Raw genomic sequence first — 144,179 nt, 5'->3', positions numbered from 1 at the left:
AAGTAGCATTCGACTCTATGTTGTGAAGTTGCAACTTTACTTGTTTATTGGAAAGTTTATTTTGGTCTATTAAATGAATCTGTATGTTTGAATTGTCAGATAATGTCCTTATTTCGTGTTGGCTGTTGGATCTATATTACATGTAGTGCTGTTTTTATCTTGATGCTTATTTTTCCATCTTTGGTATTTCTTTTGCTGCACATGAATTCTCTTCAACTTGTTTCCTTTTCTATTCTAGAGTTTTTGTATCTATACAAGGTCTACTTATGTTAGGAGAACATCATTGTCTGCAGGCATCTTTAGAAGAAGAGAAGGAGTCACTTAGAAATTCAGTTGATAAGCTTCAAAGCAACTTGCGAATGGTATGCAAGTACTTACAGGGACAAAAGAAGAAAGAAAAGTATAATACATTTAGCTACACAATTTCCTTGTTAATCTGGTGCTTTACTTTGGATGTACAGGGACTTGAAATTGAAAATCATTTAAAAAGAAACGTCCGGTCTCTGGAGAAAAAGCTAGTATGCTATCATTGTCTTTCAGATGGAAATAGCACTTTCTTTTTCTATAAAATTTTGATCCTTGATCTTGAATGCAGATTATGTTTGAGGACTACTTTAGGAATGGATTATTTGCACTTCAAAACTTTTGCTGTCATCAGAGACATGAAATCATGAAAATGCTAGAAAAAGAAGAGTCTCATATGAAGGCAGTTATCGCTGAAGTGCAAGACAAGTTGAGTCAAGTTCACATCAGAGCTGAACTAAATATTGAAGGTCTTAGGGAAGAACAGCAAAATGATGACATTGAATGCAGGGATGTTCATGTAAATGTTGATGTTGATTCTAGTGATCTGCATAAGGTATTTTTTTTCTTATGTCCACCTTCTTTATTGATATTTGTTAATCTTGTCTTCTTTTACCTTGTCATTCTTGTCTTCTTTTTCATTTCTACATTGCAATGAGTATATACTGTAGGAAGTGGCAGGGACATATCATTGCCTCAAGAGCTGAACAAATGTCCTTCTCATTTTCTTTCGCCCAAGAACGATCAAAATAATTCTAGTGATACAGAAAAAAGTACCTTCATCAGAGATTCTGCTTTAGTTTTTACCGAATTCCTCAGTATTGTTAAATATCTCAATAGACATTGTTCAAGTAAATTGGGTCTCATAATGTCTTCATTACTTTTTAATAATAATTTAGTTTCCTTTCATTAGAACTTGGTATAAATTCCCTCTTGTAAATGAGTCTGGTTATTTGCTCGATCCATTACCAAATAGTTTTTAGCTGAAGATGTGTTTAATATATTGATTGTGAACAACTTGATCCTCCTTATAATATAGCAGTATTATCATTTAGCAGTTATCTTAAAGAATCTAATTTGCTGGTTGAAGTATGATGAAATTAATGAAAGTTTAAATTATTGAAATGGGTGGAGTTAGGAACCCACAAAGCTTTTTGCTGAAGACACTTTCAATAAATTGCTTTTGAACAGTTTGATCATTCATATTGTCTGGCCGTATTAGCAGTTTTCCTAAAAGCATTTAATGTACTAATTGAAGTGTTATGAAATTTCAGAAAGTTTATATAATTTAAATGGGTGGAAATTGGAATGCATTGATCTAACCGACTGTAAAATAATTGAATAAACAACTACTGCTAATTCGACTTGCTATAGCAGTCAATTAGTAATGTTTTGTGGGCTTACCATTGGAGGGTTTATGCATCATAATGGAAAAGAAACATGTTTGATAAATAAAGTGATTACAAATAGATATTTTAGGTGAGTCCCCATTTGTGTAGGAGAAACTTTTCCCTTGTGAAAAGCTAGTATTATTCTGAAAAATGCTGTCTATGCTGATACAGCATTTGCTGCCCCTTGCCCTCCTTACGTAGGACCAACCAGCTTAGGGACCAGAAGAAATCGGATCTTTATTTTATCATCTTTTAAGACTACATCACCTACTGAACTTGCATAATCGGCCCCTTATATAGAGGAAATGCCTTTTTTTTTCCTTATTTAACATGATATCAGAGCTTGGTTTCTTGAAGTCCCAAGTTCAAACCTCGTCTAACCTCATTTAATCCCTATTTCTTGTGCATTGAAGTGGTTGCAAACTCTATTATCTTTCATCTATCCATGTGTGGTGTAATAAGGGCTATAATTAAGAAAGATGCCTTAAAGAGTTGAAGTTATGCTATATATTGTTAGTTTGTTATCGAACAATTTAAGTTTCTGGGTCAACTAGTTATTTAGCAAATATGAATTGATTTTCAAGCTAAATTACATCTGAGAATCCAAAGAAGAAAAATCTGGTCATCGTTTGAATACAAAATTAAGCAAAGTTTACTAAAACTTATGTCCTAGACAAGTTATATCAGATCTCCCAAGTTTTACGAGTTCTCATGCAAACCAGATACTTGATGTCCACATCAATACATTAAATATAAATATAGTTTTCAGATAAATATGTCTGAGAATCTGAAGGAGAAAAATCTGGTCACATCATGAAGAACTTTTGAAGTCTGTTTGTAGATAACATCATAGCTAGTTCTTTGTGGTTGATATTTGATACAAGTCGCAGATCTAGCAAATGTACATACCGAGAAACTCTTATCTTCCATTATTATCAACATATTTTATTTTTGGGTTCTCTGTTGTCTCTCTGATTAAATGCTTTTATCTCTCAGAATAGTCTCCCCACAAGCATCAGTAATGGAACATTTGGTATGTCAGAAGCCTTTGCACAAGCATTGCAAGAGAAGGTCCTTTTTTTTCCCCCTCTTCCTACATTTATCTTTATTTGTCCTTAGTGTCTAAGTTAAAATGATGATACAAGTCCTAAATGTTGATTTTGTGTAGCTTATACATACTCTGGTTAGTTCACAAAGGAATTTTATATTAACTCTTATTTGATTTTATGGGAGGCCAAGATTTATTAGATTACTGTTCATCTGGTTGATTTGTATGCTGCTGCAGGTAGCAACGCTGTTGCTTCTCTCCCAGCAAGAAGAGAGACAATTACTGGAGAGGGATATGAATGAAGCTCTTCAAAAGAAGATTCAGGAACTTCAAAGGAACTTATTTCAGGTAATATTCTTGCATCCAACATTTTCTACATTCCTCCTCGTAAGACTAAGACTGTAAGATACTCTCTACTTATATTTTGCTTTAACCCAACATTTATTCATGATAATTATATCTTCGAATGTTAATTTTTACAACTTAGAATAGTTTATTGTATCCCGTTTATTCTATCATTTTTCTGTGGAGATCGTTCTGCTCACTAATTACAATTTACCCAACACGGTTATCCACTCCATTGTTTTTTTTAAAGTATTTCAAAGGTAATTACTAGGGTAGGGTTGCTGTAAGTATAATCTTTCTTGAGTTTTGTTGTGCTTTTAACCTTTCTTGTTTCAGCTATTGTCTTATAAAAATATTATCTGCACTTACTGATAAAAGATTTCCGCTACTCAGAATATTCTAGAGGTGACCCACCTTATGTATCACTTGCATTAAACTTTCAATAAACATATTGAGAATTTAGGCATGGCATAAATATTAACAAATTAAATCATGGCATGCACAAGAAAGAAATAGAACATGCGTAATTTCTGGTAACCAAACTTAAGTACAGTAAAAGTAAGTCGAGTGAGTTAACATGGTATCATAGTAGGTCTTTAGTTCAAATCCTGCCATACCTATTTGTCAATTAAATTATAAAATCTCCACCCATATAATTAAAATCCACACCTTGGTCTATCAAAATGTCTCAAGCTGAGATCTGCAGGTGAGTGCTATACTATAAAGTATAAAGGACTTAAATCCACCATTCTCTTATAGCTTAACTTGTTATTTACTAAGGAATTGACGAGCTAACAGTTGTATATTTTATCTTTTATTCCTTGTGTAACTTTTGCTGATGTCTTGGGATTATCTCTGAGATCAATGATCTTCTACTTTGTTTTCTCATTGTCTTCTTCCTTTATCCATTTGATTAGCTCCTTATTAAAGGTGAGATATTACTGAAGCACATACGTTGATGTACTTTGAAAGATAAATTGAGGATCATCTCTGAGTGGAAAAATTGCTTTTCTCTCTTTCTTCTTTGACTGTGTGTAGCATAAAACAGAATGGATGGAATTACAAGTATCAATCACTTAGCTATTATATTTCTACTTGAGGTTCCTGTGACAGATGAAATCTAGTTAGAGGTTGATGGGTACAGTAACTTTTGAGACCAATTTTGTTATGTACTCAGCAAAGTGAACTGCAATGGTAGAGCTGCAATATATTAAGTAATACTGTTGTTATATGAATCTTTCTTTTGGAACACAAATTTGATCCATCGGTCAGTGTGTCTTAAACATGCTAATGCCCAAGTATAGAATGTCTATTATAACAAGCCAAAATTTCAAGAAATAAATAAATAAATGAATAATTAGCGATAATTATTTAGATAATGAGGGATTTACTCTTATCCTTTATATTTTAGGATTTGGATTAAATCAAATTATTATTATTTAGATAGATCTTTAATTAAGAAAAGAGATTAGAATCCTTATATTTTCATTTATAAAGTCGTCAGTACTGTAGCAGTCAAGTCTTATTTGAGAGAGATCCATAGAAAGAAAGAAGAAAAAGAAAAAGAAAAGAAAGAGGAAGACAATGGCGGGATGGTACTGTAGCAGCACCACAGTACTGAGATGAGAGAAGATCCTTATCTCGTCGGAGCTACCATTGTCGGAGTTGGTCATCAGAGAGTCGCCAGATTAAGCGAATAACACCAAACAAATTGTATATGAAGAGTTTTCACTTAGTTATTGAGTTAAGCTATTCCACATGGATCTTAGGTGAGTGAATTTACTCACATAGTTATCATCTTGTATTTCATACTATATTCCTTTGTATTATTATTCGTGTAGTATTATACTTCGTGCATTATCATTTTTTTTATGCTATGTTGTATTTTGTGTCACACTCTACTTCGTACAATATTTTAGTTTATGAAATGTTGATCTTCGTGCAATAAAATATTGGCTTTGGGTTGGTAGAATTTTAAGAACAGACACATGCTAGATATTCTTCGTGTATCTCTTTATAGTTACTCAAGTCTACATTGAAGTCAAAGGATAGGCTTATTTTTGATCAGTACATAATTCGTTTAGATGACTCTGACGCGATTAGGGAACAATTCCAAACTAAATCAAAAATCTTCATGAGGTGACTCTAATCTCTCACTATGTTTATCACATAGTGACATCTCATGGTGGCCATAATCAAATTAATTATGAGAAAAAGACTCGAGTGCATTTTGAGGTGACTTCTAGTTGATATGAACCCATGTGCAAAGTTTAAAACTGAGACAGTTGACATCATTGAGATTGAGAAGGTTTGAATTATGAAATAGAGTATGATAATAACTTGTTAATTGCATCTTTGGGGTTTATACTTATTACATATTATGAGCATATTGGCTATTGTTATTAATTATTAAGCTTTGGTTAATATCTCATATAAGGTAAAGAATGATTCTCTAGCCTTTGCGTGGATTCACTCACTGAGCTAAATTTGTTAGCACATTAAACTCTTTTAATATTCAGATGCTGGTCGTGGCGAATAAACATGGGCATCAGGACTCTACTTCCACCTTAGGATTTCGGCCTTTACACTTTTAGTTATAGTTGTGGTTTTTAGTTCTAGATTAAAAAGTTAAATGTTGCATGAGTAATATTTAGAAGACATTGATTAATTGAACTGTTTTATGTCTTTGGAAGTTTTTGAATTGAAGTTATCAAATAAATTGAGTTTCATTATATTATAGAGTTAGACACTTAGATAATAACTAATAAGGTTTCGTGGATCTCAAATCTATTGGGATACATGACTGGTCATGATTTTTATTTCAGGTCGTGACATCTATTCTGTTATTAATGCAGTTAGGTGACAAATTTTGTCTCTTTAGAAGCTCTTGCTAATGTAGCCAAATTTCTTATGCTTCGGAAAAATTTGGTCATGATCTTATAAAGGGAGCTTTTAACGACCTTGTATATTGCACTAGAATATCTTGTGTGGAGATACTTAGGTAGTTCACCTGTTCTCTTCTCTGCTTAGAAGTATTGGTATTCATGGAGTTAGATAATAACTGATAAGGCTTCATGTATCTCAAACTTATTGGGATACATGATCGGTCATGATTCCTATTTTAGGTCATGACATCTATTCTGATATTAATGCAGTTTGGTGACTAATTTTATCTCTTTAGAAGCTCTTGCACATGTACCCAAATTTCTTATGCTTCGGAAAAATGTGGTCATGATCTTGTAAAAGGAGCTTTTAATGACCTTGTATATTGCACTAAAATATCTTGTTTGGAGATAATTAGGTAGTTCACCTGTTCTCTTCTCTGCTTAGAAGTATTGGTATTCACGGTTCCTATTCTCTGGATAAAATTTATGCTGTCTCTTTTTCCCAGCATTGTGGAGGTTCTTCCCTTGGGTGCTTAACACATGGTTGCAGTTACTTTTGGGTATCTATTCTAATATGTCTGGAAGAAGCTCTTTAGTTACTTTGAGATATAACTGTAAACTACTTGCAGTTGTATCTGGACATGAATTCTTGATAAACTATGACAAATTTCTTCCTCAGTTACTGTTTAGTATATGTTGACTTATTTAGAGATTGTACAATTTATGGCTTTATGCTATTAATGAGAAAGAGTAGAGATTTTTTTCCCATAATAAATGCTGAGAACATATAAATAGGAGGGAATTTGCAAAGAAATTAAGAAACAAGCATTTGGACACCAAAGTATTGAGGTAAGGGTCCTACAAATAATTAATTATTGTCCCACTAGCTCTGATTCTGTACGGGTAGAGTATTGCAATACGTTCTTGTCTCCGCCCATGCCAACACTTTTTACTAGGTATTGTACATATCTTACCTAAAAAGGACATGATTTGGGGTCTATTTCATTTCTTCTAATACTCTTTTTGTCTTTAGGTGCTTGACCTATACAAATTGCACTTTAAATATCAAAATAGAAGCAAGAATTCAGTTTTTTTGTTAAGTTATTTGCCACAGTTTGAAAAATAAATAAATAAAAGGAATTAGGGAAAATCATCAAATTACAATTTAACTGGTGTGTTGTTTATCAACCACATTTTATGAAAAATTGTAATTATATGAAATTGGCAAGTGTTACGGCAATATCCAGTGCTAAAAGCCTAGAAGACTTCAATTTATCCTGCAAACCTATTTTTAGGCGCTAAAACAAATTTAAAGATAGCTTTCCAATCATATTGGGACCATCCAATGTGCTGATGACACATAGGCTCGACACAGCACGACACCTGTCACATATATATCATGCCAACCCGTGGCTGGCATGTCCTATGATAAACACAATAATAGCAACTTGACCGAAATTGTCATAATGGCTATAGTAACTTGAGACCGTAAATAAGTATATGTATCAGATATTCTTCTTTTTTCAGGTCCAATGTTATATACTTAGTGAATCTGACACCTTAATGTCAACTATAATAAGTAGTCAAAGAGGACAATTTCCTTATTTTTCGTGATGTTGAATCTTAAATTAGATAGAATCATGCCTAGGATAATCAATTGAGCAAAAATCTCATATCATGTAATACTTGAATATGAGTTACTAACTGGAACCAAGATGCTCAATATGGCATTTGTTGATTTATCTACTAGTTTTGATCCTTCTCTCACTGGGGCTTGTTTCTTTTGTTTTTTTTACATGTACTCTCTTGGTTATAATACTATTTTGTAGTAGTTTGTTGTGATTCTATTGTCACTTTTAAGTTATATATCTGAAATCTGAAACCTTTGCTTTTGACTGTTTTGGTAAAATTACATATTTCTTTTGCTTAATAGTCAATATGCTTGCTTACTGCTCTCAAACGTTTCAACTAATTCCAGTTTTTATATATTAGGTTACTGATGAAAAGGTAAAAGCTCTTACTGAATTGGCAAACCTAAAGCAAGAATATCAACTGTTGCAAGAGTATGATTTTTTTTAATCCCATTTTTTTTTTTGAAGAAAAACATATTAGACATTGTTTTTCTTTGGTATTCCCTCTAGCACTATAACATAAAATTCATGTGTCCTAATTAATTGTATTCCCTCTGGCACTATAATATAAAATTCATGTGTACTATTTAATTGTATTCCCTCTGGCACTATAACATAAAATTCATGTGTATTAATTAATCTCTTTTACTAGTGTTATAAGAAATTGGACATAAGGGTATGTCACGATCCGAAATAGGAATCATGACCGGCTATGCATCTCAATATGCTTGAGATATATGAAGCCTTATTAATACTTTCTAGGTGTATGATGGCAAAATAAAAAAAAATAAAATAAAAATCTGTTTTATTAAATTTAAAACTAATTGCAATAAACATAAAATAAATATTATTATTTTTGAGTCTCTAAACTAAATAAATAAAACTTCTAATTTATAGCATAAAATCTAAAAGAGCGAAAAAGTAAATAGGTGAATCCTAAGTGGAGATAGAGTCCGGGTACATCTCGCTCAGTCGCCTCGCTGACTATTACCTGAGATAGATAAATAAATACAAAAATAGAATCCATGAGCCAACAATTATAGCTCAGTGAGTGGAATCCACTCGAAAACCAAATAAATTCTATATTATTTTAATGCTGAAAAAGATTAAACTAGAAGCAACAATATTCATAACAATATGCAATAGACATGCTATTTAAATAATAACAATGATAACAATAGAGAGTCACAACTTGTAACCTTGCATGGTTTCAACATATTAACATCTTTTCAATATTTATACTGTCATATGTCTCAATGGGTCTAAACCCTGTGGATCCATATCAACTAGAAGTAACCTCAAGATGATGTTCGAGACTTTTCTTCATAACTGATCCGGTTAGGATCATCAGATGGTATCACCCTGTGATCAACATACTGTCTTTTTCTCTAACCGTTGAGAAAAATTAGTCACTTAGGAAATTTTCTCATTCATCCTAGGACTTTTTTCTAACCCCGCCAGAGTCACCTAAGAAAGTCACCGCAGTGATCTGATTTAGGATTTTCCTTTGGACTTCCAGATAGACTTGTCACCATGGAAAATCGCAAGCGATTTATACCGGGAGTGTTCTCTAAGTCGTACCAATACTAGTCTCGTTTTTCTTTTCACTAATTTCAATATTTATACAAAGTATAGTGATGCACTGAGTGTAATGATTAAATGCACATAGAAAATATAACAATTAAATTTTGCACGTATGGATAAAATAAATAATTTGCACACAGAAAATTTACATGGTCCGATGAAGGTACGAAATATAATAAAATAAATATGTGAGTAAACCCACTCACCTGAGTCTAAGCAAGACAACTAAATCTCAAATCTCTAGCTCACGTGCTAAAAACCACCACCTTTAATAATAAATAACAATAACATTTTTAATTAAAAAATATATTAAAATTTTTCTACAATTTAACTCAATAATTATTAATTTGAGCCAAAATAAGCCCAAATCAGTTGGGTTGGGCTGCAGTTAGCCCGCAGCCTACCCAACTAACACCTAAATGGATTGGGCCCAAGGCCCAATCCAATTAACTAATGGAACCGGGTCGGATTCCTTGAATTCGGATCCAACCCGACCCGAATCCAAAAATAAAAAGGGAGAAGACTAGACTCAGTTGCCCGAGTCTGTCTTCGCCAAGCCGAAGAGAGAGGGAGAGAGAAAAAAAGAGAAAGGAAAAGAGAGAGAGGAAAAGAGAGAGAAAGGGAGATGCCGGCGGCCATCGCAGCGACGGTTCGCCGGCCGACGCACACCCTTAGCTCCCAACACCCACACGGTGCCGTTGTCCTCGCGAGGTAGAGAACTCACCACTGACAACCGACGTCGAGGCCGACTTCGATTGGGGTCACGAGGGCTCCCTAGAAGACATCACCGACACTGGCTTGGAGCACGAAGCTTTCGGTGACGATGCGGTTGCGACCCGAAGCCGCTGGCCAACCTGATTTGCTGACGAAGCCGAATTCCACGAATTAGGTATTTCTAATTTACCTCTTTAAATTTAAACTAAACTAGAGAGATGAGAGAGGGCTCACCGGGGAGGAGTGTGGTGGTCCCAATTTCCTCCGACGATGCTCCGACGGGCTGAACCCTCATCGCAATTCTGACGGTGAGAAAAGATAAGAAAACGAAGGAGGGGAAGAAGAAGAGAGAGAAAGGGGGGGTTGAGATGGTTAAGCAGAGAGAGAGGGGATTAGAGTTTTTAATTTATAGATTAGAAGAGGATCAAATCTAATCCGATTCGGATTAGATGAAATTTTTTGTTTTTTCGTTCTGCGCTTCGTCGCGTGCCGGAGAGGAAGAAGGGAGGGGCTGCACGTGCACCCTCCTCTCTCAACCTCCAATTATTATTATTATTATTATTATTATTATTTATTTATTTTTTTCTAGTTTTGACAGGGTATCTGTTATATAAGTGGTATAATTGTGAAAGGACCTTATGCATTATCTATTCTTTGCTGCTTTTGATGTATGTCCATTATTAGGGTCGCATATAAGATGTGGATGAGAGAATTAACTTTTGTTCTGCTCTTCTGTAACCAGTTATTGACTAGACATCAATTAATTAAATAATAAGGATATTAACCCACTAAGAAAGCTTGTCAAGCATAGTGCCCAAATATGAGCAAACTTGGAAATGCAATCTGAAGAAAGAAGTAGATGACACATATGTAGTGCCAAAAAATTCAGAAAAACTTTTATTCTAACAAATAAAGAAAAGAAGTACAATGACCATAGTTTCAAGTTTTGACCGATCTCAAGTGGGATTGGCTGAAACGGATCAAGATTGGCCATAGGGCTCGGTCTGGTATCGGTCGATACCCGGCTCGTTTCAGGTTAGGATTGGCCATATTGGTTGAAACCGATCGAAATCGGGAGAGAGAAAGGGAAAAAGAGAGGGAGGAGAGTAAGAAAAAAAAGAGAGAAAGAGAGAGGAGAGTAAGAGATAAAGAAAGCTCGTTGGAGGGAGTGAGAGAGAAAAAGAGAAAATATATTGTCGAAGCTTGTCAAAAAAGCATCGCCGAAGAAGAATCGAAGAGGGAGAGATCGAGAGATCAAGAGAGAGAGAGAGAGGGGAATCGCAGAGGGAGAGACCGAGAGAAAAAGAGAGTCGATGAGGGAGAAGGAGAGTTAGTGGGGGAGAGAGAGAGGAGAGTGAATTGGAGAGAGAGAGAGATCGAGAGAAGGGAGTCAGTGAGGGAGAGAGAGAGGTAGTGGGAGAGAGAGAGGCAATGGGAGAGTTAATAAGAGAGAGAGTTAGTGGGAGAGAGAGCGAGTTACTAGAAGAGAAAATTAATAAGAGAGTGAGAGAGTGAGAGAGAGTTAGTGAGGAAGAGATTTTTTTTATTTATATGAGAGGGAGAGAAAGTGTGAGCAGTAGAAAAAGAGATAGAGATTGAGAAAATAATATTTATTTTTTGGTTTTTAGATTTTATATATGAATAATTTATATTTATATCTTATTTTTATTATTTAAAATTTTAGAAATTTTCTATATTTAAAAATTATTTTAAAATATAAATTGATACAGACGGCCGATACGGCCAATATGTGTCGTTTTTGGATGGCCGATCCCAATCCTGATTCTGATACTTGGAATCTCGGTGATGACACCGGTTATCACTTTTGCAATTAAAATATTCTAACTGATCACCATGACAGATTAATCTTAGAATAGCTTGAAGCATTAGAGAGTCTAAGAAGCACCGGAATGAGGACCTAAAACATAATGGAAAAAAATTAGAGGAAAGGTAGGAGCTAAACATGGACTTAGATAATTTTTACTCTACATATGTTGTGTTATATTACCCTTTTGGGTGGCCACTCATACATTGGCTCGGGTGAGGATCAAGGAGACCATATTTACCCGAGTTCGCTCCTTGCCTAAACCCTAAACCCTAAACCTTAAGACCCTAATCCTAAATACTAAACCGTCAAGCTTTCTGGATCTGTTTTTTTCCCCTTTAATTTGGTTCTCCTGAAAAGGAGAATCTAGATTGAAGAGTAGAACTCATTTTAAGGCTCTTTTGAAGTATAGAATAAAAGGAAGAAGATGAGGCTCATCTAATTATCAATTCCCTCAATTAATACCTCTTTGACACATTACTTTTATTTTCACAAGAACTCTACATGATATTACTGATCAACACTAATAAACATCAGACTAACCATAATTTGTAAAGAATGCTATGATGCCATACATTGCTGGTTTAGTAAATTGGGAAATGATCTGTAAAATGCCTAAGATTGCTAAATGGACACGGTATTAGGAACCTTGGGTCCATGAAAATCAGAACTTCTAAAAGGTTAAAGTATCTGATGTCTGTCACAATGATTGAGGATAATTAGCAAAAGCAGTAAGCATCGAAAGGAATACTGGAGATTCGATGACTACTGACCAATTTTAGACTGTTAGCAAATTCTTCAGTTTCCATCATGTATGTTTGCTTCTTCTGGTTTTACATGTTCTACACTTCTACTTGTCTGATATCTATGCTTTAGGGGCAGTTGCTTCTCTCAGGATTTTATTTGCTTGTATGCATAACTAATGCTGCTTGAATAGGCATAAGAATTAGATTAACCTTTGGCAAACTTCTAGGAAATATGGCAATTACAATGCTGTTGAGCCTGTCCGAAGCATTGGTGCCCATGAGCAAGAAGGGAAACTGAAGAGTCTTTTCAAAAAGACGTACTTAAACCGGTGGATAAGAAAGGATCTTAGCCAGTATGAGACGGATGTGCAGGAAAGCTCTGAAAGGAATAGACCCACCATTAGAACGGATGAATATTCTGTAGATCTCGCAAGGTTAGTAGTGATATGTTGTATTAATTGCTACCATATATGGCACTGAAATCTTTTCCTCTATTTGTTTTATATTCGCTCAAGATTCATTTGATGACATAGGATGATGAATACTAATAAATCTGATACATTATAAAGTGGAGAAGCTTTGGGAGTGATGCAAGTATGCAACAATATGAGAGAGAGGGAGGAAGATATGCTAATTATTTGCTAAAAATATATCTAGCCATATTCTGACTTGGAGAGAGAGAGAGAGATAATGAGGGGGAGACAGAGATACAAGATGTTAATTTTTTGGTAAAAGATTTCTAGCCACAATCCCCTCGAGATTGGAAAATCCACATTTTGAGGTGGACAAATGTTAAATCTTTTACAAAAGAGATACTGTTTTCCAGATCCCAAGAAGGAACCTTTGGCAATTGCACACTGCCTTTAAATTTCATTTATTAGGAGACCCACTTTTGAAATTGAACATACGTGTAAGACCAAGAAGCGTCTGAGATCTAGTAATTAGTAATTAGTAATTTTGACAATTTGTTTGTATATTTTAAAGTTGTAATTATATAATTCAGAAAATTTTGCATTTAATACTCTACCTTTTAACGTATTTGTGATTTACACACTACATTTTTATATTTGTAAATCATACCTTACATTTTATAAATATTTGTAGAACATACCCTATTGTTAGATCCATTAATTGAACTCAACTAGACTCACAGTTTAGCTATCTAAGGATATTACCAAAATACCCTTAACCTAAATCCACCTCCTTATTTTGATTTTAGCCTTTGGGTTTTCTATTCTTTCTTGAATACTGGAGAAGAGAGGGGGATTCAAACCAATAGTGAGGCAAAGATTTTGGTAGCGACTAGTGAGCATCTTGGTTACATTTTTGATGTGCCATTCTTTTGGCTAAAGAAGAAGAAGAAGATTAGGACATTTTAGTAGACAACATATTGATCTTGATTGATCATTCCTTTTATACGCCATTTGCCTAGACCATCTTAGTTTAAAGCTAGCCCAAGGTGTGTTATGCAAATATTTTGTAAGACGTACCGGGTGATTTACAAATATTCAAAACATATTGGGTGAACAACAAATATTTGAAAATGTAGGGTGTTAAATACAAATTTCTTTGTAATTTTGTATTCCTGCATAGAAAAATCCTAGCTACTATTCCAGCATGTACTATTGAGGTAAATTCTGACTCCAATTTATGATAATGCTGAGATGTGGAGATGATTTTGCTCATTGTTTTACTCTATTAAAGGTTAAAAATTGAGAATGCCGCCCTTCAAGAAAGCATAGCAAACATGGAACACCTCACTTCTTCAGTTCATAGACTACATATTCTACTTTTGAAGGTTAGTTCTTCACTTTTGTTTTCGTTTCTTGGAAAATTTGAATATGTCACTGCTACCATATGCATATAATTTAGTACAGTAGTCTGACATCCATGCTGTACTTGTCAGACATAAGGGAAACCATTTGCTTTATTTTCATTATATCATGGTTCAGTCCTTAATCATGTTATGGAGGCATTCTTGTTGAGATGCTGCAAACTCTCTCTCAAATGTTTTGTTGGTTTCACGAGGAAATGCATGTCTTAGCCCTACAGGTTGGTATAATTATGAGTCAATTTACTTCACTAACTACAAAGACATCATGTTAGTGATCTATATTTTTTAGTGAATAAGGTTTGATTTGGAATAAGCTTAAATCTACTTATCAAGCAGCTCGAAATAGGCTTGGGCTCAGCTCACGCTTGAAATAGGCTTGATCTGAATCTAATCAATTTAAGCTTGATATTTTGGGTTAGGCTCAAACTGATTTCAATTCAAACTTGAACAAAGCTCGGCTGAATTACACCCCTAGCTGTAAGCAATACAAATAGTTTGGGAGAGGTCTTTCTTTTGCTAATTATATTCAGGTCTTTCTTTTTCTGTGTCGAGAAACAAAGTTTTAGACCGTGTTTGACTGTTTAAGAGCTCCTTGAACAAAATATTGAAGTAGTTCTACCATTCAAGTCAAGCACCTTCTGAGTTCTGATATTGCACAATCTTTTCTGAAGGGAAAGCTGTACATATGATGACACTTGCCTAACCTAGCTTGCAATTGATTCTTGTTCAGCAAGTTTAGTTAGGGAAGGTTTCTTTCAATTCTTGCTTCTGAAAAAATCTTCTGTCTTCTCTTAAAGTTTTAAGTCTATCATCTATGCATATGCAGATCTTTCCTTATTTTTAAATGGATGATAATGAATTATTCAATATAATTACTCTTAGCCTGTCTCTTTTTGGCCATTATTGTTGCTTCATGTATTTGTTCGAATAACATAGAACTGCTCTAGCATCTACAACCATAAGCATCTTCATATTTGTTTTAATTCTTATTGGTTTCACTTATATTTTTCCTTTTAACAACATGACCTATTAAGTAGTTGTTGTTGACTTCTTGTAAAGCATTTCATATGCATTACAGGCACATGATGATGTCAAATCAGCTCATTCAATGGAGAGTGTATATGAAGCATTGAACAGTATAATTACTGAAGCAAGCCTTGTGAAGACAGCTCTTGGCGGTGTGCTTCCTGTCAGTTGGTCTGGCGATGCATCTGATGTTATTACTTATGAGAGTCTATATGAACCGACTGATTTGTCATCCAAATCCGACAAAGTAGATGCTCTCTCTGCTGCAGGACTGGAGATGGTGGAGCTCCTGATATTAGCTTCAGGGCTTCTAAAAGAGAGCTTCATAATGAAGCATGCTGGTCCAGCTATCTGATAATCTATTTTGCTATCAGGTACTTTAGTTGGGTGTTAGCACTGTTTACGAAAAAACATGCATCTTCCAGCATCTCTTTATAGTCATACTTTTCATTGTACAACTATTTCAATGCAATTCCATATCTGTATCTCCTCTATATATTATTTAAGTCAATATATGTTGATGTAAATAGATATGCCTTGTTATAAATGAACATGCATCTTCCTTTGCATATTGTTGGAAGTAGTAGACACATCTCATCTATGCTTTCATCCAATAGTCTATGATCCCCCTGGAAAAAAATAAATAAATGTAAAAAAAACACTTGTCTCCCAGCCCTCGGTCGCTCTATGTAAGTTCTTCTAAGTTCCAAGAAGTGAGCATTTAGGAAACTAGGAACATCCAATAACATTTCCAAGGTAGTCTAACATGGAAGTAAGATACTCCCCACTCAATGCTCTACTCATGCAGTCTCAAATATACTATTTTCTTGATCTCAGTGCATTTCCCTATATTTCTTAGGGAAAAGAAGACCATTAAAAGATCTCTACAAATCTCCTGGCCTATCTGTTATCAGTAAAAGTGTTTTTTAGGCATTGTATTGTTCTACTTTCGTTTGCTTTCCCAATTATCTAGAAATAACTTTGTTAGTGTGGTAACAAGATGGTTTACAATTTTCAGGAAAAGAGAAGTCCGATGAAGATTTTTAGTAGTAATTATATTTATTGAATTTTCTGGAATCATGGAACAAGTAAAAAAGTAACAAAACCCAAAAAGGAAAACAGCAAAGCATGACAACTGACTTATCATGCTACAAATCTGATATCAAAAGCAAAACAGAAATGAAAAAGATGTGATGCCAAGGGTAGCATCCTAAAAGCTTGAGTAATCAAATAATTTGAGATTGTTTGGACAAGTTTAATGAGACAAGTGTGGAGAAATAATCTTTTGGGTTAAATATGTTTTACTTTTATGTACTTATGCTCAAAATTAATTTTATCCTGTACTAAAAAAAGTTTCAAACGAGTCACTATATTTATAATTAAACTGAGATTGTTAAATTTTCATCCAACTTAGGCTGTGTTCATTTGTGAAATAAGGCTAGAATAGGTATTACTATTTTATTTTTTATTACCAGAATAAGAGAGCTAATACTAATATAAGCTATTCTAATATTTAGTTCAATACTAGTATAATGAGTAATAATTATATTTGATGTGACAAAGTTAATATTAAAATATTAAAGAAAAAATGAATTGGAAATTTGTGATGTTTTAAACTAAATGATAAAAATACCCTTGTATGTTAAAATAGTAGCAGTAAATAGTACTTTTTAAAATAATATTATTTTTTATTATAATTGTAGACTTAAGATACTCTATATACCTGCACTATGAAAAAATAACCATGCACTGTAGGGTAATGCGGATTATAAGTCCACATTGTAGGGTAATGCGGGGTTATAAGCTCGCACTGCAGATAAATAACTCAACACTCTATGTAAAATAACTATGCACTAGTGGAAATAAAAAAGCACTACGATGTAATGTGGGGAAATAAGCCTGTATTCTATGTAAAGAGATACTGTGGGGTAATACGAGATTATAAGCTTGTACTGTGGGAAAATAATTCAGCACTCTATATAAAATAACCATGCATTACGAGAAATTAAGAACACTACAGGGTAATACGGGGTTATAAGCTTGCATTGTGGGAAAAAGTGCAGGCTTAATTTTTTTAATTTAATTTTTGCAGAATTTACTAGTAAAAAAAAGATGGAATCTAGCTTAGATGACCAATACTTAAAAGAAAAGATAGAAGAGAGAGAAAATCTAAACCATAGCTGAGATGACTAGTATTTAAGAGGAGATAAAGGAGAGAGGGAATCTTAACTGTAGCTGAGGTGATGTGTAATTACGTATTGTCTAATCTAGGAGTAAAATAGTAATTATGAATTATTATCAAATTATTTTTTAAAAGTTGTATAGAATAAGATGAGAGAGAATGATGAATTATTGTATCAGAATGAGATAAGTTGTTTAGTTATTATATCAGAATAAGAAGGTTTATTCTAAAATAAGCCTATTCCTATTCCATAAGTGAATGAGGGTTTAATTGAACCTACCCAAATGGTTTCCATAATTAATTTTTCCTTTAATTTTTTATATTTTATGGACCAAAATATTCTCATTTTCTTTCTTACCCTAAAAACAACAATAAAAAAAACCTCTCTTCTTTCTCACCTCCCTCTATTCTCCTCATCACCACTTTCCTCCTTTCTTCCACTAAGGAGAAGAGTATGGTGGAGGAGGAGAGAGAGTGGTCGGGTGGTTTCCACGGCGAGTAAGGTGATGGTTTAGAGAATAAAGGAGCTGAAGTGAGGTGAGCTAGAAGTCTTATGGTAATTTTTTTACGTTTAATTAAGTTGGATGAAAATTTTAATGGTCTCATTTTAGTCATAAGTATAGAGACCGGTTTGTAAGGCTTTCTAGTATAAGAGGATAAAATAATTTTAGGTATAAGTCTAATGGGGTAAAATATATTTCTGCAGCATGACTTGATAAAAAGTGGAAATTTAACACTTACAAAGTTGCACATAGAAGTCAAAATGGAGCTAAATGGAAGAAAAAGATCCCTATAGCTAATAAAATAGTAGCTACCAAAGGCTTACCTCAGTTGTAGTAAGCTCTTAATTAAATGGAAGACATACCTTTATTGTATAGGACTAGGTCTAGAAGTAACTTTAAGGAAGAAAAGAGAAGAGGAAATAAAGTTGCTAAATTTCGACCTATATTAAGGTCTATTTGATCTATTTTCTTCTATGCCTTTTGTCTTTATTGTTGGTAAGTAAGGGCAGATTACATGAATGTTAAGATATGCCTTCTTTTTTTTTTTTTTTTTGAAGACTATAGATACAATTATATAGTGATAGTTTTACAATTGTAGATATTATAGTTTTCAAAATACTGAAAATAGAATAGGAAATAATATATAGACTTAAGATGTTAATACTCAATAATGTAGATATCATATTACTTAGCATATAGTTAAATATGTATATAACACATATAAGGTGCAATACAATTTTTTCTATTTGATTAGTTATATACTGATGTATAATATTATGCTTAATATTAGTTTGTTTATCTTTGAAACATTAAATGTAGTATTAATGCCATATTGCCATCTATAGATTATTATTTATAATTAGGAAGTTTATTTAGAAAAAATAAAGTTTGATTTGATAAATTCTGTGATATGTTATGAGTTCCTATGATTTGCCCAAACTGAGCAAAGGGTCAATGAATCAACATCATCTGATACAATCTAACCAGCTGAAAATATTGCATCACTGGATATGGACTCAATCGATGCATGTATAAGCCGACGTCATTGAATTGGCCAGCCAATGGGTGGTTTCAAATTCACCCCTTAGTGAAGCTATACTAAAAGGATCACAATGATAATGTATGCACAAAAAGACAAACAAAGATACTACTGACACGGGACATTTAATGTGTGCTTCAGAACTCCATGGTCATTGTTTGTCAACTTCAAGTGTGACACTTATTATAAGAGCAAATTGAAACATAATATGTGACACCATTGTTACTAATCTTTTGATTGTGAATCAGGCAGATAAATCCGTCTTCGGTGTATCTGAAATTGTTTTTGACGGCCTTGCATCTGTAAGCATTGGTTGGGAGGTGTCACGTCTGGTGGTCCAAAGATAGGGAACAATGCTAAGATACTAAATTGGTTATTTTTGGATTATGAAGGTAGGTTCAGAGAATCAGAGTGTATCAAAACCTGTATGAAAGGTCAGTAGTGCTACTTAAGGAGAAATACAATGAGTATGGTGACTGCAATTTCATACAAATTTATATAGACACATCATTAGTTAGAGGTACTATATTCTGGCTCTAACTAGGATAAAAAGAGATTTACTTCATCAGAATCCCACCATTCTGAATAAATTATAACCTTTTAGAGAAATCATTGAGTTCACATGTTAGGAATGCAGGAGCTCCCAAGGGCGAATACCATCAAACCAGTCTGTCCCTTGAACAGAAAATTTCCGCCATCTACTTCAAAACAATATCTTGGACTTCGTTAAAATACTTGAGAACAGATGTGTGGTGGATTAAAAGTCTAGAATGCTAACATCTGTGTGCAAACGCAAGGGGAGTGTTAGAATACTAAAGATTAAATTGATCATTCATATAAGATTAATTGCTTGTAACTTGTAAATGCAACTTCATTCCGTCATTATACTTCTTAATCCACTATTAGCTTGAGATGCACCTAGCCACATATAACAGTCATCCCCTACTTCAAGAAGATGCATAGGAGTAGTTGTTTGCTCTCTCTTGATGTTTCCATAGGTTAGTTGTGGATGGCCTATGCAGTCAGATCTGGAAAATGCAGTGGGTATTATTTCTAAAGATATCTGCAAGATTTTATACTGTATGCATTAACTTGAAGAGGACATGTTCTTTAACCATGCCCTACATCTAGGGATGAAAATGGGTCGAATTAACTCCAACTTGACCCACTATCTGACCCAATTTGGGTAAAAAATTTCTATTCAACGCAGATACGGATAGAATTTTTGAAGAAAAACTTAGATATTGATTCAATATGAATAATAAGCTCGGATACGGATATCGGATATCCGTTTACCTGAATATTTTTTGAATGATTTACAATTTTTAGTTTGCTTGTTTAAATAAATATTGATATTGTTACTAATAATGTATTCTATATTATTTGTAGAGATTGATTTTATTAATTATATATGTATTTGACATGCAACAGATTTATTTTTTTAACTCTAAATATTTTGTGTTAATTGTCTCAAATAATTCGTTTAAAATTTGAACTGCATTATTTAAGATACGACCCTTTAGCCGAAAATTATTTGTATCCGTTTAGTTTAGAATATTATTTTAGATTTTGTTATCTGTCTAATATTCGTTATCGAATCCGTATCCGGACTCAAAATATAGATCCTACTATCCATCTGTTTTCACTTCTATTGCATCTTATGTTCTTTTTTCAAAATTTTCCCTTAAATGTCTTCATTCCCCTTGTTTCCTCTCCTTAAAGCTCACAGAAAACTAATGAAAAACTGTTCTCAGTGTGGCAGATGGTTACCTGCAGTTCACATCTTGTTGCCTTGTTTTATTCTCCAGTCATCTGTAGTTCACTAGATTCAATCCCTTTTCATTCATGGTGACCTGTTTTCATTTTCTACCTTATGCTTGACCTGACAATCAACTGTTAGGTAGACATTAATCATATGCAATTTAACACGACTATGGTATAGCAGACTACATAAGTTAGGTTTAGGATTTCCCAGTTCTCTTTCCACACAAACACACAAACATATATATAGTTAGGTAGATATATATAGATAGGTAGGCAGATAGGAAAATACACATCAGCACATCTCACAAGATGCTCCACGAGTGAAATTTTACATGCTGTGACTAGAATTTGTCCATCAGAGTGAACTTTTTATTTCCCATATTCAGATATTACCATTTGTGAGGAGATAAGTGGGAAACATGCATATGCCATCTAAACATAAATTAAGCCTCTGATGCTTCTGCACTTGCTGCTGCCTCACTCTCAAGTTGGCTGTAGTTCCCTTTCTCTTTGAATAGTTGGATGTGGTGGTGCTTGCAGTATAACTTTCCCTCATGTGCAATATAGTTTGAAGGGCTGATGACACATCCTCCATGAGTGCATTTGAAGCAGGCTTTATGATATGGAGTCCCATTTACTGTCACCTGTAGAGGATATAGATGTTGGAATTGGCATAATCTTCAATAGTATGTTATACCTAAAATTAAAATTATAGGAGACCAAGTTGTACTAAGGTATAGTGTTTAAAGGCCTTTCAAGAATTACAATGAAGGTGTTTCAGTTAGGGGTTTGCATCACTACAACCAAGTTGCTTTTTCTAATTCATTACTACAACCATTTCGAAGCATTCAGCCCAGTTAATTTGGTTTTATATCATTCCAGTTGCATATAGTGAATGGCAGAATAGGTTCTTAATTAAAGATCAACCATAACACATTTTGGCACCCTTACTTTGACCTAAATGTATGTGTTTGCACTTTGCATTTGTTGAACCATGAAGCATGGAAGAGTTAAAGTTAGATGAGAATAAATAGCAACTACAATTATAATATTGAACTGTACCCTTTCTGTTGGATACGCCGTCTTCTTGCATACTAAACATTTCTCTTTGGTGCCAGCAAATGCGCTCAAGACTTTGTTAGCATTCTGCCAAGTCTCAAATCAGCGTCATGCATAAAATAATAGTATGCTATTATATTTCTCACTGAAGAGGTGACATGAGTTAATCTAAGCTATAGAAAGAGATCTAGAACCATAGCCAAGTGATGAGAGAATGTCGAGCAGAAGTTGTACCTCATTATCGACAATTTTCCCCTGTTTGACAACCTTTGGGGTACCTAAACCAAGGAAGAAACTTATACGACACCTGGAAGGAATGGTGTATCATAAGGTAAGCATGAATATAGTTACCCTCGAAGCTTTTATCCAAACTTCCAGTCATTTTGAAGAGCTGATCAAAGTGAGGCCTGCAGTACAGAACTCCCTCGAAAGAATTATAATTTCCAAGCTGCAAAAGAAAATTGTCAAGGATACATATAAAATCTCATTCATAGTCTGACAGATTGTTACAGATTTCCTTTCTTTTTCAATTCTGTATCTGCTAATGATGCTTGAGGTTATATGATTCTCTTCACTTTTAAGTTGAAATGATACTATCATACTAATCTCTTCATAAGGATAATACACAAGTATTTATCGATGAACTTTTTATCACAATTTTATGAATTAAAGGGCCTAAGCTACCATGACAGATTAATAGTTACTATAGATAGAGTCAGAAGCCAGTTTTTAACATGGCTCGTTTGATTACATTATATATAGAACCAGATAATTCTGATAGGAAGTGTTTCCCAATAAGCTTACTTCTGTACTCAAATTAAACAGCAGGACATCTGAATGAAAGAGAGGAAATACATCACCAAACTTCCGCAAGTGAAGGTAACTATCCAGATTAAAGTCTCAGGGAAAGAGATTACATGGTGAGGGATTGAGGGATCTTAACAGAGGAAGAAGAAACGATGAGGCTTGTACCTTCAAGGTCCCTTTGCAATGGTGGCATCTGAAGCAGGCCTTGTGGTAGACTCGGTTATCAGCTGTGAGCTTATCAACCAAGTAGACAGTCTTCACGCACGCAGTGCATTTCGTTGTGGTTCCCTGGAATGCCATTACCTCCACTGTCTCTCTCCAGAAATGAATCAACTAACAGTATGAGAGGAAAAGAGACTTAGAGAGAAGACTCTTGCTTGCTCCTACTCACCTACTCTCTCCCCCCCACAATTCTCTATATCTGTCTGTTTCCAGTGCTTTATAACGGCTATGGCCAAGTCTTCCTCATGCTCTCACTGGGCCCAGAGGACAGGCTAGCTATAATTGGGAGACAAGGAGATGGGAAGACAGGGAGGCAGAGAAAAGAGGATGGGGTCCAATTGGAGGTAGTTGTAGATAATTGCGGAAGGAAGAAGCAACTGGAAGAGAGAGAGAGAGAGAGAGAGGCAATGATGATTGATAGAGAGAGAATAGATAATAATGCATGAGAGAGGAGAATTTGATTCCTACTACTATACCAGCTGCATGAGTCATAGGAAACTTTGATCCAAGTACGACGCCATTTATAGACTGAGTTATTAACAATTTCTTTCCAGTAGAGAGTAGCAAGGAGGGAAGGGCACTTCGCTATAGACTATCTAGTTCTAGTTCTCTTTTACCAAACGAGGCATCATGCGTAACTTGAAGACTACGAGGTACCCAATAATACTCATATAAATTACTTTGCATTTTATATACAAACTAAATCGTCAAGATGGATAGTGGTTCAAATATATATATATATATATAAAATATATGTTTGGATGTTTGTAAAAGCACGTAATCAACCTTTACATACCCAAATATTGTTGATTATTGTACATAAGGAGGGCGATTAAGATCTAACTCCAAATTATGGTTGGTACTCAATTTTATTTAGCTGATCTCACACCAATAGTTTACAGCCCTACTGGCTGCCAAAGAGTTATTATTTTTATTTTTATTTTTTATTCAACCGATGAATTATTTTAGCTTCCAGGAAGTGGGCAGGACACCAACTGCAGTATATTTCTGCAGTTCGAGGTCTGACCACCGACAGTAGTAGCTATTGCATTGCGAGCATTCTCTAATGCTACGATGAGGTTGGAAAGTGGATTCTTATCGTAAGAATAACTGCAGCTGGAAGCTGTAAACGAATCTAATGCTACGATCAAATTAATTTAAGGTATGGAGGAAACTAATCCGTAGACGAGAGGGGATACCAAATATACATCAGAAGAATCCAATGCATTTTCGTTTATCCTTTTTGACTTTCTATTTCTTTTCCGACTGTAACCAAAAAGGAATCCAATGGGAATAGAATCCTTCAGTCCGTTGATTTCCTTAGTCGCCAGTCCTGACGCCCCTGTTTGTTGGCCACTACAAAAGATTGCTGTCTCTTACGAAACTTTCCTTTTGACTTCACACCTAAAAAGGCACGAGGTAATGCAGGTGATATTAAGCCTACCCAACTTTAAGCTGGATTAACCCAGATCTATCAGTTCTCATCTAATGCTTACAAATTTTATTGAGTACTAGTAAGTGTGACTATATTTTCGGAACTTATTTCTCAATAAAGTTTCATTAGTAAAAATCATCTTCGCCTCCGAACAACCTTGCAGTTTACTGGGCATTGAGGAGGATTTTTCGACTGTAGATGTCTTCAATCACCCTTTCCTAAGCAAGACTATATTTGGAGTCAATCAATGAATTGATCAAGAAAGGTGGTTTTATAACTGAAAATGTCTTTGAAATTATCTATTAATGTCGACCATGGCCGACATTTTGGCTTGGCTCGTACTAAAACAATGAAAAATTAATCTCACAAAGAAAACAATGAAATCTTCTTCTTTGTTTTTTTGTTGGAGTTTTGGATGGAAGTGGGTTTGGTTGCCTATCATATCATGAATTCCACTCTTTTCATGAGAAGAGGCTTTATCCTGGGATTTGGACATCATGCTCCATATAAATAAACAACTTCATGTGCTCAGTAGATGGAGTAATTTGTGATGCATCTTACCCTCCAACCACTTTCACAATAAAGTTCTCACACCTTTATTCACTTTGATTATGAAGATACTCCAGACCCTAGCTATCATAAAAGTTTGTTTGGTTTGGTAAGGGTCCAATTCCTAGAGCCATAAATCACTATAATTGAATTGAAGTGACTAGGCCAAGACATCTTGGGTCAGAGTAATAGACCCAGAAGAAAATAGGGGTATCTTGCAAAGCTAATGAGATTAACAAAAGTGTCTCTTGCTCTTTGCTCCCAAGCTCCTGGATTGGGTGGACTCCCTTGACTAAACATAGGCCTCCAAATGAAAGCATCAATTTTTGGTGTAGCCTAAAACACAGACATATGTAGCAGCTCTTTGGTAGAAAGTATACTCCATAAGAGAACCTCGAATTCATATTCGATAAACTCGAAGCTCCTCAACTTCTCTATAGATAGATCCTCCATCTAACCTCTGGTCCAACCATTTTAAAGTTCTACAAGATGTATCTAATGTTTGACAAGCACTTAAACTAATGATGATCATATAATGATAGAATGAAACTCCTTTACGTGAGGGATCCTTGGAATGGATGGATCCTTTCTTCTTCCTCTAGATCCAAGTGTGGTAGAATATCTTTGGTTCGTAGTAGGGAATTCACGATAGAAAAAACCAAGTTTGAATAGGTTTTTAAATTTTTCTTTGTTGCACTTGTGGTGTTGGAGAAGAACGAGGAAGGAAATAATGTGTCCCCATCATGGATAAATTATTCCATAAATTTGCTAATATTGTAACATATGAGGAGATTCCATCTGGATTACCACCCACCAAAGACATGCAACATTGCATTGATCTCACACAAGGATGTAGTCTTCCAAATATACTGGCCTACAGATTTGAATCCAAAGAACAAGTTGAGTTACAAAGACAGGTAGAAGAGCTAATTGCAAAACTATAAGTCAAGGAAAGTATGAGTCCATGTGATGTTCAGGACATATATGTATGGATAGTAGAGGTATGAACAATATTACTATCGAAAATATATTTCCTATTCTACATCTTAATGATCTTTTTGACCAGTTGCATAGTGCTACTATATTTTTCAAAATTGATCTTCACAGTGGTCACCATCAAATTAGAATAAAGCCGGGAGATGAATGGAATACAACCTTTCAAAACTCATGATGGATTATATGAGTAGATGGTTATGCATTTTGGTCTTTCTAATGCTCTTAGTACTTTTATGAGGCTTATGATTTATGTTTGTAAACCTTTCATTGAATTATTTGTTGTAGTTTACTTTGATGATATTTTAATCTACATCAAATATATGGATCAATATCTATTGCACATTCGACAAATTTTGAGAATTTATAGGACATGAAAGAAGTCTCACTGCACTGACAACATGGTATTCCTAAGGTTCATTATAATATCTTCGTAAAGTATCAAGATGGATAGAAGCAAGGTGAAGGCAATTTTGACATGGCCAGTCCTCGCTTTCACACATGACGTTCAGAGTTTCTATGGATTAGTATCATTCTACCACTGCTTCATCAAAAATTTCAGCATCATTATTGCTCCTATCATTGATTGCTTTAATGGAGGAACTTTTAAGTGGATGGAAGTGGCTCAAAATAGCTTTGAAGTGTTGAAAAGAAAAGTAATAGAAGCTTCAATACTTACATTACTACATTTTGAAGCTGTGTTCGAAGTGGATTGTGATGCATCTGGAGTAAGAATTGGGACTGCTCTAAGTGAAGAAGGTAACCCTATTGCCTACTTTACTAAAAAGTTAAACGATTCTCATAGGCAATTTAGTACTTATGAAAAAAAAATGTATGTTATTTTGTGTGCATTAGAATGTTGGAGTCATTATTTGCAACCAAAGGAATTTGTTAGAAATAATATTATCGGTTAAAAACTTAAGTTGCAGATCTAGATTTCTCTCAATCTCTCTTCCTCCTCCCTCAGGCTAGGGCACCTGACTGAGATCAGGTGATGACGACGGCAATGGCAAGCGGCAATTATACTAGAACTTGTAAGAACTAGGATCTAAATGTCCTCCAAAAATGATTACTCAAAGCTTTCCAAACAGCTTTCCAAACGTGGCCATTCACAATCTTACAAAATGGCTCCAATAGTTTTTATAATCTATCCGCTTAAGAATTCCTTTAAATCTTATTATGAATAAAATTGTAGAGAATTGAATAAATTTTCTAGTGCATCTAAAATAATATAAATCAAAATTTAATAATAAAGATATAATATTTATTATATTTTTATTATTTGAAATCTAATTGATATTATTTGAATCTGTTTGAAAGCTTATTTAATCTTCAATAATTTTATCAATGATAAAATTCTATTTGATTAAATATAATAAAAAATAATAGTTACCGAACATAACGTGTTTTAAGTGCTCAGGTTAGAAGTACAATTTTTCATATTAAAAATAATAATAATCTATTTAATACAACGTAAACAGCCTTGAAGAAACACTTACGTTGTTGCTTTGATGTGTTCTGTACGAACTTTCCAACATCTTGATTGGACTAGTGACATGATTTACTTTGCCATCGACCTAAGATACATTCATTATGATTCCTTTGGTCACGGATTGCCTATCACAACTAAAATAACCTAACAAACTTATTCTAAGATCATCCATGTCAAATCATTTCATTGTTCCCGTAAGCCAATAATAAGAGAATATTGGGCCTAAAGTAGTGATACTTTGCTGTCTTGCTTCTTCTTACTTCACTTAAATATAAGTGATAATGCTCAAGCTAATCAACAGCATGGTAGAGAGATTACCGACCAAATCCCAACAGATTAAGCCCTAAACCATTCATCTAGATTACACTTTATTCTCAATTATTTTATTAAGCAGCTTTTAAGGCTTGCATTTAGCTTGCCAGATAAGGCTGCTCAGATCGAATCTGTGGTAAGGAGATTCTTACATTGTAAATTGCTCCTCCAGCTAATTTAGGAATCAAATCTGTGATAATTTGATTGCTTTAGTGCTTGTATGAGAAAGATTTGTATGACAGTTGAGCTTGTTGTCTAGGGTGGTCAATACGGTGCATTTGCTTCTTCTATGAAGATTGGACTTAGGAGATGGAAATTAGGAGTAGATTAGAGAAACAAAAAAAACTTCAGCCATTTATTAGTGTTCTTTTAAATACTATCAATATATCCCTGTAAATACTATCAATATATAGGATGCCATATGTGGCAGATTTATAACTTATTATTTTAGATAATAACTAAGAACTTTTTTACAACAATTACGCTAAGTTATCCAACTCAATTATGTGGCAGATTTATAACCTATTGTTCAACCTATAACCTCAGATAGATACTCTTGAATTATTGAAAAAGTAAAAAAGTAAATAAATAATAACCTTTTATCTTCCCATTTATTGCACTCCTAACCCTACTAATACCAATCACCTTGCAATGTATCACATTACTTGAACAAATTCAATGACTTCCACCTACAGTGCGGAAGAAGCTGTCCACCGTTACATATTTGATGAATGATTAATTAATAAGGGAAAACGAAAGGGATAAAGAATGTTTACCAACTCCCAGATAAAGATTAAGAGGAACTTTAACTTCCCAGATAAAGATAGATCATCCATTAAATGAGGAACTTTAACTTCCCAAAGGAGCAAAAGGGTTGGTAAACATCTCGAACTTGATGAAGAACATCAACAAACTAATGAAAATGGAAACAAAATTAAGAGGAAGTAGTTCAAATGAACTTCCAAGAACTCCCTATATAAGAAGAGCCAACAAAATATATACAATGTATAAGGTACCTAACTAAAGAAACTTCTAAAGAGAAAGCAATTTAATGTCAAATGCAAGTGCAATAGAATTAAATATTGGAAGTTTACCTATACATCTTGTATAAGACTCAAAAAAGAAAAGAAGAATATTTCATTACATACCTCAGAACTAATAACATTAGGGAACTGTATCTAAAGAAACAAGCAACAGAGAAACTGCCTCAAGTGCCAAAGGCAGTGATGTGAGATACAACAACAGTGATATCATCAAGCTTGCCACCATAATACCGATATCCAGCATCTTGGGCAGCGCTAGAAAATGGTGTCTGCCTATTTTTATCTAATGCTCGCTGGCGAGCAAGTGCAGCTATCTTCTGAGCTGTCACCTGAGGTTCTAATCCAGCCCTGACAGCATGAACAACCACAGCTGTAATCTCATTGTTGTACAAATTATCGAACAGACCATCCGTTCCCGCAATAATAACATCACCAGATGCGACAGGAAAGGTGAATACCTGTAGAGAACAAAATGATGAATAATATACATTTTTGTAACATTAACATCTTACCAGATTCATACTTCTCCATGTAGACTTTTACAGAATTGGATATTTTTGGGTACTGAGGTAACCCACTCACTACACAGCAATGTCAATAATATACGGTTTCAAACTCCAAGAAGGGGATGATATACAGTTTCAAATATAATGATATAACTCGAAGATGGCCAGTCTCACAATCAAATCGAAAAATGCAAAAGGTAATCCTCAGCAAAGTTCCAAATTCTTATCTTCTCTCAATATGGATCCCTAAGATAAGTGGAGTTACGTTGAAACTGGAAGGAGCCAACTAAGTGACCCCAGAGATAAGAGCCACAATGACAATATATAGAAAGAGATGACAGCATACAAAATAAATTAGCAGCTAATAAAAGCCAAAAAGTTAAGACTCACCTGAGCAGAACTAGGTAGATCACTTGAATTGTCACTCTCAAGTTGGTATGTAAAATTAAAATCATGTTGTTGTACAGGTGATCTAAAGATTGTGTGCCCATCTCTAACAACCATGAAGCCGCTGTCCCCAAGGTTGACAGCACGAATGCCCTAAAATCAAAAGTTCAATATATAGTGGTTATACCAGCAAATACTATGGCATGTACATCTGGCATGAACAGAAATCTTTAAGACATTCAAGTTCGAACATGCAGGAAAATGATGTTACTCCAGTGATCATTACTTTCAGTCATAATTGTAATGGCTTGGAAAAAAGAGAACCTCGTTGAAATAGTGATGGTCCCCTGTGACACTAAAACCTTAATCAATATAACAACTTAACAGTGAACCTAAAAAGTAAAAATATGTATTCATTTGATTTCTTGATAGGCAAAGGATCTAAAGAAGCACCTTTATTATGAAAACATTTGAAAGATGTTCAAAGAACCAACTAAATCCCATAAACTAAAAAATTACTACTTACAGTTATGAGCTGTCAAAATAATCAAGCTTGGCTCGATAAGGCTTGATCAAGCTTGGCTCGAAAATGAGTTAAACAAAGCTTGATCTTCAAAATTGGCCGGAAATTAATTAAGCCAAGCTTGATCTTCAAAATAGGCTCGATAAGACTCAAAATAATTCTAATATATATATATATATATATATATATATATAATATAATATGACTAATATTTTGTATACTATATTATTCTTTTGTTATATTTTAGAATTTACTTAAGTGGATTGTTATGTACTCTGATCTTATAGAATTTTAGCTTTGAATTTTAAACATATTATATCCTTTACTAAATACATGGATATTTTTATTAGTTTATATTTTTGAATTATGCCTTATTTTAAGGTTGATTCAAGCCTAAATCAAGTTTAATTTAATTCAAGCTTGATCATGCTCGAAATTTAGCTTGAATTGATAAAAGCTTAAAATTGCTTCTTGATCGGATCGTTTAGGCTTGAACTCGAGCAATTAGCTCAAAATTGGCTCGAATTGAAATGATCTTAATACAAAATTGATAAAAAATCTAGGCTCAAAATTATTTTCAATTCAAGCTTGATTAGAGCTAGAGCACGATCAAGCTCAGCTCAGATTACACCCCTACTTACAATTGTAAAATTAGATGTAGAACAAACTCAAATACAGGTCAATGAACACTAGAAATATTTGAACCCTAACTTTTGTGACTAGAATTGATGGCCCTTGATTATTTACGATCAACTAGAAGTTAGAAATAAAGGTACCTGTAAAGGCAAAAAAAAAAACTTATTGTTCTTCCTCTAGTCAATATAACATGCTTCACATGATAACACATGATTTTAAGATACTAATAAGCTAGAGCCATCAAAATTTCTAGTGTAATAGTCTTAAGCTAACTCCATTGTTATTCAATTATGGACTAGTGTTTGCCCCCCTAATACACATGAAATCGCGCTAATAAATATCTTGAGTTAGAGATAAAACAAGCTCCATACCAAGGATTACCATGCCTGTGGCATAGCCTAGGTCGGCCATCATCATGGCATGACGTGACACGTGCTACGACACTTGTTAACCATGTTGTAAGAATATAAACTCTATCCCATGCAAGAGAGGGAGAGAGAAGAGGAGAAAAGGAGAGAGACTATCTGTCGTGCCGCCCTATGCCCCTTGATCATCTGTCTGTGCCCTAGGTGACCGAAGAAGACGATGGAAATGATGACAGATGATTTAATTCTCAACCCATTTCAATAAATTCTCCATTTCCATCATCTTCTCCAATCACCTAGGGCAAATACATATGAGGAGAGAGACAAGAGCAATGGCGATGGCGATGGCAAGGGTGATCATCAGCGAGGGAAGCAAAGTAAGTAATCTTACTTGCTTGCAAGTCGTCTTCCCCATGTCACATCGATGCGTTTTGCTAGGTGGTGTGCGGCATCTCTCATGCCACATGCCACTTATATTAAGAAATTTAAAAACTAATATGATACCAGTTTATTAAGAAATTTGAAAGGGATAAATTTGATTGTATTCTGATATATGTGATAGGTGAACTACAAAATATAAAAATATACTTAATTTCTCAGTGTTCAAGCATGGTGATAATATTCTTAAAGTCTATATGATACGACTCAATTTAAAAATACAAATTACACTTTTAGGTCGATAGATTTAGTAGAAGATATTCGTGAGAAGGGTTGCCCAAGTGGTCACAAATAATAGAGTAAATTATAAGTTTGTTAGATAATTACTTATCTAGAAAAGACATCCTTATTAGATAGCTTGTGCTACACATTAGCTTGATCTCATGTTAAAGAATTGCCAAGGATGCTGAAATTGAAAAAGTGATACATGAAGGTTAGAAAATGACAAATTTTATAAATAATTATAGTTTGGTTCATCAATTCAAGCAAATGACTAGTGATAAGAAGATTATGAAACCCTGCATCGCTATGTTTGCGACACACTTTCTAGCATTGGAAAGAGATTTCCACTTACGAATAATGGACAATGATAACAAGTCCGAGATAAATTTCCTATATCAAGCGTTAGATAAAACGAAAGAAAAAAAAATGTTGAAAGAGGTTATAGGAAATAGTGAAAGTTGGTTGTTTCTAAATGAATCAAACAATGATAACAAGTCCCACTTACAAATAGTGGACAATGATAACAAGTCCGAGATAGACTTCCTCTATCAGGCTTTAGATAAAACAAAAGGAAAAAAAAATGTGGGAAGAGGTTATAGGAAATGGTGGAAATTGATTGTTTCTAGATAAATCAAACAACAACATCGAGATACGCATGCTTCTAATAGGCATGGTTGCAATCTACTTTCATCTTCTAACTACTTTAAGTTTTAATGCTTACAAATTAAAATATCTACAGAGTAATTTCTTAATCCAAAATTTTATTTTTCTAGAAATGCTACTAATAATAATGAGGTCTTCATGAGAGTTATGAATGTAATCAGCAAGCAACCCGAGATTCACAAGCAAATTCTTTGACAAAGAAATGAGTTATCTTTCAATTAAAATAATTTTATTACTATTTATTTCAACTTAATTAGAAAATTATGTTATAAAATATGTGAATGACATATTTCACGTGAAGAGATGTAAACTAAGAGCCAGACAATTCAATCCTACTAAAATTGTTGCAGTTATTTCTAGTAACACTCCAACTAGATGGTGGCACATTTATAAATGGGAAGAGGCACCTAGTTATAACAAATAACTAAGAAGATCTTAAGTCAAATTATGTCTTCATCACAATATGAAAGAAATTAGACTACTTCCTTTTTGATACACATTAAGATGCAAAGTAAATTGACAATAAAGAGATCAGAGAAGTTAGAGTGTGCTTGGTAACAACGCTGGATAATGAGTGATAAATTACTGGTAGACTTATCTAAAGAGATGGCATGCCCTCTAGGATTACTAATCCTATATTCCAATTTTAATCGAGTGTTTGTTTTATATAGGACTATGAATCGGATAAGTAAATGAAATGGCATGATTATTGCCAATAAAGAAATTAATAATGATGATTAATATTTTAAATTGATGTTGATTATCTCAAAGTTCTATGATATACGTAAATAAATTATATTTATTTTAACAATTAATCATCAAAATCAAATGCTATAGTAAAATATTCATATAAAAATAACTAGAACCAAGACTAAAATTTATACAAGTAATAAAATAAAGTAAATATAAAAATGTCAAAGCATAATAATAAAGTAATAAATACAAAAAGTTTTTTAATATAGCAATACTTCACTAAAAGTGAGATCGAAATAAAATAAAATATAAATAAAAAGTTCAAAAACATAAACATAAAATTTTAAGTAATTAGTTGTTTTACTTATATAACAAATCTTCACCGTATCATATTTCCGTATACTAAAAGAAAACTTGAGAGCAATATTAATAATAAATACGGTTATTCCTTCCCTCAGATTTACCATCTCACCCTCTATATAGGATGCTCCATCCTCTCCTCTAGAGATATGACATCCAATTCGAACTCCTAGCTCAGTCCATTATTTTCATACTAAATGTGGAAATATGAAATCCACGAAATAGCAAATTCAGTCCCCTTACTATATCCCCAAAACAAACACATTCTTAGCATTTTGTCATTGTAATATAAGTTTACGGGAGATAAATTTAAAGAAGACAAAGATTGATCATATGATTAATTGGACCGTGTTTTTACTAAAGATAACCCTTTGAATCCATAAATTAGAGAAGTATAGATTATTGAATAATAATGATAATTCTTCATTGAATGAGTGTTATAAGAAGAGAGTGAGATAGGGGCAGAGAGGTTGGGACGATTCATTCGCGGCAAATAATAGCAATAGCAGTACTAGCGATAACCTTGGCTTTGATGATACCACTAGTGATGACATTGTCCTTTCCACATTTGATCCATTGTTACAAACTAGATCTAGACCGATTTGGATGTAAGAAAATTCTTAGGGTTTTTTTTACTAGTACTAAAATCTAGTAAGAAAGTAATCCATACTCAAATGAGGGAGTTTAGGAACAGAAGTCATCTGATTTAGTACCCAACCAAGTACAAGAGTTGCTAATAATCTCATTGCAGGAAGTTCGTGCACCAAGGCTACAGGGAATCCAATTCCCTGCAACCAGAGTGCAGAGAATCTAAACCCTAGTTTAAGAAGGTGCCCATGTCATCCTAACCAAATCCCACTCGCAACTAATCCTCCCCCTCTTCGTAAAAATTTGGGTGGTGGTAGTCTCGTGAGTTAGGGTAATGGTTCTGATTTCACCTAAACTGGAGGTTTGGATGAAAAGATATAAATAAAATAGTAGAGAGAGGTCAAAATAGAGCAGAACAATAAATATCTAACGTTGCGGCGATCGTCGGAGGGTGGCGGACAACCAAGGGTGGTGGTGGATAGCCATACAGTAGGGTGACTGTTGGAGGAAGCTGATGGCTAAGGTTTGGATGCTTGAAAGGGTTTTACAGTTACTATCTACTCCTATAAAGATAAAAACGATTTAACGGTTACGATAAAAACATTAAATGTAATAATAATAAAATAACTAAACTCAATTAATTCTCAATGTTTAGATACTTGGATGAATAAATAAATAAGCCTAGCCCCTCTATATATAGAAGTCGGGTATAATGAGTCATACTCAAACTTAGCCCTAAAGGCTTATACGACTCGAACTAAGACTTGTCTTAAAGACTTAAATGACTTAATTGAACTTGTTTTAGTAATTTACAGAACTTAATTGAACTTGCTTTAGTGACTTACAGATCTTAATTGAACTTGTTTTAGTAGCTTATATAACTTAACTAGACTTGTCTTAAAGGCTTACATAAATATGAATTAATTAAAAGATAAATAGACTCGACTTAATCCACATGGTCGAATTGTAACATCTACATACTACAATAGAGAGATTAAAGACAGAGAAACAAAAAATATCCATAGACCATAGTTATCACCGATGATGTCATTAGATTATTACTTCCTATGACTATGGTTCATCTAGTATCCATCATTTCAAAGGCTCATAAGACGAATAGACTGGTTATGCTAATTCCCAGTGGCAAACACAACAAGACCAACAATCCTTTAATGTGACTAGTAGAGTAAAATCACTCTTTGAAATGCCCGAAGGTCTTGAACAACAATATTTCTATCCATGTGACGATGATGACAAAAGCAAAAAAAATTTGTGATCCAACTCAGAATTTGATGTTGCTTTGAATGAATGCTTTCACTTTTAAAACTTCATATAACTTCGTATGAGTAATTTATATTTTCTTACTTTCTTAGTTTTAGAATTTCATGCAATTTATAACAATTTTTAGAATTTTTCTAATTAAAAAATAGTCTGATATAAAAACAATCGAAATACAACCAATACAGTCAATCAAATTATTCTTTTCAAGCAGTTGATCACGATCAAATAGATACCTTAATTTGGTCATTCAGTAACTTGCTTATGACAACATATTAGCACTAATGAACCACATTGATCTTAGCATTTATAAGATTGTATTGTTAGTTTTGAACGAAAATCTGGTGATTAAAAGTTGACACTTAGTGGGGACAACATGGGCATTGATTACTTAAGTTTAAAATACGGGGTGTAAGTCGAAACCCGATCAAACCACAAGGGATAAACTGTAATTTGCCTTTCCTTTTTTCTTTTTTCTTTTTGAGGAAAAGCCTGGAGTAAGTTGAAATCTAGTGAAAGTAAGCCTTGTCAAGTAGAACTTATCGCCTGCCTTCCACCTTGGTGCTAGGCAGTGAGGTGACTGCCCATCCATGGCCGTCTTTCAAAACATTGGAGCCTCTCAAGAATGACCACATTAGTTTAATGGACAAAAGGAGAATAAATCGATAAATCCTAGACCCCTAATTAGTTCGGCCAACTTGGGGAAAAAGAGAAAAGGAAGAAAAGTACTTTAAGTACTCGCCAAACAGAAGTAAAAGAGCCTATAAATAGTCTCCCAATCGGACTAAATACTTAACAAAAAAACAAACCCTAATCCTAACAAACTCCTTAAAAATTAATTAATTTAAATAGCAATCTAATAGTCAAGTGTTCAAATGGCTAGGATGGCGTTTAAATGCATCGGCAAAAGATACTCTTTGTCTTATATGTTTTGAAACTCTTTCAAATGAAGTGGTGAACACAGTAGGGCATTTGAATGGCTAGCCACGACTCTCCTCCTCCGCTAGCTGCCTGATGTCGCATCCTCTGATAAGCAAACTAGAGCAATTAGACTTCGATTCAATCATCACATATTTTTTCCCATCCTTTCCCATACTGCACACTATTATCGAATTTTGGCAAAAGTTCATTCTCAGAAACTTTATTACTCAACTCACGTAAACTTTATCTTTTCAGTCTTATGGGTGACCTTTAGGAGTTTAATCTTCCTCACATTGTGATGTGGGCATTATCTTCAGTTTGAGCAAAATAAAGTTGCTTGAGTCCAATTTTAGTCTAATTGATCTAATTAAACTCAACTTATTTTCACACTTAATTTGTTGAGTTGTTTTTAAATTCAAATGATCAATTGAATTTGTCAATTAATAGTATGATAAGCCTATATGCCGAGGATGTCCGCATTGAGTTATTACTTAAATTGGGTTAGTCAATTTAGATAAGACCTAATCAATTAGGATCCTATTAGGAAATGAATTTTTATTAGAATCTTAATTGATAGTTATGGTAAACTTATATATGGAGGATGTCCACATTGATTTATTACCTAAATTAGGTTAGTCAATTTAGATAAAATGATCAATTAGTAAGGTTTCCAGTTTCGATGATCCCGATCCCAGCTAAATGCTGGTTTTGGCTAGGGTTTCGGCTGAAACCCAATCCGTTTTTCGACCAAAACAGGTGGGAACGAGTCGGATCTAACCCGGGGGACATCAATAATTGATGCCCACCTACCTCTCTCTCTTTTCTCTCTTTTCTTTCTTTCTCTCTCTCTTTTCTCTCTTTTTTCTCTTTTTTCTTTCTCATGGGACTCTTTCTCACCAGCGCCTAAGTAGATCTCCAGTGACCTCGACCTCCAACGACATTTTCCGACGAAGATTCGACGACCTCAATCTCTGGCGACTTTGGGTGAGTTTTTTTTTCAATTTCTAATTCTTTTTTTTCATTGTGCACATTGCACCTGCAGCAGGTGCTGCTGCTTATGCAGCTCAGCACCTACAGCAACAACACTATTGGGCATGGTGTTCCGCCTCATGAATTTTAAATTATTTTATATTTTATTTTAATTTTTGTTTATGTTTTTTAGTTGTAGAGTTAAAATATCAATGGCTCCAAAAGAGAAGTCATAATACCGACATTGGGTGGCAACATTGCAGCACTATTGGGCAAGATAAAAAACGTGTTAAATACAACTGGTGGGAAAAGGAAATAAGTAGTGGTGTCAGCCGTTTGAAAGAACATTTAATTGGAAGATAAGGAAATATAGCAGCTTGCACTCAAGTATCCTTAGAAGTTAAAAAGTAGATGTTGGCTTTTTAATTGTCAAAAAGAAGGATAAACAATCTGCACAACAAAGAGAGTTAATGGTTCGTGAAGAATTGATGCATAATCATGTACACATTAATGATGATAGCAGTGAGCAAAGTGATGAGGATGAAGAGGAGAGACAGATGAGGGCAATGAAAGAGCAGAAATATGTATAGAAAAAAGAAAGAGATGAAAAGAAGCACTAGTGGTAAATTTCAGAGATCTAGATCAATTAATATACGAGAGAGAATATGGAGGCAGCAGTTCTACCCATAGGATTCCTAGTGTTACAGCAGAGTCTAAAAATATTAGACCAATAAATACATATATTCATAAAAAAAAGGGGTCATACACAGACTTCCATCAAAATAGCTCTCAAAAGAATTAAAAATACAAAGAAACACATTGGTAGAGCTATCTCTCAATTTTTCTTCTACAATCATATTCCTTTCAATGTAGCTGATAGTCCTTACTATCACACTACGGTGAATGCTATACAATTAGTAGAGCCTGGTGTTTCGCCTTCTAGTTCAAATGATATTGCTACTAAATATCTTAACTCAGACGTAAATTAACTTCGTACTTACATTGAGACATTTAAACGGTATTGGGATGAATTTGGTTGTATGGTTGTACACTGATGTGTGATGGGTGGAGTACACAAAATAGAAGAAATATAATTAATTTCTTAGTGTACTCTGACATGGGGATAATATTTTGAAGTCTGTGGATGCTACTGCTCATTTCAAAAATGTAGATTATATTTGTCAGTTGATGGATGAGGTGATACAAAAAATCGGTGAAAAAATAGTCCAAGTGGTTACTGATAATAGGACAAATTATAAAGCTACTGGAAATTTACTTATGATAAAAAGACCTTATTTATATTGGATACCATGTGCTGCACATTGTATTGATCTAATGTTAGAGGATATTGCAAAAGAGTCTGAAATTGACATAGTTATACATGAAGGTCAGAGATTAACAAATTTTATATATAATCATGGTTGGATTCTTAATTTACCTAAGCAGATGACTGGTGGTACTGAGATCATCAAACCTAGCGTCACTAGATTTGCCACTCACTTTTTAGCCTTGGAGAACATCATGCGCTATAAGGATAATATTATGCGGATGTTTATATCACAGAGTCGTCTATAAAAATTAATAATATAAAACTTAAAGATAAATCTTTATATGAAACTTTGAAAAATATGACTCTTAAAAATACATTTTAAGATAATATTACAATTGCCACCGTAGTATTTGAGTCTCTTGTCAAAGTATTAAGACTTGTAGACAGTGATGATAAGTCTGAGATGGGTTTCTTATATGAGGCAATGGACATAGCAAAAAAATCAATAAAAAAATATGGGCCGAAGTTATAGGAAGTGGTGGAAGACAATTGATTCTAGATGGAATAAACAACTATATAAAGATATACACGCTGCTGATAGGCATGCTTTTAAGTTTTAAGTTTTAATTTACTAATTTACTTTTATTTATGAATATTTAAAAACTTTAATGTTTACAAATTTTAAATTTCTACAGGGTATTTTCTTAATCTAATATTTCAATTCTCTACAAATGTTAATAATGATAGTGAAGTCTTATTGGGGGTTAGAAAAGTAATTAGCAAGCTTAAACCTAATATTCATAAACAAATCCTATGCGATAAAGAAGTAAGTTATGATTCAATTATATAATTTTATTATTATTTGTTTCAAGTTTTAACTTTCAATATAATCAATATGCAATAATATATTTCTGATTTCAAATTGAGAGATATAGATTGAGCTGGGCAATTCAGTACTATTAAAGTTGCTGCAGCTATATCTCATAACACTCCAACTGAATGGTAGTCTATCTATGGATAGGAGGAGGCACCAAATTTAACGCCAATAATAAAGAAGATTTTAAGTCAAACTGTGTCTTCATTACAGTGTGAAAGAAATTGGACTACTTTCTCCTTAATCCACACAAAAACACACAATCGATTAACAATGAAAAGATTGGAGAAGTTAATTTTTTGTCATTATAATATGAGATTGAGGGAGATAAATTTAAGAAGAAAACTAGAAAAATAAACAGCTGATTGATTTAAATCATGTTTTTGATGACGAAGACCCCTTGACTCCATGGATCAAAAAAATAAAAGACAGATTATTAGATGACAGAGATAACCTATGGTTAGATGAGATATTGGGAGAGACCACGACGAGGGCAGAGGTTGGTACGAGTTGTTCAGCAGCGAGAGATAGGTATACTAGTACTAGTCATAGTCCTGATGATATATATGGTGGTGAGATCGTCCTATTTACATTTGTTGAGGAAAGTTAAGGAGGCATAACGATTGAAGTCAAAAACTGAAGATGTATATACATATCAGCGACGTCGTCATGAGAATATTGCTTCCTAAAATTATGGTACATCGAGTATTTATTATTTGGAGTCATCACAAAATCCATATGCTAGTTATTATCCTCAGTATCCTCAGTATTCTCAGGCATAAGATTCAAATACTAGTTACTATCCTCCTCAGACGCAAGTCACACAACAAGATCCATACAATGATTAGTATGATAGAATCACTTTTTGGAGCATCAGGTTATAGACATCAATATTTACAAACTTATGGTGATTATGATGATGAAGACTATAGAAATTTACGAGAACCAGCTCGGTATTCATCAAAATTTTAAATTTTGAATAAGTTAATACATTTTTAAGTTTTTAGACTTCATATATGAGTAATTTTTATTTTCTTATTTTTCTGTCATTTTTTCTAAATTTTTCTATATTTTTAAATAATATTTAGAATTTTATATAATTAAAAAATAGTTCGATCCGATACGGACGACCGATACGTATCGTTTTTCTAGACGGCCGATACCGATCCTGATCCCGATACTGGGAACCTTGTCAATTAGAGTCCTATTAGGAAATAAGTTCCTATTAGAATTAGTTAAAATTAAAGTTGTTAACCTATTTCAGGGCTATTGCATGAGAAACAATGAACGATTGAATACTATTTATTTGAAATCTCTTATTTCCTTCCCTGCGGTCTTCTCTCTCTCCCCTTTTCTCCTACCCCCATCTTAAGATTCTTTTCTAATCTCCTCCACTTCCTCTCTAAACCTCTCTCCTTCAATCTCTATTTTTTATTGGTTGTTGATGATGTCCAGAAGATTCCAGTAGTGAAAAAAAATCTTTGGGTGCCCAGACGTGAAGAGAAAGACGTGGTTTCAAAGTAAAAGCACTACTATTCTATTTATCGGTAAATCTAAACTGTAAACTCTTTCTTTATACCATATTTTAGGCCTTTCTATTGTCAACATACCTACTTGAAAGTTGAGGAAGTTACTGCATTATCTGAGTGGTTTTCTCTCCTTCTATCTAGTAGTGATCCTTTTAATCGATTAACTTATTGTAAGTTATTGTTTACTATGTTTTATTTTAGTTGATTGTTTGGGTCAATTGTTTTCCAAAACATTGCATTCATACTAGATTTGCATCACATTGTCTTTCAGTTTATATTCAGATACTTCCAGCTTTGGTCTGTAAATAAAGGGATACATTGCTTTCTTCAATCCCTAATGTGCGTATTTCCTAAATTATTCTTTCTTCACATCATAGGAACCGAATAGTTCTGCATTAGAATATTGAGAATTTAATTGACATTTATGGTAAGGCAAGACCCTTGATAAGGTCTCTAATCCACTTCTTGCACCAGCCAAAAGGTCATTTCTTAGGCTAAATTTCATAGCATATTTACTTTACGAGGCGAAAGTTAGGATATCTGGTCTAGATCTTAGATCCTTGACCCAAGATGATCAAAAGATCACCAAGTATTAAGACAGCATTAGGCATTAATAATTATGAAATACTAATTTATGAGCAAAAACATGCTAAAAAGATCTCCACTAGCTTGATATCCATAATAAGAAATTCGTGGGAGATAGATGGTAAAAGAATGATTGCATATATGCCCTTCCAAGGAGATACCTTAATTATATGTACACCCCTCTTAATTATTATGTGCATATATCTAGGATTTCCATTTCTGGTGCACAATGTGTTGCTTGATAATTATTGTGCGAATGCAAGACTCACACCAATATTGACTAGTTCTCAATACTATCCCATGTGGATATGTGTCGACCTACGTCACCCTATGGAATATCGATCAACTCATACCAATCATGTGCCTAGCAAAGTGAACCATCACAAATACCTTGAACAAGGGCGCACTAAGTTGTGCCAATGACTAGGATTAGCTGATGCCCCTCATGCCACAAGCAAAAATGTTTGGCATGTGTACTCTTTGAAACTCTCTTTTTTTGCATTCATTACACTTTGAATGAGGAACTCTAGATGGGAATGCAAAGCTAGCCCCGTAAGATATTAAAATCAAATAAGAGAACTAATGTCATGGCACGAGGGAATGTCAGTTGATGCCTGCATGCCTCGCATTGCTGATGGCATAGTGCAATCTATGCTAGCATACTAAAGCTCTCTTCTTTTTTTTCCATTCTTCCTAGATCTAAAATATCAAGGTTTGAAAAATTGGGATCGGAATCAGGATCGGCTTTTCGAAAAAACGATACTTATCGGCCATATCAGCCATATCGGCCGTATCAGTCACCTATCATATTGGACTTTTTAATCACATAAAATTCTAAATATTATTTAAAAATGCAGGAAAACTTTTAAAAATTTAGAAAAAAACTTACCAAAAATAAGAAAAGAAAAAAGAAAAACTATGGTGCAATAAAATTGAAAAAAAAAAAGAGATTAGAAAAAGCGTGAGTGGAAGAAAATCAAATAAAAAAATCATGATATAGTGAAGAAGAAGAAAAGGAAGAAAAAGAAGAAAAGAGAAGAAAAATGGTAAGAGTGAAAGAAATAAAAAAATTAATTAAAAGATTATATATCGGAGTTTGTCGGAGTTCACAGAAGTTCGTCGAAGTTCACCAAATCTAGATCTCTCTGTGAGAGAAACAATGATTATATGTAAGAAAAGAAAAAAAAAAGAGAAAGAACAAGTAAGAGAGTGAAAAGAAAAGAGTGAAAGAGAGAAAGAGTTTGGATGAGGCCTAGATCGAGATCGAATTCGACCGATCCGGATCGGGATCGGCTGATCCGTATGGCGAACCATGTAAAATATCAACACAAAGCTAAATTAAAAGATTTCTACAATAGAAAAATACTTCAAAATGATATTGTTCCTTGGATTTTATCTCTTGTTCCGTTGCTATCTATTAATTATGGACAACCCAATTACCATGTTTTGTCCATGTACATCTGTCCAACACTAGCATGCATCAAACACACATAATCCAAATGTTAGATACTCGATAATGTATCAGGTATTTGACAAAATTAAAACAAATTATAGATACGCAACGTATATGTCAAGAGACGTGAGTGACACACCAACACATGCTATGGACACAATAGTTGTGGGTTATAGAATGGGACGTTAGCCCATTAAGCTAAAGCTTTTCCTATCCTAACAAAAAGAATTGATGACCCTTCCCTAACTAGCAAACAATGACGAGAGAAGGCAGTGGTATACGATGATAGAAGACAGCTGTGAAGCATAGATACGAATACGGATATGAGGATAGGGAGATACGAATACGAGGATACAATAAATTCTTAAAAGTAAAATACGGATATGGCATGGGTATGCCAATAAATAAATAAATAATATATTTTTAATTTGTTGTCAACCAATATAACATATGGTAAAAAATGATTATCCCATAATGACAAGATAAAATGAAAGAAAGCTTCATATTTAATATCTACATGCCTAAAACTTTAGGATAATATTGTAATATAAATTGATATGAAACTTAAAATGTTAGTGAAACATTAAAACCTAATTCAACTATTAGTTTACAACTAATTTGGTTCTTTAGAAAAATTTCAAGTTATATGTTTAATTCATTATCAAATAAATAAAGCTTTAAAGTATCATGAAGGATTAGACAATTGCATATACATATAAAGTATATGTTTTATATCATCTTTCATCACACAAAGGAAAAAAAAGGATTGGATGATCAAGAAATGTATCAGAGCCGTATCTCACTGTATCAAAGCCGTATCTTGTTGTATCGAAAAATTAAAATTAATTTTTTTAAATTTGGATACTCCTCCGGCCGTATTGGTATCCGATACATATTAAATATTGATACGGAGGGATAATCAAAGTATTTGTGCTTCATAGGAAGACAGTGATAAGAAAAGGCAGCAGTAGATAAGTCACATTTTGTTTCTTATAAGTTTCTAATTTGAATTGTTGGAGGTAGGAAGTCTGCATACAATGCCAGAGGAAAGGCATAACATGTACAACATGACTCAGTCATAGAGGGGCATTATTGGGTAGGGAATCTACAAATATTGCCTATGACACGACCTAGACATACCTTGCATCCGTGCCTGGGGCACGACAATTCTTGTTGTGAGTTGTAACCAACTATTTTTTTCATAAAGTTGCTCTTTCTTGTGCCCTAATTCCATGAACTGATAAAATAAAGCTAAAAGCACAATACATATATATACACACACATACCCCGTTAAATCGATACTCTAAACACTGATGCTGAAGATGAGAATCACCTTTGTTGTAGATCTTTCGCCAAAAGCTTACATAGATAAGAAAAATTTTGAAGTGACAGGACTTTCTTACAGAAGAAACATAATCACAGGAAACGTGGAATAAAGATCAACTGAATATAAACTGCTGTAAATTACAAGGTAAAAAGACTAATTGATATCATCAGATAGCAATTTTAAAGTTAGACAGGTTAGTCATTTAGAACTTCTGAAATAACCAAACCTTAAGATAGAACATCATAAAAAATCTACCTGACTACTGATGAGATAGAAACAAAAGTTGGATTTCAAACCTGATCTGTGAGGGCAATGATGCATGCTGTGGATGATCCTTTTGCTTTAGTGCTCTTGTAAGCTTTCTCCAGTACCCTTGCTGGATCAATGGATCCTTTCGGCTCTTCTTGTATAGCAGTTATTGAATGCGACATGAGCTCTCTAGCATACTGTCCTGAATCAACACCAAGGTCTGCCCAGCCACCAACACCATCAGCTACTCCTATAGCCTGCTCATCACAAATAAAATGTGCATCTTCCCCGCCAGTTTCTTCCTTTTCTGGGTGTGGCAGGTAACATGATCCAGACAGCAGCTTCAAGGTTCTATCACCCAGCATATTTCTGCAACACAAGTAGTAAAAATGACTAATTGATGTAGCTCAAATTGTTAAAGTTATCATATATCAACCAAATTTACAGGTATCTATTCAAAGGGATTGTTTCCAAATTTACAGGTGTCATATATTAGCAAAAAAAATTTGGATTCCCTTTATAGATTTTTTAATTTATATTTCTTCTAAAAAATTCCAGAAAATAGATGTTGCAAATAAAGTGAAAGGCAATACAGTGCAACAAGCAAGCCACTAGTCCCACGTCTATTAATGCAAGGGATTATGTCAAATTAAATGCTTTCTCTCTCTCCCATGTCAGTATTGATCTTCCCCTCTATCAAGGCTACTACTTGAACAAAATTGATCATCCATACTGATACAGTATGAGGCCTCTATTGTACATTTCTAAACCATCTTACTCAATGATCATATAATATGTCATCTATGGATGTCAACCCCTTATAATCTCAATCATTCACCTCAACATCCTTATCTCAGGACGCTTTTTAAATGTTTGTGACTTTTGTCTCCTGCTTCATCATACAGTGGATTTATGTTCTCAAATTCTCACAATTGTCCTGTGAAGTTCTTCTTTCATCTTAAAGATACAACATGATCAGGCAATACACTAGAGGCACTACCTATTAGCAATTAATATTTAGTTACATGTAAGGTATGGCCATCAACTTCACCTTCTTGTTGCACAATAGATCATCTATTCATCCTACTCCTTGCAATCAAAATTAATCCATTCTCAACTCTAATGCATCAATTGACTAAAATTTCTTCCCACATACTCAGTTCTAGACTTACTCTTAAATGTTAAGATTCTAATCTTTTGCATATACTTTCTAGTAATTAACCATACCTTAGTTTTAGTAACTTAAATGATGCCACAAAAAACATAAACTACACCTCATAGAGAATGATTTTAGCTAGTTTATCTATATCCAATAAAAACAAGTGACTTTATGTTCAAGAAAGTTTTACAAATCACACTCTATATTTTACTTATTTTATAATTCACAACCTATCTTCAATAATTTTATAACCCAACCCTTTCTTTTTGTCTATAATTTTTATTTAACACCTTAGTTAACTCATTTTGTATCTTTAACATTTAGAAAGACAAGAGAGGTATTTCTCAACTAAAAGTTGGAAAGCCAAGCTAATAGCAAAGCAGAAAGGCAGTAAGCTAGCTAGTGTTAGAAGCTATTGGCTGGTCGGTTTTATATGAAACATATGTTTGACTCCAAATAACTTTTTCAACTATGTAAATGTCCTTTCTTCTTGTATATTTGTAGCAAAGTGCTTTTTCTCCACTCATCCAATATTACGTATTCCTTATAATTTTGTTAAATAGACTAGTCAACCAAATTAATACCATGTCTTCTAAGTACCCGCAAATAACAACAAGAACATGAAATAGGCCAGAACAAACTTAAAGATGAGAAGATTTCAAAAGGTCCATAGGATTTTAAGGTTGCGTGTCAACCTGAGATGAACCCACTAGACACTAGTATTGACTTCCAATTAAAACTAAATAAGACAATAGAGATTCATGTTGAAAGCCTCAAATGTTAATTATCTAGAGAAGGTGACCCTCCAATGAAAGATAACACATTTATATATGTTACAAAGATATATCAAAATAAAATACAATATTTATAAATTATAGATTATTATGGTTATATAGAATTGCTCTAATTAGATATACCTAGGTGACATTATATTACACTCACCAAAGTCACACTATGTGGCAACTAGCAACGAGTTAAGACATGAAAACCTCTCCAATAATAAAAGTAAGGCACATATTGACACAGCCCAAGTCTGAATTAAGTCCAAATCCGAGGCTAAGTCCCTGAATTACAGGAATTTATAATTTGTGCGATTTAGGGAGATAATCAACAAACATCCATATGACATCCGAAAAATTTGACCAGAGCAATTGGATCGGTTTTTATCTAGGGTGGAATTACGATCTACGTTTTTCATATTCAGACTTTCTTCATATTTGAATTTTATCTAAGGTGGAATTGAGATCTAATCTGGGGGAGAGATGAAAGCTAGATGGCTAGGATTAATACTTGGTTTGTTTTAATTAGCTTAGGAATCTTTACTTTAAGGTTTCATGGCTTATATTTTAGGTAAGCATGAAAAGATGAATTGAGTTAGATTAGTCTTCTCCCTATCTCTCTCGCCTGTGGCTTCTTCCTCCTCATCCAATCATCCCTCTCAACCCTAGTCGTCCCTTCCCCTTGCACAGCTTTTTTCCTTGCTCTAGCCGTACCGCCCTATTATATCCACTATCGGCCTTTGGCATCTAATACATCTTACCTCTCCAAACCTCACAATAGTAGAAGCCTCAAGCAATAGGATGCATTAGGCTCTAGTCGTGCCAAACTTACATATCCACTGTCGGCCTTTGGCATCGCATACATCTTACCCTCTCCAAACCTCAAAGTAGTAGGAGCCTCATGCAATGGGACTCATTTGTTACAATTACTAAAATGACAATTAACCTTAATAAGCACAATTAATTAAGTGTGCTACTTATTCAATTATCTAATTACTTTGGTCCAATGCAGCTTCCTTATCCAAGTTTATCATATATACATAATTTGCTAGTCTACATTGTCACCTCATTAGCTCACATTAAAATTTGGCGCAACACTTCATAAAGTGAAGCCATTTTCTTACTAGCATGAGTTGAATTCAACTTTTGAAGGCTTGATATTGTTTGCACACATAAGCTGTCAGTATAATTCTTTTTATCATTTAGTTATTATTACAATTGAAGTTTTATTTGGTTGCTTGATCCCAAAATAAGTGTAAAGGCTAATGAATACTAGGATTTGTGATTATTAGACTTCACTTCACTCTTTTCGCATTAAAAGAGAAACTATTATTAGGCTAGCACATCTCCAAATATCTTATGATAATTGGTTATCCTTTGTTCGTAATGATCTTTTAAGTATTATCCTAACTTTGTGTTCTAATTCTTTCATTCTGACCTTTTATCATCATCCTTCTAGCAAAAAGTAACCACTTTTAGTGGGAGAAAATACCAAGAAGTATGTTTAGTATCATATCATCTCCAAATGTCAACAAGTCTAACCACTCTAAATCTCCTGAGCTTAGTCTGGTTAGAGAAAAATGTCAAGAGAACATTATTGGTAGCTTCCAATTTATTAATGTACAATATACTAAGGATAAGGCAGTCATCAAAAGAGAGAACATGAAATATATGCATAATTGCTTTCTTCTTCTACCTCACAAGTCAAGACATAATAATTGACTAATTGCTTATAGTTTTTCTTCTAGGATGGTCTTTAGAGTCAAAAAGTCTCCTATAAATGATCAGCATTATTGTAGTTCTTTCTCATGATAAAACATGATAACAGTAGAATGCAGTGAAGAGTCCAAGCTGCAGGAAAAGAAACTATCATTACATACGAAAGAATATATGCATACAGACTCAATGATTGATACTTCTAAAATAAAAAAGGAAGAAAACAGAATAAAGAAAGCACAGAGATTTAAAAGAATACTGGTCAGAGGAGTGCACTGAGTTCTCAAGCTGCTGATCACATGCTTCAGATGGAGGCCCATTAAAGGAAACATCACGATCTGCTCCTGCAGAATATGAGGCTGACCAAGTCAACAAAAATTCCTTATACAATTGTTCTGTGACAGAATTGGACCTAATATTTTTCCCACTTGCATTGGCCCAGAAACACTTGTAGATCACATTGTTACCCCAGACTTCTCGATTTTTCAAACTGATGCTTATTTTACTATAATTACCAAGATTTGTGCTGCGATAACAAACATTGGCATTTCTTACGGGCTTCACTATCTGCAAATCCTTAAAGTAAGAAAAATCCAGATCGTGGCCCACCGAATGAGTTCCATCAGGTAAAGAAGTGGAAGTAGCATTCCTCTGAAACAACATACAAGGAGACCTTCTGATGCACTCAGAAAAAAGTTTACCATCACCTAAATTTATAGTGGGATGGCTAGCCAGACAAGGGAAACGATTAATAGAGAATGCTCGTGAGAACTTCCTTGCAAGGGATAATGTTGTTTGTTGATCAGATATTTGGAAGAGCGACAAGTTATCGAGGAGGGTGGAGAATGGTTGCGACTGAAAAATTCCATGGCTCCCCAATGAAAAACCACAGCTTCGCCGCCCAAGTACAAAATCTGAAGAAAATTGAAGCGCCTTCTGCCCCAAAAGGTATGGCCACTGCATCTTATACTCGTAAAAGAAAATGGTTCCGTGCCTTAAAAATCAAAGGCCAACTTCCTGAGCAACATATAATGGCTAGTCTCATAACTCTCGATTCATCAAATTTGACAAAGAATCCTGATAAATAGTCATTTGTTAGAGAAGCAGCTAGAATTATTCAACAGTTGCAGCGTCTAAAGCCGATAAAAGAAACGAATAAAAAAAAAGAGAAAAAGAAAAAAGAGTCCCCAATTTACAAACTATGACAACAATTCCATTTTCTCGGAAGCGTGGGAATATCCCTCCAAAAATGGTTTACTTTCTTTTTCAAGAATAGTAGAAAAAACGAACAGACAAGCAGATATTTCTCGCTCCAAATCCTACTTGAAGCCTAGGGAAAGGAACGAGGAGGACTACCTATCAATGAAGTGTAAGAAACCCTAATCCTTGAAATCGAGGAAGATAAGAATGGAAGGATTGCGCGTTTACCTTATAATTGTTGTCTTTCCGTCGGCTTTATTAGTACAGGATTGGAGTGGGAGAGAGGTGACAGAGAAAAGAGGGTTTAGCAAACAGAGGAACGAATTTTTTTCAGGGCTTTCCACAAAGACAAGCATGGAATTTCTTGATGGGCCATAGAAAGGGTTTTGCGTTCCAGATTCTTTATTGGGCAAATCACAAATTGCCCCTGTGATGTTGCATAATATCAAACCAACCCTAAATTTCATTTAAGACTTATGTGAAACTCTCTTTTAACTTTTCCAGAAATACTTAACTGAGAAATACAAAAACAAAAATTATTAGAGGAAATTCTCCACCATAATGAATTATTAAAATATCAGAATTACCCTTATCCTTCTGTTAAATTTACACTTACTGTATGGTATTCTTTAAATTTTAAAATAAAATAGATTTTCAACTACTTCTATAATTATTATCTAACTATCATAATAATAAAACTATAAACTAGTATAACAAGAGAAAGAAGAAGAGCCGATTATATTTATAAATATTTTCTTCGTAAAGTAGATTTACCGTTTCCTAAATTAGTAATTTTTAAGATGTGCAAAATATTTTGCAAGAGGTCTTATAAGTTTGCCTCACGAAGGGAATACTCTGTAAGCACCGCAAAATTAGCAATTTTGAAGGTGTGCATATTTTTATCGGGGTAAAAATCACATATAACATTTGCATATATTACTTTGCACATATTTATCCAATGCGCTACCATTGTCTTATTACGCAAATGTTGGTGGAAGCTTTCTAGTTCACTAAACCTTTGAGAATGTTAATATGCACCAGGAGAATATTTTAATATATAATCACTGCTACTTAGTGAATATTAATATATATACATAGAGCAAGTTAATATATAATCATTTGTATACATAGAGCATGTTAATATATAGTTATTGCATACATAGAAAATCTTAATTCATATATAGAGGTAGATGTATAAATTGTAGATATAAGAATGGTATTGCCTTTATTTATTGTAGGGTGATTTTGGTCTTTGCATTCCCTCAGGCAAAGTTTATGTCAAATTAAAGGGTATTGTTATTACTTTTCTATACTTTTTCCCTAATTCTATATTACATTAAAAGTAATTATTACACCACAATTTTTTTTTTAAAAAGTGAAGGCATAATTATTATACTACTATTTTAGATTAGAACCCAACATTAAAATACCCTACTTTAAATTAAACATATAATCTTAAAAATAAAAAATTAGAATAACTACTTCGATTTTTTTTTCCTTTAATTGCAAACTAATGGAGCCTTAAAGAATATATAAATGAAATTAATTGAACTCCATCTAGAGTTGGTTCCGAACATAGTGCAAAGCTCTTGTTATGCTAAATACCGATTAAACTAGAAATTCAGATTGAAGCCAAGTTTGACCATAAATCTTCGCCTCAAATTTAATTCCTAAGTCAAGCTTGACCAGATCTAAGCTCGATTACAATAAGCAAATGTCACAACTCAAAATTAGAACCATAATCTGTCATGTATCTCGATAAACTTAAGACACACGAAGTCTTAACGAAATATTTTTTCTAAGTCTACAATAACAAGAAATGTAATATAAATATCTAACTCCAATATATATACTTCAATAATATTGAAAATGACTAAATGTCAACAATAATGTGTCTCCAACCATATTAAAATAACATGTAGTTTAGAATATAATATCTAATATAATTAAAAAATAAAATAGTAAATCCTAAGTGGAGATAAAGATCTCGGTGCATCTCGCTCAATTGTCATGCTAACCGGTATCATAGCTAAATATAGATTCCGCCAAAAATTAGAAACAAACTGATGATCTCAATCAGACATAATAAATAAAAATGCTCCATAAAGTCGAACAATCTCTCTAATATAAAATTGTGCGAGACAATCTAAGGAGTAAGTCATACGAATAGCCAAAAAATGATCAAACTTAGTCAATGTTTCCATCATCACCCAATTGCATCACGATTTGATCTAGTGCGAGGAGATCCCGAGACGAAGTCTATAGTCACACATTTCCACTTCCACTCAAGCAAAAGCCAAAAACTGTAACCTTCTTGCAGGTTTTTGATGCCCAACCTTGATTTGCTAACAGGTGAGACATCTAACCACAAAGTTAGTTGTCCTTCTTCATTCATGCCATTCCACCAAAAATTCTCTCAAAAATCTCTGTACATTTTCGTGTTGCTTGGGTGAATAATAAATGTGGAACTATAAGTCTCTAACCTGACTTTATTCTTTAACTCTTCACTAGCTGGGATCCAAATATAATTCTGGTACTTGACTAATCCTCCATCTGACCTTGAGTATCCAAGAGCTTATGTAATAACCCAACCTTAAAAAAAATAAAAAAATTAATTATGGGCACAACATGATCGGCCACACATAGGTTTCCACGCAACCCATAGTGTCATTACCACAGCCAACCGGTTGCGGCCAGTTGGTCGTGACAGGCCTCGGCGCCGTCTGATACAATTCGAACTTCACCGATGTCATCTCGAGCACGGATATACTTTAGGGATGTATTTGTTTCTTATTTTAATGTTTAATTTTTAAGAAAATAAGTTTTTTGTAAGTCGCATTCGATCGTCAGTGGAGTGCATTCGAACACAGTTGTGAACGCGATTATGAACACCTGCATCACGTCCAAAGAGTGTGAATTGTGCATTCGAATGCCGCGTTCGAACATGCTGTGAACGCCTGCATCGCGTTCGCAAATTCAGAGATGTGGGAAACAGGTACGTTCGGACGAGCGTTTGAACGCCTGTATCATGTTCACAAATCCAGAGAAGAGCGAACTCGGTGCGTTTGAACACAATCGGGTGCGTTCGAACGTGGTCGGCGAAAATATACTGTTTAGGGTTAATTTTGAATTGTTTGGTTAGCCTCTAAAAGATGTGGATGGCAACCATAGATTGATAATTGATGAATTGAGTTTTTGTCTTGCCTCATTCGCCTTCTTCGCTCTCGTTCTCTCAATTTCCGGCGACGCCGCTTCTAACCTCCCTCAACCGGCTAATCACTCTAGTCCTTTAAGGGTGGCCCTCTCCTCCCCATTCTTTTAATCTATCCAACACTTGCCCTAACCCTTCAATCAACCATAACCCACCACCACTTTTCACCGGTGCCACCCCATTAATGTCGATCCACCCCATTAATGCCGATCCACCTCCAACCACCATCACCCAGGATCTCGTGCTTCCATCCATAGATCATGTTCAGACCACCTTGACGTTCATCCACTAATCGGACGATATCTCGAGATCCTCACATCCGATTTGCTTGAAACTTGATCTGTTGGAAAGCTCTTTTCTGGGGCTACAACGTATCAAAATTTCACATCGATCCGACGGCGGCATCTTTTGAGATCTATTTACAAAGTTCCATGCTAGATCTAGTCCAGATCTGAGAATCGGAAAATATCGAACCTTAGCCAAAAAGGGAGATCGTATCACCGTTGCCAATAGCCGCCCTACCACCCTCTCTCTCTCTCTCTCTAAACCCCTCTCTCTTGGTCTCTCACTCTTCTTTCTCTCTCTCAAGCTCTCTTTCTCTCTCTCTTACTCTTATTGACTCCAGCTTGCAACTGCTGCTGCCTTCACCAATGCTAATGAGCCTCCTCCCTTCTCCTCTATCTTTCTTTCACTCCTCTCTCTCGCACTCTTGGGCTCGGGCTCACCGGAGCTAAGCCGCCAGCGATAGGCCGGCCGCTAACTAGCCACCAGCGACCGGTGTCCTCTCCCCGTCGGCCCAGGTCTATGCTGCTCCTTCCCTTCTTCTCTTCTCTTCTCTTCTTTTTTCTTCTTTTTTCTCTTCTTCTCCTCCTATTTCTAGAATAGTGTTGGGCTCGACCCAGCATTGTAGCAGGCAGTGCTAGGTCGAGCCTAGCACCAGTGGCAATGCTATTTTTATTTATTTATTTATTTATGTTTATTTATTTATTTCGGTATTTCTTTCTTAATTAATGCAAATAGATTATTTAGATATTAATTATTTTAATAGTAATATATATTCTTCAGTATTATTATTAATAATTATAATTAGTATTATTAATGATTAATTAGGTTATAAACTATTACACATAAATATAGGTAATACTTATATTTATTTATTTATATTTCTATTAGATTAATAGATAGATTTGTATAATTATTAGATTATATACTAATATTCTTATGATATACATTTTAAGTAATTCTGATATTATATATTATTATTTTGTAACAAATGAAACACTAGGCTTATTTATTTATTTCTTATTTTATAACGTAAAGACTACATAGTCCCAAATTAATTAATGTAGAGTGAGAACCACAACTTAATTATAATTAGGTTTTTATCTATATTTATATTTATATTTATATTTATATTTATAAATCTAACTAGTTATAAAGATAAATAGAAATTCTAAAACCTAATAAATCGTCATATTTTACATCAACGGATTTTAATTAGATAAAAAGCTAATTTTATGTTACTTAAATATTTTCAAATCCTGAACCCTTTATCTGAGACCCCGTGGACTCGGTTAGTGATGAGTTGACCCTTGGTTGGCGAACATGAGGGATATATCTTTGTATCTTCTGATCAGACGGTGAGTAGTCTTATCTCCTAGACGCATTTCTCAAATTAGGATCTATTATATAATTATGTATATGTATGTTTTGGCTTCTAGCATGATTATATAACCTTTTTTAGATATGATTTCAGTTAGGCATATTTTATCATGCATTTAATTAGACTGATTTGGGATATGAGTATACTAGTGATATATAGAGATAATTGGTGATGACTATACTGCTAGAACTTTACGTCGAGATGATATCTAGCATGAGTATGCATGTGATACATGTATTATTAGAGATTTCATCACATAATATATTTCTTTTGACTTTTCTACCACCTAAATTTCTAATATGCATGACTTGTAATAGTACTAGATAAAATGTATATAATTTGTTATTTAGAAATAAATCATAAATTTTGATTAATATTATAGTTGGTGGAAAGTATGAGGATACTCGAGTGGGCGCAATGGTTAAGGCATGTCTAGAGATGATTAATCGCTAGACATAGTCATGATCCTGTGGCTTTATGTTCGAGGTTAGTAGTTTGTGTGTATAGCAAATATTCGGATACATGCGGCATATGTGGTGAGTTATCCTCATGTAATTTCTATTAGTTAGTTGGGTATCCGGGTCTGGATGATGATGATACCCTTAACGGTGGTAGGGTATGAGTATTTGATTAAGATACCCTTAATGGTTGGTAGAGTATGCTCTGAGCCTTTGAGTTGGATTTAGGACTAGACACCGGATGTTGATTATGCATAGTGGTCTAGTATGATGATGATATTTAGATATGACATTGATGATTGAGATGTTGAGAAATGCATATAATTTTATTATCATCTGATATATCTAATTATTGAGTGGTCAATATGCATTATATGTGATTGTATTTGATATCATAATATAGTCATAGTCGGCATGCATCATATGTGTCATATTTGAGAGAGAAAGAGTTATGATGATGGTATGACATAAAGATTGTTTATACATTGTCTAAAATTATATACTTCAATCAGTTATGGCATGATATCTACAATACATTTATATATTATTGAGAATACCTTCATATACTCATTCATGATATTGTGCTCCTTTTTTATTCATATTATTCAGTACATGATTAATTCTTTGTTTGACATCATTAATTCGGAGTAAAATCTATTCATTGATCCTTTAGCTCATAACTCTCTTTATTTTTTTTCTAACCCCCTTAGATATGTGGTACCTGATAGTGATTTGAGATATCATGAGAAGATATTTTAGAATGATGAGGTAAGCTATAGGTGCGACATGATATAGATGATAATTTATAAAAAAACTGAGTTGTATCATTGTTTGTTATATTTATATTTTATTGTATTAGACGATGATTTGTATAATACATGTTAAATTATGGTGTACTTATATATTAGTAATTTTAGTTGTATTTTAATGGTTTGTCGTGGTCTGTGTGGGCCCTGACAGAATATGTAACTATTTAGTATGGTTGTTGTGGATTTAGATATGGATATGTTATAGGTATATCTTGATAATGATATGATTTAATTTTTTAATTAAGTATGTTAGCACAGGGGTATATTTGTGCGTGACGAGCCTTGCCCGATTTGTTGCGTGCGCTACGCATGCCATGTGGGTGCGTGGGCGTGCACGTGCCCGTGCCGAACAGGGGCATTACAGCTTCTCATTTCTCTAAGTATTCTAAAACTTTCTTGAAACAAGCATCCTCTAATTGAACAGTCTCGATACTATGTAAAAGTGTAGGTCTGACCACCAACTAGCTGCAAATGGCTGCTACCTCCTAGTATAATGTCACATCTATCTTCAAGTGTTTGAAATCATTAATAATGCATTGCTGACAAGTGAGTGTTGTCAAGTGTCTCTCTATGATTTTATTATCTGCTCAAAGCATTTACCACCACATTCGCCTTTTCTAGATGATCATTGATCCTAACATCATAATTCTTTATCAACTTTAGCGACCTACGCTGCCTCAAGTTAAATTTCTTCTGGATGAAGATCTATTTTAGATTTATGTGATTAGTAAAAATCTTACAAAATTCTCCATAATGATAGTGACACCAAATCTTTAGTGCAAAATACATTTCAGCTAACTCAAGATCATGAGTTGAGTAATTTTTCTCATGAACCTTATTATCTAAATGAATAAGATATCACATTCCCTAACTGCATTAAGACAAAACCCAGACCCTAACAGAATGCATCATTGCACACAAAGTTGCTGGCCTTAGTCGCAAATGAAAGGATAGGAGCTTAAATCAATCTTTGCTTGAGCTCTTAGAAACTATTTTCACAATCACCCATCCACTCAATTACCCCTATCTTGGTGAGGTGAGTAAATGGCAAGGCTCGTGAAAATTTTTACACAAATCTTTTTAAGTAGCTTGCCAATTCAAGAAACTGCGCACCTTAGACACTGAAGTAGGCCTTGGCCATTTGCGGATAACCTTGATCTTTTGCTTATCCACCATGACTTCATACTTTCTAATAACATGCCCCAAGAAAGCAACTTCATTCAGCCAAATTAACACCTCTTGAACTTCATATTAAGCTTTTCTCTCAAAGAGTTTGAAGCATTGTCCTCTGATGTTTCTCATGCTCGTTTTTGTTGGAGTAGATTGGTATATTGTTGATGAAGACTACAACAAACTAATCTAAGAAGAGTAAAAACTTAGTTGATCAAATCCATAAATGTTGCAAATGTATTAGTGAGACCGAAAGACATTAGTAAAATTTGATGATGATCATAATGAATCCTAAATGATGTCTTTGTGATATCATCACTTTTGATCTTCAATTGGTGGTAACCAAATCTTAAGTTAATCTTAAAGAAGACTTGAGAGACTTATATCTGATCAAATAAGTCATCAATCTGAGGTAATGGATATCTATTCACTACGAATTTATTCAACTCCTAGTAATCAAATGCAAAGATACATCGATCCGTCTTTCTTATTTACAAGCAAAACTAGTGCTTCCTAAGATGATATACTTGGGTGGATAAAATCCAAATCCAGCAACTACTAAAATTGAGTCTGTAGCTCTCTAAGTTTCGCTAGTATCATTCTATAAGGTGTCTTCAATATTGGTTCAGTACTACGAAGAAAATCAATAGTGAAGTCTCTCTCTATCAAGTGGAAGACTAGGTAGATCATCAGTAAATATATCTAGAAATTCGCCCACCATTTGAAGTTCATGAATCTTCTACTCTGCTCCAACCACAGACGCCAAGAAACCTCGGCATCATTTCTTTAATAGTTGATTTACCTAAAGGGCTATGATAATACTAGTTCTAGAAATCTTTCGGACACCTTAGAAGAACAATTTTGACTTCTCTAGAAAATACGACTATCTTCGTTCTACAATCCACTATAGCATGATGTGTGGATAGCCAATTCATACCTAGTATAACATCAAAGTCATGCATGTCTAAACAAATAAGATCTATTAGGAGTTTTTAGTTAACAATCTCTATTATACAAGATCTACAAATAAGATTTAATAGTATAGTCCTCTCTATTGGTGTGGTTATCGTTAAACACGATTTCATGGTTTTAAGTGTGATATGTAATAGAGAAATACAATTAGGTGAAAAGAAGAGTGTATGACATTTGAGTCTATAAAAAACTTTAGCAAGTATGGATGAAATACGTAATGTACCTTGCACTATAGATGGTGAGTGCTTAGCCTCTTCCTTAGTTAAGGTGTAAACTTTTCCTTTGTTCTTTAGACGTGATCTTTGATTCTCACTATGTGCTGGAGATCTTTTGCTAGCTACTCCAGATTGAGATGGCTGATATTACTGATCCTACTAAGATGCTAAATGTCATCCTTCATGGGGTGCTTTGTAGTCTCTCGCCAAATGGTCAAGTCTTCCACAATTGTAGCAGTTCTTAAGCACTCCATTGCTTCCCATGCTAGACGAATGAGAACATCCATATCTTGAGCAGTTCATGAACTGACTTCCCCTATGACCTCCTCCATAAGGGTTTGGTCCACTCTCGGTCCTCGACGACTGTCTAGATAACTATCCACTTCTATTGCTCTGTCCTTAATAGCTCTTTTGCTTCTTATATGGGTGTTGTTGTTCTTACACCTAAAGAAGCTCCTCAATGTTCCTCTCAACAAAGAGTGTTTTATACACCATTGCATGAAGTGCCTGGCACTGAGTGAATAAGATCATATCTCTAATTGCTAGCCACAACTTTGTCGAAAAGAAGCTGACTTTTCTCTTCTTTATTAGTTACTATATGCAAAACAAATCACAGCAACTCAGTGAACTTTGCCTTAAAATCAACCACGGACATGCCTCCCTATCTTAACTTGAACAACTCATCCCTCATCATGCTTGTTCTTCCTTAGAGCCCGGGGATAGTACTTTCTAAAGAAAATATCTTTAAAGTCATCTTAAGTCAACTCCCTCTCCTGTCCAATATACTGACGCTTGATCATCTACCACCAATGCTCTACCCGGTCCTCAAGCATGTAGGTTGTCAAAGCAATCTTCTAGTCTTTAATGCAATCCAATATTCATAGAATCTTCTCGATTCAAAGCAACCATGCTTTTGCTTCAATTAGATCAATAGTCCCACTAAAGACAGGTGGAGATGTCTTTAGAAATTTCTAGTATCCCTATCGAGACTGTCCTCCAATGGCTTGAATAAAAGTTTTAAGAGCTTAAATCACTATATTAGCAGCATGAATAGGGGTAGGAGCAGGAACATGGGCATGGACAATTTTTGGCTCCGACATCAAAATAGGAGCCAATGCAAGAGCTAGCACTTAAGTAAGAGCTTGCTCTTGCCTATATTCCCATCATATATACTCTAGGCCATAGCTCCTCGTCGACGATGGTCGACGATGACGTGTATACGTAATGCCATTCAAGATTTATAATGAAGATAAGAATAAATTCTACTAAATATAATAAAATAACTTCATAGTGAACTTGAGCTTGTGTAGCTGAACCTCCACTTAGCTCTAAAGAGTGATTCTGGGTGACTATAACCTAACCTCTGATACCAACATTGTCAGGACCCAAAATCAAAACCATGACTAGTCATGTACCTCAATACACTTGAGATATACGAAGCCTTAATAAAATATTTTTTTTAAATTCACAATGACAAGAAATTTAATGTGAATATGACTAGTAAATATACTCCAACAATAATAGATATGATTAAATGTCAACAATAATATGTCTCTAACCAAATTAAAATAAGTAGTTTAGAATATAATGTCTAATACAACTGAAAAATAAAAAAGAAAATCTTAAATGGAGGTAAAGTCCTAGTTTTCTCACTTAGTTGTCACGCTGACCAGAATTTAAAATATTAGAAGAGAGATCTCATAAGCCAACAATTATAGCTCAGAAAGTGGAATCCACTTAAAAGCTAAATAAATTTGAAATTCATAGACATAACTTTAAATAAATCCAAGTCCAGAGATATACAATAATAATTTCACTAAGCATTCTTACAACAACAGTAATAATAACGACACAAATAATAACAATGTAAGTCATATTTCATAACATTCTTAGTGTCAATAAATTAAAATTTTCTTAATATAATAATATCAAATTAAAGTTAAGACTGTTCTCTAAGTCATACCAAATATCAATTATATTTTTCTACTAATATTTATGGTCATTAAAATTACTCCAGTGGTGCTTCGACGCTTTGATTCAATGATGCAACTCTTATAGGCAAGCAAGGAAGAAAAGAGAATGAGAGGAGGGAGGAGGGAGGAGGAGAAAGTGGCTGTAGTTAGAGGAGATTATGAAATTAGGATTTTTGATTTATAGGGTAGGTTCTTTGAATTGGAGTCGAATTCGATATTTCGACGTGAACTCTCGCACCTAGTCTTCCTCTTCACGTAATGGGCGAGAGGATGAGAAGGGGATTGCATGTGCAGTGCACGTATGCCTCCTCCTCCTTTTTTAATTATTACCGCAAATATTCTCTACCAACAAGTTTGGCAAATGAAGAAAATTCACACAAACAACCCTTTTTTGTCATCTCTACGAACTTAGAATACAACAAATATTCTATGAACACTAATCGATCATCCAAATTCGTAATAGACCACTACAAACCTAAAACTTCATGGGAAGAGATAGGATTCCTAGACTGACAAGGTTTAGAGATAAAAAAAATTGAAAGCCCAAGATAAAGTCAAAAATGAAATCCAAGTCTGTTTAGAAAACCAAGTCCTACTAGGTTTAACTTTAAAAACCAAAACCGAGTAAGAATAAAAATGAAAAGCCAAATACGAATAGGAAAAGTAGAAAACTTAAGATGACACGCTCTTTTAACATAGAAAACATCTCTCAAAAGAAAGAAAAAGTTTACAAGCTCGCCCAAAATTGATCAATCTTATTTCACCAAGTAATAAAAACAACACTTACTGACAACCCTTCTTAACACTCATATGTTGTTATGTTTAAGTAATCTCTTGAGCATTAACCATCTAATTAACTACTCGTGAAAAGAATCATCTCCCTTTAGTTAATATTTGAGTGGCAAATCAATCCTCTAAAGCACAAGTGTCTATGTTTAATGTTTACAAATATTTACCTGTGAGAACTGAAAAAAAAATATTGAGAGAGAAGAGGGCGCACGTGCAACCCCCTCTCCTCTCCTTCTCCGGCATCGGACGAGGCAGCCGTAGGTATTTCGTTGAATCCAAATCTAATTTAGATTTAGATTTTTCTCTATAAATTAAACCCTAAATTCTCTCTCTCTTCTTTATCCGAGCCTCCTTTCCCTTTTTCTTCTTCTTCTCCTTCGTCTTCTTCTTTCTTGCTGTCGGAGTCATTACGTGGGTTTGAACCGTTGGAGCATCGCCGGAGTAATAATGGACCACCATGCGACTCGTCGGTAAGCCCTCTCCCACCCCTCAAATTAAATTTAAGTTTAATAGATTAAAATTGAAATACCTACTTTAGAGGATTAGCGGCTTTGTTGGCTAATTGAGCCGACTGACGGCTTTGGGTCGCTGCCGCTTATGTGCTAAAGCCTCGTGTCATTGGCCTCGTGTCACAGGCATGCTTCCTTGGAGTCTTCATGGCTTGATGTGTGGTAGAAGACGATTCCATGGCCAGTCAAGCTGTAGATCGTAATCTACCACTTCTCCTCCACCTCTCATGGTCTACTAGATCACAAGGGTGTCGGGGAGCTTAGTGTGCGGCCGCCAGACTCTTTCTCTCTCTCTCTCTCTCTTCTCTCCCTCGCGTCGAGCGTGGGGAGGGATTTGGTTGGGCTCGAGTTTAACTTGAGCCAACCCTTTTAATAAGTTATGAGCTTGATTCGAGCCTGAATTGGATCCAAAGACCTGACTCGAACCACTTAAATAGTGGGTGGGCTGTGGGTGTCTACGCATCCCAGTCCACTACTTTGGATGGGCATTGGCCCAACCTGATCGAATTGGTGTAGGCTGCGAGCCAGCAACAGCCCAGCCCAATCAAATGGGTTTAACTTAACCCATTTTAGCTTTTTTTTTAGTATTAGATCTTAGAACTAATGATATTAGTTAATTTAATATTTAATTATTGTTTATTATTAAAGATGGTGATTATTGATACATGGACTAGAGATTAGAGATTTCATATTTTGCCTAGACTTAGGTGAGTGGGTTCACTTATATATTTATTTATATTATATTTAGTACCTTTATCAAACCATGTAATTTATTATGTGCAAATCTATTTATTTATTTTTCTTTATGTGCAAATTTATTTATTACATTTTCTATGTGTATTTAATTATTATACTCACTGCATCGCCGTATTTTGTGCAAATTATAAATTTTAGTGGAAAAAAGTAAAACTAGTATTGGTATGACTTAGATAATAGTTTTGGTATAGATCACTTGCGGCTTTCCGTGGTGACTCTGATACATTTAGTTAGGATCTTTTCTTATTGTATTAGTTGTTTATTTTTATTAAAATAAAATTCCTATATGTCGCGTTCGAACGCAAGAGGGGTTGCGTTCGAATACCCTTGTGAAAAATTCGCAAATACAGAGAATGCAAAAAGTGCGTTCAAACATAGTCGAGCAAGTTTAAACGCCGCGTTCAAACGCTTGCATCGCGTTCGCACATATAAAGAATGTCTTTTGTGCATTCGAACACGATTGGCAGGAATCCTTTAGAATTAGGGTTACTTATTATTATTAGGACTTGTTGGCTAGCATCTATAAATATCTGGATGGCAGCCAAATTTATTATGCAATTGAATTATTGATTTCTTACCTCTTATTTTCTCTCTAATCTCTCTCCCTCCTCCCTCTTCACTATCCTTCCACCTCTACTGTTGGCAAGGTCCCTTCTAACTTCTAATCTCATTCGTTTGTCGAGTCCTCCCTCTTCTTTGAGATCTCGACCACTTCTTCTCCTTCCTCTATATCCCTTAAACACATCCACCATCCACCTTCATCAACATTACCCTCCATAACCCTAACATTCACTCCACCCGTCACCACCACCATCACCCGCGTTAATTCATATTTTCGTCCTAGTTGCAATTTGAATCTATGAAGGGTGTAAATACAAAAATTATAGATCAGGGAGTTATGAATCTAATCCACTTAGTTTTGTAATTTTTTGAACAGAATATTTGACAAATATTTTACCATAGTTATACAGACTGATTCCTATAATAAATTCAGATCTTGAAAGAATCGTTATGTAGCCCATCTTTTAGTACCTTAACCCATCAATTTGCTATCAAAGCCAGGCGAACCTCAGACCTCCATTAATGGTTGAAACAAGGAAGATGTCATCGACAAGGAGACTAATGGAGAGCACACCGACAAGGGAAGACTCAACCCATGATAACCCTAATCGTGAAGCCGATTCCTTTGGAGCAACCACGGCAGGACCGAGTCAACCAATGCCCATGGGTGTGAATATAGGCTTGGCGGATGAACTTATGGGTATATTCCAAATATTGCTGCATAGAGTTGACGCAATGCAAAATGATCATAATAATTTAAAGGAATATATCATAAATCGATCGGCTTTGTCATCTCCTCGACTATGATTGGTGCCTCAAGAAGGACCAGCGGTGGGACCTCATCGAACTGATACCCCACAGGTCTAGGTGCGATATGTGAGTGTCAATGATCCCCTCTTATCTATACCTACACATCATCCCCCACCTCCATTACAAAATCCAAGACTGGCGGTGGTGGAACCCGAGAGGTGTGCGGCACCGGTGCGCTTCGTCGATGAGGAGAATTGACACTTTGAGGATGAGGTTGATCCCTTTGGAGATGGTGATGGACGTGCTCGAAGATTTAAAAAAGGTGATCAACATGCACAAAGGTTCAGACCTAAACCAAGGATCTTTTGCGAACTTGACAATGTTATTCGGGGGAGAACCGCACGCTTGGACTTTCCAAAATTCCAAGGTGGTGATCCAATGGATTGGTGTTTCAAGTTGAACAATATTTTGATTGTCAAGGGACAGTGAGGCAAAGGTCCAGATGGCAAGCTTTCACCTCCAAGAAACAGCGTTGCATTGGTATCGATCGGTTATTCGTGGTGGAGGATTTATCGGTTGGGCTAACTTTTATAGAATGATTACACGTAGATTTGGGACAGTGGCATATGAAGATTTTACTGCCACATTAAGCAAGATGGTTCAAAAGACGACCGTATTGGAGTCCCAAGCTGAATTTGAAAGAGTTAGTAGTCGTTGTGAGCCACCTTGGCCCGAACCGACATTGATGAGCACATTTATTTCAGGGCTACGAGAGGAGATACAAGCGGATGTTCGTGCTCTTTATCCTATTACTCTTGAGGAGGCCTTTGAGAAGGCCGTGAGAATGGAGCAAAAATATAAGGCTCGTAAGATAGCAGCAAAAATAAGTTGGGGCAACCGAGATGGGAAGTTTGCGCCTAGAACGCCGGTTGGAAATTCTGCAAGTTCAAAGACAATGGCTGCAAGTACTAGACCACGACCACCTTTGAGACCTTCTTTCGATGTTAGAGGAGGCACAAGACTCCCCATTCAAACTCTCACACTTGCCTAGGTGGAGGAGCGAAGAGCGAAAGGCCTTTTCTTTCGATGCGATGAACGTTTCACTTTCGATTATCGGTGTTCCAAATCGATCGGGAGTGTGATGCTCATCGACGATCTCGAGAAGGATGATGAGGTTGTTGATGATGGTGAGTGTCCATGAGGAGGACGTTGAGGAAGGCACGGAGAAAGATTTCTAAGCTGAAATATCGATGCATGCATATTCGGGTACTTCTGTACCGAGGACGTTACGAGTAGATAGACCGATTAGAAATCATTGTGTGCACATCTTCATCGATTCCGGGAGTACACACAACTTTCTATACGAGAGATTAGTGAGGATGTTGGGTTTGGATGCCGAACTAACCACGGGATTTAACATTGCTATTAGAGACGGCACGAAGCTTAAGACGGAGAGCTTGTGTCGCTTGGTCAATATAAGGGTGCAAGAATACGACATCATTGCAGACTTATATCCGTTGGCACTACGAGAAGCGGACATTGTCCTTGGCACTCAGTGGGTTACAAAGCTTGGGATCCGTCACTTTTGATTTTCAAAGCATGTGGATGAAATTTAAGTAAGTAAATAAGGATGTGTGGTCTGATGGCGTTCGATCTCCGCCGATTCCTACGATGTAGCCGGTGATGAGGTTGCCATGTGCGAGTGACTTGGCATATCTTCTTTAATTAGGACCAGTAGGAGATGAGCCTCAAATGAGTCTAGATACTACTATTGAGTTGTCTTATTTATTAGACAAATGTGATGGACAGTTTGAGGAACTAAATGAGTTGCTACCAAGAAGAACGACGGATCATCGCATAGAGATTGTGACCGAAGCTACACCGGTGAATGTGAGACCATATCGGTATCCACATGTGCAAAAGGAAGTTATCTCCAAGATGGTAGCCAAGATGTTAGAGCAAAGCCTCATACAACCAAGTCATAGCTCATACTCATCCTCCGTGCTATTGGTGCGAAAAAACGATAGGGACATGGTATTTTTGTTGACTATCGGGTACTAAATGCTATTACCGTCAAAGACCAGTATCCCATTCCAGTTATAAAGGAGCTGCTGGACGAGCTTGCAGGGGTGACTATATTCAGCACGCTTGACTTGAGGGCCGGGTATCATCAAATTAGAGTTCACCCGGCGGATGTGCCCAAAACTGTATTTCGAACTCTAGACAAGCATTATGAGTTCCGAGTGATGCCTTTTGGTCTCACCAATACTCCAGCTACTTTCCAATGTCTTATGAATGATATATTTCAGCCTCTATTGCGAAGATATGTTTTGGTATTATTTGATGACATTTTGATATATAGCAAGACTGAATTAGAGCATTAACGGCATTTGGAGGATGTGCTGAATTTGTTAAATAAAAACTAATTGAAAATCAATAAGTCCAAGTGCCTATGGGGAGTACCATAAGTGGAATATTTAGGCCACATCATCTCAGCGGAAGGTGTAGCAGCAGATCCTCAAAAGGTTGCATGCATGACCGCTTGGCCTATTTCTACTATTACCATCGAATTTAGAGGATTTTTGGAGCTAACCGGATATTACCGATTCATCGTCAGGTATGGCAAGTTCATTGCTCTTCTCACTTATTTGTTAAAACGGGACTCTTTTAGATGGACGAATGAAGCCACTACAGTATTTGAAAAACTGAAAACAGTAATGACGATAGTGCCCGTTTTAGCGCTACCAGACTTCACTAAAAAGTTCATTGTGGAATGTGATACGTCAGGAGTTGGCACATGAGCTGTACTAATGCAAAGAGGACGTCCAATTACCTTTCTTAGTAAGGCTTTATCATAAAAATCTCAGCAATTATTGACTTATGAAAGAGAGATGTTCGCAATTCTACATGCGGTGACAAAGTTGAGGCATTATTTGATCGATAGGCGATTCATTATCCGAACCGATCAAAGGAGCCTTCCATACTTTATGGGACGGCGTATACACACTCTGGCACAGCAGAGATGGGTCACAATATTGTTGAGGCATGATTATGAAATCCAATGCAAGAAGGGAAAGGAAAATAGAGCGACGGATGCACTATCCTTCCTTGACGAGCTGAGATATGCATGTACTTCTTACCCAGATGTTTTGAGATTGTTGCAGGAGGTGTTGGATGATCCGGAGCGCCATCTAGAGTTGGAGAATCGAGACGATTTACTGTTGGACCGCGGATGCATTCGGGTGCCCGCAAATGATAGATTGTAGCAGAAATTATTGAAGCACTTCCATCAAACTTCAAAGGCTGGTCATGAGAGTGTTTTGAGGACTTATAGGAGGATATCTCAGAGTTGCATATGGCCAGAATTGAGGCGAGATGTGAGGAGTTTTGTTCGTGCTTGCAAAGTCTATTAAAGGGCTAAAGCAACCACATTGAAACCGGTCGGATTACTACAACCTTTACCTATACCGGACCGTGTTTGGGAAGAAATTTCTGTGGATTTCATAGAGATTCTTCTATTGGTACGTGGTTATTCAATTATCTTTGTGGTCGTTGACAGATTGAGCAAATATGCGAACTTTTCGGCATTATTACATCTATTTTCAGCTAAATCAGTGGCTGAAATTTTTGTGAGAGATGTTGCTCGGTTACATAGCATGCCACACACGATTATCTCGAATCATGATTGTGTATTTATGAGTGACTTTTGGACTAAGTTTTTTAGATTGCAGAGGACTCGATTAAATTTCAGTTCGGCCTACCATCCATAAACAAACGGCCAAACCGCGGTGGTTAATCGTGGCATTGAGTAGTACTTGAGGTGCTTTGTTGGAGAGATACCGAGACGATAGTTGGAGTTCTTACCATGAGCGGAGTGGTCTTACAACACCGCCTACCATATCATCATTGGCATGACTCCATTTGAGGTAGTGTATGAACGCACGGCTCTAACATTACGCACTTATGATCCAATAGCATCTGCAGATTGGACAGAGGTGGACTTAGCGTTGATGGATAGTGATGCCACATTGAGGAGGTTGCGTGCCGATCTTAAATTTACTCAAAATCGCATGAAGCAAGTTTATGATCGCAGCCATAGGGAGCAGGATTTCGACATCGACAGTTGGGTATCTATGAGGGTACAACCGTATCGACAAGTGACCTTGCATCCGATGCGAAATCAGAAGTTAGCACATCGTTACTTTGGACCGTTTCGAGTGTTGGAGCATATTGGTCCGGTTGCATATCGTTTGGAGCTGCTAGAGGGATCGAGAGTGCATCATCCCGTCTTTCATGTTTCATTGCTGAGGGTGCGGATTGGAGATCATGAGATCGTTGGATCAGTTTTACCGGAGCCATTGGAGGAGATAGAGATCGTAGAGCTAATTCGTGTACTTGCTAGGCGCCGACAATAACATGGTACCAGATTAAAGATGAAGATTCTAGTTGAGTGGCTTGACAAGCCATCCGATGAGGCGACATGGGAGTTGGAGACAAACATTTTGGAGCGTTTTCTCGATTTTTTACCTTGAAGGCAAGGTGAGAGAAGCGTGGTGGGCTGATACTAGTCAGGATCTTTTCTTATTGCATTAGTTATTTATTTTCATTAAAATAAAATTTCTGTAGGTCGCGTTCGAATGCAGGAGGGGTCGCGTTCGAACGCCCTTGCGAACGCCTGCATCAGGTTCACAAATACAAAGGACGCGAAAAGTGCGTTCGAATGCAATCGGGCAAGTTCGAATGCCTGCATCGCGTTCGCACATACAGAGAATGTCTTTTGTACATTCGAACGTGATCGGACGCGTTCAAACACGATCAGCGAGAATTCTCTAGAATTATGGTTACTTATTTTTATTAGGACTTATTCACTAGCATCTATAAATATGTGGATAGCAGCCAAATTCATTATGCAATTAGATTATTGATTTCTTGTCTCCTATCTTCTCTCTAATCTCTCTCCCCCCTCCCTCTTCACCATCCTTCCACCTCTACCATTGGCAAGGTCTCTCCTAACTTCTAATCTCCCTTGTCTGTCGAGTCCTCCCTCTTCTTTGAGATCTCAACCATTTATTTCCCTTCGTCTATATCCCTTAGCCATATCAACCATCCACCTTCATCTCCATTACCCTCTATAACCTTAACATCCACTCCACCCGTCACCACCACCATCACCCGCGTTAATTCGTGTTTTCATCCCAGTTGCAGTTTGAATCTGCGAAGGGCGTAAATACGATGTAGATCAGGGAGTTACGAATCTAATCCACTTGGTTTTATAATTTTCTAACAACAAGAGAAATTTGATGAATATTTTTCCACGATTATGCAGACTGATTCTTGTAATAAACCAGATCTTGAAGGAATCGTTCCATAGCCCATCTTTTGGTGCCTTAACCCATCTGACTCAAGTCTAATTAGAAGTCCAAGGAAAAGCTCTATTTTAGATTATTACGGTGACTTTCTTAGGTAACTTTAACGGGCTTAGAAAACAATTCTAGGATAGATTAAAAATTTTCTAAGGTGACTTTAATCTTTCTCAACGGTTTGTGCAAAAGATATAATGCGTTTATCTTATAGTTACACCTCATAATGACCCTAACCGGATTAGCTATAAGGAAAAGACTTGAACGTCATCTCAAGGTGACTTCTAATTGATGTCGATCCACATGGTATATACCCATTAAGACAAATGATAGCATTATTTTTGAGAAAGATGCTAATATATTGAAACTGAACAAGGTTACAAGTTGTGGCTCTTTATTGTTATTATTGTAATTATTTTAAGAGAATGCTTATTGAAAATTATCATTTATATTATTGAACTTAGGTTTTATTTAACACTATAATATTTTAGAATTATTTGGTTTTTGAATGGTATGAAAGTTTAAAATTATTTGGTTTTTAGGTAATTTCCATTCACTTAGCTATAGTTGTTGGCTCGTGGATTCCCTGAGCGAGATACACTGAAACCCTACCTCCACTTAGGACCTACCTATTTATTTTTCTATTATTTTAGTCTTATATTTTAGATTAATTGTTAATTTAATTTCGTTTAGAAATACAGTAATAATGACATTGCTTTATTTTCATTGTAATTAATTTAAATCAAATAAAGCATAGTATTGAAATGCAGATCGGGTTACCGATTCAGATTTGATATCGTGACATTACCTCCTTCCCTTCCAATGCTATCCTCAACTATAGCACAAGCTACGTAGATAACACTCCTCACAAAGGATAACAAGTATAGTACGTCCTTGAACTCATAAATAATTTACTTTAATTCCTCCAAGTATGATGGCTTCCTTTATGCCTCTGAATCATTTATATAAAAGTATGAAACATATTTACTTCGTACTACGAGAGTCTACCAAAAAAAATCCAAATTTGAACAGGACTCTAAATTTCCTAGACAACACTTATTTCGTCTGAACACCACTAAAATTTCTAGTGAAGGCACTTCTGAAACCTGAACGTTTAATCTTTTTTCTGCATAATCTAACTTGATTTCTTATCTTTCATAAGTTATACAATTTAACCATACACGTGAATCTACTTTCTACAACTTAAATGGATATAATTTTGTCCAGAAAGTAGCGATTACAAAAATATTACTCTTACACCACCAAAGTTATTTCTCAGAAAAAGAAAAAGATTTACAAAAGATTTAATAGCTCTCTCCCTCCTTTTTTTTTCTTCAGATAAAACCATTTGCTGTACACAACAGTCTCATTAAAAGAAATTAGGAATCGTACACTTATTACAGGAAGTTACAAAATTATGAATATTCCTGCTCTAATGCTGGAGATGTCATATAAAATAACTTTCAACGAAGCAGAAAAAAGAAAAGGGGAAGAGAAGATCATGACTCAAACAAAACAGCCAAATACAAAAAATATCCCCTACCCTCTGCAGGTGTGATAGATCTCAGCGCGCATCAAGTCGATTGGGCCATGATCAACAGTGTAACGCTCAGGACCAAGATAGACACCGGTCCTCTCAAGAAGAGCCAACCCTTCTTCCCTACCGTATCTTGAAGAGTAAAGTTTCAAGTACTCAATGTCCTGCACCATCAAAATAACCTAAGTAGCAGAAGGAAACTTACAACTTATGCAGGTATCACCCTGTCAGACAATAAGTCGTGCAATCTCACACAGTTCAAATAAATTCAATGTGAAGACGACACAGAGAGAATAAATGGGTTAAATTTTTAAGTTGATTTACATAAAAGACTGATTCATGCTTCAACTCATTAGCATAGCGATCGAAATTGATTTGAATCCAAGCCCATAAACAGGTTTAGAGAAACTAAAAAGAACAACTATAGGCAAAAGGTACACAAGATCTCACCTATGATGGCGAATGAAAGTTGCCTTACTCTAATTACTATTAAAGCTGTTTCTATAATCAGATCATATGCCATCAGGACGTAAGGCCTAATTGTTGCACGGAGTGAGGCCTTCGTGACGTCTCATTAGGAATCAATGCACAGAATGACAATTATTACTTCCAGGAAATTTCAACCAAATGTTTACCGCAGCAAGAATTTCTCTGGAACTCTATCCTATAAGGGCATGGAAACTTACCATGTTGACTTGAAAAGTAGGGGCCTGATAGTTCAGCAAGAGGTTTTAAAGGTAATCAGGATAGACATTCTAAGATATAATAGTGAAAAAGAAAACTGACTGATTAGACATGGTATGAAATCCGAGGAGATTGGCAGGTTTGTGAAGAACCAAAACTGAATAAGCAGAGCGAAAAGCAATAAGATCTTTATTCAATCAATTACGAATATGGTTGGCTGAACCAGGTTGTCATTTAAGGCATATCTGGTCCAAAAGGTGTGCAGAGCCAAAAGTAATAAGATCTTTATTAAATCAATTAAGAATATGGTTGGCTGAATCAGGTTGTCATTTATGGCATATCTGGTCCAAAAGGTGTACATGTAGACTCGACACAAATATCCCTCATACTTTCCTTGTTCATGAACCAAAAAGGTCCTCAAGGATCCACACAAGAAGAAAATGCAACAAATTTAGCATAAAAAAAGCCCACCAAAAATGGCTATAAAAGAATTGCACCGGTTCCTTTTTCCCACAGGCAAAGGCAGCAGATTCTACTTGCAAAGAATTCAATAGACTGGATAAGTCTATCTTAACTACCATGCCCTCTATACATGATATGACTCAAGACCCTAACATAAAACAGTCTCTCAGAAAAGGCATAGTGCTCATTTCTAATAGTTACAGTCTGCTACAAGTGAAGATAATTCATCGTTGATTGATTTCACATTCCTTTGTCATTAAGGTATGCTTATACTCCACAGTAATATAAAAAATGTAGACCTAACAATCAATCAATCAATCAATCAATCAAATAACTACAAAAAGATATACGGAAACACTTCTATCTTGGTCATATTACCTGCATGCCACTGAGAATGCGTTCTAGCCGGGCTGAAGCAACTGGGTCATGTGAGGAAGAAAAAACTTCACCAGGATAGAAGAGAACTCCATCACCCGGGGGAAGACCACGTCGGAATCTTATCTGCATTATAAGTTTTATAACGATCATGTCAGAATATCTACATGTCCGTTTGTTCTGCTAATGGCTAATACTACAGGGTGGAAATATGGAAAGGTTCTCCAGTAGAGTTCATATCACAAAATTTGAGGAAGAAATGATTGGAAGACTAATTAAAGAATACCATGTAATCGTCTGTCACGTGGATAGCACCAGGTGACAGATCACCCCGCCTGTACATACTTGCCATAACAACTAATTGCTATTTTGTTTCAATGCATCTCATTGTAAGGAGACATTTGGATATTATGATGTGGCTCTCATGGTAAAGAATAAGATTAAATTTAGGTTCGTCAATTAAGCCCAAAGATATCTTTGATGCTGACATTCTCTCATATCTGAGGCTCCTTGGTTTTGAAGATGATGCTGATTGTTAAACATGTAAATTGGGGTAAGAAGAAGTCAAGAACTATACATCATGAGAATTCTGAATCGATAATACTAGAATAGAGGTACGTGTGGCTTTATAAAAATAAAATTACTATGCATCAAAAAGCTTTTGCCAAGAATGACATCTTTGAAGAAAATTACAAATTTCACAAAGTCTAAAGGGAGGAAAAAATATTATCTACTATAAATGTATAATGACAAAAATAAATATAGAAGTCATTGAGTTTTCTGACCTCATCCTGTCCGAGAATAGCCAAGTACTTATCATTTTATCTGAAATTAACACATACCTTTTCAGATGAACAATAGTTATCAACTTTTAAGATTCAGATAAAATAGTCAACTAAAGAGTCAACCTCTGATATGGGTAAAATTCCTCAACTCCTTGTGAGAAAGAGAGATTGTCAATACTAATTAAGGAACCACATCTTAAAATTGCCTCTAACCCTCAAGATACATATAGAAATTTTGTAAAGTTTCCTTTTTCACATCCATTAAATGATCCAAATATAAGATGGCTACTAATAAAGTATAAGATTTTAGTGATCTATATAGTATATGAAATGTTCCAAATAAGGTGACTAGGTCAAATTTATAAAGATCAACCATGTAACATGGCTCGTATGCATTTTGATATCTATTTCTCTTAATTTATATTTCTTTACCAAATTACTGTCAATTTAGATGGCTGTCTTAAAGATTGAAGAATCATAAAGCTTCTGCTAGTCCTTCCATTTTCAAGACTCATATAATCTCAATCAGTTTATCCAGTAAGGAGAGTGACGAGACAGTGAGGAACAAAGGAGAAATGAGTTGGCAACCTATGGGAAACACATAATAAATTAATTGAAATGGGAGGGGCAAACCCTAAGAGTTGGAGATATACTAACAATACATTTGGCAAGGAAAATATATGAAGAAAGAAGATTTGGTGCCAGATACCTCAGCACTAGGAACCATAGACTTCTCGTAACAGTTAGCCCCCCAGTAAAGAAAGCCTGTGCCACCTTCCTTCCAGACTCTCCACATTACCGCACGGTGTTGTGTACCACGCATTCCAAGGTGCCAATTTGGGTGGGGATCAGAAGGCCCCATGCAAACATAAGTCCACCATTCCTATATTGGAGAAAATGGTTTTAACAAAACAGAGATCAAAAGCAAGCATTTAATTCTTAGATACACAAGTAAAAATACCGTGGCAATCTATTGCTATAAAAACAGCTTTCACCAATAAAAGAGATTGAAGGAAACTAAAACATAGCAGTTAGGAATAAACTTTACAATATTACTTACATTACGAGGAGTGCATGCACTAGATCAATGTGACTTCAAAGCACAACGTATAATTCAAGAAAGCTTCCCAATATTTATGTTCTAAGAACTGGCAATCCAATATATAAATTAATTTACAAGCGATGGTTCTCAAGGCAACTAGAACATTTATTTTCAAATTTCAGCCATTAATCATGGAACAAAAGAAGATAAGTGCATAATTTTCTCTATATCATAAATCTGATCGAGCATTTGGCATGTTATTCTTGTAAATAAGTGCAGGTGTCAGAACCAGAAAAAAAAATAAAATAAAATAAAATAAAGTAAAATAAAATAAAATAGGGGGTTGAGAGAGGACTCTGCACGTACAGCCCCTCCCCTCTCCCTCTCCGGCACGCGACTAGGCGCAGAGGGAAATCGCACCTAATCCGGATTGGATTAGGTCTGGATTTCCCTTCTAATCTATAAATTAAACCTTAATTCTCTCTCTCTCCTCAAACCCCCCCCCCCCCTCCCAGCCTCCTTCCCCTCCTTCGTTTTTTTTTTATTTGCTCTCATCGTCGGAGTTGTCGCTGTGGAATCGGATCGCCGGAGAAAATTAGGACCACCATACTCCTCCCCGGTGAGCCCTCTCTCATCCCTCTAGTTTAATTTAAATTTAAATAGGTAAATCAGAAATACCTAATTCGCGGAATTCGGCCTCGTCGGTAAATTTGGCCGGCCCGCGGCTTCGAGTCGCAACCGTATCGTCACCGGAAGCTTCGTGCTCCAAGCCCGGTGTCGGAGATGTCTTCTACGGGGCCCTCGTGGCTCCGATCGGCGTTGGCTTCCGCGTCGGCCGTCGGTGGTGAGTTCTCCACCTCGTGAGGACGACAAAGAAAGAGTGAGAGAGAGAGAGGGAGAGGAGAGGTTGAAGGTGGTCGTAAAGGGGTCGCCGACGGTCACCCTCTCCCTTAATCATCTTCTCGCGTCGGTCGCGAGAGGGAAGAAAGGGGTTGGCTGGGCTCGGGTTAAACCCGAGCCAACCCCCTTTTTCCTTTTAAGTCGGGTTCGGTTCGGGTTTGAATTTCGGATCCACAAACCTAACCCGAACCGAACCACTTAAGTTGGTGGGCTACGGGTTAGCCCGTAGCCCAGTCCACTTAGTTTTGGGCTGGGCCTTGGCCCAACCTGATTAATTAAATTTCTTTTTTTTTGAATGGGCTGGGCTAGCAATAGCCCAGCCCAATCCAATGGGTAATTTTAAACCCATTTTTTTAGTTCTTTTGGTTTTTAAAATTTAATAAATACTGTTATTATTCAAATTAAAAACTTGAATATTATTTATTATTTAAGGTGGTGAATTCTAGTACGTGAGCTAGAGATTTGAGATTCCGGTTGTCTTGCCTAGACTCAGGTGAGTGGGTTTAATCACATGTTTATTTTATTTTATTTCATATTTTTGTCAGACCATGTAAATTTTCTGTGTGCAAATTATTTATTTCACCCTTATATGTAAAAATTAAATTGTTTTATTTTCTGTGTGCATTTAATTATCATATTCAGTGCATCACCATACTTCGTGCAAATGTTGAAATTTGTGAAAAGAAAAATGAGATTAGTATTGATACGACTTAGAGAACAGTCCCGGTATAAATCGTTTGTGATTTTCCGTGGTGACTCAAGTCTATCTGGAAGTCCAAGGGAAAATCATAAATTAGATCACTGCGGTAACTTTCTTAAGTGACTCTGGCGGGGTTAGGGAACAGTCCTAGGATGAATGAGAAAATTTTCTAGGTGACTCTAACTTCTCTCAACGGTTAGAGGAAAAGACAGAGTGTGTTAATCACGGGGTGATACCCTATGATGACCCTAACCGGATCAGCTATGAAGAAAAGTCTCGAGCGTCATCTCGAGGTGACTTCTAGTTGATGTGGATCCACAGGGTTTAGACTTATTGAGACATATGACAGTATAAATATCAAAAGATGTTAATATGTTGAAAACGTGCAAGGTCACAAGTTGTGACATCTCTCTATTGTTATCATTGTTATTTTTTTTGAGAGCATGCCTATTGCATATTGTTATGAATATTGTTGCTTTTAGTTTAATTTATTCAGCATTAATATGATTTAAAATTTATTTGGTTTTTGAGTGGATTCCACTCATTGAGCTATAATTGTTGGCTCATGGGTTCTATTGTTTTTTTTTGTATTTGTTTATTTATTTCAGGTAATAGTCAGCGGGGCAACTGAGCGAGATGTACCCGGACTCCACCTCCACTTAGGATTCACCTATTTACCTTTCCGCTCTTTTAGATTTTATGCTTTAGATTAGATGTTTTATTTATTTAGTTTAGAGACTCAAAAACATTAACATTGTTTTATTTTTATTGCAATTAGTTATAAAATTTAATAAAGCATGTTCTCATTTTATTTATTTATTTTGCTATCGTACACGTAGAGAGTATTAATAAGGCTTCGTGCATCTCAAGCATATTGAGATGCATGGCCGGTCATGATTCCTATTTTGGGTTGTGACAGCAGGAACCTATGTTAGTGAATAAATGTCTATCAGAAGAATTTAAACCAGGACAGTAAAACTAGGAGGAGAATCATGGACTTTCATGCCTCTCCTATGTCTGAGGGGAAAAATGTGCATCTGAGAATCTTTAACCAGTAAAACTAGCAGGTGGATCATGGGCATTCATGCCTCATCCATGTTCAAGGGAAAAAATGTGTATCAGCAATGTCATTAGAATATAGCTCCCTATAAGTATGGTACATTGAGTATTTATTATTTGAAATCATCATAAGATTCATATGTTGACTATTATCTTCAGTATCCTCAGACACAAGATCTATATGGTGATTATTACTTTTTTTAGGTACAACAAGATCCATATGATATGACTAGTATAATACAATCATTTTTTGTAGCACCGAACTTTAGACATCAAAATTTACAAATTTATAGTGATTATGTTGATAAAGACCACAAAAATTTATAAGAATCAACTTTGTATTCATCAAAGTTTTAACTTTTGAGTAAGTTAATATTTTTTAAAGTTTTTAGGCTTTTTATAAAGAGTATTCTATTTTCTTATTTTCTTGTGATTTTTTCTAAATTTTTAGAAATTTTATTTATTTTTTATATAATATTTAAAATTTCATGTAATTAAAAAATAGTTTGATCTAATACGAGCAGTCGATATGTATCATTTTTCCAAACGGCTGATTCAGATTTAGATACTGAGTTTTAGAATCTTGAAATTATAATACTCTCCGTCTAATGGTATTCTTTATGTAATTACATTCTTCGTACAATGTTATACTTCATGAAATGTTATTCTTTGTGAATCTAGCAGATCATTTGTAATGTGTAGATAGGACTTTTGAAATAGTTCTAGGCTAGATCGAAAATATCTATAGTAATTAGAGTCTACCTTAAAGTCTAGAGAACAGATCTATTCCTAATCATATAGTGATCCATTTAGGTAATTCTAGAGAATTTAGGGAAAATCTTCGTAAAGTGACTCTAATCTCTATCAACGGCTAGGAAAAAAGTGGATGCGAGTATACCCTGATAATCCTAATAAGATCAGCTATAAGGAAAAGACCTAAGCACCATCTCGAGAGTGATTTACAATTAAAATGGATCCACAAATATAAACCCAAAATAAGAAATATGATATTTATTTGAGATGAGAAGTTTTGCATAATGAGACTTGAGTATATCATCAGTTTATTACTCAAATTATTATTACGAAGTGCTTTATTATTCTTGTAATACACATGTTTGGTATTATCCATTTTAAAAACATGCTTTACAAATTATAGTTTTCAGATTGCTTTTGAGTGGATTCACCTATTGAGCTAAAGTTATTAGCTCATAAAACTCTCTTAACAAATTTTCGATATTGATTTGCATGGTGAATGAATATGATGCATCAAGATCCATTTTACCTCAACTTGGATTTGGTTTCCCTTTAGTCCCATTAACTGTTTTTAGTATTACATTGAAAGTCGTTGGTGTTGTCAAAATTTGAACCTCTTTTATTACCTTAAAACTTTTTATCTAATTGAGTTGTATTAATTTATATTGAGTTCTTCTATATAGTGGATTTTTGAAAGTCAATATTAAAACCTTCATGTATCTAAATTGTATTGGAGTATACAATCGATCATGATTCCGATTTCAAATGTCAATAGCATGGTGAATAGATATGATGTACCAGGACCTTTTTATATCCACCTAGGATTTGGTTTCCCTCTAGCCACATTATTTGTTTTTAGTATTATTTTGAAAGTTATCAGTTGTCTAACTTTGAACCTCTTTATTACCTTAGGAGTTTTTATTTTAATTTATATTGAGATCTTTTATATTGAGTTGTATTAATTTATATTGAGATCTTTTATATTGTGGATTTTGGAAAAATATTAAGACTTTTCGTATATCTCAAGTACATGGGTAGTCATTATTCTAATTTCAGCTCGTGACATATCAAAGAAAACAAATGCATAACTTTCTCTATGACAAAATAGTTTGAAAAAAAAGCGTTTTCTCTGAGATTCACAAAATTCTAAACCAAAAGTAAAAAAACACAAATTGTTGAATCATGGACATGTCCATGCCTCTTCCATGTTCAAGGGAAAAAGTTATGCATGTCTAAGGACAAATTTTATAGGGAAACAGTTATGCCTCTTCCATGTTCAATTTTCACTTTTTGAAAGATAAAAAGATTAGCAAATACATTCTAAAAGTTACATGTGCATAAATGCATATATTCGAGTTTTTGACCAAACTAGCCCTTTTGTAAAATTTATTTACCCAAATAAACCACACCTCAAACTTAATGCCAAAATGGGTCTGTCATTGTAGCCCTATATAAAATGCTGATAAGTTCAACATTTTACTTTTAGATAGAAATGCTAAAAAGTTCATTTTATAAAATGCTAAATTATTTAGTATCTTATATTTTGGAAAACACTGAATAGTTCAACGTTTTATCAAACAAAAAAAAGTGAAAATTTTAAATTTTGGAGGTATCATCTTTTTTTTGGAATTCTAAGTGCATTCAACTGCAGGGAGTAGTTATGAGATTCAAACTCAGAAATCTTTTTCATATCTTTAAAATAACATATTTTATGACCAAAATAGATAACCGAACACAAAGTTACAATACTACAAACTTTTTCTTTATATTTTTATACATATCTTTCTCATTTGAGGTCCGATTAAGATTTGATCAAATTATTACATTCATTTTTCTAGCATATTCATAATGACATATCATATGTTCGGAGTTTTATGTGTATCCTCTCTTCCTAGTAAAGCCTTAAATTTTTCAACAATTTTTCTTTCAATTAAAACGCTGATCATATCAACATTATAAATAAAATGCTTAACAGTTTACCGTTTTACTTTAGGCTATAGTAAAATAGACTCCTTTCGATATAAAGTTTAGGGTGTCATCTATTTCGGTAAATAAAGTTTAAAAGATGGCTACTTTGGTCAAAAACTCTATTCCATTTATTCTCACACACATAACAGTCTCCTTACTTGGTTCAAATCTCTCAAAGTGGAATAAGTGGAAATCAAGCAATAACGAAACCCAGAGAGTATACAGATTGAGAGAGGATTCTGGGAAGGGAATATGGGACATTTATATGAAAGAGGTATGCTTGTTTTATGTCTGCCTTTGCTGCACTAGAATCTTACCTTCAGAAGTTCAGCCGGTGCAAATTCGGTGCTGAGGTTTGAAATTTTGAATCAAGTCTCAACTATTTAACACAGCTTCTTATTTCAAGATAAGCTAATTCAGGAAGTCTCTTACTCATGCATATGTGAACAGAATATCAATACACTAAAGAGATGCATGCCATACTGATCTTCTCCATGGTATAGGAGCATCTAAATGGACCAAATCAGGCAAAAATATTTAGATAGATGTCCTCAGAATCTCAGATATCACCACAAATCACGATCAAAGTTGCATCTCATTTTTGTAGTGTATTGTTCATATGTATCATACTAGTTTTACATATCCATTACTAAAAGATACTTGGAACCAATGTTTGAAGTTTCATCTGAACCTGAAACACTTGATCAAAACCTTTTGCATTTGTTCCTATCCAATCTAAAAATTCCCCCAAAACTAGCATCTAAACAAAACAGCCCTAATAACAATTTTTTTAGAAGTATATTTTAGATTCCAAGTTGGATTTGACTTGAATCCAACTTGTACCTAACCCAATATCAACCTTATTGCTTATATGCTATTTGATGTCATGTAATGCATAAAAAAACAAGATAGAAAAGAATCTTTATGAAAAGATGTCCAAAACCAATACAATGAAATTAGAATCAAAATCAATAGAAATGCTTCATTTTTTAACAGAGCTAAAACCAAAACTTCAAACCATGCCTAGAAGCAATTCAGAGATGCTTGAATTCACCATCATGCGGCGGATTTTAAGTTAAGATGCCCTATGTTTGATTTGAATATAGGTGAATAGAGCTCCAGTCATACCATTTGGGCAATATTTTCTAGTAGGATGAAAACCTCAAACTGTATGTCATTGACGTTAACGGGCTTAAAGTAGAACATATTATAAGGTACTTGTTTGGCACTTAAACCCACTTGAATTGATCTCAAGCTACAAATCAGGTAGGATGCAAGTTAAACAATTGATCATAACAGAATACTTCTGAATCATTGCGAATGATGCATCGGTATTAGGTAACAATATTGCAACACTATTGAACAAGATAAAAAGCGTATTAAATACAATGTTGAAAAAACATTTGAAAAATGAGTATAGAAAGAAAATGAGTGGTGGTATCAATGTTGAAAAAACATTTGACTGGAAGACAAAGAAATATAGCATCTTATACTCAGGCATCCTTGAAAGTTAAAAAACATATACTAGCTCATCTAATTAGCAAATAGAAAAAATAAACAATCTAAACAACAGAGAGAGTCAATGGTTCGTGAAAAATTGATGCATAATCTTGTACACATTGATGATGATAGCAGTGAGTAAAGTAGGGAGGATGGTGAGAAAAGATAGATGAGGAGGGCAATGAAAGAGAGCAGAAATATGCATGAGAGGAGAAAGAGATAAGAAAAACAATGGTAGTAACTTTCAGAGATCTAAATTAGTTCATATACAAAGAAAAAAAGAATATGGGAACAGTAGTTTTACCCCTAAGACTCCTAGTGTTACAGCAGATTTTGGAAGTATTAGACCAATTATAACTACCCAAAAAAAAAAAATCTCATCGAACGCACACACGTACGCACCCTTCACCCTCTCCCTAACTGACACGCAACGGGGTAGCCGCGAGTATCTCGGCCGAATCTAAATCTAATTTAGATTTTAATTTTTCTCTATAAAACAAACTATAAATCCTCTCTTTTTCTTTGACCACAACCCCTTTCTTCCCTCTTTTCATCTCTTTCTTATTCTTCTCACTTACTGTCAGAGTTTTCGTCGTCGAATCGGAGCGCTGGAGCACTACCGAAGTGATCGGAGACCCCTCTACGGCTCACCGATCAGTCCCCTCCGATCCCTCAATTTTAATTAAAGTTTATTAAGGTAGATTGAAAGTACCTAAATTGGGTTTTGCATCTTCTCGGCAAATCAAGCTGATCGACGACTTCGAGTCACCGCCGCTTGTGCTCAAGAGCTCCAAGTTGTTGGCCTCGCACCACGGTTGCCCTCTGGGAGAGCCCTCGTGGCTCACCGCCAACCATGAGTTAAGAGCGTTGGTTGTTGGCGGCAGCTTCTCCTCCACCTCGTGTGGTTGTCGTGACCGCGATCATGGCGGGGAGCTTGGGGTGTGGTTAGTAACTGCAGACGACGACGATCACCAATGGACTCTCTCTCTCTCTTCCTCGTGATGTCTTGCTCGAGGAAGAAGGGGTGGGGATCGGGTTAGACCGAGCGAACCCCTTTCCTTTTGGTTTTTTAAGTTGCGGGTTGAGGTTAGAATTCGGATCCAAGACCCGACCCAAACCAAATTAACAAACGATGGGCTATGTAGCCCATAGCACAGTCCATTTAATCTATTGTTGGGCCTTGCCCCAGCCTATTTAATTGAAATCTTGCGGGCCAGCTGCAACCCAGCCCAATCTACTGCCTTAAATAAACTTATTCTAGCTATTTAGCTTTAAATCTTAGAAATCATGATATTACTTAGTTTAAAATTTTACTATTATCTATTATTAAAGATGGTGATTTTAGCATGTAGACTAAAGATTTGATATTTCATCTGTCTTATCTAGACTCAAGTGAGTGAGTTCGCTTACATATTTATTCATATTATATTTTGTACATTCTATTAGACTACGCATTTCTCTATATGCAAATTTATTTATTATATTTTCTGTGTACAATTTAATCATCGCTATACTTCGTGCAAATTTCAAATTTTAGTGGGGAAGAATATAACTAGTATTGATATAACTTAGATAATAGTCTCGATATATATCGCTTGCGACTTTTTGTGCTGACTCAACTCTAACTGAAAGTCCATAGCAAGTCCTATTTCCGATCACTGCGGTAACTTTCTTAAGTGACTTTAGTGGGGTGAAGGAACGATCCTAAGATAGATCAAAAGACTTCCTAAGGTGACTCTAATTTCTCTCAACGGTTAGTAAAAAAGACAGGGTGTATATTTATCACTTAGTGACGCCTCCTGATGACCATAACCGAATCAACTATAAGGAAAAGACCCGAGCACCATCTCGAGGTGACTTCTAGTTGATGTGGATCCATAGGATATAAACCCATTTAAGACAAATGATACTATTATTTTGAGAAAAATTTTAATATGTTAAAACTGAGTATGGTACAAGTTATGACTTTATATTATTATTATTGTCTTTAATTTAAGAGCATGCTTAGTTGAAATTGTCATTTTATATCGCTAAATTTGAATTTTTTTTAACATTATAAATTTTAGATTTATTTAGTTTTTAAGTGAATTTCACTCACTGAGCTATAGTTGTTAGTTAATGAATTTTTCTCTTGTAATATCTCAGATAATGGTCAGCGTGGCGACCGAGCGAAATACACCGAGACCCTACCTTCAATTAGGACCTACCCATTTACCTTTCCGTTCCTTTAGTCTTATGTTTTAAACTATTTGTTAATTCAATTCATTTAGAGCCACATTAAGCATGGCATTGGTTATTTTCATTACATTCGGTTTAAATTATATAAACAAATTCTTTTCTTTTTATTTATTCTTGTCATTGTATACTTAAGAAGTATTAATAAGGCTTTGTGTATCTCAAGCGTATTAAGGTACATGGTTGATTATAATTCCAACTTCAGGTCGTGATACCAATGGATACATACTTTCAGAAAAAATGGGTCGTACATAAACTTCTATAGAGATAGCTCTCAAAAGAATTAAAAATGCAAAGAAAAACATTCGTAGGGCTATTTCTAAATAATTTTATTATTATTTATTTCAAGTTTTAACTTTCAATATAATCAGTTTCTTATCAAATGTATGTAATAATATATTTCTAATTTTAGATAGAGAGATATAAATTGAGAGCTGGGCAATTCAGTACTGTTAAAGTTGTTGTAGCTATATCTTATAATACTCCAACTAAATGATGATCTATCTATGAATGAAAGACCAAATTTGACACCAATAGTAAAGAAGATTTTAAATCAAACTGTCTTCATCACGGTGTGAAAGAAATTGTACTTTCTCCTTAATCTACACCTTACGTAACCAATTGACAATGAAAATATTGGATAAGTTAATTTTTTATCACTATAATATGAGATTGAGAAAAAAAAATTTTAAGGTAAAAAATGAACAATTGATTGATTTAAATCATGTTTATAATAAAAAAGACCCCTTGACTCCAGAGATCAGAGAAATAAAGGATATGTTATTATATGTCAAGGATACCCCATATTTAGATGAGATATTAGGGGAAACCACAACAAGGACAGAGGCTAATACGAGTTATTCAACAATGAGAGATAGTATATTTACTAGTACTAGTCATAATCCTGATAATACATCTAGTGGTAAGATCGTCCTATTTATATTTGCTGAGGAAAATCAAGACGCATAAGAATTGGAGACAGAAACTAAGGATGTATATACATATCAGCAACGTCGTAATAAGAATATTACTTCCTATGGTTATGGTATGTTGAGTATTTATTATTTAGAGTCATCACAAGATCCATATGCTAGTTATTATCCTTAGTATTTTTAAACACAAGATCCATATGCTGATTATTATCTTCCTCAGACACAAGATCCTTATGCTGACTAATACGATGTGGAGCATCAAGTCCTAGGCTTTATTATTTACAAATTTATAGTAATTATGAGGATAAAGATCATACATATTTACGAAAAGTCAACTCGATATTCATCAAAGTTTTAAATTTTGAGTAAATTAATACATTTTTAAGTTTTTAGGCTTCATATGTGAGTTATTTTTATTTTCTTATTTTCCTGTCATTTTTTCTAAATTTTAAAAAAATTTCTGCATTTTAAATCATATTTAGAACTTTACTTAATTAAAAAATAGTTCGATCCAATACGAACTGCCAATATGGCAGATATGTATCATCTTTTCGAATGGCCCAAACCGATACTGGAAACCTTGGGATAAACTACCTACCAGACGAGTCAAAACTACAAGAGTGTTAAGCTTTACAAATAAAAGTTCAAGGAGCACTTTGAATTTCGACAAAACTATAAGAACTTAAGAAGGTAACTATATTTTTTTATATTAACATATATATAGACATAAATATACACATATATGAGCTACATATCTTAAACGTATAGTATCCTTATTTTAAGGATTGTCGTATCGATGCATCCATATCATATCCGAATGCCATATTCATATCCATGATTTATAGGATGTAAACTGTGGCTAGTAAGGCCTTAGATTGAATAAAGGGATAAGGGAGGCCCTCAAGGGAGAGAGGTTTCCAAGTCATTTTAAAGTTGCACCGGATAAAGAACCTTCCCAAAATCCTTTAAGTTAAGTGATCCAGGTTTGTTTTGACTAAAACCCAACCCAAATATCTTTCTACTTCCTATCCAATCCCTAATGATGCAAATTTAGAGGCCCCATAATCTGCATCTACTGCTACTCTCTCCTCTCCCTCCCTTAGATATGTACCTATTCCATATTAGGGACTAGGGCTGTCAGGCTTGACGAGCAGCTCGGGCTTGACGAGCGGCTCGGGTGAAGCTCGGGTGAAACTCGAGTTCGGCTCGGTCAGAGCTGAGCCGAGCCCAAGCCGTCATAACAGGTTCGAAATTAATATCGAGCCTGAGCTAGAGTTGGCTTGTTTAGCCTGACTAGCTATAACTAAGGACACGTGGCATAAAGAAATATTGCCACGTGTCCCTCACAAACCCATTCTCACCCGTAACCCATTCAATATTCATCACCCTCACCTACCCCACCCTCACCCATCACTTCACCCAGCCCATCGCATCACCTTCCCTATCCTCAATTCTCTCACCCACCCCACCCTCACCTTTACCCTGACTCTCACCCTCACCCTCACCCTCACCCTCATCCACCCGATCACCACTCATAACCTCACCCCACATGCCGCCACCTCCCTCTCCGTCGACCTCCATCGGCAAGCCACCACCACGGCGCCACGCCTTCCTCTCCGTCGGCCTCCTCCTCGTCCACTCCGTCGGCTTCCTCCTCCTCCTTCATTCACCATCTCCTCGTCGTCGCCTCCTCCTCCATCCGTTTCCAACTCCTTCGGCAAGCCGCCGTCTATGCCGCCACCGCCCACGTCGCCACCGCCCCATCCTCTAATCAAGCCCGAGCTTTGCTGGAGCTCAGCTCGGGCTTAGTTAGGCTCAACTCGAGCTTGGCTTGACTTGAGCTGAGCCGAGCTTGAGCAAAATTATGAGGCTCGAAAATAATTTCGAGCCGAGCCTGGCTAGCTCTGGCTCAGGCTCGTTTATACCCCTATTAGGGACCTTTTAACATCAAATGTCTGAAGTATCATCGACTCATTGTCGATAAAATTAGATAGACTTCAATTAAATATAATGTTCAACCCATGGTTCGCCAGATTGGTCGATCTGGATCGAGATCGGCCAAACCGGATCCTAATCTAGGCCCGATCTGAACTCTTCTCTTTATCTCTCGCTCTTTTGTCTCGCTCTCTCTCTCTCTTTCTATTTTACTCTTTTTTCCTCTTTTTCTCCCCTTACTATATAACCATTATTTTTCTTAAGGAGAGATTTAACTCTAGCGAACTCCAACAAACTCCTGTATATAATATTTTTAATTTTATTTCTTTATTTTTCTCTCAGTTTCTTTTATTTCTTCTGTTGTCTCCATTAGAGCATCTCCAAGGGAAGGAAGCTCCAAATATAGAGCCAAAAGCACGGGGCACTCCAATGCACCGGACTCTATATTTATTATTTAATTAATATAATATATATATTATATTAATTAAAAGTGGTTTCAAAGTTTTTATGGACAAAGAGGTCGTTTTCCCCAAAGACCCCCGAACTACTGTAACTGAAAGAAGAGAAGCGGTCGAGAAGAGGTCTGACCATGCTTACCCAACTAACTGTCCAAGCTCAGAATTACTGGTTCCAAGCTCTGGATGACTGGTCAAGTGGATCTTTCATTCGAGATTCCAATCAAGAGATTGATCGCTGGAAGAAAGAGATCGGGAAAGCTTTTTTTAGTCAAGCGGAACCGGCTGGTGGATAGGGTATACACTGTAGCACGTAGATGGGAGATGATTTCGGGGATCCCTGCTCAAATGAAGTAGAGCGTAAGGAATGAAAGATAGTTGGGAGAAAAAACAGCAAAGACCTCTGGAGGATTGTTTGACGACCGGCCATCCGGATCCAGGAGATGACCCGCGATCATCATCGATTTCTGCATTTCTACACTTCCCAGCGTCCAGATCGAAAACAGAGAAATTCTTCGTGCTTGCTTACAAGCCAATCTTCGTCGCTCGTCAACTAGGCTTCGACCAAGGAATTACCGGTAAGAGTCAAGATATTAGCACCGTAAATGCAGCGATCATCATCTTTCCTCGCTTTATGGCAATACTCTATTGCTTATCCCTTCTGGCTTCCGCAATTGGGTCCAAAACGAACTAAATAAGATAATAGATAGAAGAAAGCATGATTCGATGAGTATAGGAGTTTGGTGCAAAATGATCTTGCTGAGTACCTTAGAATAGAGAAAAAATAGAATAAGACAATGGTGAGGAGGCGGGCGAAGCCAGCAAAGGGTGCGGTAGCAGCTCGGGATGTTACAGGGAGGCCATTAGCATTTCCAATTCCTGCCAGGACTAGAGTATGAAGGTCCAAAAGTCATCTATGACGAAGAAGGTGAATTCAAAAAGGAAAGCGGAAAGGGGAAGCGGGGTCGGTCAAAGGGAACAGGACCTGTTGGTATGGGGAATACGCACCGGGCGGCCAACAACAACAGGCCAAGAATCAGCAGTTCTTTAGTGTAATTGATGTTGTTACAGCAGATGACAACCATGATGGACAAGCTTCATACTCAACCACGTCACCTCTACTCTAATCTTGTGCGCGGTTCCCCCGGTGGCCCACTCTCCACCTCTGCTGGTCCTTCTCATCCATCCCCGAATCCTGAGAAAAGAGTACCCTGTTTTTGATGGAAGGATGGACCCTTCAGTAGTGGTGGAAGGTTGGAGTCTGACGTTGCCAGCCATGGCCTATCTGGGACTGGTAAAGGCTCGCTCGACCTTGTCCTGCTGGCATGGCATACAAGGCGGGTCCAAACATACTTCGACATCGTCCATCATCCTTGGCCAATAATACTATGTTCAAACAAGGCCTACGATGCGTTCCTGGGTGACCGGCCCCCTGTAGTAGGTTTTGTGTCGTGGCACTCAAGGAGGAGTGACTTGAAAAAATCTCCAAACTAAGGCACGAAAAGCAAATAAGTTTGGATTTGTGACCAAGAGCCCATCCAAAGTCATCTTATAGACCAAGCCGAGTGATGCATTCCTTAGCTTGGTGCAAAAGGCTGATAGCGGGTCCTTTTCAAGCCCATCTCGAATACGATGCTGTAGGGTACTCGTGACCGTGGCTGCCACTTCCTCACATGAAAATGCCGCCAGCTCTGCCTTCCTACTTAAGGCATCCGCGACCGTTTTGGCATTATTTAGAAGGCCAGGCTTATACTATAGCATCATATCAATCAAACGTAGGAAGTTTGTCTTGCTTGCCATCGTGCCTGTTTTGGCCTGACTTGATGATGGGTCAGGAAGTAACTCGTCGCCACTTTCTCCGTCTTGACCACGAATCGTGACCCCAACAAACAAGGTTTGACTCCATGTGCGAAGGCAATGCACAATTGCCGTCATCTCCTTCTCCTGGACCGTGTAACGCCGCTCGGTGTCGTTGAGCTTACGACTCTCGTAGGCTATGGGATGCCCATATAGCATGAGAGTACTCCTCCAATGGCAAAGTCTGAGGCATCCGTATGCACCGATCATGGCTGGGTGTGGTCTGGCAACCAACACACAGGCTCCTTCATTACTGCCTCATCTGCGTCTTCAAAAGCTTCTTGACACCGATCCCCACCTTCCTTCTTAAGGAGATCCGTCAATGGAGCCGCCCGCCTTGAGTATCCTTGGATGAATCGCCTATAGTAGTGGACAAGTCCTAAGAAGGACCTCAACTCCGCCACTTTGATTGTAGGGGGTTACCACTCCTTGATAGCCCTCACTTTCTCCCCATCCATCCTGATCAAGCCATCACCTATCCAATGCCCCAACGGAATAGGATCTCCGTCTGTCCAAAGTAGTCTTTTTCTTTCTTTACATAGAGGTTCTTCTTCCTTAATACCTTAAGTTAAGGTCCGGAGGTGGCTAACGTGGTCGTTTAACGAATGGCTATAGCCCACGATCAAAGTATACCACCAGTCGTTTAGGGTGGAATAGCTCATTTATGAGGGTGCAGAACGTGGCAGGGGCATTTGTGAGTCCAAAAAAAAGGAAAAAAAAAGGCACCGTACCTTGCTTGTCATAGAGGTCGTCTTTTGCTCCTCTCCTTCTGCGAGACGCACCTGGTAATAGCCCGACCGCCGATCCTACTTCGATAAGTATGAAGCGCTCAGTCGAACAAGTCTGCAATCAAAGTGGATACTTGTTCTTGATGGTTAGGTTACCTGGTTGAGCGCCCGAGTTTCAATGCTAAATGGCTCCCGCTTCTGATGGAAGAAAAGAGGGGCAAAGGAGCCGTCGGAGGCTTAAATATATCTGGCCGATATGACTTCCTTCAATTCTTTCCTGAGCTCAACCAAAAATGGAGGGGCCATCAGCCAATGTTGGGGCTTTGGCTCCAGGCTCAAACTCGAATCCCACCATTTAGCATAATATATATAATATATATATTTATATATTATATTTTAAATCACTTAATAAGTTCTCTTAATGTTAGTACTTTTTAATAAAAAATGTGGTTAAAAAACTCTCATCGATATCTTTATAATAAGACTAATATTCAATAGTTTCATAAATAATTTAAAATTACTATTTTTTTTATTAAAAACATCAAAATTATAATACACAAAATAAAAATAAAACATTTAAAATAACTTAATAATTTAATATTACTCATTTTAAAGATCTCGATGAGATCATTCTAATGGTATTATTTTTGTTAAAAATTAATTAGCAAAACTAATTATATATTCAGTTTAATTAATTAGATTATTTAATAAATGATACAGATGAAATTTAAATTTTCGGATTAAGCTTTTATAAGGCATAAGTGGCATTTCTAAAAGTTAAATAGTATTGGAGCTAGGCTCCAAATTTTTAGATGGGGCTCCAAATTTGGAGCTCTACCGTAGCTAGCTCCAAATTTGGAGTTTCGGAGCTTAGTTGAAGATGCTCTTATTCTTCTCTTTTCTTCTTCTTCGCTGCACTATGATTTTTCTTTCTTTTATTAGTTTACTTCCATTCTCTTTCTAATTTTAATTTTTACTGCACCATGGTTTTTTTTTTATTCTTTATAATTTTTCTAAATTTTTAGAATTTCTCTTACATTTTTAAATAATATTTAAAATTTTATATAATTAAAAAATCCGATTTGATCCAAGCGCACGACACGGCCGATATGGCCCATCCAAACAATAAGTATTGTTTTTCAAAAGGCCAATCCCAATCCCAATTTTTTGAACCTTAGTTCAACCAAAGAATTTGCTATGCGTTGATTGTATGCAGTGGCTAATTTTAACCTATAAGGGTGACAATGATGCTGTAGTAACACCAAAAAGTCAAATCATCATCATATAACAACAAAATCTAATAAGACGTAAAGCTTGAAGAAGGTAAAAATAGTATTCTCAAGAGTACGAGAAAATTCATATGGATGATGCCGGATAATTGAATAAATTTGATTATAAACAACTAAACAATGGAAGATCAAATTTGATGTAACTTACTTCCCCATTCTCTGGCTGTAGTTCTGAAATAATATCTTTCACCAAGTCCTCTCTAGTACCAAGAACCCACTCACTGTAAAAGTATAACAATATAAGGCAATACAACAAACAGTAAATGTGTCAGATGAAATAACTTAAAATTGACATAGATGTGCATATTAAAGTTTAATTGGAAAAACATCTTTTGATATCCTAACGCCATCTTTATAGGTTTTGGAAAGGGTTGTTTGCATGTATATCCCTCAAAATTCTCTTATTTGCTTGTATAACCCTCAAAATTTGGTGTTTGCACATATACCCCTTAAAATCATTAGTTTTTGCATGTACACCCCTCAAAGCTCTTCAATCTTGCATGAATATTCTTCAAACCTAACTACCTAAGTAATAATTAAATATGAGCCATTAAAAGTGAAAAAGACAAAACTCCACCACTTCCTTTCACACTTATAAATCTCAACTACAAACCTTCTGTCTCCACCTTAGGATTAGTTTTTTGCCATGGCACAGACAAATGCTACGAAAGTGTTAAAACTTTTTCCAAAGTTTAAACATACAAATAATTACAGGCTCAGTTAACAATAGCAAGCACAGGTTCAATTAATTTGGAACAAGGTTCCTAGTTTCGGCCGCGAATCGAGATTGCCTACCCCAAAATCAATCAATTGGTTAGTTTCGGTCTAATCAGCGAAAACCAATTGTAACACCCCAATTTATTAATAAATAAAAAATCCCTCTGATGGACGCACGCGCCGACCCTACCACTCTCCCCCCCCCCACATTTCTTCTCCACGTCACTACCTCTTTCCCTCTCATGGGTTGCCGACAAAGATCGCGGTAAGCCTCAACCCCGTTAAAATTCAGTAGTTAATTTCCCTCCATCTCGCCATCATCCTCGGCGGCCGACGACCCCACATCCGGCCGTCGATCCGAGAGCTCCGAGGAAGGGGCTCTCTGGACGGGCTTCGGGCCTTTGGGTTAGGAGGAGGGACCTCCATGGCTGCCGGCCATGGAGCTCACCACACTGCCTCGTCGGCCACCCAGGCCGCGGGGCGAGCTTCTCCCGCTCCCCTGTAGGCGGGGAGGATGGGCGATGGCTCCTCCGCAGCATGGGTTACGCCCGTCGAGCCGAGCCACGCTGTCCTCTTTTCCTCCCCTTTGCTTTTCTTCCCTTCCCTCCCCAACGTAGGTCGTGAGCCGCCGACCTGAGGGCAGGCTACTGGCGGCGTGGGCCACCGACAGCGCCGAGCCTCCGCTTCTCATCCCCTCTGTCTCCCTCCCTCGAAGGAGATAGGGGAGATAGGTGTTGGTGGGCTGCAGGCCGCAGCCCACCCGGACTTGGGTGGGCTGTAGGCTATAGCCCACTAACCCAATGTTCGGTGGGCTGCAGACTACAGCCCACTAATCCAACCTTGGTGGGCTGTGGTTGGGCCCCCAGCCCACCTTAGCCCACTAAGGCCCTCTTGCCTATTGAGTTAGGTTTGAGCCTAACTCAATACCTCTAGCCTAGCCCATTTGGGACCATTTGGATCCTATATTCCCGTTTATCTATTTCCACCTAATTTAATTAGCCTAACCCCCGTAATGACAATTTATTATCATGTGAATTTTAAGATAACATAAGACTCATCCTAGGAGAACATTGACTCATGTATATACCTAAACATAAATTCTCTAATAAGATAATTAATTCGATTAGTTCGCTAATCTTACGTGTGGCTTTACTTGCGTGAGTTAATAAGATTGACACTGCGTGAGGATTTGGGGATTCCGGAGTAGACTAGCTGACGAGATTTAGTATACTGTGGAGACCCCCCAGACGAGTAGAGTTTATACAAGTCTAGAATAATGTAGTTTCAGTCCTTATACCTGTCATGACACTGTAGGAAATATCGGTATTAATACATACATTTAGTGTGCCATGTTATATCTTTACATATGCCGTTATTGATAATTTGTTCATCATGATATTATGAGAATGTTAATGTAGCATAAGCATTAGTGTGATGATGCTCTACATATATCCAGTATGATATACCCTTACATATATATCTGTTGTAAATATAGAATGTAACGATCATGATGACTATGACATGCTTTATACACTCATAAACACTGCACCACTTCCACCTATCATTAGTAGTCGGGTTCTGACTAGACAGTACCTTTACTCACTCAGCCCAAGGTTAAAGGTAGAGTATATCTTATATGATATACATGTTGTGAATATAAAATGTAACGATCATGATGACTATGACATGCTTTATACACTCATAGACACTGCACCACTTCCACCTATCATTAGTAATTGGGTTCTGACTAGGCAGTACCCTTACTCACTCAGCCCAGGGTTAAGGATAGAGTGTATCTTATATGACCATAGTATTAGCGGCCTACACCTGAGGTCGGGAGCCTGTATGACATTCAGGTAGTTATACTACATAGTCTGGACTAGATTATAATGATAGAAGAACATGATTGTGAGGAGGGGATATAACTCTAGCGATTCCCGACGACGTAAGGTTAGGACGTCTGTTGATGAGCCGAGGGCTCCCGGTTCTCACGCTGATGGTGGTGATAATTTAGAGAGAGTGAGATATGGGCTTACGACCGGGGTCCTTAGCCTTATGGCCACAGACAACCGATCACATGTAGTGTCGCCATACACGTGTAGGTGGCATTACCGCTAGATGTGTATATATCCCCCCTCGATGTATGAGATGATGGATGATTGTTTCTTGAGAGTATTTATCCTATGTGGTGAATAGCTCAGTGAGCGATGATAAGTATGATTAATGCTAAATAAATTTTAAATCATATAAATGCTAAATAAATTAAACTAAAAGCAACAATATCTATAACAATATACAATATGCATGATCTCTAAATAATAACAATGATAACAATAGAGAGATGTCACAACTTGTGACCTTGCATGTTTTCAACATATTAACATCTTTTGATATTTATACTGTCATATGTCTCAATGAGTCTAAACCCTGTGGATCCACATCAACTAGAAGTCACCTAAAGATGACGCTCGAGACTTTTCTTCATAGCTGATCCGGTTAGGGTCATCAGAGAGTATCACCCCGTGATTAACACACTCTGTCTTTTCCTCTAACCGTTGAGAGAAGTTAGTCACCTAAGAAATTTTCTCATTCATCCTAGAACTGTTCCCTAACCCCGCCAAAGTCACCTAAGAGAGTCACCGCAGTGATCTAATTTAGGACTTTCCCCTAGACTTCCAGATAGACTTGAGTCACCACGGAAAATCGCCAACGATTTATACCAGGACTGTTCTCTAAGTCGTATCAATACTAGTCTCATTTTTCTTTTCACAAATTTCAATATTTGCACGAAATATGGTGATGCACTTAATATAATAATTAAATGCACACCGAAAATAAAACAATTAAATTCTCGCACGTACGGATGAAATAAATAGATTTGCACATAGAAATTGCAACAATTTAATTTTTACACATAAGGGTGAAATAAATAATTTGCACAGAAAATTTACATAGTCTGACAAAAATACGAAATACAATAAAATAAACATGTGAGTGAACCCACTCACCTGAGTCTAAGCAAGACTACCGAAATCTCAAATCTTTAGCTCACGTACTAAAAATCACCACCGGGGAAGAGTGTGGTGGTCCCAATTTCCTCCGGCGATGCTCCGGCGATCCAATCCCACAACGTGACTCCGACGGTGAGTAAAAGATAAGAAAACGAAGGAGGAGAAGAAGAAGAGAGAGAAGGGGAGGGGCTGAGATGGTTAAAACAGAAAGAGGGGATTAGGGTTTTTAAATTTTTTTTTTTTATTCTGACAGCTACCAACCTTCTTTGCTCTCTCTACATAATCTATTTAAGTAGACTTTGATAAGCAAAACTTCCGACACAAATCTATAGAAGAAAACGCCTGGCAAGCTCCTTTAACGATGGATCTGGTGATTTCTCCTCTATATCTCTTATGACCTTAGTTCATCTCTCTTTTTCTTTCAGTGTCTCTCCCACTCTTTCTTTCGCTATCTGTCGCTCTCTCCCACTCTCTTTCGCTATCTGTCACTCTCTCGGATCAGGTCAGATTCGGGTCATGTCACATTCATCTTAATACAAACACGACCCGATTATCAAACAAATTAAATCCAACATACACGAACATGACCCGATTATTAAAAGGATAACATGACACAACCTGTGTAACGTGTTTAATAAACAAGCCGTGTACACAAGACACATTAACATGACACGATAATAAGATAACATGACATAATTAACCCGATAACACGACACAATTAACTCGATTATATACAACACAAATATTATGCCAAGGATCAACTTCATTGTTTCAACATACAAAATAATGACATACAGAATAACATAATAAGCTCAAACAAAATAATTCTTGATACAAAATAACAAAACAATTTTAAAAATGAGATGGACGCCATTCACCACCGCCGAATCCATCACTAGCATTCACCACCAACGCTTTCCAGTTTCCACCATTATAGACACTTAGAACTCAGTCGTATCCATCACCCAGTGCATCAAATTCTTCTGAGTCCGATGCAATCGATGGAGCACCCTTACCTAAAATTGAAAACAAAATCAACCTCCTACAACCCCCCATCCTCCCATGAATCTTCGACGGCCACCAGAAGGAGGAAGCAGATCTACCCCAACACCGGCAACACAAGATGAGCTCCAGCTTGCTCCAATACAAATCGGCATCAAGCTCGCTCATCAGAGAGCTCTACGACAACTTCCTCCCCGTCAGGACTTCCAGCTCGGAAATTGAGACCATGTTCACCCATTTCAACAACTTGTCGCCGAATCCGACAGCCGCTGCGATAGAGGTGGCAACACAACAGCAATAGCAGCATATGCTCTACCAATCACATTAATAGTAGCAAATCTCGAGCCATAACTCGATGGAGAGCTTGTATCGTACCGCGAGCTCGTTTGCCATGGAGGCAAAGTAGTTAAAGAGCTTCGCTAGCAAAGGCGGCAGCGCTAATCTCATTGGCCAAAGTAGCTCCCATACTTGGTTGATGAAAAAAGGAGTAAGACGCAAGGCTTCATGAAAAAGGGAGGGAGGCGACAGTTGATGAAAAAGGGAGAATAAGAGTGAGTGAGGAGTAAGAGTTAGGATAGGTTAGAATATTAGACATTAGTATATATATTATCAGGTTAGCAGGTCGACGGGTTGACATGACCCAACTCATATATTTAAACGGGTAAATGAAATAAATTTGAACACGACCCTATTATTAAACGGGTTAGGCGAGTTGACCCGTTTATGACCCAAACTCAATTAGACTAAACTCAAACCCTAATTAAAAAACGAGTTGTTATCTTATCGAGTTAATGGGTCGGGTCAATTTTTGCCACCCCTAACTTCGCCGCAAAAGTGGAGTATGGGGAGAGAAGGTATGTGGGATTTCTTTTTCTTTAGGAGACAAAGGCATCATTCATTGAATCCCAAGTCAGTTTTGAGCCGAATCCATTTCACTAACCCATACTAGGTGATTTCAATTGAAACAAGTTCGATACAGTCGATACCTCGCTAAAAGCAGTCTAATGACGTACTTCAAGGTATGGCCAATCGCAATTTGTTTCAGCTAATCTGGATTGGGATCTACCAAAACTAAAGACCTTGGTTTGAACTCATAACCTCTAGAAAAACTAGTTCTAAGTAAGATAAATAGTTGATCCAAGAGCTGACGCTGGTAATATACTAATAATGCATGTCATAGCTTAAAAAAATTCCACTATGACAAGGCAATCTAGAGATACAACAATAATCACGCCTTTGGTCCAACTTTTGGCGCCAACCACATTATCTCGTGTCTTTCCTTACTATTTTTCTTCCATGACAATTTGAATATAGTAACTCTCAAAGGACCTTCTATCTATTAATCCTTGACTCTATTCATATGTCCAACCAAGGTCCCAAGTATATTTGGATTGACTGTCTAAAAATATAATATGTACCGACCTATACTTTAAAATAGATTTTAAAATAAAGAAAAATTCTAAAAATTAAATAATAATAATAATAATAATATATAAAATATAAATTATACACATATGAATTCTAGAAAAATATTAATATTTCAACCTCCATCTCTCTCCTTTTACCCTCTCTCTCTCCTTTCCCACACAAACTAAAAATTATTTTTTCTTTCCCTCTCCCACTCACTCTATCTCCCAATAACTCTCTTCCTCACTCTCTCTCTTGCTAACTCTCTCCCATCTCCTTCTCACCTCTAATCTCTCTCACTTCAAAAGAAGACCCGATGCTTCTCACTCTCCCTCTCTGACTTCCCCATTTCTCCAAATAATATAAGTATTATAGCTTTGGTTTTTATGCATCAACTCAAATATTTATAAGTTATCATATTTATGAGAATAACCTTGAGTCTTCTTTATAGTAAAATAAAATGGCATTGGCAATCTCTCTAGGAAGGTATATGACAAATGTCAATGCATTTCCAACATTTTGCAATGTGAGAAATGTAATATGTAATAACTAAAGTTCATCTTGGAAACTATCAAGTTGCTCTACCAGCCACATAATTATCAACTTTGAAGAAATCACCACATCCCTGTTATTTATCGTCAATTGTTATTAACCCGTTTTTCTCTTTCTTTTTTGTGGGGAGTGGAGATCAGACCCAAGTTATAGTCATTATTACCTATCATTTTGTTACCTAGGCTTCATCTATATTTCATGTGGTGGACCTCATTATGTTATCAACACCTCGTGTTTTATAATCCTTGTGATCACTAGAATATATCATATTACCTAACAAAAGAAAATATCATATAATATTATTAACTATTCCTAGTCATATGATTAAAGAGGATATTTTCTCAAGTCCCAATAAGGAGATGGCATGTAGGGATGGGGCGAGCTTTGAATAGCATAGACTATAAGGTACATAGAAAGAGGAGATTAAAGCATACCTCGTGCAGAATATTTGAGTATGAGGACGTAGAATGTTGGGAACTTCAACAAAGGCCTCAAAAGTGTTAGCCGCTAATTCTGCACCACTTGGACCTACATAAAGATCCATTGCATGCAAACAAACTAATCACGAGTTCTGAAAAAAAGATACACTCTTAGCAAGCTAGCAGATAGTGTATCAGAACTTAGGCATTAAGATACTTTAGTGAAATTTGTGTATGTCTCTGGACATCACATCATAAATTCATAATATCATCAATGGGACGTGAAACTAGCCAACTCTATTTAAGTAGACAGTTCAACTCTAAGGAAGGCTCCTGCTGCCTAAATTGTGCATTATGTACAAATCATACCTAAGATGAGCATCTTTTATTTGATTTAGGAAGCAAGCATCTATTGGAAGCATGTCACTCCATGCATATAACGTGTGCTGATACTGTTATCATCAATCAACTGCCAATTGATAGTTCTATTGGTAAATATGCAACAGAAATTTCGTTGTTATGCAGCTAGTATTCATAGTACTACATTGGAGACACATTCCTAGGTTCAAGATGATGACACTTGGTGTGTTGATGACTATATTATATTGATTGATGAATTTAATTATTTTAAATAAGTATATCTAAGATAGAGAAAATGAATAGAAGACCTATTTAGTAAATTTGAGCATCAATGTAGACAAAAGGTTGAACCCTAAGAAGCACAGACACGGATACGGAACACGAATACGACACGATACGGACACGGGGATACGATAAATCTTAAAAAAACAGGACATGATACGTTTAGGACACAACAAAATAAATAAATAAAAGCATTATATATATTATCGATACATTTAAAGAAATGTTTTTCTAAACTTATAGAATAAATACACAAGCATGCATAAATTATTCAAGAGAGAAAAACAAAACGTATACAATACTACAAAGCCAAAAATGATAATGCTAATACGTGATAATACAATTCTATATTATAAGAATAAATATCTAACTACCTGAGAATTAATAACTAACTACTATTACTTAACTACAGTGAACGACATAGGCAAATCTATGGTTTTACAATATTAATATTAATTTTCTTGTATGTACTAACTTGTGATTGTTGCATTATATTTCTATAGCATATGCAGAAATTTCCTAAAATCGATAATTTATGTTATCAACTTTTATAGTATATGATAAATCTTATATTCAAAAAGTTTCTCAAGAGTGTTTAAAAGTGTCTAAGAAGTGTCCGAATTTATTCTATAACTTTTAAATATGGGATATGTCGTAGAAGTATCTGACACGTGTCCAATGAGTGTCCGACGAGTGTCGGTGTCCGACGAGTGTCGGACACGGACACGGCATACTATTTGAAGTGTCCGTGTTTCATAGGTTGAACCTGATCTCTAAGATAACTTTCCCAGGACAGCTTGTGCAACAGAAAGGAGTTGGATTCTATTTCTAAGTTTATTTGGGCATGTCCAGTTGGATACCATGTAATATAGCTAAAAAATAAATTGAACAATTAGGAGAAAAACACACCAATCAGAACAAGACCAAAGACAACTTAGTTGGATGTGACGGCTCTTCTATTAAAAGGACAATGTCCAAGATAGGGCTGATAGAGAAAAGTGATTCAGGTGTGTGGACCCCAATTAACTGAGATACAAGATTTTATCATTGTTGGTTATGGTAGATTTGGTTGTGCAATTCAGAGTCAAATTCCTGGTTGACACACATATATCATAGACCATCTATTTAAGGATCTAGATCGTTGATCATGATTTGGAACCTTCAGAAATTTTTTGAAAAAAGAACAAGAAATAAATCTAAAGTGTCTTAGCTACAAGTAGAAAAGGATATAAGATATGAGAGCTCTAGATTTTAAGTATAGTCCAGCACTTTGCATACCTCCAAGCACATCTTGTGCCAGCATGGCTGGACAAGATATATCCTTATCATGATACACACTCCAATGCCCACTAGTAGAGACGACAGAGACAGAGACAGAGACAAAGATAGATAGACACTTGCACGCACACACACACACAGAGAGGAGGAGGATAGTATCCCACACAACAAAAATCCTACATTACATGAGATCATAATGATTTCCACCACACTTGGAGGTAATTTATTAAGAACTTTACAATATTTCTGCTTTTTCTTACAAGTTCATAAGTTGTTTTGGGTTTTTTCCATGTGTACCCCTCCAAAGTTCCTTATTTGCATTTTATGCCCTTCCAAATTTCATATTTACGTGTATACCTTTCAAAACTAATGATTTTTGCATGGATACCTTCTAGGTTTTTATTTCGACAACTATAAGTTAAAATTTTAGTAATGTAAAACATAAATACCCTTAATTGAAAGGATTTTGCGCATACAAGAATAAGGTAGTTCTGTTTCTTTACAGTTAAACTGATGAAACTGTTATGCTTAGTTAGGTTTGAGGATAGCTACAAAAAAAAATAAAGGTTTTTTAAGGGGTATATGTAAAAACTATGTTTTAAAGGATATACAAGCAAATAGCAACTTTTGAGGGCCATACAAGCAAATAAGAGATCTTTAGAAGGGTATGCACGCAAAAACCCTCTTTTTCATCCAAAGATCACATTCCTTTAGAGAGATTAGAAATTCAGATAAGATGTATAAAGTACTCACCACAGTAATAAGTAGTCAGAACACGTGCATCAGGTGCATAAGACCGTATCTCACTAGACATGCTTCGGATTAAATCATACTGCTCCAAATTCAATGGCTGAATATCAAGACAGTATTAGCTCAAATAAGAAGAGTTTTTCATTAGCTGATGTACATCACATTCTTGCAAGCTACAATGAGAGGTCAGCCAAAATAAGCATGATAGATGAATAGGATCATAGAGCCACAGAAGATACTAGCAAATATCACACAAACTCTTCATGCTACATGGCTTTTATCCACCTAAAAGAAGGCACCAATGCAAGAGGCCCCATGAATGTGGGAACTGGAAGGAAAATTTATGCACTTTTTATCTCAGGAACTCCAGCTAATTAACAGCACAATGGACTGCACAATAGCATGACCATACCTCGTCCCACAAGTAAAAGTAAGCTTTTCTCCAATGAGCCTTTGTCTTCAAGATCTCGACCTCTTTTCTCACAGAATCTTTTTCCATGTCGGTACTGTTGCACATGAAGAAAAAAACAACAGCTTGCATACAGACAAACATATATATATATATATATATATATATATATATATAATACCAACAACAAGTGATGCCACAGGGCCATTTACGCAAATAGCTCAAAGCATACCACAAGATGGGTGCATATGGTACAGCATATGCTGCTAATCTTGGATCTGAGTAGTACTCATCAGCTCTTGGATGATCAGCTAAAAAAGCATAAGAAATGAAGAGGAAAAAGGATCTCAGTCATACAATGGCAACCATGTTTCCAAAGAAGGATAAGACAGAAGCAAACATTTTCCAATGTACCTGGCCAAGGACAGGTGTAAGTTAAGACTCGCATGCTATCACCCCATCTGCAAAAGAATGGACTGATCCTGTACTGGAGAAGCCACTTAAAATGACTATCTAATGCATCATACCAGCCTTCAGTACCATGCTCTAGACCAAATCGATCCTCAATCACAGTTTCAGATATCTAAGTCAAGGTCAAAGTTTGAACAGTTTCTTCACAATTAACAAAGAAAGAGACATTCTCGTTAGTTATTAGACATGCACTAAGGTCACGAATATATAGTCAATTTGATTGCATCTCTCTCCCTATCTACTAGCATGATTCTAGTTAGGACCTGCAGAAAAGAAGCTCCTTCACAGGATGCATGTAATAGATGTCCAGGAAGAAGAAGCTCATATTGAAGCATATAAGAAATGCTTCATCACCACAAGAAAATGCTTTTGTAATAGAAGATTTTCCCCAAGTTAGAAAGAGAGAGAATGCTTGTGTTATATGCTATACCTATTTGACAAGTTGGAAAGAGAAAAAAATTGAAAAAAGAAGAAAAGGAAAAAGAGCATATTCATAGGATAATAGCAGTAGAAAACTGACTATTACTCATGGTCCATGAGATCTATTTTAAATTTCAATAAAAACTTTATTATCCAACTGATAATTTTATGTCACAAACTGATAATAACATGCATGGATTGCCTTGTTGGACCATGCAAGCAAGACATGTTGTTCCTACATCCCAGTACATAGCATGAGGGTGTCATTGGGAAGGAATCTAGAGCAACGCTGGGCACTGTCGTGACCGGCCCACAAGGGTCATGACAACAAAAATGTAAATATAATATGAAGATAAAATTGTTATCGCCACTATAGTTTCTAGTTTGTATCTATATATACGTTTATCTAGATTTCTGAATTTCCTATATATATCTTAGTATACTTCACTGTCAAGCAACAAATTTAAAAAAATAATGAGTGCCAAAAGAACTAATAAATATATAAAATTATAAATACAAGTGATCCGAATTTTCAACAATCTAGTTTCTTGTTCATTTTGCCAATTTTTCATGTGCCTTTTTGACACCTTGAGAGTACCAAAACTTCTGAACCGCAAACTGGAACACCAAGTAACAAACCAATAATGTATCTTAAACCTTGATTATGAAAATGATAATATTTGAAACCTACTACATCTAATGAATAAACCGTTTCCAAAATTATAATAGATAATGCTACCTTTTTTGTTTTATCTACGTTTTTTTTCCAAAAAAATGACACAAATAACTTAAGAGGAGAGATAAGACTATTACTATAACCTGTGATAATGTATACTTAAATACATCCTTAACTTCTTCACGAATAAAGCTAACCATTCATAACAAATTGTTAGATACTTATATCAAGAGCAAAGAACATCGATCTATAAATCATGAGTTGGTTAAGCATGTGTAGCATAAAATCTTAATATTTATTCTCTTCGATTTCATAGATCACGCACAATATGTTAATCATGCATAATAAGTTATCTAGTGTCAACTTTCTTGCAAATTGAATCTTCTTGACCTTGTAGACCTCTAATTTGACCTGTCTTTTGAACTCACATAAGTATATGAGTATTCTAGAAGTATCCGAGAGTATCCTATTTTATTTTTTATTCAAAAATTTTGATACATAATAGGAAGTATACGATAGGTATCCTTGAAGAATCTGAGGATTATCATACCTGATATGGTATCCAATATGGTACAACTAGAATTGTCTTAACTTTTGATGTATCTATGTTTCCTAGGGACCCTCAAAACCACAAAAGAATATCCAATACAAGAAAATCTTATTATCGCCATACAATTCCATGAGAATAATCATATCCAATAAAGAAGAGACTAAAAGAGAATTTAAATTGATGGATACTCCAAATACAGCAGGAAGTGATGGCGTCAATGGCAGAGTGAAATCCCAGATAGTGACACTAAATTTTAGACGAACAGAAATGTTGGTCATAGTATCTTCATCCATCATGTCACCTGATCCATTATCTTGATACTCCTGGAATGTTGGTAAGAGAAGTACTCTCCTCAATGCTTGTGTAGCAGATGTAGTACGGCCAATCTACACATGATGAAAATCATGAGTACCCGTTCAATTGGAATAGCTATAAATCAAAATAGAAAATTACCACTTCCTCCAAAGATTTTCCATCTACATCTTCAACTATGTCAAGGCAGTTTTTCAGTTCCCTATAAAGTTGATACTTCTCATCTTTAACTAGAGATTGTGCTAAAGATCTGCAGTAGATAGATAAAGAGAACCTGACTATACTGATTATAAGAAGTACAAACTACAAGATCGAGAAACAAGTTCAAAACTGAATAATGTAATTTGGCTGTTATTCAGTAGAAAACTACATAGAAAATGCAGACAGGATAGATCATCACTCTGAATCTGTTTTCAAAGCAGTGATAAAAATTTGACCCTCATATTGACCAGGTGGCTGTTCACAAGGGACATAAACCGAGAGCCATATGGACGTCGTTTCACTGTACAAGAGAAACAAATAAATTAATGATGGCTCATTACTATCATATGGGTTCAATACTGAGAAAACACTCCAATTGTTATATAAACTAGTACCCAGGAAGTAGGTTTATCTGAGGGACTGCTAGATCAAGAGGTACAAGAGCATCAGGCACACCTAAGATAGGCACCACACGTCGCAGAGTCACAGATTGCCCAACAACTAACCTGCCAGAACTATTATCATCAGTATACTACAGATATCTGTTCAATACCAAATGAGACTTATCCAAAAGAAAAAGGAACCTGTCGCCAGAGGAAGAGCATAGGTCTGTACAGTGGACCTGTATTGTTCCTGCAATACCAGAATTGGCCCAAGAAACTTTTGGACGTAATGCAATCTGAACACTTTCCCTTTCATTTCTCGCCGCCAAAAGAGATATCTTCATTCAAAAATGTTCAGGTAAAAGACATGAGAAAAATGTGACAAAGGAGGGTATTTTTGTGTGCGGTTATGTCTCTGTGTATATATGTATATGTGTAAGAATGGATGGTAGAAAACAAGTTAATGATTTTCTCTCTTGTAATTCATTAATACATATGATGGCCACCGCAATTCACAGAAATATACAAAACCATGTTTGACATCTAGTATGAGATAAATAAGCTCATCTAGTCATGGCCAAACAACAAAAAAATCAAACGTTGGATATGGTAATTGGGAAACTTGCAATTAGAAATAATATCGCTGTTTTCTCCAAAAAATCCGATATAATTCTTCTCTTTGCTTGCATCAGATCATCATTTTAAACCACAATGAATATAATATAAGGTATTATATTCAGCAGAAAAGATGAAAGCCATAATATAGTTACAAAAAGTAAGTGACGTGAAACACTGAAACAATACAAATGAGTAACGAGATTTTATTCAATTCAACATTATTTTATTAAAATATTACTACAGTTTGGCAGGTTAAAAATATTTATTGATTTAGGTATTCATATAGTCCAATAGGACTGATGAACACCATGTAGGATGGGTTCTTGCGGAAGCAGCAAATAAGACCCATAAATGTAGAAGCCAATAGTTCGAGGGACTAACACTTTGGGGATCTACCACCGTTGGCATAAATAGAGGCGCATGAAAGAACCTGATGAAGATAAATACTTCCATATAAACCGAGGACTATAAAGTGCTTATCGTAAGAACAACAAAGAAAAATCAGTGAGAAGGGATATAAAATTGAGGACTATAAAGTAAGTGCTTATTGTAAGAACAGCAAAGAAAAATCAGTAAGAAGGGATATAAAACAATTCACTATTTCACTAGTAAGCCTTCTTGTTTCATTTTCTCTTCATGCTCTGCTAAGTAGTGTCATGTTTCACATTGAAATCACAGAACAGGAAGAACATAGACATCATGAGCAGTAAAAGAAAGTTGCATCCATCCAATACATTAAAATCAAACTAAAAAAGCACAAGTTAACATCAATACAGACATCCAAGTTCATGAAAGAGATACAATCATTCTCCTTGTGATAAAGAAAGAAAAAAATTAGGAAGGGAACCTACAGGCTCCAAAGGTCGAGGCGTTTCTTGCTGCCCAACATTAGCCGTGCTAGGCATACACCACACATGTAATAGATCCGTTGTTGGAATCTTTGTAGGATCAACTGCACCTTTATATAAGTTTGAACCTTGCAAGCCACCATCAATCCAACCATAACCAGTCCCTCCTCCAGCAACACCTTCAACAGGGGCACAACAAAGTTCTGTGGATTCCCTCCTGTATGAACAAGTTATGCCATTTTAGATTTACTGGGAGCAGGATGCAAAGTTTACATGCCAACTGGTGAAAACAGGACTTCCTCCACATCTGACAGAAAACATCCTAAACAATATATAAGCCTTTAGTCACATTATATAAAGCATCAAGAACAGGAATAATGTTAAAATATCCAGATGCATTACTCTACTAATAAAAAAATCTCAAAAGTCAACAAAGCATATGCATTAGATGCTAACTGATGAAACTATATAACAACACTTCAAGGGTAAAATTAGAGAACAAAATAGACCATAAATTCTTGAGGAGATTAAGCTAGATGAAAAATTAACAGAAGCTTGCAAATTCTAAGTAAAGACCACATAACCCAAAAGAGTTACAAAACACACTCACAAAAAGCTGCACAAAAAGCTGCAGAAGGAAGTGGAGCAATTAAATTATTATGCACTAAAGTGAAGAAAAAACATTTAAATTCATAACCACATTAAAGATCTCTCGGAGAAGTCCATTAGTATGTAGTAATACCATACATCCTAGTTTCAGTCGATCCCAATCAGAGCCGAAACCAGCACTGTAGTAGGCGGCTGTAGAGAGAGAGAGAGAGTAGACTAATAGTTAGAAGGATAGAAAGGAAGAGAGATTTTTAGGCTTTATATGTGAGTAATTATTATTTTCTTATAATTTTTTCTAATTTTTTAAAAATTTCTCAATATTTTTAAATAATATTTAAAATTTTATTTAATTAAAATAGTCTGATCCGATACAGGCAATCAATACGTATCATTTTTCCAGAAGACCGATTCCGATTCCGGTACTGATTTTCAAAACCTTGAGTAATACTATTCCAAGATACTCATATAGAGTTAATCTAACATATTCTTACACCTATTTTCACCCAATTTGAATGAATTTGACACTTTAATTTTGAATTTTTTTAATCTAGGGCGAAATTTGAAGGAAATCAAATTTCCCTTTTGATTCCCACATTTAATACTTTTAATAGATCTAGCACCAAAATGCTAAATCCATGGATACGGCACGATCAGCACGAGTTGATACCAGTGAATTGTCAGTGTCGATACGGTGGGAGCATCTCGATACTCCCTCCTGGCCGCCTATATCAACGCGGGCACTAGAAATTGAATATCGCATGCCACTAGAAATTGAATGTTTGTTTCATCCATTGTGATACTTCTTTGTGTTGTGGACTTGTGGTGCTTGATCTATATAGATTATGTTATATTTTAGAAATCAAAGGAAAATTTTGATTTTCCCAAAGTAATTTGCCCTAACTTGGAAGATCTAAGAAAAAATGGAAAAAAAAAATAATTAGATTACAATCTAATTGCATTTGTTACACTAATATAAATAGTGTTGAAGAGCTTTAAATTAGCTCTTAAAACCTATTTTAATACCCTAGGAAGTTTTAAAGATTATCTTTTTGATATATCAAGAGGTACCAAGTATCAGGATCGGTATATGTCATCGGCTCTATTGCCAATATTGGACAAATTATTTAATATATAAAAATAGTTATAAAATGGAGGAAAAATTTCCAAAAAATCAGAAACATTAACAAGAGAAAAATCACCCATCCTTTGTCTAGTCTCAACCTCTCTCTTCAATAACCTTCTCTCTCAATGAGGAGAAAGGGAGAGATGGGGCAAATAGAAGAGGGAGAGAGATGGAAAAAGGGTGAAAAAATCTAACAAAAGAAGAGAGAAAGAGAAAAGAAGAACTACCTCACTGTAGATCTATTCACAAAGGCTGATCTCATCGAAGATTTAAACATCGCTCATCCTGGCTCGACATGGCTTGTCATTGCCGTATGAGGAAAAAAAAAAAAAAAAAAGGAGAGAGAGAGGTCAAAAGGAGGAGTTCAGATTGTGAGAGCGAGAAGGAAATGTTAATTTTAATATGGGTTTCGGGTCCGTAGCCAAGGTCGGCACACCACGTGCTTTTATCACAACAATCCTTGGTTAGATCTGTATATAAAACAACTCTTACAAATGATAGAGTTAGCAAAATTAAGCTACCTACATATATCATTCTGCATCCTTTGTTTTTTTACTTGATGGGTTTTAAGTGACACATAATAAGTGTCATCCGATAATATACTTGTATCGAACAATACGAACTCGGCACGCAGGTGCCGCTCGGCACGGGCAACGTAGTGATGATCCTTGTTAGATATGACAATTGCCAGATATACAAGAGAACCCAATGACACATAAATACGAGAAAGAAAAACAACCAGAAAATTCTTAGATGAATGAGATACATAATGACTTCCTATTAATTTAAGAAGAAAAAAAATAGGGAAAGAGGTTAATGGGTAGTGCAAGAATTTATAAATAATCAAGAAGTCTAGTAATTATATAATTTGAATAAGAAACAGACAATTGGAGATGGTCCTTGTTTTCACTATTGAGGATTTATGAAACAAAAGGGCAGATTGTTGTCATCTTAAACTTGTGATCTGCATCCTAGAATTATATCTAGTTATCTACGATATCCTAGAGCAGATGAGCAATTAATAATAGTAAATATTGAATATCTCTTTGAAGAATACAAAATAGATCATATTCTATAAATAACAAATATTGGAAGAAAGTTAATAAAGATTCATATGATGGTTCAGTGCCGCATTGAGAAACATCCAACTTTATCAACTGAGGTTTTACATGATAATGCTCCAGAATTTGCCAAGTGGGATTTGTATTGAGAAAATGCATCCAAGAATCAATGTGTCGTAATTAAAGTAATGGTCGTCTTAACATTTAAGGATGATATATCCTAGAAAGAACATGTCATCTAGAACCGGCAAAAAATTGTTCAACTATTTGATAGAGATAAACAGAGTTAGTGAGAGTCTAATTGAACTACACATTTTGTTAAATAAGTGTAAAAAATGCTAATAAGGAGCACTTCAATGCAAGGATATAGCCCTTAAAAGGAGATTTTATCTGGTACCCTTTTTATATCCATCAAGAAGTTTTTCAAGTACTTAGCACCGATAATTGAGTTTTTTGACCAAACTAGCCCTCTCCCAAACTTTGTTCAGTGAAATGGACCATAGAACAAACTTAATAACAAAATGAGTTTGTTTGACTACGGCTATCAATAAAAATCAAAATTTATCAACAATTTACTTTTAAATGAAAATACCAAAAAATTTCTTTTTAGAAAATGCAGACTTATCAGCGTCTTACTTACGTTTCAATATTTTATTAGTAAAAAATAGATAAATTTTAAAATTAAAAATTGGAGTTATTAACCTATTTTTGCCATTCTGAGCACAGCTAGCTGCGGAGAAAATTATAAATTTTTTTCCTATCTACATAGTGAAATATTTTATAACGAAAAATAATAACTGAGCATAAAGTTACGACGCTCTAAACTTTTTTTTTTTATATTTTTACCATATAGTTCTCATCTAAAATCTGACTAAGCTTTGATCATTCGTGTCTCTTTCATCTTTATAACAGCATATTATACGTTCCAAAATAGACTATTTGTTAGAAATTTATGGCTTTCAAAATTGAGTAGTTCAGCGTCTTAATAAGATGACAAAATGCTTGATTATTCAACATTTTATGTGAAAATAATAAAATCATTTTTCCTAGTAAAGCACTAAATTTTTTGGAATTTTTCTTTTAACAAAGACGCTGATAAGATTAGAGTTTTACGTAGAAGATAAAATGCTAGACTCATCTAAAAGTAAAATGCTGAACTTTTTATTTTGGTAAATAAAGTTTGGAAGAGGGCTAGCTTAGTCAAAAACTCTCAATAATTTATACTAAAATCTATCCTAAATACAATTACAAGCCCTAGTCACTTCATCACCATTTCCAAGTCTTCACTACTTTTTTACTTTCTTTGAGAAGTGGGGATTGCACCCAAGTTAAAAAAATTTAATTAAGTTCATGAAACTAAGAAACATTAGAGTCAAGTCGCTAGACCTATACGATCTAAAGCTTCAAGCTTAATAAAGTAATGTGTGCTAGTACAATTCTACCTAACGCCCTTATGGGTTAGCTAAAAGCAACCAAAGGATCATGTTGCTTCATCACTATTTCCAAATCTTCGCTGCTTCTATTTAAGCAAGCACAAAATAAGGCCCCAATCCTTCTTAAAGCCTGGTATTGTATTTTGTATCAATTGACATACAAGCGTATTATGTTCTTGATCACTTTCTTTCGGTCAATGTAATTTTAACATCTCTTGGACACGATTTAGTCAAATTCTTATCACTGCGCTTCCACAGTTTCAAATCAAGAAAAAGCCTCTCCATTGGCAATGATAGAGCTATAGACTTATCAGCTTTACCATTATACCCGAATTGGTAGGAGTCTCATCAAACAGGAAGTAGTTTCTACCTAAATCCATCAAAACCTTTGGTTTCCTCATATTAATTGAGCTCATAGTCTTCTAATCATGTATTTATTAACAATATAACATCAAGGCATCATTAAACCAAGAAAGATCTTATGTGGCAAATCCATAAAGGCATACACACCAAGAGGATTATTAGCATCCCCTAGTTGTCATGTTTCTTGATATCTTTTCTGTTTCTGAGATACAAATTTTTACCCTTAGCAATCACAATGCAAAATATATCATCATCTGAAATAAGTAAAGACGTGATCTAAAATAAAGACTAAAATGAGTACGAAGATAATTCGTGTTTTCTAAAACAAATTAGACATAATTAAAATGCCAGTTCCTGCGCACACATGCAAAACTTGAAGCCTAAAGGATAACTAAAACTTATTTTACAGAATCACAAATTGGAAATAGACATGCAATGCAGAAATCAAAAAGTTACTGTAACCAAAACAAATCCAACTATCCATTATTTTCTGATGTTTCATCCCTGTATTGCAAGAAAGAAGAATACAAAATCTATGCAGAAGTCTACAGTGGAATAGCAGAAATATTCCCATTTAAGAGAGAAAAGAATAATGTAAAAGTTCAGATTTAGATTTTCAGAATGCCCTACATAGTACCAGAATCCAGGCTCTTTTTTCATGTGATAATATTAGCATCCAAGATGGAACAGGATCATGATCTCACTCTCATATTTATTATTTAGTTCTATTTTTAGTTTGCATAAAAGGTATGTAAAACATCATTCGTTGTATAATTTGTAGATTCATTATTTTCTATAGCTTTCTAACACTATTGGAGAACTTTCAGCCTTTTATCTAGCAGATTGAACAAGTAAAAAAACTGCAACCTAAATTCATGGTTCAATCAGTACCAAAAGAGGATTAAAACTCAGAAACTTAATTAAGACAAGAATGCCAAAAAAAATAAAATACATTTATATATGAGAATCGTAGGAAATTGTTTAAACGGACCAACTAAAGATGAAGTGGTAATCAACTATAACTTATGAACATATAAGCAAGGGAACTCCAAAGGTAACAGGAATGTAATTGCCGAAAATTTTACTAAAAGAATGCAACCGTTAACCTATCACTGTTACACCAACACAGAATATTATGATCATAGTTTATCTATTTGGATCATACTATAAATATATCATTCTTTCTCCCATTAAAAAAAACGCAAGCAAAAATAAGGTACTCCACATTTCATCAAGTGCCAAAAGATACAGTTGGAATTAGAATTCAACAGCACATTAGCCAATTAACCAACATTTCCTCTTGAGGCAAACATTGCAGTTGTTGGGGCTTCATACGATATCTAATCAGCCAAAAAAACCAACAATATACTTCGATGAAAATCATATTCAAGCGCTTATACCGATTAGTATTCACCTTTGATGACCCCTAAAATCCTAAAGCCAAACTAGAAGAAACACAAAGACAAGTAGATGATCACAATCAAATTCCATTACCCGAATTATCCATCTCTCCCTTTATCTATCCGGCGACCAAAAGCCACTCAATTTACACTTCTCTTCAATAACCTTCTTCTTTCTCCCTTTATCTATCCGGCGACCAAAAGCCACTCAATTTACACTTCTCTTCAATAACCTTCTTCTTTCTCCCTTTATCTTTTTCTCTCACTCAATTTGCCAATCATTTATACCTTATTAGTATTAATATTTCAATGCATTACCAAATATAAAGGACTGTATAAATGTGCAGAACCATAAAAGCTCTGTTTAATTCCTCACTTTCCATCTTTGTTTTAAGATATTTTTTTTCTTGAAATATTATATGTCCATCAAAGCTGATACTAGAATTGGATCCGACCCAAATGGATCGGATACTAGAATTAGATCCGACCGAAATCCGCACAAATCTTTTAATCATGAAACCAAATCCAACCCATTTAATATATCGATCTCTCTCCCGCCGTGCCCACACACAAAAAGAAGACAAAATATAGTATCAGGCTAATCTAGCTTGAGCATTACACGTTATGAACTGTCATATCTATGCTTAAAGATGGAATGAGCAATGCGCACTTAAGGGCTTGTAGCCAAACTACAGAATCATATGTGAAGAAGTACAAACCATATTCATCTTTTAAAAGTCTTTACAGCAATCCAGATGTAAGAAACTAATAACTTATATCGTGCAGTACAAAGAAACAAAAGGCATCCCAGATGTTCTGACAGCACCGATTCCATAAAAAGAAAAGCAAGTGCTAAAATGAGGCTGAAAGAAATCAGCCATCGTATTCTCCTTGTGCAAACTTGCTCTCAGGATAAAAAACTGCAACTACTTGGCTTCCGCCAAATTTCCTTCCGTTCAACCCTTGCCTAGCTTTCGATGAACCATCAGTGTCCGCATACTCCAAAAATACCTGAAAGTAAGAGAATGATCAAACTTCAATGTGATCATAGTGAGAACGGAAAAGCTTAACTCTCAGTTTTCATTTAGTCTTTGTTGATATAAGATTTCAACAAATGAAGTAATCACATATATTAACCGTGCCACATGGAAGATGCACAGACAAATTTAATTACACTTCATAGTATCAAGCAGGTACAACAAACTTATGGGGAAATGATAGGCAACTATTCTATATTTCTACAGCGGAGGAAATATATCATGTCGTGTAGCAAACCAAATTCATGCTAAGGCAGACTGACCTTTCCAACTCCAGGAGCAGGCTCTCCATTTGGCCCAGGTCTGGGGATCACAACGTTGACCAAGTTACCTGCAAGAATTTAAAGCAGGTACAAAATCCAATTATGGCAGTTTTCGAATGGAGTATGTAGGAACTTAAAGCAGGTTAACAAGAGATAGTCCAGGAGCAAACACAGAGAATAGAATATTCAGTAGGTTAAACCTTGAATGACATAATGACAGATTAGAAATCTCTAATAAGAAAATCAAATTTTAGATAGCATATCACAGTTTTAAAATGCAAAGCCAAGGAAAAACTACAGTAACAGGTTGTAGTTACCATATTTTCCCCCCTCTCCCCTCATATCTTCCATTATGTCCTCATATTCATCATCATCTCTCAATTCATCTGATCCAACAACTTGGGTTAAGCATACCACCTTAGTAGGAAGGGATCCAGCCTGGTAAACAAGCCTCTGCACAAAAATACAACATGTTCAAGGAAACATACTAAAACAAATTCAAATTTGTTCCAGAAAATACAGTAGGAAACAAGAAACACTTAAAAGTCTCATATGCAGAACATTGATAATGGGACCTAACAGCAATACTAGTATTAACAGTCGAAGCGACTTCCAGAAGATTGTAGCAAGCAACGTGTCCTTTCTTCTAAATCCCCTTAACCAGCATCAGTGACAAACTCCAGTCAGGCAATAACATAAGTTATCAAAAGACAACGAGGTTGTAGGATCTTCTTGTATATGAAATTATGAATGATGTATGTACATAATTCTGCCACTTCTGACAAAAAAAGGAAATATTGTCAATATTCTGTCAGTTTGAAAGAGGGCAAGCCAGATCATTTAGGCTTATACTGACAATCCAATCATATACAAACTAGATAGATTGGTAATCAACACAAGGCAGATTCTGTTTTCAGCATAGCTCCTCACTAGGTCCATCGTATGGTTTATCATCAATTTGGAAGCTCGGGTTTACTTTTTAGTTTTTACACTTTTCATCAATATTTAACTTTCCACAGCAGATTATTAACAGAAGCATCATATACACAAATTGAGATGAAGTATCAACTAAAGATTTACCAAGCATGGTAAATGGTAATTCTACAATCAAGTTTGTCAGCCAAACCAATGTTCTAAAATTCGGGATCGAGAAAGGCCACCAGAAAAATGATATATATAGGCCATATAGACTACCTGTATCGAATCAAACTATTTTTTATTACATAAATTCCAAATTTTATTTACAAATGGAGGAAAATTTCTAAATATTTAGCAAAAGTGACAGAAAAATAAGAAAATAAAAATCTACTCACATATAAAGGTTAAAAACTAAAAAAAAAAGTACTTGTTCAAAACCATGATGAATTTTGAACCGGATCGATAAATTTCTATACTCATAAATTATCGCTGCAAAAGCAAAATGAAGAGAGAAATCTATCTCTCTTCATTGCTGTTCTGCAGTAGTAAAGAGTTAAAGGTGAGTAAAAAAGAGAAAAAAGAAATGCAAAAAAAAAAACACTTACCCGAGTTCACCATAGTGTGAAGCAGCCAAAAGAGCTCATTGGATTGATGGTGTGAGAGATGGAGGAGTGTGTGAGAAATAGAATAAAATTTAAAAAATTGGAAAGAATACAGCTAGGGCCATCAATCACTAATATTCCCTTGTCAATCTATTTAAATCTGGCCTAACTATTTAAAAAAATTCATTTCCACTAGTTTTGACCGATACAGCAGAGATGGATTGATCAATATGATCGAAACTAGCCGATCCCAGACCAAAACTAGTAACCAGACTGGCCCGATATCTCTAATTGCAACAAATAACAAATATCGACAAATAAGTATTATAGCAGGATGAGTTTTTTCAGTAGACATAACTTTTCGGTATAGTTAGTTCTCAGGTACAAAACAATTGAGTAAAAGAAACAAAAAAACCGGAACATTTAATTCTAACTCTTGAAATGCCAAAAACTAACGTTGGCTAAGTTACTTTTCTAAAACCAATTTCAATTTTTATCAAGAGTAAAATTTTGACCGAAAATCCTCTAATTGCTTCAACTCGATTTTTATCTATAATAGTTTTTACAACAAACTTTTACCCAAGTCACGTGAAAAGTATTTATAGAATAAAGAGGAAGAGTGAGGTACGCAAGAGGAAAAACACAAAATTGTCATCCTATTGACAACTTATGCATAACAATCTTAGAGCTACTAAAATCTGGCTAAAATTAAAGCATTACAATAAACTGCCAATTAATACATATTGATTAAAAACTTTTTATCTTAATGAGTAATTAAGGTAATTTAATCATAAATAAAGATAAAATTAAAATCATATATTATATTAAATAATATCTAAATACTAATAATATATTAAAACTCACATTAGTTTATATAGGAATCTACATTTAGCACACACCCATAAAATCCAATTGAAAAAATTGGGGATTATTAGCCGATACTATGCTGATATTTAAACAAATTCATGACAACCAAAGGCTAGTTCAATTTAGCCACATACCTATCATACCCATAGCTCTTGCGCTAATATTTACCCAATGAAAATGCACCCAAGTAGGGAACTGTACATGCAAAACCAATGCAAAGGTTGCTTTGCGCATGTTATGTTGTTGGGAAGTGAAGGAAATGAAGTAGGTATTTTCAAAAAAAAGCACCACTTTATATTATTTCGTTGCAAATTTGCAATAAGTGAATCAAAAAGTGACTTTTCTAACTTACCCTAAATCATTGGACTTCCCTATTTACTTCTATTTTTGGCCCAATTCACTTCCTCACCATTAATTGCATGTAAAGTATCTACCACTAAGTTCTTACAAGACTTCATATCTCAAAATCCAAATTATTTTATTTCAAGTTTTTTTTTACTTTATGTATACCCTTTAAAAATATGTTATTTAAATGTATACACCTCTAAAATTGACATCTATGTTTATCTCTTATAAAATCCACAGTTTTTGTATGGAAACCTTTAAGAACTTTTTCCTGGATCCCCCTCAAACCTAACTACCTATTAATATTTAATTAATTTCACTATGAAAAGAAAAGGGTACCCTTATTCTTGTTTTTTATATATTCTTTTCAGTTAATGATATTTATGTCTTTTTATATTTTAACTACAAAGATTTCGCTTATAGTTGTCAAAAGGTATCCTAAAGTGTTTTTTTTTTAAGAGAGCTATATTCAGCTAACAACCATCTGATCAGTTAACTGGCCAGAGGCATCAAGGTACAAAAGATTACACAAATCTAGGAGAAGGGGATCATCTGGTCCTAACATGACTATGGCCCCCGCATACAATCTGCGGTTGGCTGCCCAGTCAGCCACCCGATTAGCCTCTTTAAATGCACGATTAATATTCCACTCACAGAAGCCCCTTAGTAGGCTCCAACATTCCTCTATTATGTTCCTCACACGCCATGGACAACTCGTCAGCTGAAACTCAATTTTTCAAAGATTCAAGTCAAATATAAAATGTATCTAACATAGTAGGCTGATACATCTTGTTAGAGTATTTTCTTATTACATTAGTTGTTTATTTTCAAAAAAATAAAGTTTCTGTAGGTCGCGTTCGAACGCGGAAGAGGACGCATTTGAATGCCTTTGAGAATGCCTGCATCAGTTCGCAAAAACAAAAAATGTAAAATGTACGTTCGAACGCAATCAGGCGCGTTCCAACGCAATTGGCAAGAGTCAACCAGTATTAGGACTAATAAATGTTAATTTGGCTTGTTAGTTAGCCTCTTAAAAGGTGTGGATGACAACCAAAATCATTATGATGAATGAATATTAGTTTCTATCTTCCTCTATCCTCTTTTTAGTCTCTCTACCATAATCTCCCTTCTCCCTCTTCACCAACCAGCCACCTTTACCGTTAACAAGGTCTCATCTATCTTTTAATCTCCCTCGTCTGTCGAGTCTTCCCTCCTCCTTGGAATCTCAGTCAATTCTCCCCCTTCATCCTTATTCCTGAAACTACATCAACCATCCGCCCTCATCTCCATTATCATCCATAACTCTACCATCCTCTCCACCCGTCACCACCACCATCACCCCCACTCTAGCGTATTTTTGTTCCAGTTGTAGTCCGAATCTGAGAAGGGCGTACATACCAAAAACATAGATCAGGAAGTTACGAATCGACCACCCTTAGTTTCATAATTTTCTTACTATGGGAGAATATATGGTGAATATTTTCTCTCGGTTACACAGACTGCTTCCTGCAACCGATCCAAATTCTTAACAATATCACAGGCATTAGTAATTGATATCATCAACTACATTCTTTTCAAATCAAATTTTTAATTTTTACTATCTGTCACTCTCTTTCCATCCTCATATTTCACTGAGCTCATTCAATGGCCGATCTGATAAGCCCCTCCAGCTACTCCAAATTTTGATAAACTCAAATGAGTTTTTTTTTCTCATTTCCCTTTTCTCTATTTCTCATCCACTTTTTTAACTCATTTTTTTTTACAGCGATAGAACAACAGTAAAGAGAGATCTCACTATTGACTGTTGTTATAATTTATAAGTATAAAAATTTGTTAAATTCAAATAAGAATTCATTGTAGTTTTGAGTGAGTTTTTCTTTAGTTTTTAGGCTTCATAAGTGACTAATTTTTTTTCTTATTTTTTTTGTTATTGTTCATAAATTTTTAACAATTTTTAGGAATATTAAATAATATTTAAAAATTTTACGTAATTTAAAATAGTCCAATCTAATAAGGGTGGCCGATATGTATCGTTTTTAATAATAGTCGATTTCGATCCTAATACTGACTTTTAAAATCTTGCTTTTAAAAGCTTCAACTTTCCAATATCGCTTCACTTAGCACACTGTCTATCAACTAAAAACACCATTTTAAAAAAGTGCATGATAAAAGACAAAATGAAATGACCTTTACTTGGGAATGTATTTTTAAATCACATTTAAAACCAATAATTAGGCTTTACACCTAGGCACAAATCAACCAACTCCTTGTCTAATAGACATACTAGATTTTATTTCATCAATCATCATCCACAGCTTCCTACCAGAATATGTTATCTCAAGACTAAAGAAGACAGAATGAAATAACCTTTAATTGGGAACGTACTTTTAAATCACGTTTAAAACCAATAATTAGGCTTTACACCTAGGGGTATATCAACCAACTCTTTGTCTAATAGACATACTAGATTTTATTTCATCAATCATCATCCACAGCTTCCTACCAGAATATGGTATCTCAAGAACTTCCTTCACAGCCAAAGGATCTTGTTCCACATAGTACACAAGTGACTTAGTAGCCTTTTTATTCCTTCGAACTTCTAGCACTTAATTCTCATCGTCTACCAAATTAGATTTTGGGACCAATTCGTCCTCTCGATCCATCAGCATTCTCTTCTTAGACATTAAATTATCTTCGAAGAAATTGGCATCCCTCAATTCAAAAATGACATAAAAATCAAGGCCCAAAAAACTAATGCTGACCTGGTCTGAAATAATATCCAACAAAAGCACATCTTTAAGTCTTTAGTCCAAGCTTGCCAAATTTTGAAACCTGGCTTTCTCACATAAGCTAAGCATCCCCAAAATCTGAAATAGCTTAAAGTCGGTTTTCTAGTTTCTATCCTTCCAGAATTCATAGGAAGTTATCTCCGGCTTGCCATAGAGAACTCAGTTCAAAATGTGAACAACCGACACCAGGCTTTCCCCTACTGCTGACGGGGTAACCCTAATGATATCAGCATGACGCATATCAATAAGAGTCATGTTCTTCCTCTTAGCAACTGAGGTGAGTAAGGTGGAGTAACCTCACAACTGAGCCCGTGCTTTCACCTAAACTCCTGGAAAACTTATGGTGTACTCTCCACCATGATCAGATCTGAGAATCTTATCTTTCTGCCCTTCAGATTAGTACTACGTAAATTACTGCATCACTTCCATCTTTTGACCTCAACAAATAGATGTAGCATTATATGGAGTAATAATTCCCTATTTTTTCCAACTAGATCTTATAGGTGTGTGCTAATGTCATGAAATGAATTTTCATCTAAAATGAAATAGGGATCTATGGTGGAGACCAGTATTCTTACTAGTTTAGGGTAGAAATCACTTGTATTGACCAAAACAAGCCCATTTTTGAACATACTCAATTAGTCTTTTACCAGGACGGATCCGACCTGGATCCTAAACTAATATTACTTTACCCTCCTCTTTTCCATGCTCACTTTCCTTTTTATTCTTCCCCTCTCCCGATACATTCCCTCCCTCCGATCCGATGACGGCAATTAGTTCTCCGATGATGTAAGATTTTTTTTCTTCTCTCTATCCTTTTGTAGCAAGAAGACAGAGAGAGAACAAAGTTTTTCCATGTCCTTTTTCCTAAATATTTAGAATTTTTCAAGCATTTTAGAATAATTTTTAGAAGTTTATGTACTCTAAAAATAGTATGAAATCAATTTTTCAAGCGGCCAATCCAAATCCCAAAACTAATACTTCGAATCTTACTAAATGTAGCTATCCGTATAAAAAAAATATGAGTTACAATTATATTAGTACTTACATATTATTTAATTAAGTATATGGTTTTATTATTATCATTAATTAATCATGATTAAATTACCTTAATCACTTATAGGTATAAAGCCATCAATGGACATGTGTTAATTGCTTAGTTTTATTACCATGCTCTCGTTCTAACAAGATTTCAACAGCTCTAAACTTGCAATGAATGTGTTGTCAAATAGGCTAGCAATTTGGTATTTTTCCATGTGCCATCTCACTCTTCCTCTTTATTCTATAAATATTCTTCAGGTTACTTAAGTAAAAGTTGGCTGTAACAACTGATCCAGACAACAGTTAAAGCAATTAGAAGTCTCCAAACAAGATTAGAAACCTCTTGGTCAAAATCAAAATTGGTTGCAAGCAAACTTAACTAACTTTAGTTTTCGATTCAAGAATTGAAATTAAATATAATGGTCATATTTTACCGTCAAACTTTTCGGACCTAAAAACCAAGTGTATTGAAAAACTTTGTTTGCCAAAAATCCTCATCCTACCACAGTCTATTGGTCAAAATTAAATAGCCAAAAAGTAAATTGGCTCTAATTAAATTGGATATTTATTATTATTCATATTTAGAAATACCGGACCTTTCTACATCCTAGGCCAGTGGGGGTTAGTACCCATATTTGGATTTAACATGAGCCTAATATTAGAATATAATGTTTCATAAGAAAAGCCACCTTTTGAGTCCACCGAAAACCAAGATTTAAAATTCAAACTATTATGCATCACATGAAGGTTGTCCAGTAGAAACTCTCAGGACAGAAAGGGCAGGCGCTCTCAGCTCGGAGGAAAAAAAAAATTCCAAATGGAAGAAAAACCATTAAACCTGGCAGCTGCTCGCTCTTTGATCAGTGATTCACCAGCCAATGACGGCCGGGAACTCTTCCTGGTAAGTCTGAACAGTGTGTGCACACTAGGGATTCGACTATAATATCCTGGAGGCAATATTTGCATAAATCCTAGCACAAAGAAGGCCAATAACTATCTTAAAAGGGTGTCCGCTTGCCACACACTACAGAAAATGTTGCAACTAGGATAATTTAGATATAAAATATTTGGACTAACGAGTTTTCTACAGGCAAATCAGATCAACAGAACTTGACAGCATTATAGCCTACATGTTGTGCCAGCTTTAGGTCGTTAACCAGAAAAAATACTTACAAACATTTAATTTCACCCCCAACAAACTAAGAGGCAGCTTATGCTAAAAGACAATAAGTGTACTCAAATATACTATCAATATGAGGCTCATATACTTCTAAATATAGTAATTGTGTATCCAAACAAGAGAGGTATCAAAAAAAGCTAACAAGTACATTATAAAGAGTATACTCACAAAATAATGCATGGATTTTGTCATCAATTTGTTTTTATTAACAGTAAATAAAAATGCATATGAAAGATCCACTAAGACATGCTCCACCAAGTTCTCCTAATCCCCAAGTATCAACTCCAACCAACACTTCATTTGCTTAATTTTTCTCAAGAATGCTGAAGCCTTCAATCAGCCTTCACATTTCCATGAATGTTTATGAAACTATAAGAGATAGATCATCCTGTTATTACGTTATATAGAAAAGGAAAACAAAAAAGTTGCATAGCTAGAAGACAACGTGATACAATCCGAGAACATATAAGATGCAATTGCAAATTAAGCCAGTAGTTTATTTTGAATCATCAGCTCCAATTCATAGTAAACTTACATTTAAGTTTTAAAAAAATATATAATTTGCTTTTTACCTGCAATGCCACCTGTTGTTGTGCCTGTAACAATACGCTTTCTTGCTCTGGCCTTGGCTGTGTCGCACCTTGGTTTGCACGCCTAACAGTAAGGGTTTTATCTCCCATCTTGATGCCATTAAGTGCTGCACATGCAATGTCCGTGACAGAAAGGTCTTGATAGACACAGAAGGCATATCCCTTTGAATTACCAGTTTCCCTGTCCTTTACAAGATCAAATCCTCGAAGAGGCCCAAAGGACTCTAGCAGTTCCCTAACCTGAGCCTCTGTAAAGTAGTACGGAAGCCCACCAACAAAAATACGATCTGGACCTTCTAGCCCACCAGCAGAACCAGGTGTAAGCCCAACTGCAGCAAGATTAAGATTGGGATTGGGTTGGCTAGGTCCAAGTGCGGCTGCTAGAGAAGGGTTGTAATCACTTGGCCTTCTGACTTTAACTGGAGCACCCTAAACATGTTCATGGAGATGAGTGGGCAGTTCAAAGGAACCTCATGATCCGTAACATAACATAAAAATTGTACGCTACAGAGAGCTTTTGAGAAATTCATACCTCAAAAATTATGCCATCCAAAGCCATTGCGTTGCTTGCTTCTTCAACTGACCTCATCTCCACAAAAGCAAACTTCTTTTCATGGTTTATATACACATTGACAACTGCATCACCTGAAGACAACCAAAAGGGGGGGAGTCATCAATTGACTTTATGAAATCAAAATTTCCAAACGCAGAGATATCTGTTTAAATAGTAACCTGGGCCAGCAGTGTTTCCTCCAATAGCAGACATAACCTGGCTAAAGAACGTTGCAACTGACTGCAGATAAGTTTACATGGAGGAAAAAAAAGGATCAGTTCTGCACAAACAATACAACCTAATAGAATTTGTGCTCCCCTAAGTAATACCCAAATTTGAAACAGTACCCATATTCATTCCCCAAAAGAAAAAGCATAGTAGCAGAAAATTGTTGAAATGCAGCTACAATCTGGCCTGAGGCATAAAAGACATAACTATATTTTAAATAAATGAGAAAAGAAGATTACATCTTGAATGAATGCAAATAGCAAATGTTAGAAACTGCAATCTTGAATATGACAAATCACAGGCTACAATGCTCTAGAAATGGAGGAACTTAATCTCCAAAGATAGGGGAAAACATGACCAGAAGAACTATAGGAAAATCACCAGAATAAGGTCATTTCCTAATATAGAAACTGAGCTTATATTCAATATACAAGCTTTTACTGAGCAAAAGGTGGAAAAGGCAATTTTCCCAACAGTTGATCACAAAAACTCTGGGACGAATGGCTTTTGTTTATATCACAACATTGTGACGCTACTAATCCTGAAGTAATGGGTTTATTTGCTGATCTCTTTGAAGGCAGTTTCAAATTTCACAGACTGAATCTTATGCCCTAATTTATGTAATTCTTAAGAAGCAAGGGGCTTACCTAATGGAATGTTTCAGACCCATCAGCCTCTTAAAAGCAGTTCTAGGATGATCACACAGAAGTTCTTACAAACTAAGCAAAAAAAGTCTCAGACAATAGATGGTTGCCAAAGTGCTTTTCTATTGAAAAGAGAAGTCTTGGAAAGCATGGAAAGTGCTCATGAGATTTTATTTCATGCAAAGAAGAACGAAAAGGGACTTCTTCTGGAGCTGGACTTTGAAAGGAATGTGACAGGGAATTCAAAAGGATGGGAATTCTAAGGTTCCCAGTTTCGGCCAATCCCGAGTGGGATTGGCTAAAACGGATCAGGATCAGCCCTAATCCTTGCTGGTTTCAGCCGTTTCGACCAAAACCCAATCCATTTCGGTCGGGCGGCCGATCCCGACCAAAATGGGTGGAAACGGGTCGGATCCAACACGGGGGGACATTAACATGCCTCTCTTTCTCCCTTTTCTCTCTTCCTTTTTTTCTTTCTTTCTCTCTTTCTCACCCGCGACTGAGTAGATCTCCAGTGACCTCGACCTTCAGCGACGTTCTCCAACAAAGATCCGACGACCTCGATCTCTGGTGACCTCGAGTGAATTTTTTTTTTCAGCTTCTTATTTCTTTCTTTCTCGTTTTTTTTTTATTGTGCACCTGTTAGCAGCAGGTGCACAACAGCAACACCAACACTAAGTGCTGTTGTGCACTTGCTGCTGTTGAGAACTTGAGAGGCTAAGAGAGGCAGAGAGAGGTGGAAATTGGAAAGTAAAGAAAAAAAATTAAAAAAATTGAGAAGGTTTTATTTTTATAAATTTTAAATTATTTATATTTTATTTTGATTTTTGTTTATGTTTTTTAATTACAGAGTTAAAATATCAATGGCTCCAAAAAAGAAGTCATATTATATCGACATTGGCTAGCAATATTGCAGCACTATTGGGCAAGATAAAAGACATATTAATAGCAACTGGTTTAAAAAAAAATAAGTGGTGGTGTCAACCATTGGAAAGAATATTTAGCTGGAAGACAAGAAAATGTAGCAACTTGCACTCAAATATCCTTAAAAGTTAGAAAGCAGATGTTGACTCATCTAATTAGCAAAAAGAAGGATAAATAATCTACACAACAGAGAAAATCAATGGTTCATGAAAAATTGATACATAATCCTATACACATTGATGATGATAACAGTGAACAGAGTGGGGATAATAAGGAGAGAGATGAGGAGGGCAATAAAAGATAGCAGAATTATGCACAAAAGAGAGGAAAAGATAAGAAAAACCATTGATGGTACCTTTCAGAGATCTAGATCAATTAATATATAGGGAAAAAGAGAACATGGGAGCAGTTGTTCTACTCCTACGACTCTTTGTGTTACAGTAGAGTCTGAAAATATTAGACTAATAGATATATATCTTCAGAAGAAAAAAAAAAGGTGTCGTACACAGACTTCTATCAAGACAACTCTCAAATGAAATAAAAATTCAAGGAAACACATTAGTAAGGCTATCTCTAAATTTTTTTTCTACAACCATATTCCTTTCAATATAGCTGATAGTTCTTATTATCACACTATGGTGGATGCTATACAATCAATAGAACCTGGTATCCCGCCTCCTAGTTCAAATGATATTGCTATCTTGACTCGGAGATAAATGAGCTTCGTACTTACATTGAGACATTTAAACAATATTAGGATGAATTTGATTGTACACTGATGTGTGATGGATGAAGTACGTAAAACAGAAAAAAAAAATTAAATTCTTAGTATACTCAGACACAGGGACAATATTTTTAAAGTCTGTGGATGTTACTCCTCATTTCAAAATTGCAGATTATATTAGTCAATTGATGGATGAGATGGTACAAAAAATTGGTAAAAAAAGAGTAGTCCAAATGATTATTAATAATGGGCCAATTATAAAGCTACTGAAAATTTACTTATGATTAAAAAAATCTTATTTATATTGGAAGTCATGTGCTGCACATTTTATTGATCTAATTTTAGAAGATATTACAAAAGAGTCTGAAATTAACATGACCACACATGAAAGTCAGAGGTTGACAAATTTTATATATAACCATAGTTGAATTCTTAACTTACTTAGGTAGATGACAGATGGTAGAGAGATTATCAGACCCGACATCACTAGATTTGTCACACATTTTTTAGCCCTGGAGAATGTCATACACTATAAGGATGATATTATGCGGATATTTACATCACAGGAGTCGTCTATAAAAATTAAAAATATGAAATATAAAGATAAATTTTTACGTGAAACTTTAAAAAATATGGTTCTTGGAAATGCATTTTGAGATAATATTACAATTACCACTTGTAGACAATGATGACAAGTCTGACATGAGTTTCTTATATGAGGCGATAGATATAGCAAAGTAATTCAATCAAAAAAATGTGGGCCAAAGTTATTCGGGAGACCACGATAAAAACAGAGGCTAATACGAGTTGTTCAACAGCGAAAGATAGTATACCTACCAGTACTAGTCATAATCCGGATGATACACCTAATGGTAAGATTGTTCCATCTACATTTGTTGAGGAAAGTTAAAAAAGCATAAAAATTAAAAATAGAGAAACTGAGGATGTATATACATATCAACGACGTCATCATAAAAATATTGCTTCCTATGATTAAAGTACATCGAGTATTATTGTTTGGAATCATCACAAAATCTATATGCCAATTATTATCCTCAATATCTTCAGTATCTTCAGACACAAGATCCAAATGCTAATTATTATCCTCCTCAGACGTAAGTCACACAACAAGATCCATACAATATGACTAGTATGATGGAATCACCTTTGAAGCATTAGAAATTTATGAGAACCAGCTCGGTATTCATCAAAGTTTTAAATTTTGAATAAATTAATACATTTTTTTAATTTTTAGACTTCATATGTGAGTAATTTTTGTTTTCTTATTTCTTTATTATTTTTCCTAAATTTTTCTACATTTTTAAATAATATTTAGAATTTTGTTTAATTAAAAAATAGTCCGATCCGATATGAACGGCGATACGTATCGTTTTTTCGGACGGCCGATACTGATCCCGATGCCAATACTAAGAACCTTGGAGAATTCTTGATTTGCAAATTATGAATGTGTTTCTTTTGGCTAAGAGGTGGTGGAGGTTTATAAACTCTATCAATTTTGGGCTAGACTTATCAATCAAAAGTACTATGAAAGGTAGTGAACTATAAATCTTAAGCATTTCTTAAGCTGAATGCTCATATAGACTTTCTCCATTCTGGAGAAAAATACAGCAAAGCTACTACAATCAAGTTGGAGTGATTTGAAAATCTTAAATCCATTCATTTTTCGAAAGGGCAATTTGCTTGTAAATTGCCAAATTGTGTACTCTCTCCCAAGTTTTTTTTTGAGATTGCTTTGGGTGAGGACATTACTGTGTATGAAAATTAAAGGAGATGGAATAATCTGTATTGAAGGTACCTGGATGAGCATCTATTGCAGGAGAAAGATTTGATAACACTATACTAGGAATACAGATATTAATCCCTTTGCTGGTGTAAGAATAAATCCAAGGGAGATTTGAGAAAGACGGAATTTTTACAATTAAATATTTTTGTCATTTCTTAATAATGGTTGTAGGCTATCAAATATTAAACAAAATTCCTATCGAAAATAAGAAGCCGGGAGGATCTTACAGTATCAGCTCCCTCCTTTTGTCTTGGACAGGTTTTCAGTGACAAGAGGCAGGAAAGAAAGTTGTTACCAGGTCAAAGAAAAGAAGACCTGTATGCCTAGATGAAGATTAACAGATGCTGAAAGTTGTATCAGAAAATTTGTTCTGTACATATAACTTTTGGAGTATTTCCATGAATATTGCTATGTATCTTGTTGTAAATTGGCCATGGATGGATGTCAATGTATTAAAACAATGTTAACAGTTGCAGAATTATTACCTATAGGTAGAGAGTCATGAATAAGTTTCAATGAAACAAAAATAAAGGATCCTTGTCTAAAGGGTGTCCCACTAATACGCATGGAACAAGCCTTAGATGTCACACCAAGTGTCGCTCATCCTACAATGGCCTCAAAGCCCGAAATGTCAGCAACATTGAAAATTCACAACCCTTTCTATGACAATTTCCAACCCAATCATAAAAATGAAGTTTTAGACCAATAGACTAACCTATCCACAACATATTGTCAACTCACGCTGACTCAGAAAGCCCATATACAACACTAAGCATGCAGCCATGTTTAAGATGGACATAGTTGTATACAGTCACAAACATCACATTTAAATTGGAAATCTTGCAGATGAAGAAAATAACCGATCTGTTGACAGGTTCAGAGAAAGACACAAACAGCAATAGATCTGAATGTGTTCACAATTAATGAGAAGTTGTTTAATCAGTTTAATTTTGTTAACAAATAGTCAAATATTGCAAGAAGCATAACATTGCATGAAATAAAGAATTGGCCCCACAGCAGAGGTACTTATTTTAGCAAAAGTAATTACAGGCATTACGGGAACCTAGTAGTCATGCAAATCAGAGTTGTCAAGTGAGAAAAGTGAAGCAGATGTGTAATGACCTGCTCATTAGCGGTAGGGGAAAGACCACCAACATACACCCGCCGAGCATGTCGAGTTGCCTAGAGATACAAAGTTTTGTTACATCACGATCATAAGCCCTGTCCTAGATATATATATATATAGATAGCAAATTCGCATACCTGTTGGGTCATTGCTTGCACTGGCATTAGGGGAAGAGTGGGTAACTGTGAGAAATGCAGACATCAAATAGCTACATATACTACAAATGGTTTGCAAGACATTACTGTGCAAATTGCAAAAAAAGAGTACGCAGCAACCAACTAGAATGAGTTTAAAATAAAAACAAGCACCTGTCCAGCTGCCAGGGAAAAGACATTAGGAAACATTCCAGGGATAGCAGGAGCAGCTCCAGGTAGCTGACCTGTACAACCAAACTAAGTTAGACTGCAGTATACACCACTAAGCTTGTTATAATGGTTAGAGAAAAAATTATGCACCATCAACATTTTAAGTCCTCAAAGATTGATCTGACCTCCAGAAGAGAAATCATCAGAAAAGAACAGAAAGATTATTCAAGTACTAGAGTATATATTTGCAAGACTACCATAAATGAAGTAGTTGCCAATTAAAGACGATCAAGATATCAAACCGGTGCACTGATTCCTCCTTGTACATAAAAGCTACAGTAGTCGGCTCTCGCCCATTGGCAGCACAGTGGGACAAGTGGCCAAACATTGCCTTCTTACAACAACATACACACACAAAACAAACAACAACCACCAAAAACAAGAAAACAACCAAAAAATTGCTCAGTTACAGAATTAGATCACTAATTTAAAAGAAAAATAGAGCAGGAAACAGTAACAATAGATATACTAATCTAGATTTGACTGTGATGAGATTCACGTCATGATTATCAGTATGTCATAAAAAATTGCTTACCAAAGACACACCATGCATTTCGACATAATTTGCTCACTAGACAAATAACACAATACTACAAAATATAAACCATTTTACAAGTAAAATGTAATCATACCTGTAGCAATTGCACCAGGCATCAAAGCACTTGCAGGTGGTGCCATGTCAAAACCGCTGATGCGCTTGCTGTTTTAGATCAGTCAATTAAAGATTAGTAAAGGGGTCAGCATAAAAAGACACAAACTAGAAAACTTGACTAAAGTATAGCTTACTATCAACTGTTATTTCTAACTAAATACATAACCATTAGATAAAAGAAACATTACTCTCTTGCCTCAAATTTTACCACTTAAGAAACAAGAACAAGAAAAGTAATTCTGGGAAAGAATTTCTTTATCGCCCCATGACCATGACTAATAAAACCGAACCACCTTTAAAATGCAAGAAAGGTTTTGCATCATAATGTTTTCAGTGTATTGAAAGGCGTTCCTTGGCAAGGCGGCACACCACCTGCCTGGCAAACAGGGAAGGTGGCCATCACTTGACGGGCAAATCGCTGGGGCAATCTTGGCGGGCCGAGGTGGCCCTAAAACTATCTCTCCCTCTCTCAGTCATCTCCCAAGCAACACCAAGCAATGGCAAGGGAGAGGCTTACAAGAGTGCGAGTGGAGAGGCCACCTACTTGCCATTGTCGCCCGCTTGAGAAGTGGAGGAATGAAGAGGCAGGCTCCTTATCTTCTTCTCATTTTTTTTTTCTCTTTATACGTTGGGAACTCATTTCTCCTTCATTTCTCTTTAAAATTGTTAAACTGCCTTGGTGCCCACCCTTGAATATGCTGATATTTTTGGCAAACAATTTTATTTGAATAAACATATTATCTACCAAATAGCTTTTATATCTATCTAGGGGTGTAAATGAGCTAACTGTGGCTCAGGCTCGGCTCAGTATTAAATTTTGAGTCAACATTTTTGTCCAGGCTTGGATCATCTCAATCCAAGCTGAGTCATAGCTGAGATCGGGACATAAACAAGCCTATTTTCAAGCTTTATGAGCCGACTTCAGCTCGATCTAATGGTTATAAATATTATACATAGTATATGTATAGTTAACACATATATATGATATATATATATATATATAACTAATTCAAGTTTATCGAGCCGAGCCTAAGCAAAAGTCAGCTCGATCTAATGGCTAATGGTTATAAGTTATGCATAATATGTGTGTAAATTAATACATATATATATATATATATATATATATAAAAATTTGAGCTTCGAGCCTGAGTAAGTCGACTTCGGCTCAAAATTAATTTTGAGTCTAAATTAATAGCTTAGGCTCCGCTAAGCTCAACTCAAGCCGACCACAACCACCTCATTTATTTTGACAGCCCTATATCTATCAGAAAAACAAAAATGCAAGATGATTTACACATTCAAAAATCAGAATCTGAGCATGCTTAATTGACATCAGCAACCTAGCGGTACGACAATTTGAATTATCCCCATATTTATTTGTCATATATTGTGCTAAGAACAATCAAAATGCAGTACCAAATCATTCCATGAACAAAAACAGAGAGAACAATCATTTCACATACATGAAATGAAAGACACATTATTTAAGGAAAAACATAACACCAGAAGATTTAATTGTCATATATCTCATAATATTAGTTTGTTACCTTTTTGATCTTGAACGAGAGCGAGAGGGAGAAATTGATCTGTGATCAGATCTGCCCCTCGATCGAGAGCTAGAACGATGTCTATGTCGCCCCTCACTCCGCCTAAAATGTAGATGAAGACATGGATTAGAATGGAAAAGAGAATGTTACACTTAAAAACATACAAACAGCACAAAAGAGAACTTTACAAGTAATAACATACTGGATCAGTTTGAATAATACCCACACCAGATTGCATGTGGATGCACTTTTGAGAGTGAAAATGAATGAGATATGGACCAAATAAGTGAATAGTGGTAAAAGCCATATCCATGTCCAAATTAGAGCACTGGAAATGGATAAAATGGTTATCAAAATCATGATCCTGATCATATGATCCTACAGTTTTAGATTTTGTGTTTAATATCGTTTGTAAACTAAGAATGGTAGTCAGTTTACACAGACCACCTACATTCACATACATCCACCATCACCGACATTGAACACAGTTGTTACCCAATTCTACATATCAATATGAGACTGCAGCAAAATTCCTACCTTTCGTCATCACCTATCACAAATAATCAAATCAGCGATCTGCATATATACATATACACACATCACCATTCACTCATCACAAATACAAGATGACATACTACAAGAGAATAGAAATTCTCAAGTAGAAAAGACAGAAGCACCCCCTATAGCCTGACTACAGAAGAATCCCTGCAACTGACTGCCGAGTGCTCTAGGAAGTATTCCTGCACTAAGCAGCCAAGAACAACAACCATTCTCCTGTGGCAGGTTGTTACAAAGACAAACATATATTTACTCTAATTTCCTTCCCTTCTTGGATCTTATGGTCCTCAATCCAATCTTACGATTCTGATCCTACAGTTCCCCAATCGATCCAGTGAAGTATCCCGATTTTAAAAACATTGGGATACACTCACATCTTTTAGACTGATATTGGTAATTTGATATGAAGCGGATCTCAAATGAATACAAATAGAGGTCAAATTAACCAAATGCTTACATAATTTAAATAAGAATCATATATTAAACTGATATAAATCTATCCAATATTATTGATCTGTATAAATGTTTCAGTAAGAATGAATTATTATTTACACTAGATTTAGTTCAATCCACATTTACCTTAGGCCTTGTTTGCTTTGAGACTAAGAGGAAATCTGGATAGCTATAAGACTCTTACTTCAAAAATTGTTCTAATCAAGAGTAGAATATTCTAATGTTTACCTGTAATCTAGAATAGTGGTATAATAATTATCTTTGGTGTACCATAAAGTTGAGCTAAAATACAAATAAGAAGTGAGAAATGAATTAAATGCCTTTATTTGACATAGACAATGCATGCTTACAAGTATACAATACAATAAGATAGGTGGGTAGTAGGAAAGAGGAACAAGGTGGAAAATTTGAGCAGGAAATTGAGGGGAACCTTTTTGGATTGTGGAATGAAATAGGCCGGTGATAGGAGAGAGGAATTTTAAAATAATTTTAGTCAAATAAAAGGTAAACTTATGGTTGAATTTATGTGTGGAATAATTTGAATATTGTTTCTAATTTAGATTTAAGATACTTTGATGTTTCTTTTCGTATCTATTATAGTGTTCCAAAATGATAATCATGAAATAAACAGGGGTTTAGGTTTTGGGGTGTCAAATTAATAAGTAAAAATGGGTTGGGTAAGGGTGCTCACAAGTAGAGTGAAGTGAAGGTGCACTTGAGAGTGGCATTTTATAGATAATCGCATATCGAGATTCTTATACATAAAACATTTAAGTAAATGAATTAGAGCACAAATCCAAAAAAATAATAATAATAACTTACATCTAGGGGTGAAAACGGATCGAATAGTGCTCAACCTATATTCGAATCTATATTTTTAGTCCGGATACGGATATTAGATGGATAGCAAAATTTAAAACCATATCCTAACTAAAATGATACGGATAATTTTCGGATAGAGAATCGAATTTTAAACGGATGTTGATCGAATTTTAAACAAATTATGATATTTTATTTAGACATAAGTAACACAAAAATATTAAGAGTTTCACAAAAAATAATTTTTTTGTATGTCAAATACATATAAATTAGAGGAATTAATTTCTACAAATAATATATAACACATCATTAGTAACAATATCAATATTCACTATTTAAATAAGCAAACTAAAAACTGTAAATCATTCAAAATAATATGCGAGTATCCGATATCCGTATCCGTATCCGAAAATTATATCCGAATCTGTATCCGGAATTTTTTCAAAAATTCTATCCGTATCCGAATCGGATAGAAATTTTTTATCCGAATCCAATTCAAATCATGTCGGATAGCGGGTCAGGTCAAAGTTAATCTGACCTGCTTTCACCCCTACTTACATCCATATCATACTTGGCCTGAGTCAATTAGGATATAGGAAATACCATATCTAGTAGTCTCTAGATACAGAACCAAGTAGGAAATCATTTTAGTCTCTATCTTTACCATATCAAATGGTCAATGTGTATTGCAAAATCAAGCTCACAAAAACATAAATTCTCAATCAATTATTAATAACACATGTAATGGTTCTCCCAAAAAAATTCCACGAAAATATCTCTTACTAATGCCAAATTTAACAACTTACAACATGCATATAACAAAAATTAAACTAAATAAATTTTATAGAATTAACTCCTTTTTGCAAGTCACGCACAGCCCCACCCTTCATAAACACATGATGGTCATATATGGCATGCAAACAAAAGTAAACACTACCTATGATATCCTACAAGTTGCTTTGCTAAAAATTGCCTTTATGGATCCACCATGAGAGAAATTGGCACAAAGGGTGTCCTTAGGAGATAAGAGCAATATTTGGCAAGCAAAATTAAAATTTCATCAATAAATCAAGTTATCCTACTTTTTCTTCCCTTCGTCTTCAGGAACCAAAAGTAGTTTCCTTTTTGTTCACAGAAAGTATTGCCCATTCCCTATTGTTCCCTCTATTAAACAAAATTTATTAATCCATTTATGAAATTCTCATTGGCATAGGTTCCATAAATCTGAATTGGCTGTGTATATTTTGGAAATTTCACTCTAAAGCCTCATTTACTTTAGGAATAAGACCAATTCTAGAATAGATATTCATTTTTGTTATTATCAAAATGAGGTCTTTATTCCAAAAATAATTATTTTTATGTTTAACTATATTCTGGAATGAGGGTGTAATAATTACTTTTGATATAATATAAACTGAAGGAAAAGATAAAAAAATTTCTTATTTTTTATAAAATTATCATAAATGCCATTTGATTTGATATCAAGTAGATTGATGTAATAGACTTCAAGAGTCAATTAGTAATTAGGGTAAAATAATTTTGATGAATAATTTTGTATTCTAGAATGGGATTATTATGATGTTAGCGGTTATTTTGGAATTAAAAAAAAGTTATTCTTAAAGTAAATAGGGGTTAAATAATCAACCTAAATCTTCAACTACACCTACCTCCTTCAACTAGAATGGTGGAATTATGAAAAAAAATACTTATAGATGATTGAACAAGAACTTAACAATTTTGTCAAATATCTACAGTAATGGGCTTCCATATCCAGTGGTGCTAGTAAATAAACAAATGATTTTGTAAAATGATGCATGGGTGATTAAAAGACTAAAGGAGATAGCACAAGTGTGCTAGACAAGCACTCGCCCCTTAATGGAATCCATCATGTCAGAGCTGAGCATACTCTTTTCTAATCAGAAACCACCAAAGAAATAGAAGCAAAACAAGAAAACTTCTTCTAAAAGATGGTTGTTCAATAATTCAAAATAGGCTTCACTTCATGCATGGGTTACATAAATATCAAAAAGTACTAAACACCCCTTCATATTCCCACATACACAATTCCAAGAGGCCTATTACAAAAAACTAAAGGACACTTTACTAATCCCAACACCTATCACTTTATCTTCCCAACCAACCATTAATAGATAGTATAATAATGTTTCCATCGATCCATCTCCCACCATAACGATAGGAAGTCAAATAGCCAAACTTAAATAAGAGATAACTCATGCATGCAACTGTGCAAGCAAGAGTCGGGTAGCGCACTCTATATGCATGGTTTTAAGATTGGGCTTAAGTAGCTAATGACTAATAACAAGATGAAGATTTAAAGTTGGAAACATCTTCTTCATGCTACGTGATTAGCACAATATAGACTTTGATATAGAGTCTCGGCTTCACATCATAGGCTCTTTAAATTAGCTTGCAACATTTAGCTTGTATGGCATTTATCACAGATGCTACCAGCATCGATGCATAATATATATAGTTAGTTTTCAGAGCTAAATATTACTTTTGATGATATCACACAAGTAGCATCAAATAGATAAAGACATGTTCTCATTTACTTAACTGTTCGAATTAAGATCAGCAATATTGTGCACAACAGAATATCAAACATAAGTTTGAGTATATCACTAGAAAATTTTCAAAAATTAAGTTGTGCCAATCTTTAAATTTAAACATTTTTAATGTTACACTAAGAAGGCAGTCATTCCTTCTAAAAAGGGCTGTACTCCCATTAAAATTAGGTCCTGAAGCTGGACACCATTCATTTACCTCTTCCAATTCAGAAAAAATGTATTGGTTTTGGCTCAAAATATATCTAAAACTTCTTGACTCTTCAAGTTGGTGTTTCTGCTACTTTTCAGTATCTGCAGGTCTGCAGGTTTGCTAGTTTCAACCAATTCTGACTATGACAACTATTTCAATTAAAACACAATATATGAGCTTGAAGTGGTCAAAGAAGAATAAAAATTAGGTCATCATTAAGTTTCTGTAAATTTTATGAAAGAATGTTTAGGACTCCGTATATATAGGACACAAATACATGATGCACCAAAGCTTACATTACAGCATACACCTATTTTCATGATAATGGATGACTTTTACATGTAACAATATAAGTATAAATAAACAATTGATATTGCAAGATTACACATTATTTCTATAATTAATTTCCTGACTTAAATTATAAAATCACACACTCACACATATAGAATCAAAGAATGGATGAAAATGTATCCTCATTTACTTTGGTTCATTACTTCCTTATAATATCACGGGTTAGAGGACATGAAATTGAAATAGAAGAAACTTTAGACAAAATTAATGTAAAACACCACTTGAGGACATCAATATATTTTTAAAAGAAAACTTGTAGTTGGACTTGTTCCAGAAGATGACATAATATTGAAACAAAATTGCATCTTGTTCTATCCCACAAGAGAAATGAAGTGAAAAGAAAAAATTCCAAACACTATACACATGACTAGATGAATTACAATCTGCTGCTAGAATAACAAACATGATGATGACATAACACAAATCATGAGTGCATTTGGGGCAAATATTGCATCAAGTCTACTGACTCCCCTTAAACATTTTAATCACAACAAAAAGAAATATGTAAAACAGTAGAAGACAATATCACAGGACAATGCGGCTTTTGTACCTATCATGGTCTCCACTATGGTGGTGACCACGGTCATAATCATCAGATCTATCTCGACCATGCTCCCTCTTTTCACTTCGCTCTCTGTGGTCTCTGTGAGGACGATCACGATCCCGATCGCGATCCTTATCCTTATTCCTTCCCCTCTCTCGGTCCCTGTCCCTTCCCTTTTCCCTCTCCCTCTCTCTGTCACGGTCTCGATCCTTCTCCTTTTCTCTGTCTTTCTCCCTGCTTTTAGAGGACCCTCTTTCATAGTCATGAGAATTATACTGCAAGTGCCAACAGGTGCTTGTTAGGAAAAGAAAAAGGAACTCATCAAAACACGATCTTTTAGAAACAAATACCGTATACATCAATGAAACAAAACAATCGTCATGCATGAACTAAAATGCATCGACAACGAGCATACTGTAAGTTACAGCAATCTTGATTCCAACCACCAACACCTGACACAATCAATTGGAAACCTGACTATTATTAATAATATGAAATTCCCTCCGCAAACAGTAACAAACTATAGAAAGATTTTATTCCACGAAAAATAAAGGGCAAAAAAGTGTAGCACTCTGATCCCTTTAGAAAACCGAAATTCTAATAAACTAACACTACAACTCAAAATCACCTCTAAAAGAGGCAACCCAAACCAAAATTTCGATTCTACAACCCAAATCATCAATATCCTAAATTATCATAAAACATAATAGGAACTAATTCTCTACCAAAATTATCACTTTCGTTGAGACGTGAAGAGAAAATCGATAAAACAATAAAAAAAGGAAAAGGTATTCGCCGCTAGAAACCAAGGAAAACCTGGGATCTGGAATCGCCTAAGTCGTCGAAGCCACTACTCCTCGGCGGAGGCGAAGAGTCGCCACCGTATCCGCCATAAGCGCCACCGTTGCCCTCGTACCTCTCACCGTAGTCGGTCATATTTGACCCTTGTTCCACTTTCTCTTTTCGCCCAATGTTGTTTTTCTTCCCCTCGCTTTTCCGTCGACTAATTCTAGGGCATGGGGCGGTCGGATGAAGCTACAAGTAGAAAGCATTAGAAGCGGATCCATTGCGGTTCGGTTCGAAGGACGACTTCTAGAGTTCTAGTCCCATTCACTTCCGGTATAATCTTTTGGGGGGTTAAATATATTTTACTACTTTTGTATTTTAAAAATCAGTAATTATATTTTTTTAAATCTCAGATCAGTTCCCCCCTACTTTAAAGTCTTAATATATGATCAAAATAAAATCGTTAGTTTTTTTATATAAATTAAATGAGCGCCCCAAAGTTTTAAAATTTAAATAGTGAATTGAATTGTCTCTAATTTTCATTTTTTATGTACAAAATACCTTTCCCCTTTTATATAAGCATTTCTTTCACTTTAAAAACACTTACATGATTTATTTTTTTACTTTCTAGATTATGCCAACTATACAGTACATTTTATTTAACCTATGTTTTTATAAAATTTAATATTTATATCATATCTACGAATAAGACAAATATTGGTTAAAAAAATATATAAAAAAGTTATTTATTTTACCTACTGAATACGATGGGGGTATTAACGGCTTCCTCACTTTAGTTTTAAGTACAAAGATTATTTTAACACTTTGTAATATGCATAGGATAAAATGATTCTAGAAATAAGTACAAATGATAAAATATATTTAATTCTTTTTTTCTTATTATAAAATATACATATGTTATTTAATAATAACAACTATACATAATAATAGAACACAAATACTCCCCCATCAAAATTATAATTTATATTACATATTATCTCAATTATCCATTTTTATTTCAACATCACTAATAATTAGTGTGAATTTACTTCCAACAACACCTAAATATTTGCCAAAAATAGTAGAAATGATATTGGAAAGATGAATACTCTTAGGTAGCATTCGGTTCGTGCATAAAAGGTACTTATTTATGAAAACTCATTTAAATACATGCAATCAAATACTCACATGCGCATATTTTGGTCAAACTTTATATAAGATAAATTACATGACAAGTTATGCATAAAATCTTATCACAGGTATAGGGTGCAATAAAGTTATCCATATTTTCTAAGCAAAATTTTTAATATAATTAACATATTTATTCATAGTCAGTAGCAAAACACAAATTCATAAATTTTTCAAAGTAATCATTATGTTCTACAACAAAACAATAAAATGTGAGTAGTAAAGTTATAAATACACCTAATTTATATTTAAGATGCGCATAAAATTATTCTTAAAATACTTTATGCATAAATCAAATGAGGCCTTAAAGTAGAGACAAGTAAATAATTATGAAAAATTGACAACTAATCCGTATCTTTTTAGGTCCAATGATCAAGATATGGTTCATAATTATATTTACGTAGTTTTATTACATAACTCACAATTATTGAACACTCATAGTTTTACAAGTTTTATGATTATTATGTAATTCACTGTTATTGAACACTTATATTTTTATGAATTTCCTAGTTAGTTTACGTAGTTTTCAATTTGTTTAATCGTAACTAAGTCGTAGTTAATTTATGTAATTTCTAGTCTATATTAGTTAGTATATATATATTTCTGTTCATATTTTTCTAATGCAAAACTAACATAATAAAAAAATTATGGCGTTTTAAGATGTAAAAATATTTTTTTATTGTGTCTTTAGATTATATTATTATAGGTGTGGAAGGTCAACAAAAAAAATATAGGTTCATAAAAGTTAAGGTGAAAACAAATAGGATACGGATCAGATAGTGTCCAACTCACATTCAGATCCATATTTATAGATATTGGACAAATAGAAAATTTTAAAATCATATCCTAACTAAACGGATACGGATAATTTTTGGATAGAAAATCAAATCTTAAACGGATGTTGATCGAAGTTTAAACGAATTATCATCTTTTATTTAGACATAATTAACAAAAAAAATATTAAGAGTTTCACAAATAATAAATTTTTTGTATATAAAATTAGAAAAATTAATCTCTCCAAATAATATATAACACATCATTAGTAACAATATCAATATTCACTATTTAATTTAAATAAGCAAATTAAAAACTGTAAATTATTCAAAAAAATATGCAGCTAGACAAATATTCGATACCCGTATCCGAATTCGAAAATTATTTTCAACCAGTATCTGAATCTATATCCTGATTTTTTTTAAAAAAATTATCCGTATCTTAATCAAAGGAGTTTTTTTTCATCTCAACATAAAAGGCACCATGACCGGGTTTTTTTATTATAAATTTTTTAGATAATATTAATGCAATTCTTAAGCTTTAAAAAATATTTAATGATTTATAATTTCTAAATTCACTATATGTCTAAATTTGCTCATATGGTGGGTCAAAATCTAAAAGAGATATAATAAATAGTATGGCCGGTGATTGTTTATTCTCTAAAAGGCTGAGTTAATTATTTAAAAAAATTTATGCTTACGAGAAATTTTACTAAAATACAAGTCCAAAAGTTTAGTATTTATAATTACTCATGATAACAGTAATATAAAAGAAGGATGAGAAAAGATAAGAGAGAAAATATATTGACAAGTGTCACATCCCCCATTACTACTACACTATAGTAGAAAGGGATAGAACTAGCCGTAACCCATTGAGACTATGCCTAGTAGAGTGCAAGGCCTACAATACCTACTACAATAATCTTTTCACTATAAAACGAGAAAAAAAAATTTCTTTTACTTTAATCCAAAGAGATCAACTCAATAACTCAAATACTACACTCAGCAAACTAAGCATTTAAATATCTCTATATTAAATAAAATTATAATATCTCATTAACAGCAACCACTCAACACTTTCATACAATATCATAGGTACAGATTTTGACATATAAATACAAGCCGTGTGGGGTTTATAACAACCTTTGGTATGATTGGTTATAAAATAATACAACACTCAAAATGATACAAGTACTAATATTCTATCCAAGATGAGCTATTTTGGAATAGAGGGAAAACATAATGAGCTCACAACCAGCTCAATGAGTAAAATTATTTTTAAAAAATTAAATATACAATAAAAATCATATCAGAATACACAAATAATCACAATAGAAAATGGAGCTTTAATATACAAACCTAAACGTATGTAGCATAATCAAACCACTTATATATCATGTAATTTGGATATAGTTAATATCTTAAATATATATATTAACTCGGGAAACCATAGTCAGTATCGCTCATTGACAGGCCTATCATATTTTAATTCTGAAATACCAAAGTATTAGTATTTTAGCTCTACTGATTAGGCTTGCCCTATTAACCCTCAATGTATTAGGGTATATCCTATTTATATTCTGGAATGCCAGAGTTTTCAGATTTCTATCCGTGTGATCACATGTTAGTCTTCATCTACTAACCAACCAATATAATACATGGTTTCTCTCAAATGACTCAACTAATAGCTTCAAGCGCATAATCCAACATATATATTTACAAAGCTTTCAAATATTAAGCTTATTTTGAGCAAAATTAAGCAAATATAACTCTCTCAAAAGAACACATCTCTATAGCGCATTCATGCAAATACGTATATCAAACCAGGTCATATGTAAAACCAATTCATGCAAAACAAAATATAATAATATTTGCATTGAACAAGAAACATAAACAAATACCAAACGGAGTACTTATATAAAAGCTAACTCTGGTGGCTCAAGATGCATTACAAAACTATTTAGTTATAGAAATAGGAAAAAACCAATCTTACTCATAAGGTATAAAATATATTTTATTTGTTTAAAGACACTAAGAACAAAACCCGATTTTACTCACCTTGATATCTAGATAAATGCTCACAAAAAATACACATCCGCTTAATCATATCACAATAATCCTCAAAGATAAAGTAATCTCAACAAACCAAGTTCTCTACAATGCATAACATATACAATATAGATATATGTTTTTGAGATATTTTCTATCATATATATGATATGATCTCCCCTTAAAAATGGTTGATCCGATGGGCAATCAGTTTGGGATGGAAATTAGCATGGAGTTTTTAAGATATTTTCTGACGGGTCTAATCGTTAGATTGACTTGAAATTTTAATATGTTGTAGCCTTGGAAAATAGCTTTCCAATGAATTGGATGGCTAAATCAAGAGATATCATCAAAATAGTGTATGAAGGTCGAAAGATCTAAATAACTGAGATCCATGTTGGAGGCACGAATTCCTATGTGGAATATGATGGTGGCAATCCAGTAATGATAGGGTGGCACTAGTAGGGTTGATGGAGGTGGAAGGTTAGGGATGATGGGTGGAGTTAATGCGATGATAGAGAGTAGAAGAAAAGGGAGAAGTGGGCCTCCCTAAGGGTCTAGGATGGTAGGTCGATCAACAGGGTTAGAACGGTGTAGCCGTGGAAGGAAGAAACAAGGAGAAGGAGAGGAGAATATTTGTGGAAGAAACTCAATTCATTTGATAACCCAATAAAGTTGCCTTTCACATATTTATAGGCTAACCTAATAAGCAAAACAATCCAAAATAACCTTGGAAATAATGTATTATTGCCGAGTGTGTTCGAACAAGTTCAAGCCATGTTCAAATTGGCAAAACACGTTCTCTGTATTTGCAAACGTATGCAAGCATTTGAACGAGGACGGGGGCATTTGAACAGGCAAATCACATCCTATATATTTGCAAACATATGAAGGTGTTCAAACGAACAAATCATAGTTTCTTTCAGTTTGATTAAATCTTGTATCTATACCATAGAGATACCGTGAGCAAAATGTTAGAGACTCCTCGGCAAAATATCCTTTTGCTATTGATCCCTCAACTCGACTTTTATTACAAACATAATTTTTTTAACCTCCTTAGATATCTATAATCATCATTTTAAGTTAATATTAATATATTCCTGAAGTAAAAGCATACAAGTTATGAAAATAAGTATCTAAGAAACCTAACCTTTCAATAGGATACATCCATTGATAATGAACCAGATTGCCAATTTTAGCTTCACTTCCAAGATGGATAAGTAAATGGGATATAACATCAATAAATGATGGTGGAAATATCATTTCTAACTTGCATAATGTTATAGCAATTTGTGATTTCATCATTTCCAAGACATACCTTTAGGACCTTCGAACACAAATCTCAAAAGTATATACTCAACTCAATCAGAGGATCTGCTATTTGTTTTAGTAAGACCCCATGAATTGCTAAGGCAAGAAATTTTTGCATCATTACATGACAAGCATGACTCTTCAACCCAAATATTCGACGATCTTCTAAATTCACACAACGAGATATATTTGATGAAAATCCATCTGGAACATTTATGTCTTTTAAAAATTTGTATACCATAATCTTTTGATTTGTATTCAATGTGTAAAGTGCATTTGATAGTTTATACTTATCACCAGGTGGTACTGGATGTAAACCTTTTCTTATATTCATCTCTTGCAAATCAAGACGAGCTTTTAAATGATCTTTAGTCTTCCCTTCAATGTTCAATAATGTTTCTAGAATATTGTCACAAACATTCTTCTCAATATGCATAACATTCAAATTATGTTGCAAGAGATTTGTTCTCCGATATGGTAAGAGGAAGAAAATATTTTTCTTTTTCCAATTATCTAAGCACATCTTTAACTCGATTCTCCTAATTATTTTTTCAAATTTATTCTCTCCAAAATCCTCTAATTGTTTCAAAACATCATCACGAGCTCTTCACTTTGGAGGGAGACATAGTTGTCTAGCATTATCAAATGACTTTTTTTTGCTCTCCATTTATAGCTCATTGGCAAGAATTGTCCATGACCCATATATGCAAACTTGGCACTATGTTTAAGCCTACATGACCATCTATCCACATTACATGTAGGACATGCTAAACTGCCTTTAGTGCTCCACCGAGATAAGTTAGTATATGCTGAAAAGTCATTAATTGTCCAAAGTAGTGCAGCACACATTTGAAAACTTTATTTTTTAAAGACATCATATGTATCCACACCATGGTCCCATAATTATTTTAGCTCCTTAATCAAAGGTTGTAGGTAGATATCAATGTCATTTCTAGAACTCTTAGGTCCAAAAATAAGTAAAGTGAGCATTATATAAGATTGCTTCATGCATAACTATGGAGGCAGATTATACGCAATAAGAATAATGGGTCATGTGCTATAGGAAATGCTCATTGATCCAAAAGGATTAAAACATCAGTAGCTATAACAACCTATCCCAAAAAAAAAATCTTGGCACGATGTGGCCGGCCTCGTGCTAAGCTTGGGGGGCTAGCATGCGCTGAAAACTCCACACGCCCCCAGCCGGCCAACTAGCGCGGTGGGCCTCGTCGCTGCCGCCAACACTCCCCACTACCTCTCTCTCTCTCAAACTCTCTTTCTCTCTTTTCCCTCGTGCCACCGTCGGCCTGCCGCCACCAAGGTGAGTCTTTCTCTTTCTCTTACTCACTCCCTCTTTCACTCTTGGGTTTGCTGGAACCAAGTCGCCAGCGAGAGGTTGGCCGCTGGCTGGCCAGTAGTGGCCGAGCCCCCTCCCCACCAGCCCGGTCCCCTCGTCTCTTACTATAATTAATGATTATATTATTATAACTATTACACATAAATATAGGTAATACATATATTTATTATTTATTTATTTATGTTTCTATTTGATTAATAGATACATTAGTAAATCATAATCATTAGGTTTATAGATGTATACTAATACTCATATGATATACATTATAAACAATTCTAATATTTATTATATATTATTTTGTAACAAATAAGATAGTGGGCTTATTTATTTATTTATTTTTATAAAGTAACGACTACATAGTCCCTAGTTAATCAAAATAGAGTGAGAACCATAATTTATTTTTAATTAGATTTTTATCTATATTTATATGTTTATTTATAATTATAATTACATATGTATGTGTATATATATATATATATTTATATATTGAGCCTTTTATTTTATTTTATTTTATAATGTTATACTTAGACTATTTATCTAAAAAGGAGCAACCTTTTTATTCTCATTTTATAACTGACCTTTTATAATGATAGTATAATCTTAACATTAAAAGTTTAAAGGATAAGTAGAAAGTCTAAAACTTAATAAATTATCATATTTTACACGAACAGATTTTAATTAGATAAATGGCTAATTTTATATTAATTAAACATTTTCAGATCTCGAACCTCTTATTTAAGATCCCGTAGATCTTACTAGCGATAAGTTGACACTCGGTTAATGGATGTGAGAGTTACGCGGTTCGTGTCTTCTGATTAGATATGAGTAGTCTTATTTTCTAGACGTTTTTTTTTTCAAATTAGAATATATTATATAATTATATATATACATGTTTTGGCCTCCAACATTATTATATGATTTCATTTAGAGATAATTTCAGGTGAGCATATTTTATCATGCATTTAATTAGACTGATCTTGGTTATGAGTTTGATGGTAATATATAGAGATAATTATACTGTTATGACTATATATCGAGATGATCTTTAACATGAGTATGCATGGAATACATGTTCCATTGATGATTACATTGCATCATATATTTCTTTTGACTTTTCTATCACCTAAATTCCTACTATGTATGACTTGTTATAATACTAGATAAAATGCATATGATCTAACATTTAGAAGAAAAGTATAAAATCTGATTAATATGATAGTTGATAGAAAGCATGAGGATACCCGAGTGGGCGCGAGGGTTAGGACGTGCTTGATGGAACATAATTGTGATCATGTGGCCTTACGTCCAAGATCGTTAGTCTGTGTGTGCAGTAGATATTCGGACATATGTCGTTCGCTAGGGCATATGTGGTAAGTTATCCTCATGTGTTTCTATCAGCTAGAAGGGTACCTGATCTTGATGGATGTTGATACCTTTAGCGGATGGCAGGATATAGTTATGATTGAGATAATCGTTGAGAATGACAAAATATGCTCCGAGCCTTCGGGCATGATGTTGAGACCGGGTACCAGGTGTTGACTGTATATAATAGTCTAGTATGATAATGACATTAATTATTAAGATGTTGAGAAATACAGATGATTTTGTTATCATCTGATATACCTAATTATCGAGTGGTAAATGTGCATCATTTGTGGTTGTATTTGATATCATAACATGGTCATAGTCGGCATACATCATGTATCATATTTGAGAGAGTTATAATTATGATAGGATATGGAGATTTATTTATACATTATCGAGAATTATATAATTTGATTAGTTATGACATGATATTTAGTTTTCATTTATATATTTTTGAGGATATATTCATATACTCATTTACGACATAGTGCTATTTCTGATTCATATTATTCAATACATAATTTACTCTCTATTTGGCATCACTGATTTAGGGTAAGATATATCTACTGAGCCTTTTGCTCATGACTTAATTTTTTTTTTCTAACCTTGAAGATATTATGGTACGTGATAGCGACTTGAGATATCCTGAAAAGATATTTTAGAATGATGAGGTGAGCTATAGGTGCGAGATGGTATAGATAATATTTTGTATAGAAATTGAGTTGTATCGTTGTTTATTATATTTGTACTTTATTATATGAGACGATAGTTTATATAATATATGTCAAATTATAGTGTACTCATGTATAGTTGTTTTAATTGTATCTTGATGGCTTGTCGTGGCTTGTGTAAGCTTTGTCAGATTGTGTAGTGGTGTTATCATATCTTTAGCTGTTATTGGTGACATAAATAATCTTTTAAATCTACTTGCAAGTGGAAAATAGAATAAAATCTTGTTTGGTATCTTACTAGCAATAGTGGAACAACGACCAATATCTGCATTTTTTCCTAAATTTCTATTCAATTTATACCTAGAGGCTCCACATATATAATATTAATATGCGTATTTGAAGTCTTTCCAGTATAACATGCAATCATTCACATATGCACTATCTTTTCGTAGTTCAAACTTAGATCTTTAATTATTTGTTTTGCTTTGTACTAACTGTTTGACAAAGT

General features: G+C 34.9%; 5 protein-coding genes across 22 annotated transcripts in view; 1 reads left to right on the top strand and 4 right to left on the bottom strand.

Annotated features, from left to right (window-relative positions):
- Positions 1-22,842, top strand: part of LOC140773024 (uncharacterized) — a 36,685-nt gene extending 13,843 nt beyond the window's left edge. For 4 of the 8 annotated variants that reach the window (XM_073115343.1, XM_073115336.1, XM_073115341.1 and 1 more), the window contains 9 exons: positions 294-362; positions 462-518; positions 596-859; positions 2,691-2,765; positions 2,980-3,090; positions 7,965-8,035; positions 12,700-12,906; positions 14,177-14,270; positions 15,385-15,863. In XM_073115343.1, coding sequence (XP_072971444.1) covers positions 294-362; positions 462-518; positions 596-859; positions 2,691-2,765; positions 2,980-3,090; positions 7,965-8,035; positions 12,700-12,906; positions 14,177-14,270; positions 15,385-15,687 — 1,251 coding nt within the window. In that variant the 3' untranslated portion in view covers positions 15,688-15,863. Of the gene's footprint in view, positions 1-293; positions 363-461; positions 519-595; positions 860-2,690; positions 2,766-2,979; positions 3,091-7,964; positions 8,036-12,699; positions 12,907-14,176; positions 14,271-15,365; positions 15,864-19,304; positions 19,505-22,704 lie in introns of those variants that run through there. The other 4 variants (XM_073115337.1, XM_073115339.1, XM_073115338.1 and 1 more) reach the window with 4 other exon arrangements.
- On the bottom strand, positions 21,159-23,500 carry LOC140773025 (LIM domain-containing protein WLIM1-like). Its single transcript, XM_073115345.1, has 5 exons — positions 22,852-23,500; positions 22,231-22,327; positions 22,114-22,157; positions 21,883-21,966; positions 21,159-21,464 (listed from the first exon to the last, which is right to left on the bottom strand). Exons 1-5 carry the CDS (start codon positions 22,984-22,986, stop codon positions 21,264-21,266), a joined length of 561 nt encoding a protein of 186 aa, XP_072971446.1. The 5' UTR covers positions 22,987-23,500; the 3' UTR covers positions 21,159-21,263.
- A 5,165-nt stretch (positions 23,501-28,665) lies between these two features.
- LOC140773942 (probable protein phosphatase 2C 55) lies at positions 28,666-49,786 on the bottom strand. Of its 2 annotated transcripts, XM_073116735.1 has the most exons (6): positions 49,651-49,786; positions 48,738-49,299; positions 48,482-48,566; positions 44,616-44,937; positions 29,629-29,778; positions 28,666-29,190 (listed from the first exon to the last, which is right to left on the bottom strand). In XM_073116735.1, exons 2-6 carry the CDS (start codon positions 49,183-49,185, stop codon positions 28,897-28,899), a joined length of 1,299 nt encoding a protein of 432 aa, XP_072972836.1. In that variant the 5' UTR covers positions 49,186-49,299; positions 49,651-49,786; the 3' UTR covers positions 28,666-28,896. The 2 variants fall into 2 exon arrangements, with proteins under 2 accessions (XP_072972836.1, XP_072972835.1); XM_073116734.1 differs by having other exon boundaries at positions 28,667-29,190; positions 48,482-49,299.
- Positions 49,787-69,886: 20,100 nt separating this feature from the next.
- LOC140773152 (uncharacterized) lies at positions 69,887-106,601 on the bottom strand. 7 transcript variants are annotated; one of them, XM_073115553.1, is made up of 18 exons: positions 106,440-106,595; positions 105,223-105,281; positions 104,484-104,697; positions 104,014-104,062; positions 103,216-103,352; positions 103,027-103,137; positions 102,831-102,932; positions 102,572-102,680; positions 102,307-102,504; positions 100,416-100,563; positions 100,234-100,312; positions 100,005-100,098; positions 99,596-99,692; positions 96,938-97,031; positions 89,963-90,035; positions 73,171-73,344; positions 71,680-71,802; positions 69,887-70,319 (listed from the first exon to the last, which is right to left on the bottom strand). In XM_073115553.1, the coding sequence occupies exons 2-18, from the start codon at positions 105,227-105,229 to the stop codon at positions 70,158-70,160; spliced, it is 1,971 nt and encodes a 656-aa protein (XP_072971654.1). In that variant the 5' UTR covers positions 105,230-105,281; positions 106,440-106,595; the 3' UTR covers positions 69,887-70,157. The 7 variants fall into 7 exon arrangements, with proteins under 7 accessions (XP_072971654.1, XP_072971652.1, XP_072971657.1 ...); XM_073115551.1 differs by having other exon boundaries at positions 100,416-100,584; positions 106,440-106,594; XM_073115557.1 differs by lacking the exon at positions 69,887-70,319 and adding an exon at positions 72,462-72,501 and having other exon boundaries at positions 100,416-100,584; positions 106,440-106,596.
- Positions 106,602-111,134: 4,533 nt separating this feature from the next.
- On the bottom strand, positions 111,135-135,206 carry LOC140773216 (splicing factor U2af large subunit B-like). Of its 4 annotated transcripts, none has more exons than XM_073115674.1 (13): positions 134,988-135,206; positions 134,178-134,446; positions 128,669-128,770; positions 127,102-127,169; positions 126,413-126,483; positions 126,242-126,286; positions 126,101-126,160; positions 120,834-120,894; positions 120,634-120,746; positions 120,084-120,530; positions 112,087-112,222; positions 111,770-111,837; positions 111,135-111,480 (listed from the first exon to the last, which is right to left on the bottom strand). In XM_073115674.1, exons 1-13 carry the CDS (start codon positions 135,105-135,107, stop codon positions 111,343-111,345), a joined length of 1,698 nt encoding a protein of 565 aa, XP_072971775.1. In that variant the 5' UTR covers positions 135,108-135,206; the 3' UTR covers positions 111,135-111,342. The 4 variants fall into 4 exon arrangements, with proteins under 4 accessions (XP_072971775.1, XP_072971777.1, XP_072971778.1 ...); XM_073115676.1 differs by lacking the exon at positions 134,988-135,206 and adding an exon at positions 134,522-134,610; XM_073115677.1 differs by lacking the exons at positions 127,102-127,169; positions 128,669-128,770; positions 134,178-134,446; positions 134,988-135,206 and adding an exon at positions 126,667-126,800.
- Between the last annotated feature and the right edge of the window lie 8,973 nt (positions 135,207-144,179).

Source organism: Typha angustifolia, chromosome 13 (assembly GCF_048772165.1).
Source record: "Typha angustifolia cultivar Huaian chromosome 13, ASM4877216v1, whole genome shotgun sequence".
Classification (NCBI taxonomy): Eukaryota; Viridiplantae; Streptophyta; class Magnoliopsida; order Poales; family Typhaceae; genus Typha; species Typha angustifolia.
The sequence above is the reverse complement of the archived record's forward strand: the minus strand, read 5'-3'. Positions and strand labels throughout refer to the sequence as shown.

Excerpts from the sequence above, each read along its gene's own strand:
- LOC140773216 (XM_073115674.1), bottom strand. The coding sequence starts at position 135,107 with ATGACCGACTACGGTGAGAGGTACGAGGGCAACGGTGGCGCTTATGGC. Across the intron at positions 120,895-126,100 it reads CCCCTACCGCTAATGAGCAG|TCAGTTGCAACGTTCTTTAG; the intron begins GTCATTACACAT and ends ACTTATCTGCAG. Across the intron at positions 120,747-120,833 it reads AGGAAACACTGCTGGCCCAG|GTGATGCAGTTGTCAATGTG; the intron begins GTTACTATTTAA and ends GGTTGTCTTCAG.
- LOC140773942 (XM_073116734.1), bottom strand. The coding sequence starts at position 49,185 with ATGCAGTGGCCATACCTTTTGGGGCAGAAGGCGCTTCAATTTTCTTCA. Across the intron at positions 29,779-44,615 it reads TCATTGCCCTCACAGATCAG|GGCATTCGTGCTGTCAACCT; the intron begins GTTTGAAATCCA and ends TTTTGATTTTAG. Across the intron at positions 29,191-29,628 it reads ATCTACCTAGTTCTGCTCAG|GTATTCACCTTTCCTGTCGC; the intron begins GTGAGTCTTAAC and ends TGTTCTCTACAG.
- LOC140773025 (XM_073115345.1), bottom strand. The coding sequence starts at position 22,986 with ATGGCATTCCAGGGAACCACAACGAAATGCACTGCGTGCGTGAAGACT. Across the intron at positions 22,158-22,230 it reads TTTGGATAAAAGCTTCGAGG|GTACCCCAAAGGTTGTCAAA; the intron begins GTAACTATATTC and ends TCCTTGGTTTAG. Across the intron at positions 21,465-21,882 it reads CGGCGTATCCAACAGAAAGG|GTGACAGTAAATGGGACTCC; the intron begins GTACAGTTCAAT and ends TATCCTCTACAG.
- LOC140773152 (XM_073115551.1), bottom strand. Across the intron at positions 103,353-104,013 it reads CGGTGGTAGATCCCCAAAGT|ATATCTCTTTTGGCGGCGAG; the intron begins GTTAGTCCCTCG and ends TTTTGAATGAAG. Across the intron at positions 100,313-100,415 it reads TTACACCTGTCCTTGGCCAG|CTGATCATCCAAGAGCTGAT; the intron begins GTACATTGGAAA and ends ATGCTTTTTTAG.